The following is a 101,241-nucleotide window of genomic DNA, read 5'->3' on the forward strand; positions in this document are numbered from 1 at the left end:
TTCTGACTGACAATCATTCTTTAAAATATGCTTAATCATTAATACAGTTATTGGCAAATAATCATACTGTTATCCTGGGAGCCTTTCTGACAAGTTTCTTTAGCATAAAGTTGTAAATACTTTCTCTGAATTTCAGGTTGTGTTGATTTCACAGTTTAACCCTCTGAGGTAATTTTCCTAATTTTTGAGTTCAAATGAACACTTCACTTTTGCTCTCCTGCACTGCCCATATGGGAGAATGAAACCATTTCCTAGTATTGCTATGAGGAATATAGCATATAATATATGAATATAGTAGTACTATACATAGCATATATTAGGCTTAAAGTAAATATTTCTCTCAAGGGATGGCAAATTTTCGGCACATAACTTCTCCCCCGTATCTGAGGCAAACACTGCTAAACAACCAATCACACTTTACTACTGACATAAAACAGACCCCAGGTTCCTGTTCAACAACCGCCAACTGATGAGAATATTTGTCACCCTCAGTACATATCACGCAACCCATGTCGTGATTCTAGGCTAATCCTGAAGCGAGTGAGGAGCCCAGTTCTGACCTTGTTTTTAGCAAGTGTAAAAGTCTAGACAGCAGGCATTAGATGGTATAGAAAAGTGAGAACATAGTTCTCTCCAGATTTCCTGAAGATAAAAGAACTACCACAGTACTGAAGGAGACGCAAGTAGGCCTTCTGGATGGTTATGCAGTCTCTTTGTTTTTAAGGAACCAGAAGAAATGTAAACAGGCTACTGCTGGGTTAAAACCTAACCAACCAATGCATTTCCCTCAAGAGAGATGAGTTGGTAAATACCAGTCTCCCACTAACTTTACTTGACAAGGTAGGAAATCTTTGTGTCAGTCCTTAAGATGAGGCATGGAAAGTGAATGGATGCTTCAGACATAAAATTAAATGCAAAATAGTATAAAACTTTATTAGACTGTTGAGTGCAATTATGTAATAAATATGCATAGCAAAAAGAGACTAGATGGGAATACACCAATTTAAAGATTGTAGTCTCTCTTAGAATGGAGTTATGGGTAATTTTTTCTTGTTTTTTGGATCTTCTATAATGTAGTTTTATTTAAAATAACATTAAAAATGAATGAAGTAACTGTTTCACATTCTACAATTTTCTAAATAAAAGAACACTTAAGAATAGGGCAAACCCTGGTCTCAAGTTGTAAGGGCCTGAAGTAGGAAGGTTGCATAAGTAAGCAATGAGCATTTTGTTGGTTTCCTGATTCTTGGTTATGTACAGGATGAGAAGACAAACTCATTTAAAGGCAGCCATATGTAAAAATGATAAAAAACGGAGGCTTCCATACACCCCAAGAAGGATAGGTCTTGACATCTCAAGGAGAGAACTGAGGATTGATTCACTAACTGTGCTATTTTAGCTTGTGTGTGTGTGTGTGTGTGTGTGTGTGTGTGTCTTTCGAAGTCGGAGGTAAGTCTGGACCATCTGGAATCAGTCTCTTCTTTGCATAACGCGGTTTTATTCCAGAGCACAAGACAGAGTTACCACATCCACACAGCTTATGAACTGGAAGTTTGTGTATCTTCTTCAAATACTCCAATGTCGACTGGGTGTTTTTTGAAAGGGCCTGTTTTAATCTGACCATCACTGTAACACGTTACAGAGACAGCAGCTTGCAAAAAAAATAATTAAGGAAAACAAAAGAATGTTGTCCTTTTGTTGTAATCTGTTGGAAGAGATGAGATGAATGCTTTGAAATGAAGCATTTAATGTGAGAACACTGAATACTGTGTTGCTATGAGGAAGCCGTCTTGTTTATAATGCATCTGTAGCCAGATGCATTACGAGCTGTTTGCAGAAACTTGGAGTCTGGGTTGGAAATGACTTGAGTATTTTTTTCCCCCAAAAGCTATAGTTTTCTCTCCTCTAATATTAGTGGAAAGTAGTATAAAATCAAAAGTTGTGATCTTTTCTTAAGCTGCAAGTTCATTGCCATCCTGCGGTATTGTACTTTTCATCCATCCTCTTTAGCATAATTGCCTTAGAAGTCTCCTTCATGTTGATTCCTAACACTTAAAAATTTTTTTTCTCCAAACTTCCTGAAACCTAGACCAACCTACCACACACCCATGTCCTCTAGGGTGCAACTGTCAGGGGCTCTGTAGCACGTGTAAGAGGCTGAAGTGACAGTGTACAGACTGAAAGGCCATGCTGGGTACTCACTGCACCCGTGGGAACCTCCCATTAGCTCTTGCACCAGCCCCAAGGTAATGCCCAGTCCCTGTGAAATTCCCAGAATTCAGACACTAACTAGATACTGTAAGATGGGCTGCTAGGAAGGGCTACTGCCATGTGAATCTCTGTCTCCTTGACTGTCTTTTCATCTTTTCAGCTTGATAGTCATGAGTGCTTTTCTGTTGGTTGATTTTTTGTTTTTTCAGGGGGTGGGGAGCTGTATGGGAAAAGGTACTCATTTCTGTATTGCTGTTGTTGCTACTAAGAGGTAAAGTTGAGGGTAACTGCCAACAGCTTCCCCTTTCTCTTCTTTTTGTTCACTCGATCTGTCTGGACCAATGCACAAGGAAAAAAGGCAGACAGAGTGGCTCTGCAAAGTTGTACTGTTTTAAAACTGATAAAGAATGTGTTTCCCACAGCTTAGGAGAAAAATTTATTATAAAGTGCCTGAGCAATTAAACAAATTGTATTTGCAAACATCTGCTGTCCAGTACTGTTGCCTGTGTTCAAACAGAGCCTCACAGTGTCTTTGGCAAACCAGGGTGAGAAAAGCTGGGTGCCATTTGCTAAATGAACTCTTCCAGATTACAGATCTGTGGCCTGAGGGAATTCTTTCAAATACACATGGGAAAATTAATTCCCAGAGAGGTAGTTATTCCCTAAAAAAAACCAAAAAAAACCCCTGGGACTTAGAGTGAAGTTGGCAGTAAGTCAATGAGTGTTTTGTTAACCTCTGCTAAACCATATTTATATTTACATCTGAGTCACAGAATCCTAAAGCTAAAAAGGAGAAAATGAGACTTCTGGTTGAGAATGGCTTCTAACATTACCAGTGCTCCCTCTGCAATTTCTCCAATCGATACCTATAAAGATAAACCCAAAAATAGAAACTCTCAGTAGCATCACAAAGACTGCCAGCCCAATGCCCAATATGGGGAAAATGGTTAAAAATGCAGATTCAAGTTCTGAATTTTGAATCCACTATTTAATAGTTGAGTAACCTTAATTTTCTCACCTGCAGAGTAGAGATAATGGGGACAGTCTCATAGGCTTGTTCTGAGGATTAGAGAAGATATGCCTGTAAAGCCCTCAGCGCCCTGCATTGGCACCAAGTAAATACTTAGCAAATGTTAGCATGAGTAGCATAGTTTCATGGTTATTAATGTTGTCATTGTGAAACAGGATTTCCTCCATTGTCCTGGAATTGTAGCAAATGCAGAAGTAATGGCACAGAATGTTCTACGTTTACTTCGAGGTGCTCATTTTAGTCCTCCCCACCCCTAGCCCCAACCCCCCTCCACTACTAATACAAAGGAAGAACTGGCAGAGAAGTATGACCTCTGGGTGAATATTCAGAAAAAGTGTCTATAATAACCTCTCCGTCCCCATGGGGGAGGATACCTGATGTTTCTTCTCTAAGAGGCTAAGGGAGGGGGATCCTAAGAAAAATTCTAAGTTTGGGGGATTCCAACACCCCCATTTTGCATTAACCAAGAGATTTAATGATCATCCTTACTCTGAAGTTTGGTGAGGCGACAGGAGCTGAGGATCTAATGTGTTCCTTGGGCTTAGAGAAATGAATGTGAAAGATGGCATAATTGAGGGAAGAAGTGGCTGAGAAGCTGCTTACACTTCCACTGCATTCATAGTAAGGATACAAGAATGTTCCATGGTTGGATGGATACCACTTAGAGGTGGCTGGACTTTTTTCATTTCACCTATATCTCAACAAGGAGCCCCATCTACCATGTAAAAGCATGCCAGCTACAGAGGCTGCTGGGACTGTCTTTCACTGGAATCAAAAGGGAGGACAGAGGCCAAACTGAAACCCGATCCCTCAAATCAAGGGCTCTGCAGAGGACAGTGTCCTTTGTTTCTCCCAGGGTCCCCCAAAGAGACCATCAGAGAGCCGGCAAGGGGAAACTAGCCACACAGAAGTGTCGATAACCCGCTAGTGGTAGCCAGAGAAGCAGGAACAACCAACAGTGAAAGGACCTGCCTCTTGTCCTCTCCCACTCAAACCCCTGGAGAGGAAGCAGCTCTGAAGTCCCATCTCCAGCCCGATTTGTGGTAGGGATGGGGATAGAAAGAGCTTTGAACTGAATGTAAGACTGACATTTTAAACTGATTATGAGCAAGGCTTATTAATCTGTTTTGATAACCAAAAGTGACTGAAAACGTTGCAGAATCTGGGTAAAATATCAAGGGACCCACCACCCGTGATGGAAATGGCAGTTAACAGAGCATAACTAGAAAAAAAAGTTTCATGTTTTTGCTTCATTATGTTGAGATTCCTCAATAAAGTATATGTTATTATTATTAGTTATAAGGCTGTTGGGGCAAGATTTAAAAAGAGAACCACATATAAAGGCTTCAAGTCACAACCAACTCTGGCTTTAAATCACGAAACAGAAATAGCCTGAGAAAAGGCGTAAAAGAGTCCCCATCTCTCCACGATGAGCCCACTGACTCAGTTGATCGAGCCTGTACAAACCAGGAAACCAGGCTACTATCCCTCTCTATGCATTAGGAATGCTCTATGAAAACAATTTTTCCTGCAGTAGTCCTCATCAGCATCTTCTTACAACCAAGCAGGTAACACACACACACACACACACACACACACACACACACACACACACACACACACACACACACACACACACACACACAAAGAACTGGCTCAGAAACTAAAGGGCAAACGGTGGTGCTGTCTGAAATCTACAGCCCATGTCACAAAGCACCGGCAATGGTCAACGGAGAGAGCCTCAAAAGAAGTGCCCCCTAATCACTGTATTTCTCCATGCCTTTTCTTGGCTCAGAACACCAGAGAATCACACAGTAAAGAAGGAGCATCTGCTGAGAGCAGAGGTTCACTAGGTCAAAGTCTCCTGGAAAAGAGAACTGGAAGGGAAACAATATACACTAATTTGTCTTTTAGCTGAAGAAAGATCAAGTGAGTTAAGTGAAACCTGTGACCAGTTGAAACAGGGATATACCTAGGGAATGCATTCAAGAGTCCAAAGCACTCTTAAAAGATTTTTAATGTTTTTAAAAACCTCTTTATTGAGGTATGATTGGCAGGGTAAAAAGTGGTACGTATATAATGTATACAACTCAATGAACTTGAGGATAAGTATACAGCTGTGAAACCAGCGCCGCCATCAAGGCCATAAACAAGAAAGAAATCTTACCATTTATAACAATATGGATGGCCCTGGAGGCTATTATGCTAGGTGAAATAAGCCAGATACAAAAAGACAAATATTATATGAGCTCACTTACATGTGGAATCTAAGATAGTCAAATTCACAAAAGCAGAGTAGAATGGTGGTTGTCAGGAACTGTGGGGATGGGAAACTGGGGAAGTGATGGTCAAATGGTACAAAGGTTTAGACATGCAAGATAAGTTCTGGAGATGCACTAAACAGCTTAGTGCCTACAGCTAACAATACCGCATTGTATACTTAAAATTTGCTAAGAGGGTAGATCTCATGTTATGTGTTTTTAGCACACACATACAAAATAATAAAGCAAGTGGCAGGAAACTTTGCATAGTGATGGGTATGTGTATAGCCTTGATGGTGAAGATTTTAAATGTTTTTAATGTTAAAAAAGTAATGTAACCCCCCCCATAAAACTAAAAAAGTGGACAAAAATGTATGAATCAACCATTCTGAGACAGGCAGTACAAGACTATGACCCCTAAAAAAGGGAAAACAAATGAGGTAAATCCTAAAATCCCCTTGGATTTCTGCCCGTAGTCACTTTGTAGGCTGCTAGATAAGGAAGGGACTCCTACACAGAGCATGGTACTCTCACGGAATTCAGAGAGGCAGAGGAGGCTGGGATTTGCAGGGCAGAGTACCACAGGAAAGGCACCACACAGAACAAGAACTCCAGAAGTCTTTGTGAGGATCTCTGAGGCTGCTGCTGAATACGGAGCCATACTGGTATAAGGTGAGACTCCACAAGGTTGAGCAAAAGATGACTGAGAAATTGTGAGCTGAACAATTTTCAGAGCTCACACAGGATTGGAGAAGTTCAAGCTGAACACTCATGCCTCAGTACTAGGATCAAACTAGCGTTTTTAAACAAAGCCTCCAAAGGATCAAGCTGATCAGAAGTAACTTTGCTCGTCATAACAAAGTCCAACACTGTTTTAAGACAATATTCGTTGCTCAAAAATATCAATTTCAAAGAGTCCAGCATTCAACCGAGCATCACTAGACACAGAAAGAAGTATGGACATATAACTAATAATTAGGAGAAAAGTTAGTCAATCAAAACAGATGCAAAAATGACAGAAATGATGGAATTAACAGACAAGGGGCCTAAAACACAACTGTTATAATCATGTTTAAGTATTTAAAGGAAAACATGTACATAATAAAAAGAGAAATGAATGACATAAAGAACTAAATATAACTTCTATGAATAAAAAATACAATATCTAAAATGAAAAATTCACTACATGGGATTAACAGTATATTAGACATTGCAGAAGAAAAGACAGTGAACTTGAAACATCAAAATAGAAACTATTCAAACAGAAGGACAGATTAAAAAAAAAGACTGAAAATAAAAAACAAAACACAGTCTCAGTCACCTATGGAACAACACAAAGTGTTATAGCATATGTTTAAAAGTGATGACGTGGACAAAATATTTGAAGATATAATGGCCAAAGTTTTCAAAATTTGATGAATATAATAAATCCATAGATTTAATAAGGTATTTAATAAACCCAAGCAGCATAAACACAAAGAAAACTACACCAAGCTACATTATAATCAAACTGCTGAAAACTATAGATAAAGGGGGGAAAATTATAACACAATTCTCACCAGAAAATGTGCACACCAGAAAACAATGAAATGGAAGGGGATGAATGTGTGTGTTGGGGGGCATAGAAACCCCACCAACTTAGAATTCTATACTCAACAAAAATATCCTTCAAAAATTAAAGTGAAATAAAAGTTGTCCAGACAAACAAAAGTTCAGTGAATTCATTATCAGTAGGACTGCATCATAAGAAATGTGAAAGGAAATTCTCAGGTAGAAGGAAAAAGATTTACAGGGAAAGCAAGATCTACAAAAGAAATGAAAAGCACCAGAAATGGTAAAGAGATGGGCAAGTCTTTAAAATATTTTTCTTACTTTAAAATTGCTTTAGAAGATCATTGACTGGTACAAGAAAAGTAGTTAACAATGTATTGTGAGGTTTATAACACATGGATCATCAAAATATATGACAACTATATCCAAAAGGGAAACAGAAGCAAAATATTATATAATTTTTATATTATACATGAAGTAGAATAATATTTAAAAGTAGAATGATAAAGAGGCATATTACAGTTTTGAGGGAAACCACTAAAAATCAAAAGAGGTAGAGTTAATAAACCAATAGTGAGGATAAAATGAAGTATTAACAAAATACTAAATTAATCCCCAAAAGATAAGAAAACAGAACAAAGAACAGATAGGACAAACAATAAATGAATAGCAAGATGACAGATTTAAACACAACTATAAAAATAATTACGTTAAGTGTAAATGGCCTGAGCAGTTCTAAAACTGAGGTTTATTGTCCCTTAGCAGAAATCAACATATTACATCAAACTGTACTGGCAATCACTGTATTGTTCATTATCATTAAATCTGCACAGAAAAGAGTTAGTCTCACTTAAGAAAATTCTTCATGAAGCAGTAAAAATTACCGATATTATTAAATCATGACCCTTAAGTACCTCTTTTATAAAATATCCCTCTTCGTCTCTTGTAATATTTCTTGGCATAAAATCTGTTTTGTCTGATGTCATTATAGCTATTCTATCTCTCTTATGATTACTGCCTCCACGGTATATCTTTTGTAACCCTTTTATTTTTAATCCATTTATGTCTTTGAACATAAATTTTGTCTCTTGTAGACAGCAAATAGTTGGATCTTGCTTTTCTATCCAATCTGACCATCTGTGCCTTTTGATTGGAGTTGTTATTCAATTTATAATAGTAATTATTGATACGGTTATATTTACAGGTACCATTGTAATAGTAATTATTGATGTGGTTATATTTACAGGTACCATTTCACTGTTTGTTTCCTATGTCTTACACACTTTTTCCCCTCTGTTCCTCTGCTACTGCCTCCTTTGGTCTTAAATATATATTTTTAGTGTATCATTTTAATTCTTCTACTGATTTTAAACTGTATTTTGGGGGACTGGTTTCTCAGTGGTTACTTCAGCTACTAGAATGTCCATTGTAACTCATCAAAATCAACTAGGGAATGACACTTAACTCCAGTAAAATACAGAAACTTTGTTTCAGTATGGTCCATTTCCTCTCCTCCTTTGCATTACTGTGTTATATATATTTTATAAAATATCTATGTAATAAACCAAACAGTTATACAACCAGGAAGATGTAGCAATTATAAATTCATTTTCATCTAACAACATCTAATATAAATGATACAAAAACTGAAAGAGTTAAAAGGAGAAATAAACAATTCAACAATATATTTGACTATTTCAATAGCCTAATCTCAATAACTGGCAGAAGAACTAGACGAAAAACCACCAAGGAGAGAGACTTGAACAAACATATTAACTAACTTTCCATAACTGACAGTTATAAAATACTGTACCCCAAACCAACACAATGTACATTCTTTTCAAACATACTTGGAACATTCTTCAAGACGCATGATATCCTAGGCCATAAAATAAGTCTCAAAAAGTTAAAAGAATTGAAAAAAGTGTACTTTCCAACAATAATGAAATTAAGTTAGAAATCAACAGCAGAAATAAATTTGAGAAATTCCTAAATTCTTGCAAATTAAACATATTTCCAAATAATCTATGATCAAAAAATAAATCACAAGGGAAATTAAAGTATTTAAAATGGAATGAAAAAACTACACCGTATCAAAATTATGGGATACAGCTAAAGCAGTGCTAAGAGGGCAATTTATAGCTTTGAAAAATCTATGTTAAAAAAAGTAATGGTTTCACATCAGTAATTTAAACTTTCACCTTGAGAAACTAGAAAAAGAAAAGCAAACTAAACTCAAAACAAGCAGAAGAAAAGAAATTAGAGTGGAAATAAGAAATTATAGTACAAGTCAATGAAATAGAAAAAGTAAAGAAAATCTGTGAAAACAAAATATGTCTTTTACAAAGATCACAAAATTGACAAAAAAGGAAGACAGGTTACCAACATTAGGAATAAAAGAGGGGACATCACTACTTACACTACAGAAATTAAAAGGTGGGACTTCCCTGGTGGTGCAGTGGTTAAGAATCTGCCTGCCAATGCCGGGGACATGGGTTCGATCCCTGGTCCGGGAAGATCCCACATGCCATGGAGCAACTAAGCCCATGCACCACAACTACTGAGCCCACATGCCACAACTGCTGAAGCCTGGGCACCTAGAGCCCATACTTTGCAACAAGAGAAGCCACCGCAATGAGAGGCCCACACACCACAACGAAGAGTAGCCCCCACTCGCCGCAACTAGAGAAAGCCTGCGTGCAGCAATGAAGATCCAACACAGCCATAAATAAATTAATTAATTAAAAAAAGAAATTAAAAGGTATCTAAGGGAATACTATGAACAACTTGTGTAAACAAATTAGACAACTTGGATGAAATAGACAAATTCCTAGAAAGACATAAATTCCCAAAACACACTTAAGAAGCAATAGATCCCATTTATTTGTTTTTGTTTTTATTTCCATTACTCTAGGAGATGGATCCAAAAAAATATTGCTGCGATTTATGTCAGTGTTCTGCCTATGTTTTCCTCTAAGAGTTTTATAGTATTTAGCTTTACATTTAGGTCTTTAATCCATTTGAGTTTATTTTTGTACATGGTTTTAGAGAATGTTCTAATTTCATTTTTTTACATGTAGCTGTCCAGTTTTCCCAGCACCACTTATTGAAGAGACTGTCTTTTCTCCACTGTATATCCTTGCCTCCTTTGTTGTAGATTAATTGACCACAAGTGTGTGGGTTTATTTCTGGGCTTTCTATCCTGTTCCATTAATCTATAGGTCTGTTTTTGTGCCAGTACCTACTGTTTTCATTACTGTAGCTTTGAAGTATAGTCTGAAGTCAGGGAGTGTGAGTACTCCAGCTCTGTTCTCCTTTCTCAAGATCATTTTGGCTATTCAGGGTCTTTTGTGTTTCCATATGAATTTCAGAATTTTTTGTTCCAGTTCATGAAAAATGCCACTGGTAATTTGATAGGGATTGCACTGATTCTGTAGATTCCCTTGGGTAGTATGGTCATTTTAACAATATTGATCCTTCCAATCCAAGAACACAGTATATCTTTCCATCTGTTTATATCATCTTCAATTTCTTTCATCAGTGTCTTATAGTTTTCAGACTACAGGTCTTTTGCCTCCTTAGGTAGGTTTATTCCTAGGTATTTTATTATTTTTGATGAGATGGTAAGTGAAATTGTTTCCTTAATTTCTCTTTAAGATATTTCATTGTTAGTGTATAGAAATGCAACAGATTTCTATATATTAATTTTGTATCCAACAATTTTATGTAATTAATTGATGAGCTCTAGTAGTTTTCTGGAAGCATCTTTAGGATTTTCTATGTATATTATCATGTCATCTGCAAACAGTGACAGTTTTACCTCTTTTTTTCCAATTTGGATTACTTTTTCTTCTCTGATTGCCATGGCTAGTACTTCCAAAACTATGTTGAATAAAATTGGTAAGAGTGGGCATCCTTGTCTTGTTCCTGATCTTAGAAGAAATGCTTTCAGCTTTTCACCATTGAGCTCATGATGTTAGCAGTGGGTCTGTCATATATGGCCTTTATTATGTTGTGGTATGTTTCCTCTATGTTCACTTTCTGAAGAGTTTTTATCATAAATGAATGTTGAATTTTATCAAAAGCTTTTCCTGCATCTATTGAGTGATCATATGGTTTTTATTCTTCAATTATTTAATGCAGTGTATCACACTGATTTACAGATATTGAAAAATCCTTGCATCCCTGGAATAAATCCCACTTGCTCATGGTGCATGATCTTTTTAATATATTGTTAAAGTCGGTTTGCTAGTATTTTGTTGAGGATTTCTGCATCTATGTTAATCAGTGATATTGGCCTGTAATTTTCTCTTTTTTTGTGTGGTATTTTTGATTTTGGTATTAGGGTGAAGCTGGCCTCATAGAATGAGTTCAGAAGTGTTCCTCCCTCTGAAATTTTTTTGCAATAGTTTCAGAAGGATAGGTGTTAACTCGCTTCTAAATGTTTGGTAGAATTCATCTGTGAAGCTATCTGGTCTTGGACTTTTGTCTGTTGGCAGTTTTAAAATTACTGATTAAATTTCAGTACTGGTAATTGGTCAGTTCATATTTTCTATTTTTTTTCTAATTTTGCTCAGCAAAGGAAGCTATAAACAAAATGAAAAGACAACCTATGGACTGGGAGAAAATATTTGCAAATGATGCTACCGACAAGGGATTAATTTCCAAAATATACAAACAGCCCATACAGCTTAATATCAAAAAACAAACAACACAATCAAAAAATGGGCAGAAGAGCTAAACAGATCTCTCTCCAAAGAAGACATACAGATGGCCAACAGTCACATGAAAAGATGCTTAGTATTACTAATTATTAGAGAAACGCAAATCAAAACTACAATGAGGTGTCGCCTCACACCAGTCAGAATGGCCATCATTAAAAAGTCTCCAAATAATAAATTCTGGAGAGGGTGTGTAGAAAAAGGAACCCTCTTACATTGTTGGTGGGAATGACTGGTGCATCCACTATGAAGAACAGTGTGGAAGTTCCTTATAAAACTAAAAATAGAGTTACCATATGATGCTGCAATTCCACTCCTGGGCATATATCTGGAGAAAACTCTAATTCGAAAGGATACATGCACTCCAATATTCATAGAAACACTGTTTACAATAGCCAAGACATGGAAGCAACCTAAATGTCCATCGACAGATAAATGGATAAAGAAGATGTGGTGTATATATGTAGACACACACACACACACACACACACACAATGGAATGTTACTCGGCCATAAAAAGGAATGAAATAATGCCCATTTGCAGCAACATGGATGGACCTAGAAATTATCATATTAAGTGAAGTAAGTCAGGAAGAGAAAGGAAAATATCATGTGATATCACATATGGAATCTAAAAAAAAAAAAAGATAGACATGAACTTATTTACAAAACAAAAATAGACACACAGACATAGAAAACAAACATAATTACCAAAGGGGATAGCGGGGGGTGGGGGGCAGAAATAAATTAGGAGTTTGGGATTAATGTATACAATATATAAAATAAACAAGGGGGCTTCCCTGGTGGCACAGTGGTTGAGAGTCCGCCTGCCGATGCAGGGGACACGGGATCGTGCCCCGGTCCGGGAAGATCCCGCATGCCGTGGAGCGGCTGGGCCCGTGAGCCATGGCCGCTGAGCCTGCGCGTCCGGAGCCTGTGCTCCACAACGGGAGAGGCCACAACAGTGAGAGGCCCGTGTACCGAAAAAATAAAAAAAAAAAAATAAACAAGGACCTACTGTATAGCACAGGGAACTATATTCAATATCTTGTAATAGCCTATAATGGAGAAGAATCTAAAAAATAATATATATATAAATGAATCACTTTGCTGTACACCTGAAACTAATATAACGTTGTAAATTAACTATATTTCAAATAAAAAATGGTTAAAAAAAAAAAAAGGAAGAACTAGAAAACCTGAGTAGACCTATAACAGGTTAACAAAGTGAATAAGTAACTAAAATTTTTCTAGCAAAGAAAAGCCAAGGTCCAGTTAGCTTCACTGGTGAAACCTAACAAACATTTAAATAAATAATACCAATTCTTTGTAACTGTTTCAGGAAGTGGAACAGATAAAAACACTGAGGTTTATTTATGTAACAGAATACCACTCAGTAAGAAAAGGAAACAAACTGATACTCACAACATGAATGAATCTCAAAAACATAATGCTGAGAAGCCTGTCAAAAAAAGAGGACACATTATATAAGTCCATCTATGTGAAGTTTTGGAAAAGGCAAATCTAATCTAGAGTGAGAAATAGCAGACCAGTGTTTCCTAGAGTTGGGAGTGAGCGGGCCCAGGGAATTTTTTGTGGTGACTGAATGAATATTCTATATCTTGATTGTACTGGTAGTCACACGGTGTATATATTTGTTAAGAACTAATTGAAATGTACACTTAAAATGGGTTCCTTTTGTTGTATATAAACGATACCTTAATAAAACTGATTTTAAAATGGATGATATAAAATAATAATCTATAAAATTCCAAATTATATTCACTAAAAAATAAGCGGAAATAGGGAATTAAAACATAAAAAAATTATTGTTTCAAATGGGTGGAATTAAAAAATACTATTTTTACATGAAGGTTACAATTAGAAAACTATAGGTGAATGCTTTTGAAATTTTTACCAATAACTATTAAAAGAATAAAATGCATGCTACTTACCTTTAAGAACACAAATGATATTATAAATCATATATGCAAAAATGAACTTTGCAAAAAATTGTGTTGGTGATATTTTGTATATCTAAAAAAATTTAAAGTTAGTCTCCCACTATACACTTATTACAAAATAAAAGTTTACATAAATACACAAAAACACTGAAGTTTACAAAAATTAAAGTTACACTGGAGTTTATAAAAGTATCTAAATGAATTCAGCAGCATAATACAAAAGAGCAAAACTAACGAAGTTTTTTGAAAAATAAAGGAAAATATATAATCTTGATTAAGGCTTTTTAAAACAAGATAAAACCCCAGACATCTTAAAATGTTTAAATTTCAAGATAACTTAATTCTTCCATAAAATATAATGATTATGGCAGATTTTATTTTCCATATATCTCAACAATACCTCCCTTCCAAGATGATTTTCTTGTTAAATGTGAATTTGACACTCTTCCCAAGAAGTGGAGTCCACATTCTCTTTCAGGCAGGGTTGAGACTACAGCAGGCTTGTGACTTCTGAAACTAGGTCACAAAAGGTGATATAGCTCCTACCTGGTTCTCTTGGGCTACTCTCCTTGAACCCAGCCATCATACTGTGAGGAAGCTCAGATATCTGGAAAGATCCAGGCAGGTGTTCTCAATGACAGCCCCAGCTGAGGTCCCAGCTGACAGCCAGCATCAACCATCAGACATGTGAGTAAATGAGGCTTTGGCTGATTGCAGTTCCCAGTAATAGATTCCTTCACAGTTCAAAACTTTCTAGCTGAGGCCTCAGACACTATGGAACAGAGAAAAACTGCTGTGCCCTTTCTGAATTCCTGACCCACAGAATATGTGACCATAAGAAAACAGTTGGTTGTTTTGTGCCACTAAGTTTGCGGTTATTTGTTACACAGCAGTAAAGAAAAACCATAAAGAAAAACAAGAGACTGGGCTAAAATTTAGAAACATATTGAATAAATTTAAAAACAATATCCAGAAAATATAAAGAGTTAATAACACTCAATAAGGAAAAGTAAAGAGTCAAATGCCATAAACAAGGAATTTGGAGAAGAAAAAAAATGAACAGATGCCCACCTCTATTAGACTGACACAAATTTTAAAGATTAATGGTACCAAGTGAGGCTGTGTGTAAATTAAAGAATTTGGGGAGACAATTTGGTATTTCCTATCAAAATTAAAAATATGCACATCCTTTGACTTATTTCACTTCTAGAAATCTACTTACAGAAATACTAGCAAATGGACACAAAGGTTTTTGTACAAGTGTTTACTGTAACATTGTTACCAATAGCAAGAAAAAAGGAATATATTTGAAGTTCATTATAGAGGCATGGTTGAATATACTTATTTATTTATTTATATTTATTTTATACTTATAGGATATTAATATGATGAGATCTACAGAAAAGTTAGAAAGAATGGGATAGACTATTATGTCGTGATATGGATGATCACCAAGATATATTGTTAAAAAGGCAAATCACAGAAAAGTTAGTTGGGTCTCCCTTGAAAGCCAAATAACCATGCATATGAGAATAGATAGATAGATAGATAGATAGATAGATAGATATGAAATATGTGAAGGAAAGGGAGAGGAAGGATGGATACCAGGCTATTCAGTAGCTACCTTTGGAGTGGACAGTGGAAGAGGGGATTTTTCACATTTTGTTTTAGATGGTGGTAAGTGCTATGGAGGGAAAAAAAAAAAAAAGCAAGAACAAAAGATAACTGCTGTGAGGAGGTTTGTGTAAATTTTAAAAATCATCAACTAATAAAATATTTCTCATGTTTACACACGTGAAAGTACAAAAACATGTTTGGGAATAATACATTCCAAATTTAGAATAGTGTTTACTTCCAGGGATGGAAAAGGGGAAAATTCTACAAGAGTTTGAATACCAGGAGGTGGGGAACACCCGAGGTCCTTTTAGAGATTATCTACCACCGGGAACACCCAAATTACCGAAATTATTTTTCAAATATAAAAAATACACATGGAAAATGAATGGCAAAAATTAGAGCACTTTGTATGGATTAGTATTTTATATTGTGGATACTTTTCCATGTTGAGAACATGTGAAATGCTTTCAAACACTCAAGAACTCTCTAAATCACACATCAAGTTATAACATGTGTAGACCACCCAAAAAATTTGATATTGGTTATTTTTAGTAGCCATTAAAATATGAACCTGTTAAATGGAATAAGGGTATTTGGTCCAACAGCTACACAGCTTATACAGTTTATAGAACAAATTTCATTAACTTGATGGTCATTCCTTATTCATCAAGATTACTCACCCACAGCTTCAAGGTGGAACTATAACAACTCCACATTGTATTAGATCCTCAATCATTCAGTTTATGCCAAGAACCATCACTCATTAGAGTGAGGGAACACTTCTAGTTATAAAAATAGTAAATTTCAGTATTAAGAAAGATAAATATCATCCAGATCATTCCACAATTTACTACTAACAACATACTTAAGCATATATGTACAGTAGCATCTGACTGTCTGGATTTGTATATTCCAAGTTCTCTATTTCCTGAATTATTCTGGCTTTTTCACATGCAAAACACATTGCTATTTGCGTGTTTGATCCTTAAACAGAGGCACATTTTTGTTTGGAGAAAAGGGCTAATTTGAAAAATACTAGGCCAGGGGACATATAAATACTAACCAGAGGACATATAAAGAATATGCTGTGACTGATACAAATATTTTTTTAAGGAAGCTTAGTTTTTTGTTTTTTTTTTCCCAAAGAACACACATCCTCTATCCTTCCTCAGTCCTGTTTGCTCAGCTGGATGTCCACAGGGTCCAATTTTCCCTCCAATTGCCCTTGCACACTAATGTAATTGCTGCTCATATGGATAATTGATCAGCCTAGAGCAGCATTTGTATGCATTTGTTCACTTACAGTATCTGGCAGCTTCTCAAATGATTTTGCAGTATTATAATACTATCATGTATTTTTAGTTTTTGTCTCTTTATAACAAGGCTAAATAGATGTGAATCTTTAAGAACGCTACATTTTAAGTACTTCAAAAGCAGGCATACAGAAATACAAATTCTCTTTTTAAGCAGCTAATGCTCCTTTTCACTTATCAAATATAGAGGAAATGAACTGGAGTCTCAAATGCACAGTGTTCTGTCCTACCTCCCCCCCACTCCCCATTGCTCTCCTCCCTAAACAGACTCAAATTAAGTAGACTCAAACAAACCTCAGCTTAAAAAAGAAAATGACAAGCCAGTTTCACTTAATATGCCCTTGATGAATCAGTAAAAATATTTTTTTTTATTAAATGTTGTCCTTTGAGTACATTTTGAATATTCTGTTTGACAACATGGGAAGTAAACATGAAGCCCTTTACCTGCATTCCCAAGTATGACTGTTCATTCCTGAGGAAAAAAGCACTGGTGCTACTGAGTTTCAAGCTGAACATTTTTCATGGAACGTCGGTTTTTACTTGAAAGAATAACTGACAAACTTTCATTTTTCAGACATGGGTATCTGGCAAACATTTTCTCAAAATGAATGAAGTGAACCTGTCACCTTAAGGAAAATCACTGACATTGTGGTTACCAATAACAAAACTCAAGTTTTTACATGAAAATTAGGATTTTACAAAATGTAATGTGTCATTATGAGCTTAACAGTTTTCTAGTACTTACTTTTCTGACCAGATCAGTGGTAATATTAGTTTAAAATTTTTAATTTAATCTAATTTTATCTTATTTTTATCGAATGAAATGTGTAACACTTGGAAGATCTGTGTTACTCCAATAGTTTCCAAATGACTAATGAATGATGTCACAAAATCATGTATGGGTGAAGAGAACTTTCCAAAGTGAAAAAGAGACCAATGGCTTTTAATGTAACACAGTAGGAAAAGTTCCTTGGTATTGTTTCCGGTTCTACAATGCAACTAAACTTTCAGAAACCATAACTTGTTGAGATTTTTATATTATCAAAGAATATCCACAGGCACTTGAAAAGACTATTAAAATATTCTTCCTTTTTCCAATTCCATTATTTGCATGAGACCAGATTTTTCTAGATACTTCAGCCAAAATAACAATGCAACAGATTGAGTGTAGAAGAGTATCAGGACCCAACTTTCTTTTGTAAAGGCAGATATTAGAACTTTGAAAAAAATGTAAAATCATGGATCTCTAAATAAAAATACATTATTTATGTTAACATGCAATAGGTTTATTATTGGTATGTTTAAATGAATTAATAAATAAGCATTTAAAATACTCAGTTTTAATTTCTAATATAGTCAATATTGATAAAGACTATTTACATAAGCAAAAACTCCTTGGGGCCTGTAATAATTTTTATGAATACAAAGGAGTTCTGAGACCAAAAAGCTTGAGAATTATAATTTATCATCACTGAGAAAGCACAACTATTTTAAATGCTGCTTTGAATCAGAGCAAAGGAAATTGAAAAAGGAACAAGAATAAAGTTTTATAATCCTTTAAGGTTTGTCAGCATGCAACAATTTGCTTTCATTTACCAATGCAGCAAAGTTTATAGTTTTATCTGAAACTCTATCAAGTCGTTTAACTTATCTGTTAATTCAGAGTATTTATCAACATTATTTTTCTGGTAATAAAAATTTAAGAAGGGATTTTTAAAATAAAGTTAAGCCCCTATCTTTCAATCTCAGTTTCTATACCTTCATTGTTTCTAAGACATACTGATTTGTCTTTTCAGATATTTTTGACCAATTTATACCCACTAATATACACGTCTCTGTTCTCACTTCTCGCATATACAAGTAAAGCAATTAGTTGAGACTTAGGAAATTTGTCAATAAAAAGCTACCCACATACTCTTAGACTATAACTCCATAACAGCAAAGGCTCTAGGTAATTTAATACCCCTAGATCTAAAACAATGCCTAGATATATACTCTCTGCATTTTATTTTATGTAAATTATTCCACAAAGAAAAAATAGTTCCATAAAATACTGTCTGGCACAATAAATGTTAAATAAACGGGGTGACTGAATCCAGCCAGTTGGGTCATCTCTAAACAAATATGCCTAACAAGAAATACTGCATTTGTCAATTTCAACCCTACTATGTATACCCAGTTTTTCTTGAATATATAAACAATTTTGAGATTATAACAGAACAAAATCCTAAGGCTATTATGTATGAATCATTATCCAAATTGCATGAAACTAAACAAAGTGGCCTGCCACACTGATAGTGCTGAAATCTAGAATTTGGGTTGATTTTAATAAATACAGAGGTGGGGGAGAAGAACAGTCCTATGTTTTTAAAAAATATTTATTTAAAAATAAGATTTCTAAAAATACAGTACATAATACATTTCAAGAGAAGTAAAAACTCCACAATTTAAATTAAAAACAATCTGCAAAGAAAACAGAAATATTACATGAATAAAACTAAATCGTTAAAATAAATTAAAAACAAAACACCGTTCTTAAGCTAGATACATGGTTTGTTTTTCATTTTAAGAACCAGTGTCGACTTTTCATTTAAACAAGTATATCTCAGATACATACATGCCTCCCACCTGTCATTTTCCTCCCTCTTCTCAATCTATTCTCATATCCCTCAACTACCATTTTCCTTATTACCTTTAGCACAAGAAATGTCAGTGAAGATTTTTCTTTAAATGCTCTTAGGGTAACTGACAAGGTAAAACAGACATGCAGCAAAACAGCACTCAGATTTAAACATATGCACTGAATGAAAAAATGCCTGATAAATGTAAAAACAGGATCGTCATATGGCACTTGGAACATACCGCTATTAAAATAAAATCTTTTATTTTAGGGATATAATATTAGACACCATTGAGGTTGACACAAAATTTTAGGAGCCTTGAAATATCACAAATTTTGCCTATTCATTAAACTTGCCAGTCACATTTTAAAAAGACTAATTCCAGGGACATAAAGCTCCTACAAGCAACATCATCTACGCTCAGTTCTCCCAAAAGCCTATTCCATTCCCCCAGGTTAGACCTGCAACTGATTTGTCTGAGTATCTCCAATTGTGGAGAAACTTCTTCCTATTGTATCATTTAGTCGCTTTATTGTACCTATGCTAAAGTAGATATTTCTTTTTAATATTCATCTCTGGAGGAGAGCAGATAGTTGTGAATCTTCTACTATCCAATAACTTGAACAAATAACTGCATTCAGCCACATTAATTTAAGTAACACATAAACAAGCTGAGTAACTCAGAACTGATATTGTCACAACAAAATCTAGAAAATATATTGTTGACAGAGAGAGACAATGTTGTCTCTTCCCATTTTGCTTTTAAATTTTGTCTTTACCCCTAAAAATATGTACATCTGTATTTCTACATATCATTCAAATGATCCTAAGTCACATCTCACACTAGTTTGACTTGATTTTTTTCCATTCAGAATTCACTGCAAAACCATATACTGTATCTACATTCAAAGACAGAGTGATTTTAGTTGATTGAAAACTATGCAAAACATTCTCAAATGTGATTGTCTACTTTTCCAGTACATACACACAGTTATCTTCTTGCCAAAATTTTTAATCATTTCAGCTACAGTTTTTTTAAGGACACTAAATGAGTGTTTTAGAAGTCTGTGGAAAAAAATAGGGAACCAGGATAGTACACATAGCAGTATTACATTTGGACAACTACTTCTAAAGGATGTTCTCTCCCATTTTTTGTAAAATGAATCACTAAGCAGAATTAGTTTCAAAAATACTCTTAACTCTAACTTATGTAAAGTGAGTAACAACATCCAGGCTTTTTTTTGGGTAAAGTTCAATTTTCGTTTTGCTTTTAAATCAAAGTTTTGCATTTCCTCTTGGGCAAGAGTGTGTGTGTGCGCGTGTATGTGTGCATACATATATCACATATGCGTATATTTTTAAAACGTTCTTTAATTTTATCTTTATTCACAAAACAGACAAATGGCAATTATCATTCTTTAATACCACTAAGGATTACACACACACACACACACACACGCACACACACACACACACACACCTACACACACACAGATGCAAAATTCTTCATCTGTAATCAGAATGGGCCCTTAACTTCTCCTTTTAGCATTTTGCTTTAGCATTTATTAAAAGGACCCAACAAGCTACAGAGTTCATCTGTAGAGATAAGACTTATTATTTCTCATTTATTCCTGCAGAATAAAACAAAAAAATCTTGTGTAAAGTGTTTCAATTATCTTTGTAAGTTCGACCTATTAAACTACTTTTTAAAGTAGCCAATCTATACGAAAATACAAAATTAAAGACCATATTAAGTAAAAAAAAAAAACCTCTTTTTTTTTTGCTTTACTTTCTAAGCAAAAAAGAAAAAAACAGACCAAGTGAGAGACATTTAAAGCCAACTAAATTGAGGCAGCAGTGTGCAAAAACTAAGATCTATTAATCAAAATTGTTCTTAGTGACATTAAATTCTACTTTATAAACACAAGGATGTGAGAAGAAAACTCAGTGAACCAAAAAGAAAATTAACTCTTTGGTACGGGAATTAAAAATGTCACTCAATGCTAAAGTGAGTAGCACCAGGATGTCTTAGCTGTTGAGGCTGTGAAACACTAACTTCAGGCACCAGTAGTTCCAATGTCACCCGACACACCCTGGCAAGAACACCGAGTGTGCAATATGCAGACTAGCTCTCCCTTTACTTGACAGCCTACCCAGGTAAACCCTTATTTAGTCAACAGACAAGCAAAACCACAAAAAGACCACCTTACATTGCTACTGTTTTGTCCATATCTCTGTTTAGATATAAAGCTATCAATACCCAAAAGATCAGAGTGTTGAACAACTGTGGTAAACACCACATTACATGTTACAGGGATTCAAAATACCAATAGCTATGGAGACCCTCAAGATATGAAAAACTGAAATAGTCCAAATTTTAAAGTAAAAAGCACCCTTTATATACAAACTGTTGATTTTCCCTCTGTTGACAGATTTTACTACAATACTTAGTATATCCTTTCTCTGCAAGAGGAGACTTATAAAAAGGTCCCAGCTTTTTCAATCAAACCTTGGGCAACCTATTCATTTCTGCTTGGCATTAAGTAGCTGTACTTTCGCATAATTCCTGACACTTCATGTTAGCGTACACTGTACACTTCCGATATTTAAAAATCAAAATAATTTCTTAAAGGCATCTGACTAGCTGACAAGAATCAGCAATATACACTCCTTGGATAAAATAACTCAAACTAAACGCTTACACGCATCAACAACTCTTACAGTGAAACAGTGTCAACAAGAGATAAGGCTAAAATGATTGTAGCAGAGGAATTCTCTGACGTCACAGATTCTGTATCCAGTAAACCCTTCTGCTGAGATGCTGATTATACATGCTCTGTCTAGCCTTCTCTCCATCTTAATACTCTCTTTATCTAATTCTGGCTACTCACTACTCATTTGTACCTGTCCTCTATGGTAGACAAGGGAAAAAGGAAATAATAATAGTAAAAAAAATAATGATAATAGAAAATACCAATGACATAAGGATAAACACCATTACTATTTCTGTTTCAAATTAGCACTAGCAGGTAGTATTACAACATCTGAAGAACAGACAAAAATGTAGTAAATTTTGTTGTTAAAAATTGCACAATGATAATGAAAGGAGACATCAGAGAAAACACTTCCTGAAGTTAAACCATCATCATCCTAAATGCAGCTGAAATGCTAAATACTGATTGATATACATAAGAACAACATTGGTTCAAAATACTTCCAGCAAGTTGGTTCTATTACTTTCTCACATTCTGCTGAAGAATATTCTAGAATTCAATTGAGAATGGCTAAATTCAGAGCATAATGAAATTTGTGATTTACAGAGAAATTCAGAGGATTCTTAGGATCGAAAGTAACAAATGTGGACATTAAATAATACACTCATTCATTTGTTAATTATATGGTTACTAATACTAGCAAGTAGAACATACTAAATGTACATGACTTACTAACTACATTTGCCAGTACTTATATTTTTGAAAGCAACAGTAGTAGAATTGGGTAAAAAATCTAATACTTATAACTATTAATAAATTATTTAATGTTTGTAAGTGTAAACTGTACCAAGTAAATTCTAGATATATCTACATATATAGAGGTCATGTCAAAAACTTATTTAATGAAGCAGCAATAGTTTAGTAAACTTGAGCTAAGTAGTCTATTCATACATGAAGCACAAGGGAAGTAGACACTAGAGAAAAGTCCAGGGAAAGACTAGCAGCTCTCTTAATATTAATACCACTGTAAACTAGAGCTGGATACATTGTGATTTTATACCAACATATGTGAGAACATTCAAACTGCTCCATTATCTAACACATAGAAAGGTATGTGGTTATAATCAAAACTACTTCATACTTCCTGGGTGGAGGTGTTGCCCTAACTCAAGTCTTTATGATGAGCATTAATACACCCTTTTGGGTGACACACCTTCAACTAATTATTTGTAGGAAAGTGACTTGAAAAAGCCTGATGAAGAACAGTTATAATTAGCCGCCATCCTTAGAGAAAAATACCTCTAAGCATTAGCAAACATTCACTGATGTTCATTCTGACAGAAGTTTTAACTTAGCTGTTACACTAAACTTTATGCTTATGTTCTCTATTTCTATTACTTAAAAGTAAACTATGCTTTCTTCTGTTCAAAGACATTAACATATTAATATTTTAAGTATATCTACCTCTTATGTTAACCACAAATATTTTTAATACAACTCTGAAGCAAAATAGTATTTTTTTCACAATGGAACATCAGCTAACAATATTTTTAAAATTCTGAACTCAGTCACTTTTTGCCTACAATCTTGAGCCCATAAACATTTTTGTTTGCAGAAAAGAAGAGCAACAAATATAATTGTTCAAGAGGTGCAATTTATAACAAGTACTTAACAACTACTTTCATTTCCAGAAGTCCAATTAATGACTTTGCTGAATGTAAAACATCCTTTAAAATACATTTCGCTTAAAATGAAATGAAATGTTTATAACGAAATACTTCATCCAATATACAGATTACATCAGTAATCTCACTGCTTATAATTATTTTCTAATGCTCAACATCATTAGTTATTTTCAGGGTTATCCAGAATATATAATAAATTGGCTGCTAAAGCTACAGCTCTAACTCACAGCAGGAAAGTTAAAAAGAATGAAGAGAAGTATAGAAAGAATTATTAATCTCTTATTATTTTAATGCAATTGAATCAGTTAAAAAAATCATTCCAAAACTGGGATTAAAAAACTGAATGTTTTTTTTTAGATATTCAGTAAAACACATTAGACACTGGCTTGCCATTGTAACTACGATAAATTTGTTCTGTAATAAATTGGTAATTTTAAGGTAATGACTTTTTAATTCTAAGGACTTAATTTGCCAAAATAAGGTTCAAAATAAAATTCATGAAATGGTTTATATTTATTTATCCTGATCTGATATAAATTTGTCTGATAGTAAAAAATATAATATGAATATACATAAATGAAGCAAAGTAGTCATATATGTATGAACCAGACATCAGAATCATAAATAGGAACACATTAATTTTCATAAAACCTTACATTTTTGTACATAGGCTTCCCTTAAGTTTGTACCTCTGAAATGTTCAGAATTTGGGTACACATTTCATTTGGGCAACAAATCTCTAGAGCCAGTATAATTACATCAATTAGTCAAAAGAGGGCGCAGAGAGCACACTAGAGTTTATGGACTCCCCAGGAAAGTGCCAGGTGTTCTCTCTCAAGTTGTCTAACAAGAATCATAAAACCCAGTTAGGTGTGGTAACTCTGAAATACTGAAAGTTACAGCATAAGTATATATAGATATACTTTATATAGATTCCTACATAAATATATTGATATGTAGCATTTCTGCCATTCAAACAAAAATAAATATATGCCTTGCCTAGTGCATTAGTTTGTATTCCAGTAATTTAGAGAAATCAGGTACAGAGGGATCAGGGAAGGTAAAGAGAAAGGTGGGAAGAGGTGCCCTAGAAGTGGGGAACCTAAGAAAACCAAGACCAGAAACCGTTAGAGTGGGAAAGAGACCACCTCTTGATTCTCATTACTGAGACAGAGGTTGGCACTCAGTACCTCCCTGGTACCTTTCAAGGTAGCTACTGCTACCATATGAAGTATAAATTCGTCCATAAAGCTCTTTAGGGGGTCTTCACTTGGCTTTGCTGTTTTCTCAATGTCCTTATTTGAAAGGAATGTATACAGCATAAGGCATCTGACTGACATCTATCTACATTATCTATACGTTACTCCTTATAACAGTTCAGTCACCAGGCCAAATTTGGTCAAAACCCAACCCATCTGCCTGGAATGAATATATGTACTAATTTTGTGGTTCATTAAGCTCTATAAATATACTTCTTATATTAAATTTACTATGAATCTTATCAGCACCAATAAATATTTCCATCTGCCACTAAGTTTTTAAATAATAAAGCACTGTAATCAGAACATGAAAGACATGGTACTTGTATCTCTGAGTAGACCTTATTCTATTATTTTAGGAGATATTTATAATTTCTAAAAAATAACCACAGTACAGTTAACTAGCTGACAATGGTAACCTTCTGTTTCATGATTTCTCAGGTATGACTCCTTACTACCAAAACTAACCAAAAAGAAAATATTGATATGCTCCAAGAACACTAGATACCCCTTCAATCCTCTCTTCAAGGGAAAGGCTGAGTACATAATTAGTTTTTTAAAGATATATGGATTTTGCAGTATTCTAATGGAAAAAAATTTTTAACTGAATTTTTTTCAAACCATGCTCAATTTTTTCTCACACAAATATTCTATGCTTTCCAAGAGACCATCACAATTAGCAATTTAAATCTGTATAAGGCTAATAATGAATATAGATTATATTTTCTCATTTTAAGGTCATTTCCTAACATTGGCTACTAAAAATGGTCTCTCAATCCAGATTATAGTTGGTCAATTAAAATTTAATTTCAATCTGGGTGATTACAGGTACACAAAAGTTACTTTTACTAGTAACTTCCTATAAATAAAATTTCAATATTAGTTGGCCAATATCTATTATATAAAAACCTTCAAGGTGTAATTTTAGATCTACTAGTAGGTAAACAAAAGTAAAAAGTATACATATTTTTTTTAAAGCACAATATTCTTCTTTATACTATACATTATATATTATCTAGTTATATTAGCTTTTTTTCTTTTTTGCGGTATGCGGGCCTCTCACTGTTGTGGCCTCTCCCGTTGCGGAGCACAGGCTCCGGAAGCGCCGGCCCAGCAGCCATGGCTCACGGGCCCAGCCGCTCCGCAGCATGTGGGATCATCCCGGACCGGGGCACGAACCCGTGTCCCCTGCATCGGCATGCGGACTCTCAACCACTGCGCCACCAGGGGAGCCCTATACTAGCATTTTAAAAACATATGCATTCTAACATAACTACACTAGAAAAGGTATCAGTGGAATTATTGCAAATTCTTTACCCTTTTTGCTAATAAAAATCTTAGGGTAAAATAGGAACACATGCCTGTTTGGTCAAAAATTTCCCCTTGGAGCAAATATTTTAACAAAAACCAATAATTACAACAGTACAGGGGAAAGAAATGGGAAAGTTAATGTGAAAAAAAATTAATCTTTCCTTTAAAATAAGGTAGGTAGTTGGTGTTTTACTTTAGGGTGTTTTTGGTGAAGAGAAAAAAAACATTAGAAAGCTACTTCTAAGAAAACACTGTCCTTTTTGTTGCTGTTTTTGTTTCGTTGTTGTTGTTCAATCCTATATGCTAAATTTTAAAAAATCTTGCAGCACATACAAAAGGAAGTATAACATAAAATTGTATTTGAAAAAGAAAATTTACATATAAGGCGTATCAATTTTTGTAAAACCTAAAGAATGAAATTCAGATTTGGTTAGTACTGCTTAAGGGTGAAAATTTTAAATAAACATCCGAAGTTTCCCATAAAGTAAAATCTGTAACACTGTCAGTACTAAAAGAAATTATGTACAATTACTTCATCCCAATCACTGCCTTTTGAGTTTAATAACAAAAGCATTTAAAGAAATCCCTGTGGAAAGCTAATTTGAAAGTAAACATGCTTTAAAACTTAAATATAGATCATGTATTAGTCCCACAACAGGATCAAGATCACTATTAAAATAAAGCCTGGGGCACATTATGATGCTTAAGATTGGTGGGTGGATTTTAATTGACTTGAAGACTGTCATAGTTCTATTATCAGAAAACCTGTAACGCATTTCCAGCATGGAGGACCCATCTGTGCCCACCATCCATCTGTTTAGACGTGATTGGCAAAGTGGTAGGGAACTCGCAGTGGTTGCCTCTGCCTGAAAGGAATAAACCACAGGATCTTCCAACGAGTGCCAAAAACTTCTGAGAAGGTCTGCTGCCATGGCTTTCGGGGCCTCGATCTACAGAAGACAGCATTATTAGTGAAAGACAGCACTCCCATGGTGCACTTCAGTCAGCTAAAACAATACAGGTTGGCTGGGGATCCATTACTGGACTCTGATGAATTGTGTCCCAGCATCACAAATACAGCTTTTCTTTCATTATGGCATGCAGCTGAGTTTTAACTCTGGATAGCAGATATTTTATCTGTGTCGTCAATCAACCTAGGGCAACTTTTGAAGCAGAGGAGAATCTCAGGATTAACAGAATGTGTGTCAACAACACAGTAGCAAATCTCTTTTGATGTATTTTCAGGACAAATAATTTAACTTACTTTAGTAGGACAAGGAACAAGAATGATCAGTACTTATTTTGTTTGAAAACTATCATGGCTAGAAGACCCCTACCCCTACTGTAAGACTGGGTTATGCTTGCTAGCTCAGGTCTTAGAAAAGGCACCAAGAAAAAGCCATCATTATATTATCTTTCAACTACATGCACACATTTTTCAAATATAACCAGGTGTTTGCATTTTCAAATAAGAACACTACAGACTTCACTTTCATACTTACATTTCTTCACAACAGTTTGACATCTTTTCAATAGATGTTGTATCCTATTAAAAATCAAAAAAAATACTCAGATATAACAGTTATCAAGGCTTGATTCTATATCTATTTCATGATGTTTTTAATCATATTCAGAGAATATTCTAAAGATATAAAAAGTTTATATATGGGTACTAAGCTGGGACAAAGTGAGAGTGGTAGTGTATATAAGGACAGATATACACTACCAAATGCAAAATAGCTAGTTAGTGGGAAGCAGTTGCATAGCACAGGGAGATCAGCTGGGTGCTTTGTGACCACCTAGAGGGGTGGGATAGGGAGGGTGGGAGGGAGACGCAAGAGGGAGGGGACATGGGGATATATGTATACATAGAGCTGATTCACTTTGTTATAAAGCAGAAACTAACACACCATTGTAAAGCAATTATACTTCAATGAAGATGTTAAAAAAAAGAATTTTAAATTATCTATGTACATTGCTGAAATTCCCTTGGAAAAACAGAATCAACATTACGTTGTGCTAAAAAGAACCAATTTATTCAGTTACAACCGCCCCCCCCCCCCCCGGCAAATTGTAGGAGTCTCACTTCATTAAAAAATAACCTTTTATTACACTTGCCTTCTTGATAATTCTTTTAAAAGTCTATATTTAATCCAACTGTCATTAAATATGCATTAAAAAATAAATACCAAAATGATAAATGAAAGACACTATTGAACAGAAAACTGTCAAGAGCCAAAGAGCGCTACTGGTTATGGATTTCTGTAAACAAAGCCAAATTCAACAAGGCAATGTATGCATTTGCCGTACTACAACATTTATTACTCTGAAAAGGAAAGCTAACTGATCAGTGTTCTTTGGTAAAAAAACTTTTTTTTTTTTTCAAGAGAAAAACCAGTCCCTTCATCATAATGCAATTTCTCATTATGTGTTTTCTATAAAGCTGTTAACACAAATATATAAGAAAAACAACTCAATAAAGAGAAGAAAGCTTCTAGACATGCTGGTCTAATTCATGTTAATGGAAGATCCATCATTAGACTGAGAAACAGTGATGATAAGGAATATCCAAATAATCAAAACACAAATTATATAATCTTATTTTAGATATATATATTTACATTTTAAATATACTTTTAAGTTGTACAAAAGAAAATATATTCTTTTAAATATACAAAAAAATCTTCCTCCTTTTATCCTTTCCTTTATTAGCTTCCTCAGATATAGCAGGTGGACTGCAGTTATTAAGCAATACTATTCATGCAAATATTTGTGGCTGCAACTCCAATTGCAAGAACTTATTTAGCTATAGAACTCTCTTCCAATAATACTACTGAAAAGCACCTTTACTTCAAAAAACTCTTTAAAGAAGTTACACGAATGGCTCAGAACATTAAATTCTTATGTATGAACAGCTGTCTAACTACAGTTGGCCTACATACAGGAAAACAAATCTATCATTTTTTATGTGACTAGTAACTAATAACAGAGTTTCACTTCCAGATTTCCCAGTAATCTGTGTGGAGGCTATAGATTAGTCACTCTATAGTCACTAATTTCCTAGCATTTTCTGAAATTCATGGTTTCCAATGACAATTCTATTTATAATTAACCTTTCCTGGTTCTGTTGCATAATTTCCTCAAAATAATGTTTTACTTTGTGAAAACACAGTCTGCAAATACATAAAAAATTTATTAAAGACTTAGAGGAAAGCTGGGGTTCTGGTTCCATATCAGAAAAAAAAAGTGAAGGAAGTAATTTAAATGGTATCTTAGAACTGATGGTGACAGGTTATTCCAAAACAATTAAGATAGCTTGTGCAAAAATACCAAGGAAAAGACAGGAAAGAAATTTAAAAGTGCTATCATGAAAGGTATATAAATGGCCCCAAATTGCAGGTGTAGATAACACTTAAAAGTGGAAACTATTTCAGGATAAGGAAGGCAATTACAAGGTTAGACTACTAGAACTAGCCAATGTTACAGGACATTTTTACTGTGCAGAAACTTAAAACTCGATTATAACTTTGAGGAATGTAGTTGTGACAATAAACTAATCAATTTTAAGGACTTTGAATTTAGACTTCATATGGGAAAAGCTCTTATTTGCAAGTGCTTTTGACATCTTTCTAGAATCTGGTTCAAGAAATACGAGGAACACTACCTTTCAAGTCATCATAAACAGACTGTCATTCAATCAAAGGATGTGATGTCTACCATGAATTTATGAACAGGATTTGTGAGGCTAGCCAAAAAAGACTATTTTTTTCCACTAGAAATGGCAAATGCTTATCTCTCAGCTATCCAGAGTACTATTATAAGAAAAAAGAACAGCCAAACATGTCACAAAGTTTTTGCACTGGCATTTATACAGCATACTCAGGGAAACGCAAGTTATCATGCTATCGTATTTATATGCGCAATAGAAACAGCAAACTAGAAGAGAAGAGAGGTTACTACTGGCAGGAATATTGACAACCATAAGTTATTTCCAAGTGCCGAACTAGGTTTAATAAACTTTTTGTTTTGTTTTATTAAGCGGGGAATTGTGGAATATTTCACACATGAAAAATAAACTAAAAATATTTAAAATAGATTTTAGTGCAGCTAATTCCATTCAACATAAAAGACTCAATACCTTTAGTGACTATCACAAAAATTACCAAAAAGGTAATTGCTATCTTCACGGAGTATATTTTATAAATTCTTAGTTATATGTAAAACAGCTATCTAGAAAAACTCACTCTTCAAGGAATGATAAGAAACACATTTTTATTGTATTATCTACAATCAAAATACCTTATTTCCAAAGAAATATTTATGTATTGATTATGGTCTAATGATAAAAATATCCAAGACTTCTGCCAGTCTGCATAACTGAGATAAACGAGAATGCTTTCCTATTTTAAAAACCGGAAGTTTATCTTCTAAAAAAAAAGAATAAACTAGAAACAAGAAAGACTTACAGAAATATAGGGCTCAAGTATTTTATCAACTATACTTTATCTTCTCCTGATGGCTCATCTTACTCTAAGAAATTATCTTTCAGGTTCAGTCTAAGGAAATATGTTTGACTTAAAAGAAAACTGTATCTCAACTAGTAAGATTATAACTGGAATGGGAAAAAAAAGTTTCTAATAGGAAGGGGGAGGGAGGTATTTATTGCCTATTGGAAAAATTGAGGGGGGGGAGGTGAGAGGCAAAGAGCAAGAATTTATCACCAGATGTTTCCTGGTTAACAGACCTGAGAATCTAGTCCTCTTGGAATAGACAGCTTGATGATACAATCCATCCAACTAACTCATTCTGCTTTGAGTTCATTCTCACAAAGTAACACTTTGCCATATATGTTGTTGTACAGGAGAAAGAATGTACTGCAGACTCCTTTGGTACCTGACAATCATACATAAGGGAATAAATAGTCAACCTGGTTTATATGACTATCACTTTTGAGTCTAGAAGTAGAGTCACTGCTTCTGGGCTTGATTAACCCTGGAAACATTTTCAAAATGGAGTTTCCAGATCTGTCAAACTGAAGATCTGAGGAAAGTAAGAACATTCTATCAGAAAGTCTCCTTGAAGACAGTTCGATCTAACCTCAAGGATCGCCTGCACTCTTTAGTCTTATCATAGGTCTTGTTGATGCTTTTAACTCTACTGCACATACCTGATTCAATGACTCTGCTGATTTAACCTGGAGTAAAAAACACTATTAAGGAAAGTTTATCACAACTAGAGATTATATACCTGTTTTGTCTACTACTGATTTCTGCTAATTCTAAAATAGACTTTTGCTTAACTTCCTAGAATTTCTGCTCAACATACAGAGAGCAACTCATTTAACTTTGTGTCTTTCATAGCACCGAACAGCACAAATTATTCAAAGTGGGTACTCAATATATGTTTGCAGCACTAAACTAATTGAACATGGACAGAAATAACATGATTCCTTATCTTTAATTTTTTTCAATCCAAAAAGAGAAAACTTTCTGTTAACCTTAGCTCTCTCTCCTCCTTTGAAGCCAGAACTCACTACTATATTACTCACTTGAAATAAATGGTTCATAAGCATCCATCTCCAACAGAGGACCAGCTACATCTTTTATTAGAGATCTTAAGTTAACACAGACATTTAATCAATCATGAAACCAAACTGAGAAGGCAGTAGATGTTACTTTGATAGCCACTTAAAACATTTCTTTCCAACACAATTCCCATACTCCTCTTCATCAAGCCATTTTCTGGCTGTATAAAACCTTAAGAAAGTTACTAAAATTCTGTATCTCAATTTTCAAATACTACTATTTACCTCATAGGTTTTTGTAGAAATTAAATGAGTTAATATCTTAGAGCCCTTAATAACTCCTCAATAAATGACAGGCCTCAGTTTTTATTGTAGGGCTTGGAGCTATCTTAATTACATTAGAATGTAACTAGAAAAATTTATGTTTAAACAAACAAGTGTTTTTTATAATCAAAGATACAATGACATGGACTGTAGAAGACTACACAGATAAAATCCAATGTCCACAAGGGGCTTATAATCTAGTTGAAAAAATAAGTACTAAGTACATAAAACATGATTCATTTACTCATTTATTGTCTATCAAAAATTTACTAAGTACATATTATGACACAGTCCTTAGCAACAGGAGCTTACAGTCTAGTGAAAGTAGTTAAACATACAAGAAATAATTATACAGGAATATACCGAGGATGTCAGAGAGGAGGATTATATACAATAACATATATAAATAAGCCATACACTATTTAGAAACAGCTGAAAACTTACGTTTGCAATCAACAATCAAATCAAGGTCAACTATTCTTACATTTTTAGTACAAAACTATACTTTCATAAGATTTTCGGTTATCAGTAGAAGTAAGATGGGCTAATGTGCCCCTTTGGCTGGAATTTGAGAAGTAATTAATATAGTGATAGACTGTGACAGAGAGAAGCATATGAATCACTGTGGAAAAAGATCTAAAAGTTAACTATAAATATAAAATTCACTGTTTTCTCCAATCCTATAAAGTTGTAAATTCAGATTAAAAATTCACGTGGATTCAGAACATGAACAATAACATGGGAAAAACAGCAAGTACAACTCATAAATGTTTAGCTTCCTTACCAAAAAAAAAGCATCTATTTAATCACTCAAGCTATTCATCATGTTTTAAGAAAATTAAAATGCACTATTCTTATTGAAAAAATCTACAGAAATAGATTTAAGTTGTTTTAAATTACTTTCAAGAAGTTTATTACATTGAGTAAAGAGAGAGGATGCAATATAAATACATTTTCACATAGGAACACGTTTATGCTAAAGAGCAATCCACTTCCACACATAATAATTACGATGCTAGCAGGAATTTTTAGAAAGAAAGCTTTTCTATTACTATGCAGTGTAACACAGTATGTATTTAAACTAATTCCTTGGCGAGGGGGAACCTAGTTTCTATAAAGTTCTCTACTGTATCCAAAATTCAAAGAAATATTATAGCCAATATTAGAATATGACATTAAAAACATATAAGAAGTAACAATTTAAATTTTAATGATTCTTCTAGGTTTTAAAAAAGCTACAGAGAAGATACTTCCCATAATATAATTAGAAATACCGTATTAAAAATATATTTTGTTTTTATTAAATGAAAACATAATTCAGAAAGGAAGACAAAATGCTGTACAGAGCTCCCTTTACAGAAATGTAAGTGAGCTGGGTTCAGCATAATTAGCAACGATTTCCATATTTGCAATGCTGATTTGGAGTTGAGTAAAGCAAACATAATTTGTACAGAGACTATACCGAATGCTGTTAATTCACCACACTGATTCAGGGGATACTTAGCAGAATTTCATTATAAGGATTAATAATCTCAGGACTACATTTCTAGGTACATGTTAAAAGGCAGGTAAGTCCACTAATCATCTGATTAATAAGAATGTTATTTAATAGATAATGCCATTTAAACTAATTTAACATTTTGAACACAAGATACTTTTCATTGTATAACATAATCAAGTTAAAATTAAGTCACTCCTGCATCTGTGATTCTGTCTATATTTATTTAAGTAATCATGAGCCAGTATTTAGGGGGGAAAACATTTTCTCCCTTTATTTTGAAAAGCTTTGCTTTAAGCTATCTTTAGTAATTCAAGTAGAGTCCAACAATAGTTACCTGTGAGACCAAATATAAAAAGCTCAATTTTTTTCTTTGAGAATTTAAAACCTTTTACAAAATTTCAACTAAATATATCTTCCCCACCCCACCCTCAATCTCACCACAACTGAGAAAAGCACTAAGCTCCAGAGACGCCATCAAAAGCTTAAGCTTTTACACAAACTCCACGGTGCCCTGAAAACAAAAATGCTTGTATACAAAATTTAGATAAACTGTCAGAGCAGTGTCATGGTATACAATAGCTCACTGTCAGACCCTCACCAGAAGGCGCTGTACCAGCTGTTACAGAGCTTCTTGATTAACTCTCTCCAAGCCCAGCAACTCAAAACATGACTAATACAATCACCCAGCACTCTTAGTGTTGGTGCTCATCAGAATGGACATTATTCTTGGCTGTGTGTGAACTACTGCTCAATAAGAAATTCTGACATCAATTACAATAATGACAACATCACTATCCATTTCATTCAGAAACAAACAAAAAGGCTAAACGGTCTAAGTAAAGAATAATTAGAATAATCTGTTCCCTAACTAAATAAAGAATGCTTCAAAGCAGACTTTGAAAACACTTTAACTTCAGTATTAATTTTAGTAAAAAGGAACAAGCATATATAGTTAAATCTTGTTTAAAATTAAATCTAAAAATAATCAAAGGTAATCCTTTAAAATTGGGTTTAAGATTAGTCTGTTCCATAGAAACATCAGGTTGTGTTGAGATCTTTTAACCTTGGAAATGGGATTAGAAATCCACTGTTTTTAAATTTAAGTAATTTCTAATTATTTTATCTGGGTCACAGATAATCTGCTCTTACTAGGTCTAAAATGACATCAGATTATCATTACTATGATTATCCTGTTACCTTCTACTATCAATAAGATGGGATTTTTCCTCTTATACAGGAGAGAAATGATTTTTCCAAGTAAGAACAAATAATGGGAAAAATTACTGAAAATTAATACACTGCTTCCTCAAAACCTCAACCTAAACCTAAATAGAGATGGCACTTGTTTTGCTTGTTTGTAGTCTAACAGGCCTATATTCAAGCTATGTAATTACATACTTTCTATAATGAAATGATACTCCCACCAGTGTTTTCCCAAAATGCCTCTTGGTCTTTGGGGGCAGGAGTAGGGGAAGGAGGAAGACATCAATGAAGTAATTAAAGTCACTGTGATTCTTTCTCCCCCTTTTCTTTCTTATGCTAACTGACAAATTCGTCACTGCTTTCACACTGTAAAGAGAGATCCATGGATTCAGATTATGACAAAACCATGTCCAGATGTGAAATGTCCTGTAGGCAGTATTAATTTTTTATAAAATGAAACAGCAAGCATATTTTATAAAGAAAGGAAGCAAAATCTATATTTTTAATTTTAATATTAAATACTATTTTTAAATACTAATAATTCGTTAGATTTAAAATTAAATACTGAATGCATAACAACTTCAAATAATTAAGCCCTAAAGAACCTTAAATCAATGTGGGGAGGAGTGAATTCTGGAAACCTTTAAAAAATGTTTTTTTTTCATTCAAAAAGAGTGGTACTTGAAGTTCACTATGAAAGCCCAGGTAAATGGAATTGAAATTTACTGTAATTTTTTTAAGTACTTAGATTCAAGAGGAAGTACAGTGCCTAAAGGTTGGACTAACAAATGGAATATATTCTCTCTCTTAATGCTTGCATTCCTTTTTAAATGTTTCACAAATATATAATTTCCAAAGACATGAGAACTGTCTAGCACAGAGTGTTCTGAGAGGGTACTAAATGTATACAGAAAGAGATGAGACTTGGGGAGAGAGCATTATTTAACAAATGTGGTTTCTACTCAGTTTTAGAAACATCACAACATCAGACCCAATCTCCCTGTCTTAAAATGGTGAAATGTTGTTCAATATTATAGCAAAAGAGAAAATCATGCAATTTGAAAATTAATATTAACATACTGGTAGTACGGAATAGTCAGAAAGGGACCTGATACTATATACCCTTTAAAAACCAGCAAATACTATAAATAACTTTATGTCCAACTCAGAAGTGATTACTAAAATTTGAGAATAGGAATTCTTAAAATATCTTGAAGTCTTTGCTGCCAAACCCCACTTTCTGCTTAGGTGAGAAGGAAACTGTTACCCTCAGCTATAAACCTCTGACGGCTCTCAGAAGTAACTTGTAGTCTTAACAGCAACACTCTCAAACGTCCATTTCCAGTCATTAATCATAAGAAATTGGGGGAAATCAGAGAAACTTCATTCCAGGAAATATAAATATATACCAATGATTTGGGCAAATTCAAAAGTGGAAATTCAAAAATGCAAGCATAACCTGGCAATTTAGACTTGACTTATGAATAGGCTATAAAGTAATTATGAATGACTATAAAAGCAGAGAAAAAAGATGTTAGGGGAAGCCCTATTCTCATCCACAGGAATGTGATTAATATCATGTTATTTATCATCATCACTAGATAAATCACAAGAGATATTAGAAAACATTTCAAGCCACTGAATAATAATAAAAACATATTTAAACAGACATTATACAATCCATGAATGTCCAATAAGCACATGAAGAAGTGTTCAGTATCATTAGTCATCAAGGAAATGCAAATTAAAACAACCAGATACTATTAAAACCTACTAGAACAGCTGCAATTAAAAAGACTGACAACAATAAATGCTGATGAGGATGTGGAGCAACCAGAATTCTCATACGTTGCTGGTCAGAGTGCAAAATGATACAGTTGCTTGGGGAAAAGGCCTGGCAGTTTCTTATGAAATAAAAGATAAACCTGTCTCAAGTGACCAGCAATTCTTCTCCTAGGTATCTACCCAAGAAAATGAAAACATGTTTCCACAAAAAGACTTGAACAAGAATGTTCACAGCGTTTTTACTCATAATTACAAAAACCTGGAACCAGACCAGTTGTCTTTTAATAGAATGGATAAACAAACTGTGGTATAGTCATACAATGGAATACTACTCAGCAATAAAAAAAATTATCAATACATGCAACAACATGGATGAATCAAAAAAACATTATATTGAAACAAAGGAGACATATTAATGGGTATATATGAAATTCTATAACCAATACTAATCTGTGATGGATGGGAAAAAAAACAACACATCACTGCTGCCTCTGCAGAGGATATGGACTTACTGATATGAGGCATGATGGAACTTTCTAGGGTGATGGTAATATTCTGTATTGTGAAAGGAGTTTGGGTTGCACATGTGTGCATTTATGCCTTTCACTGTATGTAAAATTTGCCTCAAAGGAAAAACATAAACAAGCACTGAGCTCCAGTTAATGATTTGTGTGGTGAACTATCTGATGCTGCAAATTACTTTGATATATATTACAATATATAATGGATTGATGGACAATTTGAAGTGAGATAAAGCAAATACTCTAAAATGTTAATTGTGGTTGAGGATTCACTGTAAGATTCTTTAAAATTTCCTGTGTTTAAAATTCTTCCTATAAAATCTAGAGGGGAAAGGTTATTATGAGTACCTTGCAAAATATTAAAACAATGGTTACACAATAAATGTTTTCCTTCCATTTCTGACTGCATTCTTCCAGTTTTCTTCAGAGGCCAGTACCATTACTAGTATCTCATGTGTCTTTCCATAGATAGTCTTTGCATATAGATAGAGGGATAGAGAGAGTTACCTCCGCATTATTTCTTTTTTTTGAATGTTTTTATTAACATTTCTTATTAAACCATAAGAGAAAAGAACACCTGAATAGAAAATAGACAAAGGACATCAACAAACCATATATAAAATGAATAAATAAATGAATGAATGTGAACAAATGAATAAAATTAACATTTAATTTATGCCAGAAATATTCTTTTGTTAACAGCTTTACTGACATATAATTCATATACCATAAAATTCACCCATTTAAAGTATACAATTCAATGGTTTTTTTAGTATGTTCACAGAGTCATACAATCATCACCACAATCAATTTTAGAACATGTTCATCACCCTATGAAAGAAACTCTGTACCCTTTAGCCATTATCTCCAGCCCCCACTAGCTCCCCAACCCCACACAACCACTAATCTACTTTGTCTCTATAGACTTGCCTATTCTGGACATATCATTAAATGGAATGATACAAATATGTGACCTTTTGTGACTGGTTTCTTTCACTTAGCATAATGCTCTCAAGGTTCATCTATGGTGTTGCATGCATCAGTACTTCACTTCTTCTTATGGCCAAATAATATTCCATTTTATGGATATATACCACATTTTGTATATATCCATTCACCAGCTGATAGATATCTGGATTGCTGAGAGTTTTGGTCTATTATGACTAATGCTGCTATAAATATTCATGTACAAATTTTTATGTGAACATACATTTCATTTCTCTTAGGTACATACCTAGGCGTGGAATTGCTGAATCAAAACATAACTCATGTTTATTTACAGAATGGTCAGACTATTTTGTAAAGTATCTGCACCATTTTACATTCCCACTAGTAGTGCATGAGGGTTCTGCTTCCTCTGCATCCTCACCAACCTTTGTTATTACCTTTTCTTATTATAGCCTCCTTGTGTGCATGAGAAGTGACACCTAATTATGGTTTTGATTTTCATTTCCCTGATGACTAATGATGTTGAGCATCTTTTCATGTAGTATTTATTGTCCATTTGTATCTTCTTGGAAGAAATATCCATTCAGATCCTTTCCCCATGCTTTAATTAGGTTCCCTTCTTATTACTGAGTTTAAGAGTTCTTTATTCTAGATACAAGTCCCTTATCAGATACACAATATTTTCTCCCATTCTGTGAGCTGTCCTTTCACTTTCTTGATAGCATCCTTTGAAGTGCAAAAGTTTACAGTTTTGAGTAAGTCCAAATTATCTTTTTTTTCTTTATTTACACTTTTGGTTTCATATCTAGGATATTATTTCCTAGTCTAAGATTTAGTATTGCCCAATCCTTAGTATTGCCTAATCCTATGTGTTCTTCTAGGAGTTTTATAACTTTAGATCTTATATTCAGGTCTATGATCCATTTTGAGTTAATTTACATATATGGTATGAGGTAAGGGCCCAACTTCATTCTTCTGCATGTGGATATCTAGCTGTCCCAGCAGTATTTGTTGAAAAGACTTTTCTTTCCCCTATTGAATAATCTTGCTACTCTTGCTGAAAAACTGACTGACCATAGATATATATGTCTATTTCTGGACTCTCAATTCTATTTCATCTATCCTTATGCCAGTACAACACTTTCTTGATTACTGTTGCTTTAAAGTAAGTTTTGATGCATTTTCTTACATTTTTTTCCACTGAATATAGTCTTATAAACACTTAAGTTTTCATACACTATATCAATATAACAATGAAGATCTTTTTTAATATACACACTTATTTACACACATGTGAAAAAACAGTATCTAGAGGTGGTCAAAAGGGTTGTGCCTTTAAAATTTTGATAGACATTGACAATTTGCCCTTCAAAAAGTTTATACCAATTTATACCCCCGCCAACAACATATGAAAAAGCCTATTTACTCTGCATCTTCTGCAATGCAGTGTATTTCCAAACTTTTAAATCCTTAACCAATGTTATTTTTCTCATTTTTAAAATCTTTTCTGTTGTGACAAATCCACTTTGGCTAATAAGTACATTAAAAAAAACCCGTTTAATTACTAATAAAATGTTTCTACCAGCAACATTCCATTTTTTGGAATTTACCTTAAGTTACTAGTTTAAAGAGGAAAAAGAGATGTTCAAAGAGCTATTTGTAATACAGAAAAAAAAGATTGCATAGTAGATGCTGATCAACAGAAAAATGATTAATTAAAATATGTTATGTTCACTAAATAGTATATCCAACTATTAAAAACTATAAACATGATGTCGATAGCCATATAAAAATACTTTAATCTAATTTTTAAAAGCAGGATACAAAATTATATGTACACTCTGTACACTGATTATAACTACTTTAAAATTACACAGGCATACGGAAATGGAAATACATAAATGACTACGGATAAGTTTCCTCTTTAATTTCTAAACTTCCTGTAACTTTTTAGAATTAAGTTCGTAATTAGGCAATATGTTCACAAATACATTACTTTACATTAAAAATATACTTACTGTGATGATGCCAATTAGTTGAGTATAAAAGAGTCCAGTTATTCCAACGAACATTGTAATGCCCATAAAGGCAGCTAGTCTCATTATGGCCAATTCATGTCTAACAACAAAGAGGTCCTATAAGAAGAAAAAGAAAATCTTAAAAACAATTCAAAAATTACTTACAGTTGCAATAATAAAGAATTGAGCCATAACATTTTCCCTTATTATCTTAAAAGAACTACTCTCCCCATTTTTTAGTTTATTCCACTTCATAAACATATAAATATTTGAAAATTTCAAAAATAATTGTTTTTAATTCATAGTAGCAAGCTGAAAAATGGGATTTTACTACTCAATTGTCATAAAAACTCCTAATCCTAAAGTTGCAAATTAGCCATGCTCATTTACTATTTGGAGCAAAAACAAAACAGAAAACCCTCCAAAAATCAAAAAAACAAAAACAAAACAGATGGTGTACAATCTCTGGTTCAACAAAAGGAAATTTTATTACGGTACTGCTAAAAAGCTTGAATGCACAAACCTGATTCATAATATTAAAGTTCAAGTGGCCAAGATACCTAGAGATTATGTATTTTAGTCAAAATGAGGGGGTAACACAAATAATAGGATCACATGAACAGCCCTCTGCAAGACCAACTCATTCATTCATCCATCCACTCACTCAACTACCACTGCCAAGCACTGAGCTATGTAGTAGAAATGTAAAAAGGATAAAGATATGGTCTGTGCTCTCAAGAAGTATGCAGTTTATTCAGAGAGAGAGCCCAACTCTGCAAAACTCCAAAACAATGCGATATATACTTTAACAGGAATGTGTGCACAGAGGACAGCAGAAACATAAAGGAATGCCTAGACAGGAGACAGAAATGGAAACGCTGTGAGGGAAAACTGATTTTCCAGCCCAGGGCATGAAAATGAGGGTCTTGAAAGTGATCCAAAGAAACTGTGGCAGGAGGTCAGGAAAACCAGGAGAAGCCATTTCATTTACCCTCACTGTTCTTTCACTCTCTCTCCCTTGTCTGGCCAGACCGTTCCAGTCGAGGGAGAGAGAGTGAAAGAACAAAGACTTCTGGAAACCTGTAGTTACTAAGCTTTGGAATAAAATAGCCACAGTGGATAAAAAGCAACAAACGAATGGGAAGGACCCCAAAACATAACCACGCACATGCTCTTTTAATACTGATTCAGGTTAAGGCTTAAAGGTACCCTGGTAGCAATACCAGAAACAGGGGGGTCACCGAACATAATGATCTTGTTTGAAACAAAAGAACTGATGCTTTTCTGTGTGGCACAGTGATCATCCATCTGACTTAAGCAAAACTCTGAGTCCACACCCAAACCACTCAGTTTATTAGCCAGTGAAAACTTAAAATTCACCAAGATACTTAAGGTGTTATGTAACAGTTACATATTAGTTTTGACTATTTCAAAATTTCACTAAAAAGAGCCTAATGCAAAATCCTTACCAAACATGTAAAGAGGAAAAGATGGGGCTATGAATGATATTAAAAATTCAGTACAGTAAACTCTGCTATTATGCTGTATGAAAACACAAATATGTTCCAACATGATTGATACATTAAGCAACAACTTGAGCATAGCAAGACTCTTGTGTTTGTTTATGTGTGATTTTACCTGCAAGAAACCCAAGATGAACAGTAAAAACTTCACCCAGCTAAACCAAGCCATACAGGAATACACAAAACATACACCCCCAAACATCTACCGGCTAATTCAATTTGTCATGTGTGTTATGAGCCACACTCATCCGTACCTGGTATCACAATTTTCCCTCCAATTTCATATGACTCTCCTTCCATCACTTGGTAATAACTCACATAACGCAACCCTTCTGATGCCCACTTCCACAAGAAAATTTCAGGTCTCTTCTAAGGTAAAGTGCAATGTTTGTTATAGTATTTACGTATTTCTTAACTAGTTAACATGTATAAAACTGTGCTGCTATTTTTATTAGGAACCCTTTTAAGTGTCACTGACAAAGTTTTTGAGTGTTGTGTCTTCATTTTCCCATAAGCCCTATGGTTTTCATTGCATGATTTTGCACAGTGGGGCAAATTTTAGGAATGAACATACTGTGTCATAGTAGAGCTTACCCTAATAAAAATACACATGGTCCCCAATTTACAACGGTTCACCTTACAATTTTCCGACTTTTAAGATGGTGCAACTTTGGATATTTTCAACTTAGAACGGGTTTATCAGGATGTACCCCACTGTAAGTCAAGGAAGATCTGTGCCATATATGACCAAATAAAATGCATCCTCTTTTCTCCCAGTGAAAAGATTAAAAAACTTTTTTGTCCACTAGAATTTATACATGTTAGGGATGAAGATGAGACTAAAAGATCTACTTAAAATTACATTTATTCACTTAGGTATACATTTATGTTAGAGAGTACTTGTGTAAAATAGTAAATTGATTCAGAAATTGCTTTTTATCGCTCTTACATTTTCAAAAAAAATGCATCCCAACTTTACACACACACAATTAACATCAGTACTAAATCCATATTTTGAGTCATTTAACATACTTCTCCAGAGCACAACATCTTTACTTCTATCTTAGATTTTTTTTTTTTTAGATCTAGCACTTTTTGAATCCAAAAATTGGCTTGGGAAATTTTATCTACATCACAAGCATCCATTTGCTATTCAAATCTTTATGACATAATCAGTGTTATTATGGCTGAATTGTGTCTCTCCAGAAATTCGTATGTGGAAGCCCTAACCCCACCCTCACCCCAGCACCTCAGAATGTGAGAGTATTTGGAGAGAGGGCCTTTAAAGAGGAGATCAAGAAAAATGGGGCCCTTAGGGTGGACATTAATCCAATCTGATTGGTATCCTTATAAGAAGAGGAAACTCAGAAACACAAAGCGACACCACAGATGCTCAAGCACATGCGAAGACACAGCAACAAGGTGTCATGTGCAAGCCAGGAGAGAAGCCTCCAGAGAAACCAAACCTGCCGACATCCTGATCTTAGACTTCCAGCCTCCAGAACTCTGAGAAAATGAGTTTCTGTTGTTTATGCCCCCAGTCTGTGGTATTTTATGTCACCCTAGAAAACTAATACAGTAACTGTATTTCTTTATCGTTTTCATTCCTTTCCATTTTTTGGTTAAGAAATGTGCTTATATACAGAGAAATGCATAAAACATAAGTTCAGTTTAGAGAAAAGAATGCAAACATTTGAAAACATGCAGACGCTTTCCTCAGTGCATTTCTTCCCCATCACATCCTCTCCCGCATCCCTACCTTAAAGAGAAAGGTTACTGATTCGTTCTTCAGACATTTTCGATACTACATTTCAGTTGCATATTACAAATATCTTTTCCTACTCTGAGTCTACTTTTTCATTCTCTTTATGGCATCTTCGAATAATCCCAAATTCTTAATTTTAATGTAGTCCAGTTTATCAATCTTTTCTTTTATTGCTTTTTATTTCCTGTTTAAGAAATCTTTCCCAACCCTGACATGATGATGACATTCTCCTATATTACCTTCTAAAGCCTTTAAAAGCTTTATAGCGTTGCCTTTCACATTTAGGTCACTAATCCACCTGGAATTGATTGTGTACTGTGAAATACAGGGTTCTGAATTTACTTTCACTATATGAATACTCAATTGTCCCGGGACGGTTTATTTAAAAAGCTGTCCTTTCCTCAGGGATCAGAGGTCAAGTGTCCATAAGTGCCTGAGTCTGATGTGGGCTCTCTATCCTGTTCTCTTGGTTTATCTGTTTATCCCCGTACTAGTGAGCACATCTTAGTTACTATGGCTTTGTAATAACTCTCCATACCTAGTAGGCCAACTTATCCCAACTTGTTCTTTTTCAAGAATATCTTGGTATGGGACTAAGAGACACAAACTACTAAGTATAAAACAGATAAGCAATAAAGATATATTGTACAGCACAGGGAAATACAGCCTTTGTTTTGTAATAAATTTAAATGGAGTATAATCTATAAAATATTGAATCACTATGTTTTATACCTGAAAATAACACAATATTGTAAATCAACTACACTTCAATGTAAAAAAAGGAATGTATTGGTTATTCTAGGCACAGTTGACCCTTGAACAAGGCGGGGGTTAATCTGCATATATCTTATAGCAGGCCCTCAGTATCCACGGTTCCTCAGCATCAGCGGATTCAACCAACCGTCGATCCTGTACTACTGGAGTATTTACTACTGAAAATATCCGCATATAAGTGGATCTGCACAGTTCAAATGTGTATTGTTCAAAGGTCAACTGTAATTTGTATTCCCATAACAATTTTAAATTAGATTTCGAGTTACAACACACTCAGACATACACACACATATGATATATTCTCTCCACTAAGAGTCACAATTTTCCCCTAGAGGTCTTGTGCTTTTTAAAGTCAGATTTAATTCCTGTTTCTTGATTCTATTATAAATGGTTCTGCTGTTAATTTCATTGTCTAAAGCACTGTTTGCTAGCATATAGAAATAAAACTGATTTTTTAAAATATTGTTTTATAGTCACACTTCTTAAACTTGCTTAAAAATTCCAAAGAATCTACAGGTAAGTTATTTACATGATCATACCATCTAAGAATAATGATGGTTTTCTTCATTTCAGCAGTTATACCGTCTCTTTCTTCCTCTTGCCTCACTGCATGGACTAGAATTCCTAGCACTATATTTAATAACAATGGCAGTGGGGGCACAGCAGGCATCAACACCTTGTCCCTCAACTCCGAGGGAAAAAGGTCGACATTTCATCATTAAGCATGCTACAGCTATTGTGTTGGGTTCTGTGTGTGGTTTTTCTTTGTTTGTATTGGAACCTTTTATCTCACTAAAAAAGTTCTCTAGTTCTAGTTTGCTAAGAGTTTATAACATGAATGGAGGCTGAATTTTATCTTTGTCCTCACACACTAATACGTACAGTCTCCATACATCTGGGTTTTTTTCCCCTAATTTGTTAATTGATAAAAGTACTGACGGATTTTCTAGTGTTAAAAACAACCTTTCATTCCTAAGATAAACTCAACTTGATCAAGCTGGTTATATATGACCAGATTCAGTTTGCTAAAATTTTGTTTAGGGGTTGTTTATCTATGTTCATAATCAGACTAATTTCCTTTCATTCTCTTATTGCCCTTAATAGGCTATATACCCAACATATGCTATACACATAAAATGAGTTGGGGAGTTTCCTCTTTTTCTGGTGTTTTGAAGAGTATGCATAAGACTGGAATTACTGTTTCCTTTCATATATGATAGAGCTAGGATTCACTGGTAAATGTGTGAATATTCTTTTCAGGAAAAGTTTTAACTACTCACTCATGATCATAGGACTACCCATGTTTCCAACTTCTTCTTGCTGCTATACTATGCTTATGATCAGGAAACTCAGTAAGGTACAGATGTCAACTAACCAAACTGATGTATAGAATCAATACAATCCCAATAAAATTCCCCCACCAGTAGAGTATATACTGGTAGGAGTTTTTACTTTGTTTTGATTTGTAAACTGCTAAGTAAGCTGTTTCTAAATTTCACTGAAAAAGACAAAAGCAAAGGATAGCATACCACTCCTATATAAAAAGAACAAGGAGGAGGATCTGCTCTATTGCATGCATTCTCAGTAGGGGTAGTATCGCCCCCAGGAGGGAGAAAATTGGTTCTTGGAGGAAAAAAAACTTAGCTATTACAGTGATTTGTGGCTGTCCACAAATTAATCCTACCTGACAAAATCTTATTCCTTAGTACTTAACTTCACAGAGAAAAGAAGAGAAAGTGTCTAAAAAGGCTCCTGATGGGAGCAATAATAATGAAAAAAAAAGGCAGAAAAACTCTCTTATACTGGATAGCAAGATTTATTATAAAATTACAGTTGTAACAGTGTGGTGCAACCACAAAGATAGACTAATGGACTAGAAAAAAAGCAGAAACAGATACACACATATATGGCTCTTGGTTTATGACAAAGATGGTATTGCAGAGCACAGTGGAATTATCTTTTCAATAAATGGTGCTAAATCAATTGGATATCCATCTGTGAAAAAAATGAAATCCTAACTCCTACCTCATAAGCATTATAAAAATCAATTCTGGGTAGAAATATAAAAAATATAATACTTGGAAGACAATAAAGGAGAATTATATTGATGATTTAGGATAGAAAAATACTTCTTAAATTGAACCTCAAAAGCACTAACTAAAAAGGAAAAGACTAGTAAGTTGGAATAAAGTTAAAACTTCTGTTCATCAAAAAATAGCATTAAGAGAGTAAAAAATTTAGCTACAGAGAAGATATTTACAACATACATAATCATAAAAGGACTCAAATCTAAAACATGCTACAATTACCAGGAAAAATAAAGTTAAATAACCCGCCTACCAAACACGCAAAATAAACAGACACACTGCATCAAACAGGTTATACATATGGTTGATAAACATGTGAAAAGGGGCTCAATAACACAACGAAGTACTGCTCATCCCCACTAAAATTACAAACTTTAAGATGACTGGAGGGCATTATGCTAAGTGAAATAAGTCAGACAGAGAAAGACAAACACTGTATGATATCACTTATATGTGGAATCTAAAAAAATACAACAAACTAGTGAATATAACAAAAAAGAAGCAGATTCACAGATATAGAGAAGAAACTAGTGGTTACAGTGGGGAGAGGGAAGGGGAAGGGGCAATATTAAGGGTAGGGGGAAAAGATGTACAAACCATTAGGTATAAAATAAGCTACAAGGATGTACTGTCCAACACAGGGAATATAGCCAGTATCTTATAATAACTATACGAATTGTGAATCATTATATTGTACACCCATAACTTATGTAATATTGTATATCAACTATACTTCAATTGAAAAATAAAGGAGATACTTTTAATATTATGCCATAAAAAAAAAAAAGGAAAACCTGAAAAAGTATTAGCAACACTATGAAGTAACGTGAACTTACATACTCTATGAGTGGGGTTTTGAATTGGTACCACCACTTTGTAAAACTTTAACAGTATCTAAAGGAACGTACACATAACCTTTGAAAACAGCCACTTCTAGCTGTACATCCAAGTGAAACACATGCACCTGTACAGCAAGAGACATGAACAAGGTTGCTTCTGGCAGCATTATTTGTAATAGCCCCAAACTGGAAACAATGTAACTATCCATCAATAGAATGGATATATAAACTATTTTACATTAAATGAAATACTATGGACTTCCATGGTGGCGCAGTGGTTAAGAATCCGCCTGCCAATGCACGGAACACGGGTTCGATCCCTGGTCCGGGAAGATACCACATGCCACAGAGCAACTGAGCCTGTGTGCCACAAATACTGAAGCCTGCGTGCCTAGAGCCCATGCTCCGCAACGAGAAGCCACCACAATGAGAAGCCCGTGCACTGCAAGGACAAGTAGCCCCTGCTCGCAGCATCCAGAGAAAGTCCGCACACAACAACGAAGATCCAACACAGCCAAAAATAAATAAATAAATAAATTTATTAGAAAATGAAATAGGGGCTTCCCTGGTGGCTCAGTGGTTGAGAGTCCGCCTGCCAATGCAGGGGACGCGGGTTCATGCCCCGGTCCAGGAGGATCCCACATGCCGCGGAGCGGCTGGGCCCGTGAGCCATGGCCGCTGAGCCTGCGAATCCGGAGCCTGTGCTCCACAACGGGAGAGGCCACAACAGTGAGAGGCCTGCGTACCTCAAAAAAAATAAATAAGTAAAATAAAATACTATGAATATTTGTAGCAATGTTCATAGCAATGAAAATAAACTGTATCTAATGTAACAAAAGAATAAATCTTATAAATATTGCTCAAAGAGGCTTTGCCATCATTCACTGAGCTGTATGTTCTTATTTTTGTGCACACCTATATATGTGTATTATATTTTACAATACAAAAGGTACAAAAACTGAAACTGCAGTAAAAAGAAAGTTGTGATCATGAAATATTAAATACAAAAATACTTTCTTAATTTTAGAATAGAAACAGAACTCTTTTAAAATATATATAGCAAAATGAAAACGTTTAGTTACATATGGCCTGTGAAAGGACAGACAAAAAATGTCAAATAAGTTATAGAAAAGGATACAAGAGACAAAGGGAAGAAAGAGAGAGGAGGAGTCGGACTGGCCTTCTGAGCTCATCTACCACTTTCTTCCTGGACCACTCTGATCCCACCACATTGAGCTCTTTGCTATTTCTCCAACATATGAAGCAAACCCCACATCAGTGATGTTACACTTATCCTTCCCAGCAAAATCTTTCCCCAGATATCCACAGGTTTACTCCCTCATTTTCTTTAGGTCTCTGTTTAAACATCACCTTATCAGAGACCCATTTGTTTATTTTTACCAGGGCCCATTTGCTTATTTTGCCTTGACCAAACTACAGAAAATCCCAGCATTCCCTACTGCCTTGGTCTATTTTATTTTTTCTAGAGTACTTACCTCCATCTGATATTTACTTATTTATGTAATTATGTATGTATTTACTATCTGCCTCTCACAACAGTAAGTTTCTTGAAGATGGGAACTCTTGACTGTTTTGTTCAATGACGAGTCCCTGGAGCCTAGAACTCGCTCTAGCTCACAGTAGATGCTCAATAAATGTTTACTGAATGAATAAATGAAAATGAGGAAGAAAGCGAGCCAAAAAAGCAGTCTCCCCCAACACATGAAGAGTCAGAGTACTACCTACAAAGACTATTACACACATGAAATAGCAGAGAGAAACACAGAAAAAGAAACACATAGGCAACATGTACATAGACACACGTCACACAAACCAAGAGAGGTGGAAAAGGACACTTACATGAAATAATATTCCTATATTCCTATCTGCTAATTACATCATTTAAAATTTCAAAATCGTACACAACTAGGGAGCAGTGGGGTCATCACCTCCTGATGCAAGCTAAATGAAAATAAACCAAGGATCAGCTTTGGCTATTTATGATCTAGCAAATAATTCTTCCAATACTTGGTCTGTGAATTCCTTGAACTCATTTCTTCTAATAATCTTATTCCAATCTCAATCCAAATTCTATGATTATATCCTCTACCTTAATATTTCCCATCACTGTGCTCATGACATGATTGCAAATTCAAACACATCACCTTCTGAATACCACCTTGTATCTTTCAATCTAACTCCCTGTAGACCATCAATGTTAACACATTCTCACCCTCAATGAACGTCCGATCTGTTGACCCAACCACCATTTCACTGTCCATCAATGCCTTCCTCCAATACCTTCACTTGACTTCCTACTTGTTTACAGTCCACACTACATTGTTATAATTTCTCCTTCAATATATACCGTCAACTTTTTTTTTTTTTTTTTTTTTTTGCGGTACGCGGGCCTCTCTCACTGTTGTGGCCTCTCCTGTTGTGGAGCACAGGCTCCGGACGCGCAGGCTCAGCGGCCATGGCTCACGGGCCCAACCGCTCCACGGCATGTGGGATCCTCCCGGACTGGGGCATGAACCCGCGTCCCCTGCATCGGCAGGCGGACTCTCAACCACTGCGCCACCGGGGAAGCCCCCGTCAACTTTCTTGATGCTCTCTTTCACTAGTGCTCCCTGGTTTCACCGGGTATTCCTGCTTAGTCACCTTTCTGTTTCCTCCTCATCTTTCTGTCTTCTAAAATTTAAGAGTATTCCAGGCTTAGTCTTAAGACCTCCTTTCTTATCTAGCTATACTTACTCCCTAGAAAATCTCCTATCAGGTCCCATGGCTTTAAATACCATCTTTACACCTAAAGGTCCCAAATTTATATATCTAGCTCAGACCACTCTACTGAAATCCAGATTCCCATATCTGTCTACTTAACAACATCTCTTCTTGGATATCAAATAGGTACCTCAATAGAACCAAAATCTTCAAACTTTTTCCGAAAACTTACTCTTCCTCCAAGCTTCTCCATCTCAGTAAATGACAACTCTATTCTTCCAGTTGTTCAGGACATAAAACCTTGCAGTTATCCTCTACTTGTCACTTTCTATCTCATACCCCACATCCAAATCAACACTAAATCCTGTCAGCTCTTAAACTATAACGCACCACTTCTCAACATTCCACTACTCCCCACATCATCTTGTTTGGACTATATTTTAACAGTCTAGTAAATGGTCTTCTTGCTGCCATGATTGTCCCTAAATTTATTCTTCCTAGCAATCAGGTTTCTTTCTCTAATGTAAATGAGTTTGTGTAATTTTGCTAAAAAGCCTTCAAAAGCTTCCAAAGTCCCAACCACTAAACATCCTGACAAAACAAAGTCTCACCTTCAATCCGCCCTCACTGCTCTCAATTCATCTCCTACAACTCTCTCCCTCACTCAAGATACACTGGCCTCCTTACTCTTCCTTAAAAATGTCAAGCATGCTCCCACCTCACAGTCTTGGCATTGGTTCTTTCCTCTCACTGAAATGCTCTTCCTCCCAATATCAGTGACATGCTTGAGCTCCAGGTCTCTGCTCAAGTGTCACTATGAGAAAGGCCTTCCTTGACTATATCATCAATCATTACTTTCTATCCCTTACTCACCTTTATTACACTTCATAATACGAATCTTGTATACCATATATTTGTTTATTGCCTGTCTCCCCCAATTAGAATGTAAACTCTTTAATTCAGGAACTTCGTTTTGTTCACTGCTGCATTCTCAGAGCCTAGAATGGCTACCATGCACATCGCAGGCACTCAATAAATATTTGTTAAATGATTTACTGAATGTTCTTCATAATTTTTGAAAATAAACAACTGTTTTACAAATAAAATTTTACATATAAAATAATAGTCTTATTAAATCAGTAGGAAGCAATTTTATTTACAAACTATTATTTATAAGTCGTTTTGTGTTTTTATGAGACTAGCCTGAAAATTAACATGTGAGGTATTTGTTATCTTCCTCCTACTGAAGGGGTTTCTCAACCTCAACATTACTATACTTTGGGCCAGATCAGCCTTTGTTGTAGGAGGTGGTACTATGATTGTAGGATATTTAGCAGCATCCCTGGCCTCTACCTACTAAATGCCCATAGCCTTCTCCCAGTTGTGACAACCAAAAAAGTCTCCAGATATCATTACCAATGTCTCTGGGGTGGAGGGGGGGAAGGGGGGCCAGAGACTCCCTCCTTCCCCCACTGTAATACTGGAAGGGATGTGTTTTCTGTTTTTCAAAAATGAAAATAGCTTAGATCACAACTAAGATATCTAGAGTATACAGATTTGAATTTTCAAAATGGCTAAATAACCAACTTCACATGCTAAGTTAGGTTCATGTGGCAGTTACTCTTGCATAAAGTAAAATCCTACCATATCTGTATGGTTATCAGCACTTTTGGGAATGGGCCTCAGCTTAAGTTTTATCATTACATTCAAAATTATAGGCAAAGAAGTTACACGATTATTCTGTATATCCTTCTCACCTCCAGCCCCCTGGTAAAATGTACTTGTTTTTCAGTCTTGTTAAATCCTAATGGAAACTAATATCTAAATGAAAAAAATCACTATTCATACTTGACTCATGGCTATCACTGAGTGACCAGAATTACACATTCAATTTTGATACAGATATAAATGCAGCTTTCTTAGGGAGCAAATTTCACTGGCACCTGACTGCTAGGTTCATGGCTGAGGGTACAATATTTCAGAAAAATCATTTTGTCTGCCTTCCCATCTTTTAGCAGTAAAAACTCTAGAAAAGTTATAGCTGTTCAATAAGAAACGATACTTTCTTGCTACATTTACCATTTAATACAGTATGCATTTAATACAGTACTATAGCATTTGATAAAAGTAAAAGATGAGTGAGACAGTAAAACTGCTGCCAGCGTTTAACCATTTAAGCTCAAAGTGACTGAAACATTCTCACAGAGAAATAAAACTGCTAAATTTTTATGCTAAGTGCTATAATATTCATAAATAATTAGCTATATAAAATTTAATGAGGACATATATTCAGTAGACCTGGTACTGCAAGGCAAGGTCAAGATTTAGCATAAGGTTTCTTTGTTCCATCTGCCAGTCAAAGCACAGGGATATATGACATATAGAATTGACAATTGTTAGAATAATAGGGTAGTCTTATACTTTTTTTTTTTACAAACATAAACTAATTATATATCTGACACCATACCTTCCAAGCAAAAAAAAAAAAAGAAAAAAGAAAGAAAAGAAAAAGAGAAAGAAAAATTTACCAAGAGATGCTACTACCTCCACTAACATTTCAGGATACAGAGGCAAAAACACCAAATTACCCTTACACTTGCTAATGAAATAATTTTCATTTCATATTTACCTTAATTCCACACTATTGGCTATTCTTGCCAAAAACAAACTAAATACATATTTCAGCAATTTTATTCATTCTAAAGTACCCACAATAAATGACCCTATATAAATATTGAGTAAAGCCTAAATCATTTTTTAAAAATAGCAATAAATAACAGAAGTGCTCAGGATACTTTGAGATTGATTATATAAAAAGATTAAACTAAATTGTAAAGAGCTTTACTAATATTCAGAGCTACCTGCAACTAAGTCCTCTGGCTACTTCTATTCTTTGTTAGCCAAAAAGCTACGCAAATAACTCTGTGGCATAGTTCTATCCGACATCAAATCCCTAGCAACACTATTAGATAGGAGCTAATCAGAATAATAATGATGTATCTTCCTAGCTGAAGCTGTTGGCTGGACTGCTAAACATTATTTATTTTCCTCTTCTGAATATTGGCAGCATGTCCTTTATTCAAATTCTCACCCTTCCTTCCCCACTTCTATCACTCTACCCATAACCTTAAATGCAGGTAGTATATTAGTTTTTGCCCTTCACATAAAAATAGACACAAAAGAATCATCTGGGAATTATCTAAATCTACTTCGTCTAAAAACAATTTAAAACATATAACTTTAGAACTATGCCACAAATGATTAGTTGCATAAGCTCTACACTAATAGCTACCAATTATTTAAGAAAGAAAACAACTTGTTTTCTCACATAGAAAGTAGAGATAGTACTGCCTACAATGTGTGATTATCAGCAGGTACATAATTTAAAAAATATTTTTAACCTACTATAATGCCTTTATAAGATGTATTTTGACAGTCTTTAGATTAGATTAACTACTAACAACGTACTGCCTCAATGAAAAATGAAAACAGCAAAGTATGAATTTACCAATCAGGAGATTCAATAAGCTGTCCCTGAAGAAGAAATTTTGTGATGCTTGAGTATTTTTTAAACTGCTAAAAAGTATCCTCAGGGAAAAGTGTAAAAAAGGGAAATAGCAGCTTGATACTATAGAAAGAACACTGACTTAGGAACAGGCAGAAATGGGCCCAAATCACACCTCTGCCAAGTGGGATAATTCTCTGCTTAAACAAGTTACTGGACCTCTCTGAATCTCAGTACCTTCTCTGTACAATGGGAACCATACTACTTATCCTCTCAAGGATATTTTAAATAAGTTGACATTTTCCACTAATCCAATTCTTACAAATTGAGAATAATATAAAAATCCTGAAACATATGACTAATGAAATATTCATGGATCAATAAATAATAATCTTTAGAAAGTATACTCCCTAATTATAACAACACCTTCCTTCATATTTAATCATTGGGCTGGCCAAAAAGTTCTTTTGGTTTTATCCCATAAGATGTTAGAGAAAAACCCAAGCGAACTTTTTGGCCAACCCAATAAAATGCTGTAATTTTCTAATAATGGTTTTGGTAAACAACTAGCATACAATAAGACGAAGTATATTTTTGTAATTTAATAATATGCCAAACGGCCAGGCATTTGCTTATAAACATTTAAAATAACTATGTGAAAAATAGTCAAATATAGACTTTGGCCAAAGAAAATTTATTTTATTTAATATCTATCCATTTTATTCATTTAAAATGCCACATCACTCCCCACTCTACAGGTTTTGAAATCTTTAAAATGATTTTCATCCCAATAACTACTTTAAGGAAGACATTAGTTTCAAGAGGATTTTAAGTAAAAGTTAACATTATAGCAGCATGATAAATACAAATGACGGTCAAACTAATTTGACATCTAACATTTGAAAAACTTCTCCAAATATCTCCAAGCTTATAATCTTTATTAATTTTGGATTCTGTGATTTTAACTAAAAATGCTTTATTTATCCCCATTTATTTGGAAAGATACCTATTACTTACATTTCTGTAATTTTCTAAATATGAATTTTTGTCTTAATATCAACTGAGAATTTAGAGTTTTTTTTTTAGTTACTATTTACAAAGAAGATGGTAATACTAATTCTTCTCAGGTTTGTAGGCCTTCTTTATAAGACTTAGGATATAAATCAATGCTTACAGCATAAAAATAAATCCTTTTTGGGGGCACTGATTCATGATGAATAAATTCCTTATCTTCCTTACCTCTTATTAACTCCTTCTCTAACTAAAGGATATATTAAAGTATTTCCTCAAAACTTCACATAGTAAAAACACATAAATCCTTGAAAGTCCATGACAGGTGGATATTTTAAAAGTAAAGATTAAGAAGAAATCTAAAAAGCACTAAGTTACTCTCAAAAACAATGGGGTTATTGCAAAGCAATTCAAACAATCCAGCAGAGAAAGCACTCCCCTGAAAAGAGAAAGCCAAGGGGAGAGAGAAATGGAAGAAAATCAGGTCCCAAACCCTTTATTTTCCAGAGTTTGTGAACAGCCTGCTTTCTCTCAACTCTTTCTTTCCCATGTGCTTAATCATTAATGTACCAGTTTTCTACTAAATACAGGTTAAGCGACATCACCACAAAGTTTAAAAGTCAGTCCAGTGAATAAACACTTTCATGTTAAAAAAGAAAAGAAAAGAAACAAAAACCTAAGTAAGAGTTTTTAACACTTTCTTTTCCCACCCAGAGATAAGCACTCAGTTTTAGAACTTAACGAAAGATACTATGCTGCCATCTATCTACCTGAAAGGATATAAAGAAAAATGCAGACTAAAGCTTTCACTTCCTCTGGCTGACAGAATATAGAGTCAAAGTCCATGGCATACTTTCATTGTACTTTTTCTCCATAAGAAAGAAGCACAGTAATCAATAACACAATCTCTAAAGATAATTAGGGATATCTGGGGGTCTTTATACCATATCCCATATAATGGAAAGAATAACAAAGTTTACGAACAACTTTACACACAAAATGAAGACCTGGATATACTTTGTTTGTTTTAGAGAAAAATGAAAGAGAGACAGGCAAGGACTTAGAAAAAAACTGATGGGGCAGGATTGTTTGAAGAATATTCCACTACAAAACATTAATTTTTTAAAATGTCAATAGTGACTTTTGTACTGAAATTACTGGCAATTTTCTACCTTTATAAAAAAAATGTAATAAATGTCATCACTAAAAAAAACCCCCAAAAAACAAACAAAAAAACCAGTTATAAGGATAATTTTCTATTATTTAGCTTTAAAAGTATTTGCTATAGAGTTTTTTAATATCTTAGGAAAAAATGTGACCTTAAAACCAATTTCCAATTAACTGCCTCAAGCTTTCTGTTATTCTCTTGTCCAGCAATGACTTCCTTCATCTCTCCATCTGGTTAATCTCTACCAATACTATCAAGTCCATCACCAGTCTCATTTTCTACAGCACAATAGTTCTCAAACCTTATGGCTATAGTCGTATGGTTCTGCACAACTCCACAGGATATTGTTTACATAGATTATGACATTAGTGTGGTCTCCTGGAGTTGTGTAGTTAGGAAGCAATGATTAAAATCACTTGGGAAGAAATTTTTAAACAAAATCTTACTGCCAATGACACCTAGGCAGGAAAAGATTGTATGAGACTAACCCTACCAATAAGAACATTACTAAAAGCCAGATAAAATCCAATTAATTGGTCAATAAACAGCTAACTGAAGACACTGGGAAGTAGCCAAACTAGCCAGGACTTAAAGGACAAAGATCCCAGAAAGAGTAGAAATGCACTAAGGTGAGTCCTACATTCCTCAGTACTTTTTACTTAAAGGTAATTGCCACCTCATAAACATTACATATGAAAGGTCAAGTAGAAGTGGAGGCTCAGAGTTTTCTGCAATCCCAGAGAACTGGGGAAACAAAAAGGAGAAGGCACAATCCACTGTTAACATTGAAGTTTCCAGCTGAGAAACTCCTGAAGGGCTATGACATAAGAGAAAGGGCAAACTGAAACTAGTTTTTATGAAGACAAAACCCGAAATCATAAATCCTTACAAAGTCTCAATAAACACAGTAAATGTCATCTTCAAAAGCACTGCTGTATTAAGACCAATATTCTGTTATTAGTCTTAGAAATATTTATTATACAAATCCTTGACTGGATCAAGATGAGTCTTCTCTTACTGACAGTCCACAAAAGAAGTAAATCGTATCTTGAAAAACAAAGAATCAACCAGCTCTTCTACAATTTGTCATACAAAATGCCCAGTATCTAACAAAATTTATTAGATATATCAGAAGAAAGGACAAACTATCTGGAAACTACAAGAGAGAAGGAAAAAAAGTCAACGGAAACAGACCCACAAGTAGATCTCAACACTGAAGTTATCAGACATAAATACTAAAATAACTTTCATTAAAATGTTCAAAACTTTAGATGACAAATGAAGAATTTCACCAGAGAAGTGATCTATGAAAAAAATATCAAGTGGAAATTATAACTGAGAAAAATATAATAACTGAATTAATAACCTCAACAGAAGGGTTTGACAGTAGATTAAACAGAGCAGAAGAGTTGAGCAGTAAACCAGAAGAGGGGTCAGTAGGAAATACCCAGTCTGAAGCACAGAGGGAAAAAAAGGAAAAATGCAGGAAAGACTGCAAAAGTTATGCAGTGCAGTGAGATGTCATGTGCATATAATCAGAATCCCAGGAATGCAGGAGAAAAAGTTGGGCAGAAGTAACAGTTGAAGTGACACAGGCCAAGAAATGTCCATAACTTAAAAATGTCATCAAGCCATAGATTTAAGAAGTTATATAAACTCTCAAACAGGAAGAATGCAAAGAAAACAACAATGAAGCACATCATAGAATAACTGCTAAATACAAAAACAAAAAGAAATCACAGGAGTTCTGGGCCAAGATGGCAAGAGAGAAGGCTCCTGAACTCAACTCTTCCCACAGACACAATGAATCTACTACTAAGCATGAAGCAATTCCCTTTGAATGACGTCCAGAAACTAGCTGAGTGAATCTTATATTGATAGATCAGGCACAGCACTAAAGAAAATCACCAAAAAACAAAGGAAGAAAGCAAGAGAAAAAGAAAGAAACAAAGGAATTACACAACAGCCAGAAAACAATTTTTAAAATGGCAACAGTAAGTCCATACCTATCAATAATTACTTTAAATATAAAAGGACTAAATTCTATAATCAAAAGACAAAGAATGGCTGAATGGGTAAAAAAAAACCAAGATCCAGTCATCTAGGGCCTATAAGAGATTCACTTCAGCTTTAGGGACACACAGACTGAAAGTGAAGGGATGGAAAAAGATATTCCACACAAGTGAAAACCAAAAGAAAGCAGAGGTAGCTATATTTATATCAGACAAAATAGACCTCAAGCCAAAGATTATAAGAAGAGACAAAGAAGGTCAATATAAAACAATAAAGAGTCACTCCAACAAGAGGATATAACATTTGTATAAATATGATGCATGCAACACAGGAGCACATAAATACATAAGGCAAATATTAACAGACCTGAGGGAGAACTAGACAGCATTATAATAATAGTAGGGGACTTCAGTACCTCAGTTTCAACAATGGATAGATCATCTAGACAGAAAATCAATATGGAAACATCAGACTTAAACTACATGTTAGACCAGATGGACTTAACAGACATTTAAAGAGCATTCCATCCAACAACAGTAGAATACACATTCTTCTCAAGTTCACAGGAAACAGTCTCCAGGGTAAATCATATATTAGGCGGCAAAACAAACCTTAATAATTTTAAGAAGACTGAAATCATATCAAACATCTTTTCCAACCCCAATGGTATGAAATTGGAAATCATGTTATAAGAAGAAAACTAGAAAATTCAAAAATATGTGGAGATTAAACAGCATACCACTGAACAACCAATGGGCCAAAGAAGAAATCAAAACAGATACTAAAAAATATTGAGGCAAATTAAAATGGAGATACAACACACCAAAATTTACGAGATGCAGCAAAGACAGTTCTGAGGGAAGTTCATGGCTATAAATGCCTACATTAAGAAAAAAGAGAGGAGACTAGGGGAAGATGGCAGAAGAGTAAGACGCGGAGATCACCTTCCTCCCCACAGATACACCAGAAATACATCTACACGTGGAACAACTCCTACAGAACACCTACTGAACGCTGGCAGAAGACCTCAGACATCCCCAAACGCAAGAAAGTCCCCACGTACCTAGGTAGGACAAAAGAAAAAAGAATAAACAGAGACAAAAGGACGGGGACAGGACCTGCACCAGTGGGAGGGAGCTGTGAAGGAGGAAAGGTTTCCACACACTAAGAAGCCCCTTCGCGGGTGGAGACTATGGGTGGTGGAGGGGGAAGCTTCGGAACCGCGAAGAGAGCACAGCAATGGGGGTGCGGAGGGCAAAGCAGAAAGATTTCCGCACACAGGATCGGTGCCAACCGGCACTCACCAGCCCGAGACGCTTGTCTACTCACCCGCCGGGGTGGGCGGGGCTGGGAGCTGAGGCTCGGGCATCGGTCGGAGCAGAGCGCAGGGAGAAGACTGGGGTTGGCGGCGTGAACACAGCCTGCAGGGGGTTAGTGCACCACAGCTAGCCGGGAGGGAGTCCGGGGAAAAGTCTGGACCTGCCGAAGAGGCAAGAGACTTTTTCTTACCTCTTTGTTTCCTGGTGCGCGAGGAGAGGTGATTAAGAGCGCTGCTTAAAGGAGCTCCAGAGACGGGCGCGAGCCTCGGCTAAAAGCACGGACCCCAGAGATGGGCATGAGACGCTAAGGCTGCTGCTGCCACCACCAAGACGCCTGTGTGCGAGCACAGGTCACTATCCACACCCCCCTTCCGGGGAGACTGTGCAGCCCGCCACTGCCAGGGTCCGGTGATCCAGGCACAACTTCCCCGGGAGAACGCACGGCGCGCCTCAGGCTGGTGCAACGTCACACCGGCCTCTGCCGCTGCAGGCTCGCCCCACATCCGTACCCCTCCCTCCCCACGGCCTGAGTGAGCCAGAGTCCCCGAAGCAGCTGCTCCTTTAACCCCATCCCGTCTGAGCGGTGATGAACAGACGCCCTCCTGCGACATACACGCAGAGGCAGGGCCAAATCCAAAGCTGAGCCTCAGGAGCTGTGCGAACAAAGAAGAGAAATGGAAATCCCTCCCAGCAGCCTCAGAAGCAGGGGATTAAATCTCCACAATCAGCTTGAAGTACCCTGCATCTGTGGAATACATGAATAGACAACGAATCATCCCAAATTGAGGAGATGGACTTTGAGAGCAAGATTTATGATTTTTTCCCCTTTTCCTAGTTTTGTGAGTGTGTATGTGTATGCTTCTGCATGAGATTTTGTCTGTATAGCTTTGCTTCCACCATTTGTCCTAGGGTTCTATCCGTCCTTTTTTTTTTCTTTAAAAATTTTTTTTTTCTTAATAATTATTTTTTATTTTAAAAACTTTATTTTATCTTACTTTATTTTATTTTATTTATCTTCTTTCTTTCGTTCTTTCCTTCCTTCCCTCCTTCCTTCCTTCTTTCCTTCCTCCCTCCCTCCTTTCTTCCTTCCTTCCTTCCTCTCTTTCTTTTTTTCTACTTTTTCTCCCTTTTATTCTGAGCCATGTGGATGAAAGGCTCTTGGTACTGCAGCCAGGAGTCAGTGCTGTGCCTCTGAGGTGGAAAAGCCAACTTCAGGACACTGGTCCACAAGAGACCTCCCAGCTCCACATAATATCAAACGGCGAAAATCTTCCAGAGATCTCCATCTCAACACCAGCACCCAGCTTCACTCAACGACCAGCAAGCTACAGTGCTGGACACCCTATGCCAAACAACTAGCAAGACAGGAACACAACCACACCCATTAGCAGAGAGGCTGCCTAAAATCATAATAAGTCCACAGACACCCCAAAACACACCACCAGACGTGGACCTGCCCACCAGAAACACAAGATACAGCCTCATCCACCAGAACACAGGCACTAGTACCCTCTACCAGGAAGCCTACACAACCCACTGAACCAACTTTAGCCACTGGGGACAGACACCAAAAACAACGGGAACCACGAACCTGCAGCCTGCATAAAGGAGACCCCAAACACAGTAAGATAAGCAAAATGAGAAGACTGAAAAACACACAGCAGATGAAGGAGCAAGATAAAAACCCAACAGACCTAACAAATGAAGAGGAAATAGGCAGTCTACCTGAAAAAGAATTCAGAATAATGATAGTAAAGATGATCCAGAAGCTTGGAAATAGAATAGACAAAATGCAAGAAACATTTAACAGGACCTAGAAGAACTAAAGATGAAACAAGCAATGATGAACAACACAATAAATGAAATTAAAAATACTCTATATGGGATCAATAGCAGAATAACTGAGGCAGAAGAACGGATAAGTGACCTGGAAGATAAAATAGTGGAAATAATTACTGCAGAGCAGAATAAAGAAAAAAACAATGAAAAGAACTTAGGACAGTCTCAGAGACTTCTGGGACAAAATTAAACGCACCAACATTCTAATTATAGGGGTTCAGGAAGAAGAAAAGAAAAAGAAAGGGACTGAGAAAATATTTGAAGAGATTATACTTGAAAACTTCCCTAATATGGGAAAGGAAATAGTCAATCAAGTCGAGGAAGCACAGAGAGTCCCATACAGGATAAATCCAAGGAGAAATATGCCAAGACACATATTAATCAAACTGTCAAAAATTAAATACAGGGCTTCCCTGGTGGCGCAGTGGTTGAGAGTCCGCCTGCCGATGCAGGGGACACGGGTTCGTGCCTCGGTCCGGGAAGATCCCACATGCCTCGGAGTGGCTGGGCCCGTGAGCCATGGCCGCTGAACCTGCGTGTCCGGAGCCTGTGCTCCACAACAGGAGAGGCCACAACAGTGAGAGCCTCACGTACCACCAAAAAAAAAAAAAAAAAAAATTAAATACAAAGAAAACATATTAAAAGCAGCAAGGGAAAAACAACAAATAACACACAAGGGAATCCCCATAAGGTTAACAGCTGATCTTTCAGCAGAAACTCTGCAAGCCAGAAGGGACTGGCAGGACATATTTAAAGTGATGAAGGAGAAAAACCTGCAACCAAGATTACTCTACCCAGCAAGGATCTCATTCAGATTTGATGGAGAAATTAAAACCTTTACAGACAAGCAAAAGCTGAGAGAGTTCAGCACCACCAAACCAGCTTTACAACAAATGCTACAAGAACTTCTCTAGGCAAGAAACACAAGAGAAGGAAAGACCTACAATAACGAACCCAAAACAATTACAAAAATAGGAATAGGAACATACATATCGATAATTACCTTAAATGTAAATGGACTAAATGCTCCCACCAAAAAACACAGATTGGCTGAATGGATACAAAAACAAGACCCATATATATGCTGTCTACAAGAGACTCACTTCAGACCTAGAGACACATACACACTGAAAGTAAGGGGATGGAAAAAGATACTCCATGCAAATGGAAACCAAAAGAAAGGTGGAGTAGCAATTCTCATATCAGACAAAATAGACTTTAAAATAAAGACTCTTACAAGACACAAAGAAGGACACTACATAATGATCAAGGGATCAATCCAAGAAGAAGATATAACAATTGTAAATATTTATGCACCCAACATAGGAGCACCTCAATACATAAGGCAAATACTAACAGCCATAAAAGGGGAAATCGACAGTAACATATTCATAGTAGGGGACTTTAACACCCCACTTTCACAAATGGACAGATCATCCAAAATGAAAATAAATAAGGAAACACAAGCTTTAAATGATACATTAAACAAGATGGACTTAATTGATATATATAGGACATTCCATCCAAAAACAATAGAATACACATTTTTCTCAAGTGCTCATGGAACATTCTCCAGGCTAGATCATATCTTGGGTCACAAATCAAGCCTTGGTAAATTTAAGAAAATTGAAATTGTATCAAGTATCTTTTCCGACCACAACGCTATCAGACTAGATGTCAATTACAGGAAAAGATCTATAAAAAATACAAACACATGGAGGCTAAAAAATACACTACTTAATAAGGAAGTGATCACTGAAGAAATCAAAGAGGAAATCAAAAAATACCTAGAAACAAATGATAATGGAGACACGATGACCCAAAACATATGGAATGCCGCAAAAGCAGTTCTAAGAGGGAAGTTTATAGCAATACAATCCTACCTTAAGAAATAGGAAACATCTCGAATAAACAACCTAACCTTGCACCTAAAGCAATTAGAGAAAGAAGAACAAAGAAACACCAAAGTTAGCAGAAGGAAAGAAATCATAAAAATCAGATCAGAAATAAATGAAAAAGAAATGAAGGAAACAATAGCAAAGATCACTAAAACTAAAAGCTGGTTGTTTGAGAAGATAAACAAAATTGATAAACCATTAGCCAGACTCATCAAGAAAAAAAGGGAAAAGACTCAAATCAATAGAATTAGAAATGAAAAAGGAGAAGTAACAACTGACACTGCAGAAATACAAAAGATCATGAGAGATTACTACAAGCAACTCTATGCCAATAAAACGGACAACCTGGAAGAAATGGACAAATTCTTAGAAATGCACAACCTGCCAAGACTGAATCAGGAAAAAATAGAAAATAGGAACAGACCAATCACAAGCACTGAAATTGAAACTGTGATTAAAAATCTTCCAAAAAACAAAAGCCCAGGACCACGTAGCTTCACGGGCGAATTCTATTAAACATTTAGAGAAGAGCTAACACCTATCCTTCTCAAACTCTTCCAAAATATAGCAGAGGGAGGAACACTCCCAAACTCATTCTACGAGGCCACCATCACCTTGATACCAAAACCAGACAAGGATGTCACAAAGAAAGAAAACTACAGGCCAATATCACTGATGAACATAGATGCAAAAATCCTCAACAAAATACTAGCAAACAGAATCCAACAGCACATTAAAAGGATCATACACCATGATCAAGTGGGGTTTATTCCAGGAATGCAAGGATTCTTCAATATATACAAATCAATCAACGTGATACACCATAGTAACAAATTGAAGGAGAAAAACCATATGATCATCTCAAAAGATGCAAAGAAAGCTTTTGACAAAATTCAACACCGATTTATGATAAAAACCCTGCAGAAAGTAGGCACAGAGGGAACTTTCCTCAACATAATAAAGGCCATGACAAACCCACAGCCAACATCGTCCTCAATGGTGAAACAGCGAAAGCATTTCCACTAAGATCAGGAACAAGACAAGGTTGCCCACTCTCCCCACTCTTATTCAACATAGTTTTGGAAGTTTTAGCCACAGCAATCAGAGAAGAAAAGGAAATTAAAGGATTCCAAATCGGAAAAGAAGAAGTAAAGCTGTCACTGTTTGCAGATGACATACTATACATAGAGAATCGTAAAGATGCTACCAGAATACTACTAGAGCTAATGAATGAATCTGGTAAAGTAGCAGGATACAAAATTAATGTACAGAAATCTCTGGCATTCCTATACACTAATGATGAAAAATCTGAAAGTGAAATCAAGGAAACACTGCCATTTACCACTGCAACAAAAAGAATAAAATATCTAGGAATAAACTTACCTATGGAGACAAAAGACCTGTATGCAGAAACTTGTAAGACACTGATGAAAGAAATTAAAAATGATACAGATAGTTAGAGAGATATACCATGTTCTTGGATTGGAAGAATCAACATTGTGACAATGACTCTACTACCCAAAGCAATCTACAGATTCAGTGCAATCCCTATCAAACTACCACTGGCATTTTTCACAGAACTAGAACAAAAAATTTCACAATTTGTATGGAAACACAAAAGAACCCAAATAGCCAAAGCAATCTGGATAACGAAAAATGGAGCTGGAGCAATCAGGCTCCCTGACTTCAGACTATACTACAAAGCTACAGTAATCAAGACAGTATGGTACTGGCACAAAAACAGAACTATAGATCAACGGAACAGGATAGAAAGCCCAGAGATAAACCCACACACATATGGTCACCTTACCTTTGATAAAGGAGGCAGGAATGTACAGTGGAGAAAGGACAGCCTCTTCAATAAGTAGTGCTGGGAAAACTGGACAGGTACATGTAAAAGTATGAGATTAGATCACCCCCTAACACCATACACAAAAAAAAGCTCAAAATGGATTAAAGACCTAAATGTAAGGCCAGAAACTATCAAACTTTTAGAGGAAAACATAGGCAGAACAACCTATGACATAAATCACAGCAAGATCCTTTTTGACCCACCTCCTAGAGAAATGGAAATAAATACAAAAATAAACAAATGGGACCTAATGAAACTTCAAAGCTTTTGCACAGCCAAGGAAACCATAAACAAGACCAAAAGACAACCCTCAGAATGGGAGAAAATATTTGCAAAGGAAGCAACTGACAAAGGATTAATCTCCAAAATTTATAAGCAGCTCATGCAGCTCAATAACAAAAAAACAAACAACCCAATCCAAAAATGGGCAGAAGACCTAATAGACATTTCTCCAAAGAAGATATACAGAGTGCCAACAAACACATGAAAGAATGCTCAACATCATTAATCATTAGAGAAATGCAAATCAAAACTACAATGAGATATCATCTCACACCAGTCAGAATGGCCATCATCAAAAAATCTAGAAACAATAAATGCTGGAGAGGGTGTGGAGAAAAGGGAACCCTCTTGCACTGCTGGTGGGAATGTGAATTGGTTCAGCCACTATGGAGAACAGTATGGAGGTTCCTTAAAAAACTACAAATAGAACTACCATATGACCCAGCAATCCCACTACTGGGCATATACCCTGAGAAAACCAAAATTCAAAAAGAGTCATGTACCACAATGTTCATTGCAGCTCTATTTACAACAGCCCGGAGATGGAAACAACCTAAGTGCCCATCATCGGATGAATGGATAAAGAAGATGTGGCACATATATACAATGGAATATTACTCAGCCATAAAAAGAAACGAAATTGAGCTATTTGTAATGAGGTGGATAGACCTAGAGTCTGTCATACAGAGTGAAGTCAGTCAGAAAGAAAAAGACAAATACCGTATGCTAACACATATATATGGAATTTAAGAAGAGAAAAAAATGTCATGAAGAACCTAGGGGTAAGACAGGAATAAAGACACAGACCTACTGGAGAACGGACTTGAGGATATGGGGAGCGGGAAGGGTGAGCTGTGACAGGGCGAGAGAGAGTCATGGACATATACACACTAACAAACGTAAGGTAGATAGCTAGTGGGATGCAGCCACATGGCACAGGGACATCGGCCCGGGGCTTTGTGACCGCCTGGAGGGGTGGGATAGGGAGGGTGGGAGGGAGGGAGACGCAAGAGGGAAGAGATATGGGAACATATGTATATGTAAAACTGATTCACTTTGTTATAAAGCAGAAACTAACACACTATTGTAAAGCAATTATACCCCAATAAAGATGTTAAAAAATAAATAAATAAAATAAAAAGAGTCATGTACCAAAATGTTCATTGCAGCTCTATTTACAATAGCCTGGAGATGGAAACAACCTAAGTGTCCATCATCAGAAGAATGGATAAAGAAGATGTGGCACATATATACAATGGAATATTACTCAGCCATAAAAAGAAACGAAATTGAGCTATTTGTAATGAGGTGGATGGTCCTAGAGTCTGTCATACAGAGTGAAGTAAGTCAGAAAGAGGAAGACAAATACCGTATGCTAACACATATATATGGAATTTAAGAAAAAAAAATGTCATGAAGAACCTAAGGGTAAAACAGGAATAAAGACACAGACCTACTAGAGAATGGACTTGAGGATATGGGGAGGGGGAAGGGGAAGCTGGGACGAAGTGAGAGAGTGGCATGGACATATATACACTACCAAATGTGAAATAGATAGCTAGTGGGAAGCAGCCACATAGCACAGGGAGATCAGCTCGGTGCTTTGTGACCACCTAGAGGGGTGGGATAGGGAGTGTGGGAGCGAGACACAAGAGGGAAGAGATATGGGAACATATGTATATGTATAACTGATTCACTTTGTTATAAAGCAGAAAATAACACACCATTGTAAAGCAATTATACTCCAATAAAGATGTAAAAAAGAAAAAAAAAGAAAAAAGAAAGATCTCAAACTAACTTTATATCTCAAGGATCTAGAAAAGGAGGAACAAAATAAGCCAAAAGTAGAAAGAAGGAAAAAACAAAGATTAGAGTCGAAGTAAGTGAAATAGAGACTAAAAAGACAATAGAAAAGATCAAGGAAACTAAAACCTAGTTTTTTGAAATGATAAACGAAATACACTAGACTCACTAAAAAAAAAGAGAGAGAACTCAAATAAATAAAATCAGAAATGAAAGAGGAGACATTGCAACTGATACTGCACAAATACAAAGGATCATAAGAGACTACTATGAAAAATTATATACCAAGAAATTGGACAACCTAGAAGAAATTGATAAATTCCTAGAAACAAACAACCTACCAACAATGAATCATGAAGAAACAGAAACTCTGAACAGACCAATTACTAGTAAGAAGATTGAATCAGTAATCAAAACCCCCAAAAGTGAAAAGTCCAGGACCAAATGGCTTCATGGATGAATTCAACCAAACATTTAAAGAATTAACACTAATCCTTCTCAAACTTTTCAAAAAAAATTGAAGAGGAAGGAACACTTCCAAAATTTTGTACAAGGCCAGCATTAACCTGATACAAAAGCCAGACAACAACACTGAAAGAAAAGAAAACCATATCTCTGATGAACAAAGATGTGAAAATCCTCAACAAAATATTAGCAAACCAAATTCAACAATACATTAAAAGGAACATACATCATGATCAAGTGGGATTTAATTCCAGGGATGCAAAGATACTTCAACATCTGCAAATCAATCAGTGTGATATACCAGATTAACAAACTGAATGATAAATATCATATGATCATCTCAAAAGACATAGAAAAGCCCTTGACAAAATTCAACATCCATTCATGATAAAAACTCTCAACAAACTGGGTGTAGGAGGAAACATACTTCAACATAATAAAGGCCATATATGACAAACGCACAGAAACATCAGACTCAGTGAAAAGCTGATAGCTTTTCCTCTAAGATGAGGAATGAGACAAAGATGCCCACTCTTATCACCAATATTCAACGCTGGATATCAAAACAATTAGGCAAGCAAAAGAAACAAAAGACATCCATTTAGAAAGGAAGAAGTAAAACTGACATTATTTGCAGATAACATGGTATTACATATAGAAAACCTAAAGACTCGACCAAAAAACTGTTAGAATAAACAAATTCATAAAGTTGCAGGATACAAAATTAATATACAAATATCAGTTGCATTTCCATACACTATCAGGAAGTTATTAAGAAAACAATCCCATTTACAATTGTATCAAAAAGAATAAAATACCTAGGAATAAATTTAACCAACAAGGTGAAAGATCTGTACAGTGAAGACACTGATGAAAGAAACTGAAGACAACACCAATAAATGGAAAGCTCTTCCACGCTCATAGATTGGAAAAATTAAATATTCTTAAAATGGACATACTACTCAAGCAATCTACAGATTCAATGCAATCCCTATCACAATTTGACTGCATTTTTTTCACAAAAATAGAACAATCCTAAAATTTGTAATGGACCCACAGAAGATCTCAAATAACCAAAGCAATCTTAAGAAAGAAGAACCAAGCTGGAGGCATCTCATGTCTTGATTTCAAAATATACTGCATAGCTATAGTAATCAAAATAGTATGATACTGACATAAAAGGCACTTATATCAATGGAACAGAATAGACAGCCCAGAAAAAAACCCACTCTTAAATGGTCAATTAGTTTACGACAAAGGAGCCAAGAAGAGTCAATGGGGAAAAGACAGTCCCTTCAATAAATGGTCCTGGGAAAACTGGACAGTCGCAAGCAGAAGAATGAAACTGGACCCCTATCTTACACCATACACAAAAACCACTCAAAATGAATCAAAGGTTTGAACATAAAACCTAAACCCATAAAAATGGTGGAAGAAAGCATATTGGGTAAGCTCCTTGACGCTAGTCTTGGCAATGTTTTTTTTGATTTGACACCAAAAGCAAAGTGACCAAAGCAAAAGAAACTAGTGGGACTAACTCAAACTAAAAACCTTCGCGAAGCATAGGAAACCACCAACAAAATGAAAAGGCAACCTATGTTATGCGAAAAAATATTTGCAAATCATATCTCTGATACAGGGTTAATATCCAAAATATATAAAGAACCCATACAACCCAACAGCAAAAAAAAATAATAATAATTGATTAAAAAATGGGCAGAGGACCTGAACAGACATTTTTCCAAAGAAGATATATTGATGGCCAATGGGTATGTGAAAAGGTACTCAACATCACTAATCATCAGGGAAATGCAAATCAAGACCACAATGGGATATCACCTCACACCTGTTAGATTAGAATGGCTATCACCAGAAAGATAAACGGTAAGTGTTGGCAAGGCTGTGGAGAAAAAGAAATACTTTTGCACTGTTGGTGGGAATAGAAATTGGTGTAGCCACTATGGAAAGCAGTATGGAGACCCCTCAAAAAATTAAAAATAGAACTACCATATGATCCAGCAATTTTACCTCTAGGTATATATCCAAAGGAAATGAAAACAGGATATCAAAGAGATATCAGCACTCCCATGTTCACTGCAGCATTATTCACAATAGCCAAGATATGGAAGCAACTTAAGTGTCCATCAATAGATGAATGGATAAAAAAGATGTATATATACACAGTGGAATATTATCCAGCCATGAGAAAGGAGGAAATCCTGCTATCTGTGATAACATGGATGAACCTTGATGCCCTTATACTAAGTGAAATAAGCCAAATGGTATCACATATCTGTGGAATTAAGAAAAAAAAAGTTCAACTCATAGAAACTGAGAGTAGACAAGTAGTTGCCAGGGGCTGGGGTTGTGGGAAATAGGGAGAGGTTGGTAAAAGGGTGCAAATTTTAGCTATAAGATGAATAAGGTAAAGCTCTAATGTAAAACATGATGACCACTGTTTTATCACCGTACTGTACAACTGAAATTCACTAAGAGAGAAGAACTTAAATGTTCTCATAAAAAGAAAGATTAATATGTGAAGTGTTGGATGTGTTAATTAACTAGATGGGGAAATCCTTTCAAAGTTATACATATATCAAATTATCATAATGCACAATTTAAGTATCTTATAAATTTATATGTTAATTATATAATTATGCCTCAGCAAAGCTGAAATAATATAAATAACTAAATCATAAAAGCAGTCAGAGAAAAGATACATTACTTCAGTGGAGGAACAATAAAACTAACAACTGACTTTACAACAGAAATGATGGAAACCAGAAGACAAGGAAATAACATCCTTTAAAACCTGAAAATAACTCCAAATGTATGATTCTATGCCAAGCAAATAAATCCTTCAAAAATGAAAGAGAAATAAAGACATTTTCAGGTGAACCAAAACTGGGAGAATCTGTTCCAGTACACTTCCACCAAGAGGCAGAAAAAAAATACTCCCAGAAAGAAACTCAGAAACTTACGAAGACATGAAGGACTAGAAAAAGCATCAATATGTGGGTAACTCTAAACAAATAGTGACTTCATATAACATATGTATTATAACACATAATATATAAACGACAATAATTACTTCTTGTTGTCATGAGTTTTAGTTCAACATCTATTTTATGCACCCAGAATACCAAAAATGATGATAGGAGGGGTTCTAAGGCCACTACATTTACTATCACAGCGATGTTTAAAGTACCAACTTATATTAAACTTCAGAAAACCAAGGAAGAATGTTTTGATCTCCGGGAAAACCACTTTAAAAAGAGTAAAAGGAGGAACACCATCAGAAGGGATAAATTGGAAATCTTTTTAAATTGAAAATTTCCAAGCAGGTAAGAAAAGGAGAAAAATGGAAACAAAGAACAGATGGGTCAAGTAGCAAATACATAGTAAGCTGATAGGATTAATATCAGTCACAGTAAATAAAAATGGACTATTCCAATTAGAAGACAAAGACTATCAAACTAAACTTAAAAAAAAAGAAATATTTGGTGTCTACAAGGCACATTGACAAGACATAACTGATAAAGGTTCAAAGTAAAAAGATAGAAAAAGACATACCATGAAAATACTAACCAAAACAAAGCTGATATAGCTAAATTAATAACAAAGAAAAACACTGTAAGGCAAGAATAATTACTACAGATTAAAAGGTATAATTTATAATGATACAAGGATTAATCTGGACTTCCCTGGTGGCACAGTGGTTAAGAATCCAACTACCAATGCAGGGGACACGGGTTTGAGCCCCAAACCAGGAAGAACCCCTATGCCACAGAGCAAATGAGCCTGTGTGCCACAACTACTGAAGCCTGCGTGCCTGGAGCCCATGCTCCGCAATGAGAGAAGCCACCGCAATGAGAAGCCCGCGCACCATAACAAAGAGTAGCCCCTGCTCGCTGCAACTAGAGAGAGCCTGCGCACAGCAACAAAGACCCAATGCAGCCAAAAATAAATTAATTAAAAAAATAAAGGAGCCAGATACTTAATATTTTAGGCCATATGCCTCTCTCACAACTATTCAACTCTGCTGTTGCAGCACAAAAGCAATCATAAACATATGTAAATAGATGAGAGCAGCTATGTTTCAAGTAAAACTTTATTAACAAAAACAGGCAGAGGAAAAAGAAGACAAAAAAAAAAAAAACAGGCAGAGGTCCAAACTTATCCCAACGCCCATGGTTTGCCAATCCCTTCACTATCCTACAATGCATTCCCTCCTAGAGAAGCTCTAGTCGCTTTTCATTAATACCACTAAATTTTACCTCTCTCTCAGTTTTTAAAACATTCTGACCTTAATCTTACTGGGAAATTTTTATTTTAATGCTTTTCTTATTAGGCTCAATCTACTTGAAACAGGTTACTCTTGGGAGAATACGTATAACCTTTTACATATTTTAACTACAATGCCAATTATATCAGAAATTAACCTATAATTGAGATTCAAACCCAAGGAGTTTGGCTTTAAAGTCACGCTCATGGCTAGGTCACCTCACACAGTTGTTGTGGGAATTAAAAGAAATAACACGTGCAGAAAAAGTACCTTGTCGACCCTAACGACTCCCTAAATATTAGCTGCTATTGCATTAGAGCTTTTGATCTGGATGTTTTGGGTGACCATTCTTTTGTACCTGGTCTTACTAGAAAGTAAAATTAAAATATGAGAAAGCATAAAAAAAAAATTCATCTATAAATAAAACGTTTCTAAAACCACAGTACTAGCATGCACTAAAGTCTCAGTGTGATGATGTCAAACACCTATATTTACAGTTCTCCCTTTTGAACTTTTTTCAGTTATTAGTTTTTAATTGCTCACTCTGTATTTAATAAGGAGAATTACCACAAGGCCCCACTAATATATGCAACTAAGCAACAATAGTAAATATCTTCTTTTAATTAAACAAAATGACCATGTGTATAAAAAAGATCTAAATACGCAGAACTTAAAGACCTTCTCTCAATTGCTCTCTTATTACAAAATTTAATTGTATGTACCACCACCGAACTTGTTATTTTTAATAAAAAAAGATTTAAACAGTATAAAATGATATAAATAGGAAAGAAAACACCCTTCTCCATCAGGGAATCTATTCCTTCTTCCCTCTCTCTTCCCTACCGGTTTCTCACACGCACCCTTGCTCATACTCTCTCTGTCTGTCTCTCTCTCCCACACACAAAACACACACACACACACACACACACACACACACACACAGAGGGCATTTTAAAAACACAATCTAAGTCCAAATGACACATAGGATCAGGCTCAAATACCAGTTCTACACACAAAGCACACAAGATATGATTCAGAAAACACAAAATCAGGTTCAAATCCCAGCTCTACAACTAAAACCAGTTTAATAATCACTTCCCTAGCTTTGCATCTTCAGTAACTATTTATTCAAACTCTATTAGTCTGTTTCCATCTATAAAATGGTGGAAAATCGTACCCACCTCATGTGGCTGTAGTGAGCATTAACGTGAGAATTAAAATCACACGCCCATAGCATAGTGTTGATATACAGTCAAGCCTTAACATTCCTAGGTGATGCTATTACCACCGCCACCACTAACACCACCATTCTGGGCAAATCTTGTTAACATCTATTGTAGTTCCTCTATAAAATGGAAAAAGCAATGCCTCAAACGGTGTATGTAATAACTTTTTAGGGCATCCTGCAAATTCGTCTTGTCCTTTCTCTCAAGAACTTAATGTTCCTTTGAGAACCTTTAAGAATTAAACAAGTCTATTTTTATTCCTGAGAAGAAACAAGAAGCTAACATTTTCACTTTGTTTTTCATTACTGTAGATATTTTTAAACCAATATATTATTAAGAGATCTAATATGTCACTTTTTAAAGAACTCAACACTAATAAATAATCATAAATAGATGTGGTTAAAAGGCAATATCAGAACAGGGTCCACTTTCTCAATTCCAATATATTTTAAAATGCACCAATTTGAGGGTTTATGTTTGTTGTTTTTGTTTTCAGTTTTCTGCACTTAAAAGCACCACATGTTAATAACTGTATAATATAGTTGCTCTAACATTAGTTGATATAAACATTTCTTACCAAGTTATGCTTTTTTAGTGGAAGAAAGTAATAATAGTGGCAGAAAGAAAACATCAGTGCGTAGCAAGTAAGAAGTTCAGTGTAGAAACACAACTGCAGAAAAAGCCAGTGATTATCTTCACCAACACAATTGTTAATCCTGAAGAAAAAAAGGAAAAAGAAAAATTATTTCAAACTTTAATGTTAATTTTAGGACGGTAAAACTAGACGCAAACACACACAAACTTCACATAAAGCACAAACTTCATATGTGCTTTACTTCACAGAGATAAGCTAAAGTCACTCAAACCTAAAAGCAAAGAGTACATAAGACATGACACAAATATGCCACTTCACATTTGTAAAGCACATTCTACTTTTTAAAGAAGTCCTGTATATGATTCCCCTTCAACTCAACAACAACCCAGTGAGGCAGGGAAGAACAGATGGCAGCCTCCTTGCTTCACTGATACAAAAAAGGAACAAAGGAGTTAAGACAATTGCCAGAGGATGTACAGTTAGGAGAGACAGTGGTCAAGAGAACAAGAACCCTCTTCTGTATACTGCTCTTCCACCGCAGCATTCTAGCTGTGCAGACCAATTTGAATGATGTGAAGTAAAATAACTTAAACCTGCCACTCTGAGATACTGCTAAGCATTCACAATTTTTCTTACTTTTAAAATCTAACCTTGGTTCCTGAAAATAAACACATATCCAAAAGTATTTACAAATTCTTAGAGCTACATTTTCACCAATACAACATTGAACCACAACTAGGAAAAAGGATTAATGTCATAATCCCAAAATATTCAAGATTAATGCAAGCTGACCATATTATTGTTCCAAGGTTATTTATTGTACCTAAATTTTCAAAATATTTTACAATTCCAGCAGAAAACCCTAGTTCAAAACTACAAATTACCTTTCACAAATGTTTTCATTTCAATATAGCATTACACTGCCACTGTTTGAAAAAATAAATAAATAAGGTCAAATTCCTAACTTAAATTGTTGTTTTAAAGGTGTGTTGTCTGTTTTTTAAAATCAGATATATAACTGAACCGAAAACCTGGAAGAGGCATTTCTTAGACTAAAGAGTGCACGCTTTGTAAACAAGAAAACTTCCTGTGTTTTGTTATCTGCAGGCAGGGCTACCAGAGAAGGGTGCTTCTGTATGCACTCAAAAATACTCTTCAATAGCTGTTGCTTGAAAGATGACTTATACTTGCCCCATTCCTTTCTGTCCCCCCAAAATTTGAGAAATAACTGCTATGATCATGGCGCTCTTCTTAAGCACAGAACTTTAAGAAACACTAAGATAATCTACATGTAAGAGTTCTTTTGATAGCAAGTTCCTTGGAAGGAGTGATTAGAGCCAAAAATAGAGTAAACCTTGAGGTCATCAGAGAACTGACCTCCAAATCCAAAGCTGTTAAGCAGCTAAGATAATGCAGTTTCTGAAAAAAATCAAAAATTCTCCTTGCTTCTAGTTATACTGTACATTTCCCTCACTCTCTGAATATCTCAGCACTGCTCTATTAGGGAATTCAATCACATAAATCCCTAAATCTACTCAGGCCCCCTGGTCTACCCTCCCTTCCTATGCTCCAGCTCTTTGTACTTTCACTCTTCTTCCCACCAGTGTTCTGAGAAGGTGACAAAAACTATGGAGGCACAAGGCCTAGGAACAGAGAGCTCACCCCAATCTTAGAATTTTGGTTAAACAGCACTTTATTTTGTCACCAAGTCAATCTTTATTCCTTGAAAATAAATCAATAAATAAAATCACTCATCTATATAGTACCAAAACAGTTCCTAGTTGATTATTTTTTCAGCTTAAGCTATTGCATTCACTTAAAAGGAGGTATCAATATCCAACCAACTATCCTGAACATTTATTATACTTTTAATCAGAAATATTACTCTAAAAAGTGTATAAAATTGAGTTTTTAAGTGTGATTATCCCTTACCTGAATACATGTTTTACATAGCTTTAAAAAATCTACTACTATTGCAACTGTAAACAGAACACTGAGGTTTGTAAAATCACTTGAGAATTGATCTGTTTAAAGTCAAGGCACATTTTTTCAACACCAACTGTATGTTATATACTAAACTATCCTGTTGATGGAATTTTCAACTTTTTTACATAGTAACAAAGTGCTTTTACTTTTTCTTAATCTCAGGAAATTACCTTGTATTTAAACAATCAGTTTATAGTGAAAACCAAATTCTTACTAAAAGCTTGCTAATAATAACTTGTGTTATCAAAAACAAGGGAAACTCTAAATTGATTAGCATTACTAGGCAAAGCTAAACTCTACCCTGAGTCAACCTTAGATAAATGCAATTATAAACTTAAGAAGATTATTATGTAGCTAACTTTGCATATATGCATGTATGTGTGTACAAACATAAATATATATGTATATAGATATATTTATAAAGTGCTACACCATACCAGTTTAAATATTTATACAGAGATCCCATGCTAGGAAAGCAGAATTAAATACAATATCTTTTTCACAGATTTTTGTGACAGCTTTGAAATGAGATACAATGAAGAACTCTCACAGCATTTGTTTTCAAAAATTCTATTTCTCAACTGAACATTTTCTTTAAATATTACAAGAGAGCCCCCTATTGACCAAAAGTGTTGGCAGTTCAGCAGAATCAGCTAACTACCACTTTTTACACATCCAGCCAGCATGTAATGTTAATACCTATTACCAATTCATAGCACTGAAAAAGGCTGAAAGTGGGTGAAATGAGGTATAAGGGTATCTGAAATGTGTTACTCTTTAATTAAACAAACTGGAAGGGAAATACAAACAATGAGATGTATACGGTTTATTACAGTTAGAAACAATAACAGCTACTATATTTATATTTAAGTATTTTCTATGTCAGATACTACACTGAATGCTTTACATACATTGCCTCATTTAATAAAACCACCTTAGTTCTTTTGTATATTTGGGTGCATGTTAATTCTTAGTTTTCTGCTCAAATATCTCCTTGTGAGAAAATATAGGATCTCTGGAAAAAATGACTTTGGGAGTTGACAGAACCATATGATCAAATAAAGGGATCTTCATTAAAAAGGTTTTCTTAAACTGTGTAACTCTAATATAACCTTTGTTTAAATCTGCTAAGTACTAAGATTTATTTTTTACTACCTTTTTTTCCAAAAAGTGAATTACTTATTTCTTACCATGGACAGTGATGATCCATTCTCCTAACACAGTGGCCACAGCGGCTGCAGTGATGGGAACGCTTTGGTCTCATCAAATTACACTTGTTACACAATTCCCAGAACTCCCTTTCTAGAGGAGGAAATTAAAATCCATTTAATAAAGGCACATGAATAATGTTGAAATTTAGCAACAAGTGTTTAGAAGAGTTTATAGGAATTCTTCGATATATATGTCTAAGTGTCCAGTGAAAATGTCTGCCAAAAATGTTGCTGCTCTATTCTATGCATGTTTTATTTTGTACGTTTCTAATTTTAAACACTATAAAAATAAGACACTATTAATAGTTAAACTAAGAGATAGAAAACAATATATTTGAGTTTAAGCATATTGCTGTAAGTAAAATTTAATGACAAAACTCCGAAGTACAACCAAATTATTACATTAAAACAGAATTATATTTAAACAAATTAATTTCTAGAAATTTATTATCTAAAGGCTCTAAAGAAGAAATAATGCTGAGTACTGGTTTCATAGATTAATAAGTCAAAATCAATCGTTATGATATTGTAAGAAAAACAGAGATGGCATCCTCCCAAACTCCCCACACGAAACCGTTTTTTAAAATATTAATGGACTCATTTGGGAATGTTTATGAGAGAGGGTTGGAAAAAGATTTCAGATGGGTTTAAGAGGTACTAGAATAGTTTCAGAGGTGAAGAAGATTACAAGAAGATTACTATTTAATGGAAATAAAGGAGTCCTTTACAAAATTCTATCCTACCACCAAATAGCAATTTCCTCTAGTCTGTTGTGAAAGAGCACACAATTAAGCTTTGTGCTTAAAAACATGAAGTTTACAGGAATAAAGGGAAATGTCATTTGTTTTCATTAAGAACTGCTCTAATTAGATCCATAAAAACTCTATGGGACAGTCATCTACCAAGATAAGACAATTGTTATATAGAACATATCATTTTAATATTTCTTGAAATGGAATTTTACTTTTATAAAAATTTTTAAACTTTATATCACTTATGGAAAACTATATCCTAACCTCACTAAAAGTATGGGCATAGTAAAATTAACCTAACTCCAATACTCAGAGTGAGTATTAGTATATGCAAAATGTGACCCAGCACACAGTAGGTAGTAACTAAATCCTTGCTAAAGCATGAAAAGTTTAAAAAATTTTTTAATGAAAGATTCTAAATATAAGTAATAGAATTGTGGGTAGTTTTCAATTTTCTAAAAAGATACCCTATTTTAATTCCATTATTTCTAGTTTAATGGCCAGAAGTAATCTCAAGATACTGGAATTTTATAGTAAAGTGCTGGAAAAACATTCTGCTACCAATGTCTCTGAAGAAATCAATAAAGTATGAATAAAAGCTATATCAAATCAACTGTTCATTCCAATAATATGAAAGTTGAGAAATTATCTTTTACATTTAAAATATTTCACTTTAAAATAAAATTCTCTTCCGTTTCTTACTTACAATCCTTATTTTAATGAAAACATATTACATGAGAGAGCAACAATATTAAAGCTTAATTTAGGTACAATTGAACTATGATAATTTAACTGTTAGTGAAACAGAAATATTTCATTCGTAGCATAATACAAGGTCACAAGCATGTCACTTTTTTTTTCCCCTCTAGATGTTAGTGGATGTTAGATGTTCCCAAATATCCCAATGTTAAAACTTTGAATTCACATACTACAAGGAATATGGTCAGGAAGGAGACTCTCTTTGATGAGCCGATTTTCATTAAAAGACAACATGAAAACTTTATGTTCTTAAACCAGCCCCTTAAAAAATAAATATGGGGTATTCGCTATTGGCAATTTCAGCACATAATACTGCAAAGAATAAATTATTTATTTCATACTTAAAATGTTGTATCCTCAGAAAAGAGCGTTTGGCTAGACTCAGAGAAAGACTGTAATTCATTCTTTAGTGTAGACTATGGTTGGCAAACTACAGTCCACAGGGAAATCCAGGCCACCACCTGTTTTTGTGTGACCCATGAGGTAAGAATGTTTTTTACAAATTTAAATGATTGAAAATTATAATGATCATAACAATAATAATTTGTGGCATATAAAAATCTTGGAATTTAAATTTCAATGTCTATAAATAAAGCTTTATTTGAACACAGCTATCTATGCCCATTCATTTACATATTTCTATGGCTGCTTTTGGGTTACAATGACAGAGCTGAGGACTTGTGACAGAGACCATATGGTCCATAAAGCTAAAAATATTTGTTATCTGGCCCTTAACAGTACAGAAGAATGTGCTGACCTATGGTCTGGTACATAAATTTGTTCAAAGAAAGGGTTTGAGCCATTTAAGACTCAATTTAAGATGTAAGAATCTAAAATGAAAAATACAAATGAAAATGCACATTTTCACACACAAGTACACACACACATTTATGTTTTTAGAAAAGAAAAAAATCACTATTTTTAAAATCCAGAAATTAAAGTATCATCTATGTTTTTGCTTTGCAGAGCAAGAAAAAAAGCCATCCATCTTAACCTACCACCCTATGTATCTATAAACCATTTCTTAGTCTTCTCCCTTTTTTCTTCAGGGTTTATTCATGTCCAGATAGGATCTTGATGACTGATACATTCTGGTGTCTGATGGTCACCTACAAGACTTTTGTACTACCCATCTAACAAAATAAAAGTCTATGGGAGACAGAATCCAACTCCTAATTTATGGTAGCTATAGAAGATAAAAAATCAACAGATACATTTTTTAAAGGAAAGAAAAATCAAACATAAAACAAATAAAAGAAAAAAGGTAAACTCTATAAATGATAGATGTTCTTTAATGTAAGGTAAACAGCATCTCATTGTTTAACAGGGAACCTTATTAATGCTGTAAATGCATGAATGACTATAAAGCAAGATTTGGTTTGGTTTATCCCTCAAAAAGGAAGGAATCACCTTCTATTTGAGTCTTTTAAAAGACTCACATATTAGGAGGCCTTTTCTCAATTACTATATCTCTAATCACAAAGTAATGTTTTGGGGAGAAAAATATAACTTGAAACTACAAAAATCAATACAAGGGTTAGGTTTTAACAGAGGTTTTCTGACAGAATCGGTTGCCAGTGTAGCTCTGTAACAATACCAAGAGACTTTGGAAACATTAAAATGTGATAAATGAATGCATGTTTTTTTGGTTGGGCAAATGGGAACTCTTCACTGAAGAAAAACAGGCCAAATGTCAGTGAGACCAGATATAATGCAGATATCCAAATAGCTGGCAAGATGCCATGGTGTCCTCCATCACTGGAGTCTATAAGCTAAAGGTAACACAGCAGTTTCAGGTGGATTCAATCTGACCCACAGGTATAATCTGTTTTGTATTTATTTTAAAACAATGCTTTAAAAATTTTGAATTAGTTGCCAATATTTTTAAAAATCATGAAATGTCTCATAAAAATTGAGATTCCATATTTTCTCTTCAAAAATTGCAGTATCTAATAATACCAGGCCTGTATGACTATTTCACTGTAGCTGAATAGTGCCACTCCCTTTAGATAAGATATGAGATTTTCAACGTAAAAATTGAAATTTTTCAATTTCCCTGGCCCCTTTCACTGATTTGCAGTATCCGACAGATGTAGGCATTTGAATGTTTGACCACAGAAAACTAAAGATTTCATCAGAAATGAGTCCTGAGTTAGGAAAAGCCTGCTTCTTTGATTTTCTGATAACATTGGGTTTCAGAGTTGAAGTAGAAGATACATGTATCAGGGCTTCCCTGGTGGTGCAGTGGTTGAGAGTCCGCCTGCTGATGCAGGAGACATGGGTTCGTGCCCCGGTCCGGGAGGATCCCACATGCCGCGGAGCGGCTGGGCCCGTGAGCCATGGCCGCTGAGCCTGCGTGTCCGGAGCCTGTGCTCTGCAACAGGAGAGGCCACAACAGTGAGAGGCCAGCGTACCACAAAAAAAAAAAAAAAGAAAAGAAAATACATGTATCAATATTTTAGAGAGCCTTTGGTTTAGGCTAGTAGAGAAGAGGGATTCTATACAAATTACAGAGTGCCATCCTCCCTGACCAAACACAGGTACACGCGCGCGCACACACACAATAACCGCTAAATGACAGTGATACTGCTTCTATAAATTAATAAAACTAAATATTCAAGATAATTTTCAGAAACTTCTACATAAACATCAGTGTCATATCATTTCCACTTAATCGTTAAACTTGCAAGACCAAGTAAGCCCCAAATGATGGATCTCAAAAAACAATCAGAAACTCAAGGGAGGCTATATAAGTGACTTGCCAGTTTATCTAATTTTAGAAAGAATTAGTACATTGGTTCCCAAACTTTGTGACACACTAGAATCACCTTGGATCTTTCAAAAATATGGATACCTGGCTCTCACCCTCAGATATTCTGATTTAATTAATATGGGATGTGATCTGGACATTGAGATTTTTTAAAGCTCCCCACGTGGTTCTAATGTACAGCAAGTTCGGAAACTACTATAAAAATTTTTCTGGTTCTATAATGTATAACAAAGACATATAAATTTCTTTCTAGAAGAAAGTACAGAGAGTTCTCAAAGCTTACATAGCAAATGATGGAAAAGTGAAACTTGGGAAAGAGGGTAAAGGAGGTTTACTATATCTAGCATGTAATAAAACAAGCAATACATTTGTAATTTTTTTGTGTTGCCTGAATGGTTACTATGCAATAAAGTGACCAAAAATTACCTTCATTGACACTAGAATAAAAGGCTTTCAAAATTTTCACTGAATTGTTCGAACTTGAAGAAATATAGGCAATAGTATTATAATACTACAAATATTTAAGCAATATTATATCAATAATATCATGAGGTAAGTGGCACCATCAAAAAATTCCTTTACTAAAAAAAAATATAATTTCTCAGTAATTATACAGCATTCAACAAATATTTACCTAGCAACTATTACTAAGTGACAGAGACTATTTAGGCATTAAGGATACAGTACTGAACAAATGAAGAAAACAAAACAAAGAATCTACACCCTCACAGAGGTTACACAGATCTAGAGTGGGAGGAGGGAGAGACAAATAAATAAACAAGTAAACTGAAAAGGAGAGCCAGAGAGTGGGGGATATGAGGAGTCAGCTGAGATTTGTGGTTTTAAATTGAGAAGTCTGGAAAGGAAACAACTGAGGAAAGACTTGAAAGTGGCGTTACATGACATATATAATTAATATACTAAAGGCAGTCAAATACATTAATAAAGATGATAATTCTGGCATTGTAAAACTGATAAATCTGAAAGGTACCATACCTCCATGTGGGATCTTTGGGTTCTCAGGGAGTCTTCCTGGATCAGTTATTGAGGCCCTCACTAAGGCAACCAGACAAAATATGGCAATGCCATAGAATACTTGGAAATAAACAAACAAATAAGGAAATAAATAAAATTAGTATTTACCCTTCAAAATATTTTTCAACAAGCATATCTAAAGGATAAATGTATATTTTAATTAATACCATCAGGATAAATAATTTTCAAAAATAAGATGGAAAGATGATTAATTCATTTCATTCATCAAATAATACTGCCAAGAGGATTATCTAAAATGTAGTAATTTTAAATAGTTATTTTGTATAATAATAACTGATAAACTTGTTATAAACCAGATTCTTTATTAACAGAAATTCCCTACTAATATTGGTATAAATGAATCCCTTTTAATTATTACATGTATTATATTTGACAGAATCAAAGCAGCATTTTTAAACCTATTCTACAATTAAACTTTTCATTAACTCTAAGTAGCTAGCTTCAAAATTACACTGGGTTAGTGATGTTCAATTGCTCTTTTCAATAGATCTTAAGAGAGTTAATTTGAAAATAAAGAATCTAGAAATTTTTGTGTTTTAAAATGAATAACTAGAAAAAATAACAGTAAAGGAAAATATATTCATTCATCATAATTCTACCTTTTAGATGAAAAAGAAATAGGCATTTTGTTGGGGGGATAAAGGCACTGCACCTGTAATAGGAAACTTAGTTCAAGTGCTAACTCCAGGACTGACTGCATGGTATTGGTCAGTTTTATCATTTGTAAAACAGATTATACTTCCCACAGCTCTTATGAGATCAAAATGACATAATGTACATGAAAATGATAAATGCCATGTACATGTAAATCATATCACTTCAATCTTATTCTTTTAATCATAAGCAAACCATCACCATTAAACTATAGGAGAAAATGATTATCCAGAAGTTCAAAGTATTATCATAATCAAAATCATAATCAATAACTTTTATATCATGAAACTTTTTCTCAATAATGTGTATCATAATCATTCTTAAAACTCCTTCCACATTTGCAATAAGTATATAACAGAAACATTAAAAATACACACAGACCTACACAAATAGCACTATTGTGCCAGTCTTTTATTAAACAAAATGGTCTTTATATATTTTGTAGAGTTAGGTATGAAGATATCACATTTATCTAACCCTGCAAAATATATAAAGGCCATTCTTTTTAAAAATGTCCATAATTTAGTAAATAACTTCATATTAATAGCACTGAATAATGTTAAAAGGAAGGTTATTATAGTGGTATTTTACTCCAAAAACATTCACAATGAGAAAAAGCTTTAATTATCCAAAGAAATAAATAAAGATCTAGAAACTTACTTATTATTAATATGCCTGGAATATGTCCTTCTTCATAGTGAGGAAAGAGGACAATTTTGGGAATTAAAACAAAGTTGTATAACCAGACAAAGACAATCAAACCCATGCAGCACCAACCATGTGGGTCAGCAACAAAGTGAATCCGGAGACCCATTTTGCAGTCCTATGACTGCCTGCCAACCCACAAGGAAAGATCAACCTAAGGAAAGGGAAAAAGAAAAATTTACTTATATAGGAAAAATTATTTGAATAAAACAAAACTACCTGTTTGGCAACTATAAAATGACACTTAAATTTTCTTTCTATGTATATTTTTGACAAAATAGAACACTTTGGAAAACAAAGGGAAGTTTCAGCCTATTAAAATTTCACCATAAGCTTCAAATAATTTAATTTCAATTTTCATATGAATTGGAATCACAGAGTATAAACTGGCATTACCTTCTGAAGTTAAACACAAGTCTGCCCTTAACTCAGCAATTCCATGTGTAAATTCAAGAGAAATGAGTGCACATATTCACCAAAAGATATGATTAAAACTACAAAAAGGTTTTATACATAAGACTAACTGATAGTAATACAAGTCAAAAGAGTGCTCATCTTGTGGTGGGAGGGGTGTTTATTAATTGGGAAGGGAAATGGGGGAAACTCTGGGGAGCTAGAGATGTTCTAGATGTTGACCTGTTGCCTTACAGATATCTACATATGTAAAAACTCACTGAGCTATATACACTTAAGATTTGTTCAATTTAATTTAATTTTAAACCACAACAAAATGCTTAAAAATCATTTTGAAAAATTATAATAAAAAGTGAGAAGTAATTACAAATTGCCAAAAATACTTAAATTCATGGAATGAAGCCCAACTAATATTACTATCAATTCGAGAAGACTCCTGCTTAAATGGGGCTTTTTTCAGTCCAGTGTTAACAAAATGCTAATAGGCCTCACAATGAGAGGCTTAAAGATACTTCTACATATGGTATTTAAAAAGTGACCTAGGGCTTCCCTGGTGGTGCAGTGGTTGAGAGTCCGCTTGCCGATGCAGGGGACACGGGTTCGTGCCCCGGTCCGGGAGGATCCCGCATGCCGTGGAGCGGCTGGGCCCGTGAGCCATGGCCGCTGAGCCTGCGCGTCTGGAGCCTGTGCTCCGCAACGGAAGAGGCCACAGCAGTGAGAGGCCCGCATACCGCAAAAAAAAAAGTGACCTAAAATATATCCTTACTTTAGTAGCTATAATTTATAAACCTTAAATAATAAATTACTATATGAGGTCTAGGGGGCAACTTTTTTACCTAAAATACAATGGAATAATACAATAATACACTAGGACAATGTTTCTCAAACCTATAAGCAAACTGGAATCAGTTGAGGAGCTTTTTAAAAATACTTATTCCCAGGCCTCATTCCAGATGTACTGAATCATAATTCTTTACAGAGTAATGCTCAAAAACCTATAAAATGTTCTAAAATGCTCCCCAGGTGTCTCGATACAGCTGACGGGTATCCAGGAACCACGGATCCAGGAGCTTCACTAAGACTTCAATGAGCTGAACTCAGTTCAACAAATATTCATTGAGCCTCCACTATATACTAGTCACTTGCTAGACACTGTAGATACAATGATGAATAAGACATGGTCTTTGCTTAAAGGAACTAACAGTCTAATTGGGAAAAGAGCCATAAAATGGGTTTAATATAATACATTCCAGGGATGTGGACAAGATCTTACTATAGGCACAGAAAGATGGGGACTGATTAAATCAGGGCAAGACCCCCCTGCAGGGGAGTGAACTGAGTTCAATCTTAAAAGAGTAAAAGTTATCCAAGCAAAGAAAAGTGACAACAATACTGCAAACAGAAGGAAGAGCAGGAGGTAGACAAGAGTAAAAATTGTAGGAGGTATTACAAACTGCCATGATAAATCACAAACCTTTCAGTGGAGAGCAAGTGGTAAGAAATAAAGGGCTATATCATGATGGATATAAAGATGCCATTCTTAGGCACTGGAAAGCTACTAAAGCAGGCGGGTAACATAATGAGGTTTATATTTTAAATAAAGGATTAAAGCTCTGGTGTGGAGGATGAAATTAAAGACAAAGATCATTTAGGCTACGAGAAGGCAAAAGCCAAAATTAGTTTTGGAGAGATTAATTGAAGAAACAGAATCAAACCAGTAAGCTTCTGGAGGATGACTCCCAGATTTCCAGCTTATATCCCAGACTACTTCATTCTAAGGATAATTTATCATCAGTTGAAGAGCCTCAGGGTACTACCCTTTAGAGGCCTTGCCAATGTTCTTTAAAGTTACAAAGCTACCAGAACAAAGAAAAAAAGATTAAGGATTAATTTTAAAAGAATACCCCTATCCTGTTATCCCTAGAACCTGGAAACACTGGGACAGCAGAAAAAAAGACAAGAACTCAAACTCACCACCCAACTCTTTAAATCAGATATGGTCTCAGTAGCACTTATGTATGAATTTTAAAATAGGAATAATGCCTAGGCCTTTAAAAAAGTAAAAGTTGAACTTCATTACCTTTTAATTTAAAAATTAAAAGACCTATCAGTATCGTTAAAGTGAGGAAAGTCACAGAGGATTTAATTTTCTAGGGATGATTATTTTAAAAGCTAAATGAACTCAAATACAAATGACAAGCTATCAACATACCTAAAAAGAGAAACATTAAAAAGAATGTTTATTTTTATAGTCTTGCCAACCATCAAGTGCTAAAAGAATGACAGAAGGCTCTGTCTCTCAACATGTTCAATATCATTAACTTCATGTACTTTCTTTCTTTTAATGTTTCAGTTCCATTCACGACTAAAAAAACAGACAATGAATTCTAGTAACTATACAGAACAATTTCGTTGCTTATTTCTAAATGTATTAGTATTAGAAACAGAAAAGCATACAAGCCAGCAAAACAAGTAGCAAAATTATCAAACACTCATTTGTTTTTTTAAACTCTATTTTTATTCTCCTCTACCAGAGAATAACAAATTTTTCTTATCACTGCAAGAGTTCCTCACAACAGAAACTATAAATGAAAAGTATAGTTAAAAATGTGTCTGTTTTTCCTGGATATAAACATACACAGACAACAAACTCTAAAAGAACAAGCATCTCCAAGGAAAAGTGCGCTAAGGAGAGAAAAATAAAACAATGAACAAATAAGATGTTGAATACTTTTTTAAATACCTGAGTAGTGAAAATTAATCCACATAATTAGTGCCACATAATCCTTACAACTAGATTGTAGAAAAGAAAACAGTAGCCTTCCAAGAGCTCCAAATCAGATTACAACCAGAAACGTGTAACTTGTAAAGTTGCAGGATCACTCCACTCAGTTATTATCTACCAGGCGCGGCTCACGGCTGAACAGAAACTATTACACATCCTGAGCAACAACCAAACTGAACACAATGCTGCTACTCAGTCTTAAGGGTGGCATCTGTAAATACTTGCATCAGCTAGAGAATCCAACATATTAATCTGTATATTAAATGGTGAGCTCATAACTCTTTGATGTAACTAGTGGACACACTGGTATTTCAACATTTTTGAAGATTGATATCTGGTAACTATACTTGAGTGCCCTCACTTCATTAATGATGTAAATTACTACAGCACGACTTTTTTTTTAAAGAAATTATAACTCAACTCTAATAAACTAGACTAGTAAATATTCACAATGTTCAAACTACTCTGGAAGGAAACCACCTTTCCCTTTTTTGCCTTTTCAGGCAACAAAATTTCACCACATATTTTCCTCAGGAAGAATACTGAAGTCACTATGAAAAGAAAGTGACAGAAAACTATTGCATGACAGAAAACTATAACACCAGAATGCAGATTTTAAAAAGTGAGCCAAAATAATTTACAAGAAATGGAGCCAAATGAATATCTCTAAACTTGCAGTTTTATATGACTCGCCACCTCAGCCAGTGGTCTTATTATTGTTCCATGAATATGAAAAATATATTCCCTCTCTCATTCCTTCTGTCCAAAATGTCTCTACCATTTTGTCTACTCTATTTAAATTCAACTCACACTTCAAGGTCAATTTGAATCTCACTCGCCATATGAAATTTTTCCTGGCACCTTAGTTCACAGTGATTTTTCCTTCTCTTCAAAATTCCAAATAAAAAGCAAAACTAGTAGAAGAATATAGCAAGTGGTTTTATAATCTTAGAATGAGGAAGATCTTCAACAAGACCCATAAGCCACCTTTGACCACATAAAGATTAAAATTTCTGAAGTTCAAAACACACCAGAAACAAAATTAAAAGACAAAGCATCCCTGGAAAAAAAGAATATACCATATGACTAGTAAGAGTCATACAAAGTAAATACACAGAGAGGCAATTCACAAAAGAAAAAAAAATCCAGTGGTTAATCATTACTGATTAGGAAAACGTGAAATCACTAGGTATATTATTTACCCTTCGTACTGACAAAATTCTAGAAAGACAGGTGACACCCAATGTTGAAAGGGCACAGAGAAAAGGACAATCTCATCCATTGCTGATATGCATGTAAACTGACTGGGGAGAGGGGGAAGGAAGTATACTGATGTCTGCAATTTACTTTCAAATGGATCCCCTAAAAATGGACTGATGTGTGGACAGAGAGATGGATGAGTATGTGATGTAGTTCAGTAAAATATTAGTTGTAGAATCTAGGTGATGGGTATTCAGATGTACATTGTATAACATGTTTCTTTTTTTGTTAGAAAAAAAATATGTATAAGTAATTTCTGTATGGGTGGAAGAAAACACATCTACCAAACTGTTAACAGTGGTTACCACTGGGCTGAGGAAGGAAAGAGTAGTGAGAAGGAATGCTGTCACATTTTATATATATATTTATGTGTTCATGTAAGTTTATTAATAGACATATGTACTTCTAAATTCTTCTCGACCAACTGAAAAATAAAGATAGCCAATAAGGTGTGATTTGACACTACAACCTCACAAACAAAATTTTTACTTTTAGCGTCTCTTTATCACTATGTATTATCCTTATATGAAATGCTTTTAAAATTAATATCTTTAAAAATGCAGCACAGAAGCATCAGCTGTAAAGCCATATAAAACTTATAATTCAGGAAGATGTTTCTGAAACTTGTATTATTTACAGATTTTTTTCTCTATGGAAAAAGTCTTATTTAAGAAAATGTGTAGTTAAAAGATAATACGAAAATTTTATATAAACATAAAGCAACTATCATTTTTTTTGCAAATGAAAGATTGTTAAATTCATCTAAACAAAACACTTTAAGGATACTACGCCGCACAATTCAGAAACATATTCCCATTAAAATTAAATGCACTTACCACCTGCAAATTCACTGAGATGTGTTGTAATTTTTCTGGTACTTGCATTTAGAGGTTTTATCTTGATTCATTCTTTTTATTATATCCCAACAAATGGATCTCTCCTCAAGAGCAGTTCTCCGTGCAAATCTATTAATGGTTTAACAAATAATATCTCACAACAAAGATAAAAACTGTAAGCAACTAAATATTCTAACTGTAAAAAATGTCAATTACAAAAAAAAAGTTTAAATTTAGAAATAAACTGATTCAACTCCACTTAATTCTATGCTTTCATATCTAATCCAGCCAGCCCCCCAAAATCTTTATTTGATTACCATTATACATGAACGTTCTACGTTCTCTCTTTTGAAACCACTCAGTTCCCATAAAATCAAATTAGTATTACATGTCCAGCATTTGGGCTTCATCAGACTTACTGACCACAAATCACAAAATGACAATACATTCTGAGGTCACTGATGTGACAAAATCCAATGTAATATCTATCAAGATATTAGGCCTGGACTATCTAATCACAATTGATAAACATAAAATAAAGAGTTTAAAATAGAAGCACATATTAGTTTAAATGTTTTAAGGAAAAAAGTTATCCTCCTATAATGAAACCATTAAGAGAATCAACCATTAAAGTTAGTTTCTACAGTTCAGGCTTAAACAATAATACTGTAAAGAGTTCTAGAAAACATATACTGATTCAGTATCTCACTAATTCTATCACTATCTATATTACTACGCCTTGGCACTGGTATAGATAAAAAAGAGACCCTCCCTATTCTCAATAGAGACAAACTAGTAAACAGACATGATCAATACCAAGTAAGACAAAGTAAGACAGAGGGCAAGGGGGCAATAATGCATCTCATACAGGAAGGGTATTGGTTCATGGAACTTTTCAGTTATGTAAATATTTGTGTGTACAAGGTTGCAATAAAAAATTTCTTTTGGTACGTTACCATCAGGAAAAGATTTCTGGAGAGAGCAAAACCTGTGGATGAAGAATCGAGGCTCTTCTGAACAAGAGAGCGGAGTATGCAAAGGTATAAGGGCAGGCAAAGAAAATCTAAGTAAACTGAAATGACTAGAGTCATTGCATATAGAAGAATGGGATAAAACGCATTTAACCTTTCGAACACAAGCATCTTTAAGAAATATAGTTCAGGACATCTGGTAATATATACACAGAAATATATGAGATATGTGAGTATATATTTCACATATATAAAATATATAACTGAAAAAGTTTAATGAAGTGATATTCACCCTGACTATATGTGACGTACTCTGATACTGTACTATTTTATTATATTTCACTTTAATAAAAATATATAATGCTGGTCACAGCCGACTAGACTGATTTCATGACCTACAAGAAGAGAGTGATCTAAGAATAAAAAACACTGTTAAACCATGCCAATGAGTTTGGACTTCACCCTGAAGAAAGTAGTTTGGAAAGTACTGAAGGATTAAAGGCAGAAGAATGCCATGATGAAATGTGCACTTTGGAAAGAAGAGCAACACTTTGAAGAATGAACTTGGGTGGATGGATAAAGCTCCAAGACTGACTATATGGAATAAGCTAGGCTTACTGGTTATTCAGGTGAGAAATGAGGGCACATGGTAAGTACCCCAAAAACAGTAACTTCTAAAGGAAGTGGGGAGGGGAGGGGGGTGAGGAAGGAACACTTAAGACAGGAGGTATGCTGGAAAAGGGCAGAATAAGAACTTAATGAGTAAAACTGATAGGACGTCGTGATCAATCATGCAAAGGGCAGATGCTAGGATGACTCCCAAGTTTTTGGCTTAGGGTCTTGCTGAATGGTGGTACCATTCTCCAAGAAAGGAGATAAAGGACAAATTGTGAGTTTGTTATGCATACTGCTTACCACAGCAATAGGAATCTATTACATACTGAGGATGTGGAAAAAAACATCAAAATCATTATCATTACATTTCCATTCCCCTTACAGACTTTTTTTTTAAACTGTACTTTCTCCCAGGGTCACTTTTTCTATGGTCCATGATTGTTAGATTGTGATATATATATAACTTGTTTATACTCTAACTTTCTAAGCTAATTTAGAGTGGTCTCTTTGGCTGCACATTTGCTTCTTAGAGACAAAATACAGAATGATTTAGTAAAGGAGCTGCTACTCTAGTGGCAATGAATGAATTCATCTTCTTCTAGAAAAGATCTCAAGCAGAATTAAGTGTGGTACGATGAAGTGCTCTGAAACATGGCCAAAGTCAGTAATTCTGCTAAAGCTATGACTCTAGGGTGGCTTCTTACTGTTGCAGCAAAACAGTAGTTTCCATCAGTAACATTAGGTAACAGCACAAGTCAACCGTCCATGAGTCAAACCCTAGTCACTCACTGGCTTAAAACCAAGGAAAAAATCCTACTTTACATTTACAGTTATCAGAACTAAATCACAGCCATAGCATCCAAAATGAGATGAACGTTTTATCTAGTTCAGCATCGCCATCACTGTGGAATCAAATCTCACCCACGTGATATAAAAGCAATTCTAGTCTTAAAAACCCAAGAAATTTTGTGATAACAAAGAATATCTCAAAGTTCTGTAACTACAAAATGTTAAGTATTTTTAACATTGCTACATCTGAGACTGCAATCAACAATTTACAGGGCAAACCAAAAAAAAAAAAAAAACCCCCCGAGGGTCCAAACTAAATGGTTAATATACAAATATATAAAATTTTTAAATATATAAAATTTAAACCTTATAACTGCAGCTTAAAATGAATCTTACATATTTATACAGCTATTTAATTTCTGATTTTATCAACTCTGAAAAATTGGTCAAGTAATTCTACCTAAAATATCAGGATATAGCTGTCTTTAATTAGCCAAAGAGGTAATTCAATTTTTAAAATATCAGAGGTATTCAGTTTATTTCAATAGAGTAGGAAATTAATCTTATACAGACACTTAGGAAAGCCACATTCAAATTATGAAACAGCCTCTTATTAGCTCTCCAAACTTCAGTTTCTTTTCAAGCTTCGGTTTAACCATCTCTAAAATGGTAATAAAATATCAACACACAAGGTGGTTGTCATACTTAAAAGAGAAATTGCCTGGCAAATGATAAGCACCTCCAACAATGGCAACTTTAAAGGGGCGTTTGTGGGGGGTGGTGGAGGACAGGGGGGACTAAAGATGAGTTGTACATCTAGTCTTACAAACTCCAGGATGAAACAGTGTTTCTGGGTCACCATCATTAAATACAATTTAGCTATACCCAGCTGCCTACCTTCTCTAACACTGAAGTCTGAGAACTTGTCAGAGATGAGAAACCTCAGATAGGACAGTACACAGCCTTTTCCCTCGCATCACACTATAAGCATGTAGGGAGGTTGTATTTCCACAAGGCTGGCGTGAGGTCTCTTCAAGCAGAAAACCAAAAATAGAGATCTGATCTAAAATAGAGTGACTGAACTAAAGCCTGTAAACTAAATCTCTTTCAGGTAAAAGTGGAAGGACTGGGAAATTAAGCAATGAAGCATGGCAGAAAACCAGGACGTGATTTCAAAAGCTAAGGAAGAATGCAGAATTAAAGTAGGGAATTCTGACCCCATTGCTCAGTTCTCCAGGAAGACTGTTAAAATGTGGGTAGACAAAGTGTCAAAGCATATCAAACCTGTACCATCAATGGTTTCAAGAATCCACTTCCTAGAACAAGTCTTTAAATCACTATATTCTGGGCAGAACTGAACGTAAGCTGTTGCTCTTCTGTGTACCCGCCTCGTGAGTGAAAAAAATGTAAATTAATACCTTTATTAAAAGTATTGCACTACAACGACACACTTCTTCAGAATCTCCCAACAAAAAGCAAAAATAACTGGGAAGGTGTGTGATGATATGAATTAAAGACTACCAAATACTGTTTCAATCAGTACAAAATGTCTAGGCAGGGCTCTTCATTTAGGAAGGTATGGGTGTGGGAAAAAGGACAGGACAGGCAAGGGAAGAACTGGAGTTAAATGCAGGGTAGGAACAGAAGGCACGGGTAACCTTTGCTCCAAAAACAGCACAAGGAAAAAACTTCAGCTACAGTAAAAGCCAGAAGTTAGACTCTGGCATTTCCTGGGTGTGAATCAGACATGTTCTTCCATGAGGAAAGGCAAGCCAGCTACTTACCTCTATCTAGTACCCACTGCACCAAGAACAGATTGAAAAAAAGAACACACAAACCAAAAGGCTAAATTAGATTTCCTTCACACCAGGCTTTACCAGAGCAGACATGATTTAAAACCAATAACACTAAAAGAAAAAAAATCTCTCCTTGCTTGCTGAAGTTGAAAATCCTGCAGCAGGTAAAAAAGTTATTCATTCCATAATTACAGATAAAAGGCTTAAAATCAGAAGCCTGGTTGAGATCACAGTGGAGCACATTAAGTTAAAATTGAATGAATCAGTGAGTAGTAAAATACTAATTTTTACCTAACTTGCCCTTTTGTGGAAGTGGCAGCAACAGAGAGATGAAGAGAGCAGAAACCTATTCAGTCTCTTAAATGGATCAAGTCAATCTACCTGAGAGGAAAAGCACAGGGAAAGAAGAGGCCTAAAAGGCAGAAGACAAACTTTGAAAATACCACGTTTCTTCCCATGGTACATCAAAAGAGGGAAATAAGTAAATAATCTACCATCACTTTAAGATATTTTGGGGAAGGTAGCTACCATGGAGAGCAGTGCTATTTCATGTCTATTAAGATATGCTTTTTAAACTAGGCTAACTCAATTTACCAAAGATTCTTAACCAAAAAAAGCACTACTCTGAGAGACCATGGACATATATACACTACCAAATGTAAAATAGATAGCTAGTGGGAAGCAGCCGCATAGCACAGGGAGATCAGCTCGGTGCTTTGTGACCACCTAGAGGGGTGGGATAGGGAGGGTGGGAGGGAGATGCAAGAGGGAGGAGATATAGGGATATATGTGTAGGTATATAGCTGATTTCACTTTGTTATAAAGCAGAAACTAACAAACCATTGTAAAGCAATTATACTCCAATAAAGAAACAAAAAATCACTACTCTGATAATAAGCAAGACTGGTGTTTTTCCATTTTTCTTCATGTCATTCACCTATAGTTTTTACTTATTCAAAGCAAAACATTTTCAACTTTAATAAGAGGTATTAATTCATTGATTATTCTACTACATGCTATGATGCCGTTTATACTTAGTGCATTTGAAAAGTTGAAACTGAGCCCTAATGTTTTACTAAAGTAATATAAAATGTCTTCATTCCTTAATATAAAAGTAAAACTGAGCTTAAGGAACAACCTCCTGGTAATAAAAAGAGCTTTTCCTCCGCCTTCCCTGTTATGCCTGGTAGTACTGATAACGCCACTATGTAGCCTTCTACACTGAAAAAGATTTTATTGACTCACATTCAATTACAATTCCTGAAAAAAAGCTCCATGGAGACATTACTAGACTTCTAAATTCATTTCTTCACTAATACACGACATTATTCTATCCATGTGCTTTTCCACAGGTTCTGAATCAGTCTCTATGAATTAGAGAAATCAGGCAGTGGGTAAATAAGTAAAAAATTTTATGATTCACTGGTTACTTCTTTAGAACATACCTATTAAGCTGATGGTTACATGTTTGCATTTTTAAATGCTTAAATTTCTTTTTATTAAGTAAAACACCCCAGAGATAGGCAATGTGACACCGTTTTATTTAAAATATGCTCTAGTTCATTTATTCCAACTACGGCTTCGAAATTACGTTAAATTTAACAGAAGTCACAACAGTTTGAAGGGACTTAATATAATCCTATTGTTTTACCTCCAAAATGAGGAATTCTGGAATAGTACTACACCAAATATTATTCTAAAAGTATGGAATTATACATTTTTTGGTTATATTTTGATACAATTTTACTAATACTTCTTCAGGTAAATGTTTTAAAAGTAACTTTAACATGTTAAAGGGTCTTAAATTATTTACAAACTTAGCATATGCCAAGTAAGGATGGAAAAGCTAAAATAAGCATTAAAGAATTTATCCTGACTTCCTGGTTGTATAGATGAAAAATGGCATGGGTCACTGACCTACCCATGACCCCACAGCTAAATAGTGACAGCAATGGAACTAAAATCTAGTTTTTCTTTCCACAACACCAAATCATTTGGTTCCTTCTTTCCAACTGATTTCTCATCTCTTCAAAAATCTTTTTTGCCATGACAACTTAGCACACCTACGGCAAAATAAAGCATCTCTCTGGATTTTATCTTTAAAATAAATAAAATCTAAAGAGTTGGAAGGATTTAACAAGATATTACACCAAAGGCCTGTTAGTTCAGGAATGGCATATACTAAGCAATCATCAGATGATAATTATTATTACTTTTTACTACAAGGAAGGCAGTGAATTTTTTAAAGTACACATATTAGGCCTTGGATCCATCTGACAAATATTTTTAACCTGCATGCTTAATTATCGTTAGTTGTCATGATTTTATACTGTAACTTTACACTATGATTTATGACCTGCTCACAACGACCTTGATTTTTTTTTCCTCTTGTACTTTTATAGACTGCTATATAGCAATATTTTCAAGTAATAAACTGGTCAGGTTTTCTTAGCCCTAGAGATACAGACATCCTCCACTGACTCACAAGGGATCTTAAAATACGCTCCAAATACAGCTTGAGAAAGAGCACAACTTTAAATGGACTCCCCAGTTAAAATCTAGCGGTCTGTTACAGTGAATGGTAACAAGTGCAAACTGCTGCCATCCATAAGCCATTTTCTTAAAACCACTCTTGAATCTGGGGGAGGGAGGCAGAAGGTCAGTAAAGGAGCAAACTATTTCTCCTCCTGCAAGTCTTCTGAAGCCTCACCCAGCGATCTGGAAATGAATGAAAGGCTGTGATGGCAAGGATAAATCCCAGATCCCTACGCAGGTCTCCGGGCGCAGGTACAGAGAGAGAAACTACAGTTCACACGCGAGAAACTCAGGGCAAAGGTTTTTTTTTAATTAAACACACACACACACACACACACACACACACACACACGAAAAACTACCCCAAATCATCTTGACTGGAGCACGAACCCACCCACCACCAGTTATAGGAGGGGCAGTTGGCGGGCGGCTGCAGCTCTGGCTGAAGATGCTGGGAGAAAGGCCAGGCCCCAGGCGGGCAGGGCACGCAGAAGACCCGGGGTTCTGAGCGGGAGCGAGGGCAGGTGCGGGCAGGGAACAGGGCGCGGAACGGGGGCGCAGCCAGGGGCGGGCGGCCGGGCGCCGGGCTGCAGGGGCCGGGGGCGGGGGGGCGGCCGTGGCGTTCTCGTGCCTGCACACACTCACCGGCGCCGGGGGCTCGCCTCTCCCCGCCGCTGTTCTCGCGGCCGCCGGCAGCTCTTCCCCCTCCACCTCCGCTTCTTCCCCCTCCGCCTCCTCCTCCTCCTCTAGTGCCGCCGCCACCGCCCTTGCCGGGCCGCGCTCCCCTTCCGCTTCCGGGAGCCAGAGCGCCGGGACCGGCGGGTTAGGTGTGCGCCGCCCGCGCGGTGGAGTGACCGGCTGCCGCCGCCGCCGCCGCCGCGGTCCCAGCTGGGCGCCCGGGAGCCGCGATGGGAGCCGCCGAGGGCCTAAAGACCAGAAATCGCGCCTCGAGCACGCGGAGACGCGCCGCGGCAATGTGCCCTGCCGGACAGCCATCACCCGAACACCCGTACCTGACGCACCTCGGCGCCGCCGCCCTTCCCGGCTGCCACCTTCCCAGCTCTGCCCACGCTCTCCTCCTCCTTCCACACCATTGTCCCCGCTCTCCTGAGTGACTGGAGAAGGGCCTTTCTTTAAGGATCGCATTTATTCTCCTTCCGTACTTCGGGAAGGATGCCCCACGGGCCTCTCTACCCCTAACGCGCTCTGGATGTCCTCTGGTACCTTGCTTCAAATTGCAGTCCCCAGCATCAGCATCCTCTGGGAACTTGTTAGAAATGCACCGTTTCAGGCCTGCTGAATCAGTATCTGTATTTTAACAAGATCTACAAATGATTCCTACATGTGCACCTTAAAGATTGAAAAGCACTGGCCTCTAGTGAATGGTCTTGCCCACTTCAAGAGCCACAGTTGCCCAAGACATCCATGATTTTTTCGTATTCCTGTCAGCAACCAAAATCCATACTGAAACAAGCTTTACTTAGTGTTTCAGATGCCATCCAAAAGTTGCTGGCTTTCCCATCCCTCCAACCTAGGAAAAATAAATTGACTCTACACTGCAAATAATCCAACTCCCAATCTCAATTCGTATCTTCATCAAACATCAGAGATATGCTAAAACCTTCCCTCTTCCCACTCACCTCAGCTGAACAATACTTTGGGAAGGTTAAAATGTTTGCAGTAACCTGGAACTAGAGCTTTGTGACTGCATGCCATGGGAGGAATAATGTGGGAATGGAAGAAATACTACCTGCTACATAAAATCTGAACTCTTTATAGAATGGCATTGAAAGCCATTCTCCACAAACTGGTCCCTACCTACCCCTCCAGTCTTACCTCTAACTAACTTGATTCTTCTGCCCATCCTAGAATGCCCTCCACCTTCCTCTCTGATGATCTTAATTCCATCTGGACTTGGGAGTCAGCTCAAATCCTGCCAGCCCCGAATTCCCTCTCTCTCAATATCACACACACTGTAGCTTATTTTGGACCCTTATGTTACCTTGTATTACTAGGTAGTTTAAAACATGTTATGTCCTGGTTTCTGAATTAATTACCAATACCTCACAACCTTAAAGTCCTACATCAGTGGTTATCAGCATGTGGTTTCCACACCAGTAGCATCAGAATCACCTCGGAACTCATGAGAAATCCACATTCTCCAGCTCCACCCCAGATCTACTGGATCAGAAACTTTGGGGATGAAGCCCAGCAATCTGTATTTTAACAGGCCTTTTAGATGATTCTAATGCATGCTCATTTTAAAATTACTGAGTTAAAATATTATCTGTTAATCCCAAAGGAACTCATTGGTAGGGGTTGATTTGACTATATGCAAGTTTTATTGCTTTTCAGATTGAGAAGTAAGCTCCTTCACTCACGAATAGCTAGGTTTGAAGGCAGTCACACTTGCTTTTGGAAGAATTATCATTGATTTTCATAATGCTTTTGCTGTTGTAGGATTTTTGTAACTGGGTTTGTTTGAAAAGAAAGAAGTAATAATGATAACTAGTCACTTTGAGGAAGAGGAAACATGGAGTTTTGCCCCCTAAACCCTGGTGCTGAATAGCATATTCTTTTGCTCTCTCTTTGCATACCCTTGTGGGAGAGAATAAGCTGTGGCAAATGATCTCAACAGGTGCCAAAATGAGGCTAAGTTGATGGGCATATGAATGCACATGACTATTGGAAGTGTACATATTTTTCATGCCTTTTTCTAATGCTAACCTGTTATTAGCCAAGTCAGTTCCACAGAGACTTTTCTAAGAAAGGCATGGAAGAAGTGGCAGGAAAAACATTCTCAAAATCATGAGTCTTTTTCTCATGGGCAGTATCATCAAGGGCCTGTCTCTTGCACTGAAGGTCAGGTCATAGCTGTCACAATCATGCTCAACATTGACTGTATTGTCTTGCAACCCATATACTTAGACACCTGTGTTAAAGTGAGAGAATAGGAAGATATGGCATCATATAATCCTTTTGAGGAGCTTTTCTATTTAGTCTAAGGATGGAGAAAAGATATATGTCATGCACTACTTTTTCCCTCCAGAATTTTAGTCTTCATGGTGCCTGTGACAGACTGAAATGTGATTATTAATCAAACTAAAATTTATCTGGGAATAGAAAAAGTAGATGAGGACAAGTGGCATTGCTGCCACTGCCAACTTGGCTTCTCAGCAAAGGCACGGTCAGGGCATTTATGTGGACAAACTCAGCCAATGACTGTGCTGCTGTGCCTTGACGGGGGAGGACAGAATTTTATTGCAATTTCCTAAAGTCAGTGAAAGTACAGTCCAGAGTTTAATCATTACTGGCAAATAGCCCTTGGCAGCTTTGGGTGGATAGAGTTCTCCACCTGCCCAGCTGGGTACCATGCCCTAAGCACCCACATCTGATGCACATTCATGATTTCTGGGTTGTTTGTATTCCTCTCCCCCATCTGTTTGAGTGGCAGAGTGCCCATTCCACAACAGTCTAATATTCTAATAGTTATTCTTAACCTCTTTGGGGTTACACATCTCTTTGAGCATCTGCTGAAAGTTGTAGACCCTCTTCCCAACAAGTTACACAATTATATAACGTGTACATACAGATGTATACATAAAGTTTCACAAGATACTTCACCTTCCCATGTCCCCAGACATGAAGTCATGAACTTCAGGTTAAGAACGTAGAGAGTTCTATGTTCCCCAGGACGTAGAGAGTCGGTAAAATAACACTTTTCCGCCCAAATATCACGGATAACTCTAAAAAACACTGCGTTCTTAGGAGACCGAAGAAAAGCAATGCTAACCAGAGGCATAAACAAAGTGCTATGGGAATGCTAAAGAAGCAGCTGGTAGTGTCAACAGGCTGATTCAGGAGTGGCTTCCTGGAGAAACTTCTTGCTTCAGATAAGTGAGAATAGGATTTTGATTGGGACAGAGGATCCCTCCAGGATGAGGGAAAGTGTAAGCAAAGGCATGGAAGTGTAGAAGTACAAGGGTCACTCTGATGTGGCTCAAATGTGAAACACATAGAAAGAGAGGAGAATGGAAAGGTAGAACAGAGCCAAATCATGGTGAGCTTCAAAGACAATGAGATTTCCAATGAGGGGCCATTAAGCTTTCGGAGTAGAGTAACAGACCTGCTCTAATCTAGAAAGGCTATTTGTGAGGGCAGTAGCATCATCAAAAGGCAGAGTGGTGGGGCATTTGGAAAAGTTCTAAATATCCTAAACTGGAACCTGGGAGTGAAATCACATGGCTTTGCCTCAACTTTTTAAGGTTGCTTGATGTCTGCTCTAGAGTTTTCTATTAAGTTAAATCAAGATGAACCCAAATACTTACAATTGGTTAGGTGGGGAAATGTATTTCAGTGAGTTTAGAGTCTGGGATGCTGAAAATCTGTTTGGAATTGAAAGAGGGAAAACCAACTTGGACTGAAAAGAGAAAAAAATAAAAAAGCCCTGCCACTAATCAGGCTGGGAGGACAGACACAGATGAAGGCAGCTGCAACGTTAATAGAAAACACTGTTTCTGCCAAGATCAAGGAGCAGTTAGAAATTACAATAACGACCCTCTCTTTGGGTGGTTACTGACCAGTGATGCCCCAGACCACGTGCTATTTTCATTTCTTACTAGGGATACCCAATTGCTCAGTCATCTTGACACCTTCACTTCATGAAAACACCCAGTTCCTAGTTAATTGCCTCTTTTTCTACTCGTACCTCAAAACAACAACCAATGCAAAACTGATCCCTGCTTCCCTTAGACCTTCTTCAAAGTCCTTCAGTGAGAGCCCAGTTCACAAAAGATGCCTACCTCTTCCTGCTTGTCTAGCGGCAGGCACTCCTCTGATGTGCCCTCCCTTTTTCCAAGGCAATAAATCTGCTTTTTTTTCATGCTACAGACTAGTTCCTGGTAGTCTTTGGCTGAGTACGTTTTAAGAACCCATTTGATAATGAAAGCTCCCTGTTGTCAGGACTCAAAAGTCAAGGTTCTTCAGGAAAGAGGTCTCCCTTTCTGTGTCAAAGGCACAGCAAAGTAGCTGCCATTCTCAGCAATGAGACTCAGCAGTCTCACACGTGGACTCTTCCAACATGGGAGGAAGTGATGCTTTGGGCAGATCCCCCTGATCCTTCATCCTTTAGAGAAATATGGATTGAGATAGAAGGTTTTTAAATGCTTTTAAAAACTATTTTTGTGAGTGGTATTTTCAGAAAACAGCTTATTCTAAGTAAATGGGATTAACAGAATTCCAAGACAGAAATAAAATGGGTCTAGAAAGATGATGGCAAGTTCTGCCCTGATTCGATGCAAACAACGTATTAAAAATAGGGCAATTTTGATGATGCTGACCTCTTTGCATGACAGAGAAAGATTGAGTGAGATTTTCATCGAGAGATGTTATTATAAAGAAAACAGCAGAAAGAGACGGAGAAAACCGACAAGACAAGACCATAAAAACAGAGAAGAGGAAGACAAGTTAGAATTGGGAGCTTAAACAAAGTGAAAGGCAGGAGCACCAGTAGAATCAAGAGTCCAAATAGGAGGGTTTTCTTTGGTAGAGAAGAAACAGCTGCTTAATTCTCAAAGTCAGAGCAAAGAAGAGCCAGAGGGTGACCAAGTGGGAAATCTTGAAGGGGAGAGGAGGGAGGCTAAGAGTTCAAATTCAATGGTTTCCATCTTTGTGCAGACACAAGAACAGGAGGTGCTGGGCTCTCTGAAAGGGGAAGAAAATAGGGGAATATTCAGCACTAGGAAAGGGGATGAAGAGACTAAAAGGGACAGCCCATGTGACTCATGTGGAGATAATGTTGACTAGGGGGATAAAACAATTTCTGAGTCCTTCAAAGAAAACCCAGATGCCAGAGATAATAAAAATAGTACTTTCTGCTGTTCTGCATAATAGTACTTATGGCTGTAAAACACTTTAGAGGATTTACTTTGGTTGTTTTCTACATATACTAACTCAACAGACCTGGTTTGGATTCATGGAATCTACATCTAATATAGATGAAAAAAATTGAGGCCACGAGGCATTTCACCTTTTGACACCCTGCAGTGTCACAGCAGGAAGCTGTAGCCTTAGGTGGTTAAAAAAAAAAGTGTAATTGACATGGGTGCACCACCAAACAGAGATGCCTGGGAAAATTCCATAGGTAATGCAGGCTCAGAGTGTCACAGTGGAGAAGAGCATGGGGCAAGCTAATGCGTAATTGAAGAATTCAGTGCAAGCGATGGTGAAAGACTGATGTACTATTAGAATGTGCTGACCACATCTTGGGTTTATTAAATACCTGTGCTGCTTTGGA

General features: G+C 35.5%; 1 protein-coding gene across 4 annotated transcripts; it reads right to left on the reverse strand.

The window, feature by feature from the left end:
• Window positions 1-19,030: 19,030 nt before the first annotated feature.
• Window positions 19,031-95,849, reverse strand: ZDHHC21 (zinc finger DHHC-type palmitoyltransferase 21). Of its 4 annotated transcripts, XR_010945030.1 has the most exons (10): window positions 95,592-95,849; window positions 88,241-88,369; window positions 82,901-83,099; window positions 81,527-81,625; window positions 76,229-76,340; window positions 73,035-73,173; window positions 40,083-40,199; window positions 31,003-31,151; window positions 27,761-27,804; window positions 27,114-27,208 (listed from the first exon to the last, which is right to left on the reverse strand). XR_010945030.1 is itself a non-coding variant. In XM_067744410.1 (9 exons), the coding sequence occupies exons 3-9, from the start codon at window positions 83,052-83,054 to the stop codon at window positions 27,076-27,078; spliced, it is 798 nt and encodes a 265-aa protein (XP_067600511.1). In that variant the 5' UTR covers window positions 83,055-83,099; window positions 88,241-88,369; window positions 95,592-95,841; the 3' UTR covers window positions 19,031-27,075. The 4 variants fall into 4 exon arrangements, 3 of the variants coding, with proteins under 3 accessions (XP_067600511.1, XP_067600513.1, XP_067600512.1); XM_067744410.1 differs by lacking the exon at window positions 31,003-31,151 and having other exon boundaries at window positions 19,031-27,208; window positions 95,592-95,841; XM_067744411.1 differs by lacking the exons at window positions 27,114-27,208; window positions 27,761-27,804; window positions 31,003-31,151 and adding an exon at window positions 37,600-38,790 and having other exon boundaries at window positions 95,592-95,847.
• Between the last annotated feature and the right edge of the window lie 5,392 nt (window positions 95,850-101,241).

Source organism: Pseudorca crassidens, chromosome 7 (assembly GCF_039906515.1).
Source record: "Pseudorca crassidens isolate mPseCra1 chromosome 7, mPseCra1.hap1, whole genome shotgun sequence".
In the NCBI taxonomy this organism is placed as follows: domain Eukaryota; kingdom Metazoa; phylum Chordata; class Mammalia; order Artiodactyla; family Delphinidae; genus Pseudorca; species Pseudorca crassidens.

Coding starts and splice junctions, on each gene's coding strand:
- ZDHHC21 (XM_067744410.1), bottom strand. CDS start 83,054: ATGGGTCTCCGGATTCACTTTGTTGCTGACCCACATGGTTGGTGCTGC. Junction 76,341..81,526: donor CCCAAAGATCCCACATGGAG/GTATGGTACCTT, acceptor TTCCTCCTCTAG/AAAGGGAGTTCTGGGAATTG. Junction 40,200..73,034: donor CACTAAAAAAGCATAACTTG/GTAAGAAATGTT, acceptor TTCTTCTTATAG/GACCTCTTTGTTGTTAGACA.